The sequence below is a fragment of the Oryctolagus cuniculus genome, chromosome 4 (assembly GCF_964237555.1).
Source record: "Oryctolagus cuniculus chromosome 4, mOryCun1.1, whole genome shotgun sequence".
Taxonomy (NCBI): Eukaryota; Metazoa; Chordata; class Mammalia; order Lagomorpha; family Leporidae; genus Oryctolagus; species Oryctolagus cuniculus.
The window spans coordinates 142,237,544-142,379,765 of record NC_091435.1 but is presented as its reverse complement, the minus strand read 5'-3'; the positions used below and the strand labels follow the sequence as shown (position 1 = coordinate 142,379,765).

The 142,222-nt window shown below is 49.1% G+C and overlaps 2 protein-coding genes, 1 long non-coding RNA gene and 1 pseudogene across 7 annotated transcripts; 2 read left to right on the top strand and 2 right to left on the bottom strand.

Moving 5' to 3' along the window:
* Positions 1 to 38,308: 38,308 nt before the first annotated feature.
* On the bottom strand, positions 38,309 to 42,900 carry LOC127482796 (uncharacterized). Its single transcript, XR_007908649.2, has 2 exons — positions 42,621 to 42,900; positions 38,309 to 38,699 (listed from the first exon to the last, which is right to left on the bottom strand). It is a non-coding gene; the product is annotated as an uncharacterized lncRNA (long non-coding RNA).
* Positions 42,901 to 49,226: 6,326 nt separating this feature from the next.
* MRPS22 (mitochondrial ribosomal protein S22) lies at positions 49,227 to 77,369 on the top strand. Of its 3 annotated transcripts, XR_011388390.1 has the most exons (10): positions 49,231 to 49,442; positions 51,529 to 51,692; positions 52,377 to 52,541; positions 54,889 to 55,032; positions 55,337 to 55,420; positions 56,641 to 56,786; positions 60,172 to 60,280; positions 61,018 to 61,115; positions 63,346 to 63,505; positions 76,998 to 77,369. XR_011388390.1 is itself a non-coding variant. In XM_002716552.5 (8 exons), exons 1-8 carry the CDS (start codon positions 49,271 to 49,273, stop codon positions 61,111 to 61,113), a joined length of 1,080 nt encoding a protein of 359 aa, XP_002716598.2. In that variant the 5' UTR covers positions 49,227 to 49,270; the 3' UTR covers positions 61,114 to 61,229. The 3 variants fall into 3 exon arrangements, 2 of the variants coding, with proteins under 2 accessions (XP_002716598.2, XP_008264461.2); XM_002716552.5 differs by lacking the exons at positions 63,346 to 63,505; positions 76,998 to 77,369 and having other exon boundaries at positions 49,227 to 49,442; positions 61,018 to 61,229; XM_008266239.4 differs by lacking the exons at positions 49,231 to 49,442; positions 63,346 to 63,505; positions 76,998 to 77,369 and adding an exon at positions 49,522 to 49,661 and having other exon boundaries at positions 61,018 to 61,229.
* COPB2 (COPI coat complex subunit beta 2) lies at positions 61,212 to 96,851 on the bottom strand. Of its 3 annotated transcripts, XM_070073208.1 has the most exons (23): positions 96,187 to 96,335; positions 86,790 to 86,927; positions 82,477 to 82,563; positions 82,150 to 82,276; positions 81,353 to 81,501; positions 78,734 to 78,880; positions 76,829 to 76,928; positions 75,724 to 75,866; positions 75,279 to 75,478; positions 74,174 to 74,284; positions 72,139 to 72,227; positions 71,945 to 72,051; positions 70,844 to 70,987; positions 68,715 to 68,845; positions 67,905 to 68,112; positions 64,558 to 64,668; positions 63,573 to 63,787; positions 62,639 to 62,731; positions 62,371 to 62,551; positions 62,178 to 62,246; positions 61,984 to 62,055; positions 61,706 to 61,823; positions 61,212 to 61,655 (listed from the first exon to the last, which is right to left on the bottom strand). In XM_070073208.1, the coding sequence occupies exons 1-22, from the start codon at positions 96,187 to 96,189 to the stop codon at positions 61,728 to 61,730; spliced, it is 2,721 nt and encodes a 906-aa protein (XP_069929309.1). In that variant the 5' UTR covers positions 96,190 to 96,335; the 3' UTR covers positions 61,212 to 61,655; positions 61,706 to 61,727. The 3 variants fall into 3 exon arrangements, with proteins under 3 accessions (XP_069929309.1, XP_051674613.2, XP_008264459.2); XM_051818653.2 differs by lacking the exon at positions 96,187 to 96,335 and adding an exon at positions 96,832 to 96,851 and having other exon boundaries at positions 61,522 to 61,823; XM_008266237.4 differs by having other exon boundaries at positions 61,522 to 61,823.
* A 22,304-nt stretch (positions 96,852 to 119,155) lies between these two features.
* Positions 119,156 to 119,813, top strand: LOC100354200 (small nuclear ribonucleoprotein-associated protein N pseudogene; annotated as a pseudogene).
* Positions 119,814 to 142,222: the final 22,409 nt, after the last annotated feature.

Sequence of the window (142,222 nt, the reverse complement as noted above, 5' to 3'; positions counted from 1 at the left end):
GGACTGGTGCTCAGGGCCTTGTCCCCGAAGCCAGGCGGTGGGTGTTTCTGGGTGGCAGCATGAAAGGCTAACCGGGGGCAGGTGGCAGGATCTGCTGCCCAAGTGACATGTGCCATCCGCCACTAGGGGTTCTCAAAAGGGAGTATGGGTCAGAATCCCCTGCAGGGCTTGTGGGAACGCACAGTGAGGGCCCCTGCCCGGGAGTTTCTGAGACGGGGTCGGGCTGGGTCCGGAGTCCGCATTTCTGCAAATGCTGCTGGGTGGGGGTCTCCACCCTCTGGTGACAGGAATGGCCAGGCTGGTTCCACAGAGGAGACGAGGGCATCTCAAATCCACCTGATCAGGGTTAACCATGGCAGTTGTTAATACTGGCTGAAGCTTCTATCCCCCACTCACCTCACCTGTGTTACCGTCTGACTCCTTACTGGGGTCTTGACAGTGGAACTTTGCATGCCCATCTTAGAGAAGGATAAACTGAGACAGAACTGAGATGCCCCAAGACAACTGCTGACCAGGAGCAGAACCAGGATTTGAACTTGGTCATCGTGGCCACAGAGCCCACGTGCTGGGCTGCGGTGCTCCTTGGTCCCTGTGGACAGACAAGTCAGCAGCAGCCACTGTGGCATTAGTTCAGGACCCGGGTCGGGGTGGGGATGGGGAGGACCCCGTGCCCAGAAGAGTGGAGGAAGGCCCCGGCATGCCCCGGGGCAGGGCCGCCTCTGCATCTTGTGCCACTGGGACGATGGCTGGGTGCCCCTGGAGGGGAGCCCCTCTCCGGGGAGCATGGCTGGGCGCCTGCCCTGGCTCTGTCATAGCCGATAGCATCAGGACTGCTGCGATGTTGGTGAACTCCTTCCAAATTTTTTTCCCCCTTTTAAAGCTGTTCGGCATCTCCTTCACCTATATTTTATTTTTCAGTTGAAAGGGCCCCTCCTGCCTCCTCCACCCCCATGGCTGTGTAATTCCTGGCAATGAGCCGGCTGTGCCCAGGGAGCTGTGCACCCGTGTGAGAACGTGTGCACCCTGTGCACCCAGGCCCAGAGCTCGGTGAATGCTGCCTCGCTGGCTGTCCCTCCCGGATGGCCACTGACCCCTACCTAACAGTTGTGCCCTGTGGGGCAAGGCAGCCATGCCTGGGACCCGGTGCTGGGACCCAGAAAGGCGCCTGGAGCACCTTGACGCAGCAGGGAGCCCCAATGCCTGCCTGTGGGGGAGCCACGGCCGCCCCAGCCTCCCCGCTGTTTATCAGACCCTTTGAAATGGTCAGGGCTGCCTGCCAGGCCAGCGGGAGAAGCTGCACTTGTGGGGGAGACCCGGTGGTGACCTCGCCCCTCGCTCCCTCCTGCTCATCTCTGGGCCTCTCTGGTCTTTGCTCTCCCATCCTCTCCGTGGACCTGCCTTCTTCCTCACTCTGTTTTTTTTTGTTTGTTTTTTGTTTGTTTGTTTTTGTTTTATTTTTTTACAGGCAGAGTGGACAATGAGAGAGAGACAGACAGAGAGAAAGGTCTTCCTTTGCCGTTGGTTCACCCTCCAATGGCCGCCGCGGCCAGCGCACTGCGCTGATCCGATGACAGGAGCCAGGAACTTACCCTGGTCTCCCATGGGGTGCAGGGCCCAAGCACTTGGGCCATCCTCCACTGCACTCCCTGGCCACAGCAGAGAGCTGGCCTGGAAGAGGGGCAACCGGGACAGAATCCGGCGCCCCGACCGGGACTAGAACCCGGTGTGCCGGCGCCGCAAGGCGGAGGATTAGCCTAGTGAGCCGTGGCGCCGCCTCCTCACTCTGCACCCTTGCTGGGGCAGGAGTGGCCCTGAGAGGGAGGCTGGGAGGGGCAGGCATTGTCTGCTCCCCTCTGAGTTACAGCGCAGTCCTGATCTCCCTCCAAGAAAGACCCCAGAGCAAGAGAGAAAATGCCAGAAAGCGAGAGGACATCGCCGGGACACCCTTCCATGCTCAGAGCCCAGCAGGGCCCTTGGCACACAGCAGGCCCTTAACGATGCCATCTCTGGACCCTTGTTGAGCCTTGCTGAAGCCTGCGGGGAGGGCTTGGCGGGGAAGGAGAAGATGAGAAGAGAGAGGCAGGAGAGATGGCCCTAGAGAGAAGCCAGGGGCCCAGCCTCTGGGAGATGCCCCCAGGGAGGCAGCGAGGGGAAGGGATGAGCTCAGAGACAGCAAGCAGGGAGCAAGGAAGGAGAAGAGGAGGAGGCCGTTGGTCCCCAGGCCCCCAGCCACAAATGCCTTGGAAGCCAGGGCCTCCCCAGCTGAGTTCCAGCACGGCCGGGTTCTCCTGGCCCCGGGCTTGGCCTCTGCTTCCCCTTGGTAATGGTGGCTCCAGATAGATCTGGAGGGAGCAGGTGCTCGGGAGAAAGACAGGCTCTTTCCGTGACATTAAACTTGGCCCAGTGAGGGTGGGGTCAAGGCGGTGGCAACGTCAGAGCGTGAGGCTGCGCTGGCTCTGAGAGGAGGGAGCTCCACAGGGCCGGCCAGGGCGCCCTGGGGATCATCACGCACACGTGCTTCGGCGGCGCTGCCGATCCACGCCACCGCCAAAGACTGAGGCTGCGAGAGGCTAAGAGGCTTACGGTGGGGTGGGGGTGGGGGACAGAGAGTGATGAGAAAGGGATCCAGATGTGCTGCCTGGTGCTGGAACCCAAGGCTTGGGAAGGCCAGGAAGGCTTCTTGGAGGAGATGGAGTTTGAGAATCTGCGATTTCTGAGATGGTGAATTGCATTGTCTGTAAGAAACAGGGGAGTGGAAAAAAAATCCCTGTGTTTTCATAGTCAGAGAGACATGCCATCTCGGGCTGCCACGGCTGCCACCCTGCATTAGGCTGCCTCCGGGCCCCCTGCATGGAGCAGGGCAAATTAGAGCCAATCAATGCGATTTCAAGGCGGCAGCTCCCTCCCAGCAGCCGGTGGCTATGCCTGTTAGGCAGCCCGCAGCCCCCGTGGCCCCATACCACAAGCAAATGGCTCCTAATGGGGACCAGACCTCCCGCTGCCCTCCCACCTGCCCGCCCGCCCGTGGGGCTCTGTGCCTGTGCGCCGAGCTGAGAGCCTTGCCCCTGGGACCCGGTCCTGCCCGATGGACCGGGGCCTACCGGACCAGGCTAGGGGCCAGGTGGGGGCGGGGCAGTTAAGACCCTTGCAGGTGGCCCCTACTCTGAAGGGAACTGGGCAGCTCCAGCTTGGGGGGTGGGCATGGCAAGGAGGGGTCAGCTCAGCCCCAAGATGCTGCAAACAGGGCCCCCGACCACTCCAACCCCCACGCGTCCCTCTGCCCACCCAAGGGCCCAGGGAGTTTCCAGCTGCCCGTTTTTGATGGTGGCTGGGTGCTGGGGCTGGGGGGCGGATTCTGCAGCACAGTCGCTCCCGACCGGGGCCACCTCTTGGATCCCATTTCTCTGGCCTTGGCTCGGGCCTTTCTCAGCTCTCACTTGGGGTTCCGATTTCAGACCCACTGCCTCCTGGCCTCGGTGCACCCTGCCACTGGCAGGCTTTGTAAAACACATGCTGGCCTGACTTCCCTGCTTGCCCGTCCTGAGAGGGTTCCCCTGGGGCCCTGTCCTGTCCACTTCTCCAGCCTCCTCTCTTCAGTGGGCACAGCAAGAGTGAGGTGGGGGAGATGCCCACCTATGTCAGGTACAGAAAGTTAAGGGGCACCAAAAACCTCAATAATTAAAATAAATAGTGTTTGCAATATGTATTATTTTAAATATTTGTTTACTTGAAAGGCAGCATCACAGAGAGGTCGGGGGCCCTGTTTGCAGCAGAGAGAGAGAGAGAGAGAGAGAGAGAGAGAGAGCGAGTGAGCTTCCATCCACTGGTTCACTCCCCAAATGGCCACAATGGCTGGGGCTGGGCCGATCCAAAGCCAGGAGCCAGGAGCTTTGTCTGGGTCTCCCACATGGGTGCAGGGGCCCAGGCACTTGGGCCATCCTCCACTGCTTTTCCAGGCACATGAGCATGGAGCTAGATTGGAAGTGGAACAGCTGGTCTGGGACCAGCATCCATATGGCATGCCAGCTGCAGGTGGCAGCTTTACCCACCACACCACAACACCAGCCCCAGAAAGCAATATTTTTCAAAGCTGAAATGAATGCCAAAATCTATGGTGAACCAAATTTCCAAATTCTGAAGAAGTGGACTAAAGAGGCAGCATTGGAGAGAGGGAAGGAGCCCCAGGGTCCAACCTTTCTTTAAGCCTCACCCTCATCGCCCTGGTGCTGGCTCTGATCCTAATGTGTCATCTTCCACCATCCAGAGGGACCCAAGCGACTGCCAGAATCCGCTGGGGAACCCTGGGCCTTTGCACATGCCAGCCCCTCCACCTGAAATGCTCTCCCGTCTTCCTTTATGTGTTCTTCATGGGAGGCTGGAAAGTTCCTGTAAATCTCATCCCCGGAAGCCCCTCCCTTTTTCCTGCATGTCGGGAGTGGGGTTGGTGGGAGGATTAGGAGTGTTTATTTGTCCCTCCCTTCAGCCCAGCCCTGCCCCAGCCTACTGGGTAGCACGGAGCCGCCTGTCACTCACCATCCGTCACTCAGCTTTGTAAAATGATGACTGTTCATTTGTGCAAGCCACAAACCCGTCGTGGGGCCTGGCACATTGTTTTGGGGGCTTTTGGTGGAATGAATGGATGAATGAATGGACAAATGAAAGAGTAACCTGGCCATGAGCAGCCGAGAGCCTGTGAGGTCCTTCAGCCCCTGGGAGGAGGACCCACACACCACCAGCATCACAGCGCCATTTTGATCCAACAGAGGGGCTCTGGCGGTCTCTGCAAATCTTGGCCATAGAAATTGCTCTACGCTTTGAAAAACCACTCTTGTTTCGTGATTAAAACCCTTCCACTTGCTCTGAGAGATAACGTGGGAAGGGGGAGGCCATGCAGGCCAATCCTCTCCAAATAAGGCAAAACCCAAGTTTCCTTTATTTTTAGCAATGATTTTCCCAACTGCGAGAAGGCACAATTCCATGGGCCGGCCTGACAGAAAGCCACCAACTTCCAGAAAAGTTTCAACAACTCGTAAAGATCCACATGTGTGTGCAGACACAAGGACCTCGTTCAGGGGAAGGGCCCCGCCTCCGTGACGACTCCCCAGCCAGCCCGGGACAATGGGACCCTCCCTGCAAGCCCACCTCTGCCTGCGTGGGACGGCCCAGCTCTCTGCACACTCTAGAAGCAACGCAGTTCCGTTCTCCAAAGACGCGTGGTGCATCTGCCATCGCAGCCGCCTCGGGAAGTCACATTTCCTGGGAAATCTGAGCAAACCCTAAGAAAAAAAAAGACCCTCAGCTAAATTCTCGGAGACCTGCTGAGAGCCAAGCCCTCCGCCGCGGGGCTGGAGGGGGAGAGATGGTTGACACTGTTCCGCATTGCTGTCCGGGGTCCTCATTAGCATCCTGGCTCCTTGACCCCTGCAAGGGAGCTGCCTCTAGAGCGGGTTGGCTGGAGCCCTAGACCCCAGCTCTCCCCCTGGTCGAGTTGGGGAGCTCAGGGTGCCTGTTGATGTATCTGTGCAATGGGCATAACACCAGCATGAGCTCATCGGCGTGAAAGCCAGAGAGCGAGCCTGCTGCCTTGCCATCTCCCTGTTTCCATGAGGATTTTTATGGCCTCCAAGATGGTGTCTCCTTGCGGCCTTTGTCTGCAGCGGTCTTGCCCCCCCCACCCCCACCCCCCGCACCAAACCCCCACTCAGATTCCTCCGCGTTTGGCTAAGAGCGCTGGTTTTCCCTCCGTGTGTCAAGCCGCTTGAAATCCCTAATGCCCATTCATGTTCTTTCCAAGGATTAGCGGAGCACCCCTCGCGTGTCTTTCATCACACTCCCCCTCTGCACGCGGGGTAAACATTGCAAGCGAGCAGAGCCCTGGCTGTCGGTGTCTGTAAAATGGAGCCTTTGGCGAGGCGCGCTCGCCTGGGTCAGAGCGGGAACCGGGCTGCAAAGCAGGCCTGAGCATCTTTAACGACGTGTGGAAAGAGAGAGGCCTCGGAGCACATGGGCAGATGCGCACAGCTGTTCCCGGAGCGGCCCCCGATCCTGCGGCCCAAGCGGCGGACCGGCCCCTTGCAGGCTGCCTGGTGGAGTGAAGACATTTTTTGTTGTTGTTGATCGTGCCTTTGAACTCAGGTCATTTAAGTATACAACAGATGTTCCTCCGAGGGAAACAGACTTATAAAGGCAGGGACACAGAAGGAACCTAATGGTTTACTGGGGGGTGGTGCATTAAGTTCATAGCACTTTAACTCCTCTCCATGCTAAACAAAACAATGACGCAATTTTATGCACAATAAAAACCTGTCAAAACAATCATCCTGGGCAGTGGAGGTCCTTTCAATCATTCTCCTTCTCCAGATAAACCAAGAGCACGAGCGACGGGCCCTGCTGACTTCTCCGTGCGCCCTAAGCAGTCGGTGTGGCAGCTCTGGGTCCTCCAGGGTGGCTGAAGGCTGAAGCTGGCTTCAGGGCTGAGCAGTCGCCAGCCGGGGGGCTGATGGGCTGGGCTAGCCCTCCTTGAATGGGGCCGATGGCCAGCTGCGCAGGACCCATGCCCGGTGAGCGCCTCCACCATCTGCCTTCCCATGTTGGAGTCCACTCTTAGAACTTTACCAGGCGGACCACAAATATTTATTGTTTTATTTTTTTAAACTAAGTGTGGGCACATCCACAGGGACCAGGGTCCATTACGTAAATGTGGCTGTCTCAGAGCAGAATCCTGGAGCAGGGTGACGGGAGGCTGGGTGTGATAAATAGCCCTGCCATTTATCAGCCGGGTGACCTTGGACAAGTCATCTCTCTGAGCCTTGATTTCCCCGTTTATGAGTAAAAATATTCATATCCCAGGATTGTTGCCAGGTTTGAATGAAACAATGGGTGGAAATCCCCAGTATGGTCCCTGGCATGCAGTGGGTGTTTTGTTTCATTTCTCAAGGCAAGAGCAAGGTAGCACCTGTCTCCAGGTGGCTTATGTCTTAGATGGGCAGACAAGCTCCTGGTGCAAAAGGAGCCATTAAAATGGGTATGTAATGAAAGCTACAGATGCTTGGGTCCTGTGGACAATGAATGGAAGGTGGTCTGTGGGACTGGTGTTGGGAGATGGGTTCCAGGAGAAGTGGTGTGAGTTGGAGCCAGTAGACCTTGGAAAGGGAAAGAGAGGGCATTCTGGCCAGGTGGGACCCCTTGGGAACATTGCAGGCACGTTGGAGATCTGTCTTGAGGTGACGCAAACGTGGGGGTCAGTGGGCAGCACGTGGGAGTAAAGACTGGCCAAGGAGAGGGGGATGCAGTTTGCAATGAACCTTTCTGGAGGTAGCAAGGAGCACGGCACCCCTTTGAACGAATGAACCCTACTCAAATGTGTATTCCATGATTTGTCTCGTCCGTGCATGGGAAATCACTGGGCACCATCCCCCTGCCTGTGCTCCTGGCAGACATTGCTAATCAATCTCACTGCAGGTTGGGTCTGGAGATGTTTGGAAGCTGTTACAGTGTGTGGGGTGAGGGAGGTAAGTCCTGGGTGAGCAGCTCGCAGTCCCCACCTTTTACTTTAGGACAGAGGGGGACAAGGGCATACTGTGCACATCCAGCCGCCTTCCATCTCTGCTGCTGCTGCTACTGGGGCCAGCGTTTCTGAGGCTGCACCCTTCTCAGCGGCTACCAGGCCACTCTGTGTTCCCTGTCCTGAGCAGTCTCTGGCGCCCCCTGTTGGATCCTGGAGCCGAGTCGGAGCGCTGTGGCTGCAGCTGGAGTCCAGCCACGGAGCCCTGGTCTGCGGCGAGAGGGCCCTGGCCTGGCCACACAAGAGCCTTGGCCTGAGGTTGAGCAGTGAGCAGGGAGCTGCGGTTTCCCATCTGCACCCTCCGGCAGCGAGGTGCATCTGCCGTGTCCGACTGCTTGGGCAGGAGCTCAGCAAGCTTGGCCTCACTCTGGAGGGCGGTGGAATTTTCCTGAAACGACAAAGCAAGTAGGTGTCTCAGAACTTTCTGGAGTTATGCAGGTGCCGGAAACAGAAGGCAAGTCTGCATCACAACGTTGTCATTTCCTTCCTTTTTTTTTTTTTTTTTTTTTTTTTTTTGACAGGCAGAGTGGACAGTGAGAGAGAGAGAGACAGAGAGAAAGGTCTTCCTTTTGCCGTTGGTTCACCCTCCAATGGCCGCCGCGGCTGGCGCACTGCGGCCGGCGCACCGCGCTGATCCGATGGCAGGAGCCAGGAGCCAGGTGCTTCTCCTGGTCTCCCATGGGGTGCAGGGCCCAAGCACCTGGGCCATCCTCCACTGCACTCCCTGGCCACAGCAGAGAGCTGGCCTGGAAGAGGGGCAACCGGGACAGAATCCGGCGCCCCGACCGGGACTAGAACCCGGTGTGCCGGCGCCGCTAGGCGGAGGATTAGCCTAGTGAGCCGCGGCGCCGGCCCATTTCCTTCTTGATTTGCATTGAGAGCCCATTCTGGCCCAGAGACGGTAGCTCTACTGAATGCGTCCAGCTCCTGCTTCTGCAAGACTGGGAGATGCACGGGGCCTCCGCATGGCCAAGGTCACCCATCAGCTGACTGGAGGGAGGGGCAGCTCTGTTCCTCCTGCCTGGAGAAGCCTCTGGAACAGTCTGGCAAGGGGAATGCCAGCTCTCACTCCTCCCTGACAGGTGCCTACACCAATGCTCTGCCCCCGACCCTGCCCTGACCCTCGCCAAAGTCCTGCATCCCTGCCTCCTGGCAAGCCCCCTGCCTGCTGTGCCTCCCCTTTCATGGCTCCACAGGGCTGGCACAGCCTCCTCCATGGTCTCCCTGTCCCCATTCCCCTCTGCCTTCCCAAACAGCAGCCAGGGACTCTGTGTAATGAGGAAGTCGATTAAAGCAGAGACTGCCTCGCGTGCCAGTCTAGAAGTTTTGCACACTGTCTTAGGGGAAGCATCGTCACTTTCATGGTGCCCATTTTACAGATCAGAAAACAGAGGTGCAGAATGTTTACTAGCTCGCCTGTGACTCACAGCCATCAGGTCCAGAGCCAGCTTGCCAAGGCTCTACGTCCACCTTTGCCATTGTCTGTGGGATGACTGTGGACACCACACCTTGTGCCTTGTGTGCCGGCTCTGTTCTCACCCACCTCTGGCTCCCACTGTGTGTGCAGTGACATCCGGCCCTTGCCAGTCCCCACAGGGTCTGCCCTGGCCCTGCCTCTGGTCTTTCTCAGGCCACTTCCCTCCCGCTCGCTGTGCCCTGGTCAGCTTGGACTGGGGTTGTTGGGTAAAACGCAGTATGCGCAGTTACACTGGAGCCTCAGATGAACACCTGTTTGGGAACAGGTGCATCCAGCGCAGTATTCGGGAAGTCTGCTATGAGAGAAATATTTGTTGTTTATCCAAAAATCGAATTTAACTTTTGTTGGGGTGTGGGGGGGGTATGCATGGGGGTACTGTGCCGCTGAACCTGGCAGCCCGTGTGGCCTCTATTTCTCGGATGCTGAGTGCGTGCCCGTGTCAGGGCCTCTGCTGCACTTTCCTTGGGCCTGCAATGTCTTCTTCCACTAGGCCTGGCTGGCTGTGCCCTATCTCTTATGTCTCAGCTTAGGTGTTGCCTCCTCAGGGAAGCCTTCCTTGACCACCCCTCTGAAGTGGGCATCGTCTCCTCTCCCCACAGTTTGTCCATCATGAGTAGCCTCTAGTAAGCTTGCGTCCACTGCAGCCCACCCCAGCACCCCTTGGCTGTGCCCAGGGGAGGGACCAGAGCTGCCTGGGTCATCACTGACGCCCAGGGGCAGCAGTGGCCAGACCAGTGGCCCCTGTTATCTCAGCGAGCATCCCTGCTCCTCTGCATGCTGACCCCTCTTTCTGGAAGCCTTTGCGTGCCCCTCAGCCCCGTTTTCCACCCACCCTTGCTGTCCCCAGTGGGAGCCGTTCCACCGTTTTGCTGCTGTCTGTAGGGTGGCTTGGCTCAGCACATCTATAACTAGCTCAGACGTTCTTTGCCTCTTTTGCAGCCAAGCAGGGCAGCCGCTAAGCCCCTCTGGGTCAGCTGGTGCGCAGAGGACCTGGGTTCGCACGCTGGTTGGCCCCAAGGCTCCTGATGGCTTCAGACACATTTTCTGCCTGCTGTCAGCCTCAGTTCTGGTGGAGCCCTGGGAAATGCCAGTCACCACCCCCACCCCGTCTCCCCCCAGCGAGGACATCCCTACCCAGAACCAGGGGTTCCCAGGGAGTGGGGTGCTCAGGGCTGCTGCTGAGCCCTTCCTCATGAGAGCCGGGGCAATCCTGGCCTCCCTACCCGCCTTGCCCCGGGAGGTCCATGCAGCCCTTGGCTGCACACCAGGCTGAGAGGGAGGCAATGGTTCTGAGCCTGGCTGTGTCCCCCTGTCTCGCCCCGACCCTGCACCACCTACATCGTGGGTCTGGCTTCTGGTCCCAGAGCCCCCGGGGAAGGTTCGCAGCGTGAGTCATCCAGGCCCCGCTCCTCCTTGGCCACTGCTCGGGCTTATCGGAGTCGGCGTCCTTGTAACCCAGCTCGCTGTGTCTTTCTGGAGATGGTGTTCCTGCGCCGCGGTGGTGGCGGCAGCCGGGGGTTTGATAACCACCTGGTGCGGCGGCCTTCACCTCCCTCCCATGGAAGCCATGAGCCTTGTGTTTCCAGCAGGCCTTTGGTTGTGCTGATGCAGCCAGCGCCATGGCAGCCACTCCCTTATGTGGGGTTTATTTTGTATCAGGCACCATTAAAAAAAATAATTCTCTGTGTCATTCCAGTCAATCCCTATGATCCCTCAATGGCTCATTCCATGTCCTTGATTTCCCTTTTACAGATTATAGAATGGAGGCTTAGGCCACCTAAATAACTTGGGGCCAGCGCTGTGGCACAGCAGGTTAAGCTGCCACCTGCAATGCGGGCATCCCATATGGGCACCGGTTCAAGTCCCAGCTGTTCCACTTCTGATCCAGCTCCCTGCTAATGTGCCTGGGAAGGCAGCAGAGGATGGCCCAAGTGCCTGGGCCCTGCACCCCACGTGGGAGACCCAGAAGAAGCTCCAGACTCATGGTTTTGGCCTGGCTCAGTCTTGGCCATTGCCACCATTTGGGGAGTTGGAAGACCTCTCTCTCTCCACCTCTGCCTCTCCCTCTGTGTAACTCTGTCTTTCAAATAAATAATCTTTAAAAATAATACCTTGCTTTGACATTGCGCTGCGTGCATGTGGCGCAGCTGGGATTTGAACCAAGGCAACTTGAGCCTCCCGTCCCCCAGTCCTGTACTGCCAGACAGAGTCACAGGCTGGGGGCAGCGGGACTCCAGTTCGATCCGCTGTTTGACAGAAGGCCCCAAGGGCTGCGTCCGTCCAGGTGACAGGTGGCCGGTGGCAGAGGCTCTCGAACGTGGTCTTCCTACCTGCTGAGCCCAGAGCTCTTCCCAGAGCTGTTCAAAGCCTTCTCTTCTGTAGAGAAGGAGACTCTTGGGGGTGAGGAGGAGGCTGCTTGGAGTTGATCGTGGAGGCCAGATAACTGGCCGCCGCGGTACAGCAAGGTCTGCGGTTGAGGCCTTGTCTGTCCCAGGCACTGGGCATAGCTCATCGGTTTCTCAAGTGTAAACTGGTTCCGTCATCCCAGAGGTGGTTGGGTAACACAGACCAAGAAGCCTAAAAATGTTCCTACACCTTACCCAATAATGCCACTGTGGCGAATCTACCCTGAAGAAATATTTGGAAATGGCAATAAAGTTTTTTATGTCATTGCTCTGCAATACTGCAAAGCAAGCGAACAGGCAACACCCACCTTGGGGGCTATGCTTATAGAGACCCAGGCCCAGCCCCCTGAAGGAAGACCACTCAGCCTTTAAAAATGGTCTTGACAGAGTTTCATCGAATGGGCGCTAACCCTGCTAATGGCCAGACCGAGGCAGCGTGGGGCAAGCTGAGCACACAATGGCAGGATGAAAAAAACCCTAGGATCTCCCTCGTGCAAACCAAATAAGCCCAGTGGTGCGGGAAACAGACCATAATGTTGATCTCTGCAACTGTCAGGGTTCGGGAAATTTCCTACAGGTATAGCTTGACTTGTGTAGCTGGAGAAAGCAACCAGGCAGCCATGAACAGCAGTGCATGAAGGGAAACCTTGCGGGCTGGTGCCTGTCCATCCAGTGAGGGCAGGAGCAGCTCCTCTAGGGCTTAGGGGAGGTGGGCACCCAGGCGCTAAACTGGCCTAGAGATATACTGCTTCAGTGGTAGGCGCAGGGGCAGCCTGCTCTCGGGGACCAGGGTCTGGGGGAGGTAGGAGGAGCTCTGCAGCAGGTGCTTGGGCACAGGGGCGGCTGAGCCCATTGTGCTCTCTGTTTGGGGGTGGCCCAGGCCCCCAAGCCTCCTAGTTGAGCCATAGGGGAAGGAGCAGCCTCACACAAGGGCAACCTAGCTGGCCAAGAGTTGCTACCTCCTTGGGCTGTCCTTTATCCACTTTGCCAAGCCAAGCAGAGTCTGCATTGCCATGGCAACCTGCGGGTACCTGGAGTGTGCAGAACACACAGCCTCCAGGCCAGAGCAGCGCTGAGTTCAGGTCTGGATGTGAGATCCCGGGGGTTGTAAGGAGAAACCCTGCCCTCAGGAATGCTCAGTGGGGTCCAGAGAGCTGGGCTCTGGTGCCCAGGGCCTCTCACCCCCTGGGGCCGCATCAGCGATTAAAGCAGCTCTTGTTCACAGAGTGCTTGTCCTGCCCGAGACCTGCTCTGATGTCCACAGAGAAGTTAGCAGGATGAATGGTTAGAATGGCCTGGGACGGAGCCAACCCGAGGCCAGTGCCTTGGGGGCTGCTCAGTGAACCTGCTGTGTGTCAGGGCAAAGGAAGCGGACTTGGCCTCTACGGAGAGCCGCGGGGTGTAAGGGAAGACACCTGCCTGAGCCTGCGAAGCGTCTGCTTCCCTGTGGGGTCCCTGACAACCAGGCTCCATGTGACTTTCCTCTGGCCCTCAGCTGCTGCTGTTCTGCCTCCCTCCTGGAGCCCTGTGCCCTCTGACACAGCAGCCAAGCTGTGTCCCCAGCCCCGGAGCTGTGCACACTGAGGGCACACGGGTGTCACTCTGGACACCAGCTCCCAGTGCCCACGGTGGCTGTTCCGCTCTCCACTCTGCAGAGTGACTCACCACGGCCAGGCTGGCTTTGCTGGGTGTCAACAGGACACTGCTGTCCCTGTGGTGGCTGGGCGGGGCCAGCAAAGCCATGGGTGGCATTTCTGCGTGGCCGCAGGGAACAGTTATGGGGTTACTTGCTGCTGCTTGTTTTGGTTTTGCGTTTGGTTTGTTACTGTTTCTTAATCATGCTTAGATCAAACAGAGATGTGGTTATGGGGGGTGGGGAGAGAGGAGAATTTTGGCTGTGAAAAGCAAGAAAACACACAGTGCCATCTTTCAGTCTCCCCACCTATTTTGAGCTGCTATTTATTGAGTGCTCCTTGTGTACTCCACTCCTTTCTCACAATTCCACTAGTCCTCAAAATCACCCCCACGAAGTAGGCAGTGCTTGGGCACTCATGCGTGGTACAACTCGAATGAGCCGTTGCTGTATGCCAAGGTCATTGTCACGTGTGTTCTCAGTTGTAGTGCAGGAGGCTCAGAGAGGGGATGTGACTTACCTAGGGATTCAGGCCAGCCGTGATGGGAGGTGGCACTGGGCTGGCGGGGGCAGGACCACATCTGGGGCTGGGCTGCACATGTCAGGCCAGTGAGTCTGGGGATTGTGACAGAGAGCATGACTTAGATCAGGTTGCATGTGTGTACACACATGTGTGAGTGTGTGTGCGTGTGCATGTGTATGCACACGCATGTGCAAGTGTGCGGTGATGTGTTGAGAGGGGCCTGCGGCTGGAAGAAGGCAGGAGTACAGGCTGCAGGATATGGCCTGGTTCCCCAGGCTTTCATGCATCAGAACAAACGGGCACAGGTGCCATTGACTCTGGATTTGGAAGGATCACACTGAGGCTATTGGACTTGACTTTCTAAAACACTTGGGTCAGAATCAGCTGCGATAGCCAATTACTCTGGTTTATAAACGTCAGTCCTGGAGTGGGACGTCCAGCATCAGGGTGGGCATGCTCAGGTCGGGGGGGGGGGGGGGGGGGGCGGGCTTCCAGATTGCACATTGCCGCAATTTTCAATGTGTCCTCCTAGGGGGAGCCCGTGAGCTAGCTCGCTGGCCTTATAAGGGCACTAATCTCTCACTAAGATTCGACTCTTCTGCAGGAATTACCTCTAAATACCATCACTTTGCAATTAAATTTCAACATTTAAGGGTGGGAATTTGTCAGAGCTGTTAAGATGCCACTGGAATGCCTGGGATGGGGTTGCAGCTCGGCTTCCAGTTCCAGCTTCCTGTTGATGCACACCCTGAGAGGCAGCAGGTGCCACTCTCATGGGAGACCTGGGTGGAGTTCTAGGCGTTGGGTTTTGGCCTGGCCCAGCCCTGGCTGTTGCATGTATTTGGGAAATCAACCAGTAGATGTGTGATATCTCTCTCCCTCTCTTCCTCCCTCTCTCATAAATAAAAATTAAAAATAACTTTCACCAGAATTTTAGGGAGACACAAACATTTAGTTCCTAACACTCAGGTTATTTTCCCAAGTTCAGTCCATGTAGTTCTTCCTGGATCCTTACCATGGACTTGGAGCTGTGGTTTAGCTGCTCCAGGGAGGAAGGGAAGGCAAGCAGAGGAAGGGAGGGACATAGAGACAGACAGACAGACAGAACGTGTTCTCTGACACTGGGAGTTCCAGTCCAGGTAAGGTGACAAGACTGACACTCACTTCCAGGTATGGTGGCTGACGTGCTTACAAAGGGGCTTCCTGGAGAAGGTGGCATCCGAGTCGGGTCTTAAAGGAAGGGTTGGAGCTGGACCGGTGGTGACGTGGAGAGAGGGACATCCCAGTAGGAGGCACAGCTGACAAGTGGGGGCCATAGCGATGAGCATGGTTGGTAGGGGAGAGGCCTGGCCTGAATGTGTGCTTGACAGCTCTTGGGTAGGCTGCTCCTGCAGAGAGGGGAAAGCGGTGGCCAGCGTCTCCTTCAGAGGGCCGCGGGTCCCCGACTTGGCTCAGCCACTTGTCATTGCCATGGCCTTGGGAGGATCAGGTGGACTCCAAGACTTGTTTTTTTTTTTAAGATTTATTTTATTTATTTGAAAGAGTTACAGAGAAAGAGAGAGAGGGAGAGATAGATATTTATAAAGAGAGAGCTTCCATCTGCTGGTTCATTCCCCAAATGGTGGCAATGACCCAGGCTGGCCAAGGCCAAACCCAGGAGCTGGGAGCTTCTTCCAGGTCTCTCACCTGGGTGACTTGAGCCAGCGTCCACTGCTTTCCCAGGTGCACCAGCAGGGAGCTGGATCAGAAGTGGAGCAGTGGGGACTCAAACCGGTGTCCGCATGGGATAGCGGTGTTGCAGACGGCGGCTCCACCCGTTATGCCACAAGGCCAGCCCCCAAGTTTTGTTTTTTTCTCAGCAATTTGGAAGGAGACGAGAAGCGTCTCTCTTTCTTGGCGCTGTTTGGAGAACCCAGTGGGGCGTAACCCTTGTGAGTCCCAGTGCCCCGGTGCTCAGACTTGGTGCAGAGTCTCCCTCAAAGAAGCTCCGTGCAGGAGCCTGAAACAGCAACAAAGCGTCCCAGTCACCATTGCGTCTCCCCGAGCTCCGCTCTGCCACTCCCCACGGGATTCTCAGAGTTCTTCGGTTCGCCTCAGTTTTCCCAGACCCTGCACCTGCTCCAAAAGTCTCGCTTACCAACAGGAGTTTACGTTCTCTCCCCGCTGGTGAGCTGATTTGCATCATATATGGTAAGGAGGTGGGGGGGGGGTGCTCTAAATGCTCTTAGCACAGAGCCTGGCTTTCCAGAAACCTTCGTGCACTCTGCTATCAATTACAAAAACCGTGAAAGCACACAGTAATTGTTCAAAAATGAGAGCTCCAAAACGCAGTCAGGACCAGGATCACATAAGCGTGATAAGTCGCTGAAATGAGTTTTAGACACTGGTAGCCCCTGTCGGAGCGCTCAGGCGCAAATCCTCAATTCTGACCCAGCTTCCTGCAAGTGCTCACCCTGGGAGGCAGCAGGTGACGGCTCAAGTACCTGGGTCCCTGCCACTCACAAAGAGACCCAGACGGCGTTCTGGGCTCCTGCTTCACCCTGGCCCAGCCCTGGCTGTTGCAGGCATTTGGGGAGTGAACCAGCAGATGGAAGATTCTCTCTGTCTTTGAAATAAATAAAAATAAGTAATTTTTAAAATGTTATCGAGTAGTACAAATAGCACCTTTTCTCCTAGAAATGTGAGATAGCTGAAGGCAGTTATTTAGATCCTGAAGGTTTGTAAAAAGAAGCATTGCCCTGGTCTGTTAGTTCCAAAGCTCTGCTTCCTGAAAATGTGTCTGCAGATCACCAGGAAGCTGCCTCCCTGTGTCTGCCCACCTGCCTCCCTGGTTCTCAACGCCCCTTCCCTAGGCCCTGAGACACAGTGGGCACCACTGAGACTCTGGGAACACTTCTGACAATGCTGGAGTTGGCAGGGGTTCATGGCCTCCGGCCTCCTGGATAGAAGGCAAGGCTATGACCCCAAGCTCCAGCTTGTTGGCACTGGTTGGATTCTTAATGAGAATGAGAGATCAGAAGCGCAGAACAGGAGCCATCCATCCACCCGTCCACCTGTCCATGTGTCCTTCCACCTGTCTGTCCTGCTGTCCAGGACGTAGGGGGCCTTATTTGCTCCCCTTGAATCTGGATGTGTCTGTGTGTGAGTGAGAGAAAGAGAAAGAGAGAGAGAGGGAGGGAGGGAGAGAGAGGCTGTTTTGGCCAGCAGACGATGGTAGAAGTGATGCCATATGACTTCCAATTTCAAGTCCTAGAAAGGATAGAGATTTAACCTCTGTGTCCTCTCTCCCCCTCCCCCTCCCTCTGTCTCCCTCTCACTCTGTCTCAGGATGCTTTGCCCTGGGAACCCAGCCACCATTTCGGGAAGGAGGCCCAGGCTGCCCGGAGAGGCCAGCCAGTCCCCCACCAGTCAGCTACCAGGCTCTGTGACTGGCGGCCTGCGTGGCTGCAGACTCTAGCTGAGGCCCAGGCCCGTGCACAGGCTGCACCTGCTGTGCTGAACTCCCAACCTCTGGGAGCCTGGGAGGTGAACGCTGCTGTTGTTCTCAGTGTCTACGTTGTGGGATTCTTTGTTCTGCAGTACCAGACCAGACAGAGAGCACACAGGCACAGGCTGGGCCACTGGGATGTCTCCCAGGGTCTCTGGGAAGATGTCTAAGTGAAGGAGGATGAGGATGGTGTTGTTTGATGCGCCTGGGGCAGAGGGAAGCACCAGGGAACCTGTCTCACTCCCCTGGGGCAGCGAGCAGGGGGGACTTCTTGGAAGAGGTGGTACTTCAGCTCGGTCTTGAAGACTAAGAAAGAGTTCCTGGGAGGAAGGGAAGGCTGGGCAGTGGGGACGAGTGCAGGGAGGGCTTCTGCAGGGGCAGGACCCGGACCGGGGCGGGGTCACTGGGAGTTGGCTGTGTAGGGAGTTTCCTGGCTTCCCTCTGCTCCGAGAACGGCCGTAGCACAGATGCCCGGCCTCTGCCTGGGACGCTGATGTCAAGACTGCAGCCCCGGAAGCCCTGTCCCAGGCCTGGCTCTGGCTGGGGCGAGGTGGGAGGCAGCGGCTGGACCGTCTCCCAGAACACGTCCTTCTCCCCAGGAGATCCCATGCGGGCCCTGCTCAGAGGCCAGAGGCGTTCTGGGTACAAAGCGTGGCAGCGTCCATGCCTGTGAGTTGTTGCTGCCTGGCTGGGGCAGTGAGACCGGGCTGTGCGCCCCCAACATGCTCCCCTGGACGCTTCTGGTGGCTCAGCCCCACTGTCTGAAAGGCCCTTCCCTGGCGGCCTGAGGTCCTCCTCATGCCCAAGGTACCTTTAAAAAAGGAAGAAAGAAAAGACTTACAGAAAGAGAGAGAGGTCTTCTATCCACTGGTTCACTCCCAAATGGCTGCAGTGGCCAGGGCTGGGCCAGGCTGAAGCCAAGAGCCCAGAGCCTCTTCCAGGTCTCCCACGTGGTGCAGGGGCCCAAGCACCTGGGCCATCCTCTGCGGCTTTTCCTAGCTGCATTAGTGTGGAGCTGGATCAGAAGTGGAGCAGCCAGGACTTGAACAAGCACCTATATAGGATGCCAGTGCTGCAGACCATGGCTGAACCCACTGCCCCACAGCACCACCCCCGGAGGGCCCTTCTGGCCATTTTCACCTAATCCCTTGCCTCCTCCAGGAAGTCTTCCAAGGACCCTTGGGCTCCTGAACACTCCTTGGATTCCTCCCTCTGCCCCAGCCCTGGGATGTGGCAGGGCCACAGCCTGTTCACCTGGGTTCCTCCAGGCCTTCCAGGTATTCCCTGATGTCCTGGACTGTGGCTTCCAGGGCCCACCCCAGAGCAGACCTTGCAACCTTGCTTCTGGGGGCAAAGTGACCAGGATGGATGTTCCTTGACCTCTGTCACCAGACTCTTCCAAGCAGGGCCTGAGGTTGCTGCGTCCTCACTGCTTTTGCATTGCCCACTGCAGCCTGCCTGCACCCCACCAGGCACCTAGTTCTGACCCGGAGAACGTGTGACTCTGGGAGCCGTGACACTTCCTGGTCTGATGGCCGGGCCCTTGCATCCAGACCTCACTCTGGGACTGGTTGCTGGATTGGCTTGAGTCTGCTTTGGCGCTAAGGAAAACAGGACACCGGTGCAAATGGGCTTGATCTGCGCGTGCGCATGCTCACTTGTGTGTGTGTGTGTGTGTGTGTGTGTGTGTGCATCTTTGAGGACCCCGGTGTTGGGCTCTGCGGGTGGCATCTGGGTGGTGTGTTCATGCCACTGAGTGCCCTTGTGTATGCCATCCTGATGGGTGCCTGGCTGTGCTGTGTGTCCGTGTGGCTGCTCCCTGCAGGCCAGGGGCAGGTGGGGGACAGCCACCATGTTTGCACGCAGCCTGTGGCCTGCTGGTGCCGGGACGGCCAGCCCAGCCCAGCGCAGCCCAGTGCAACCCAGCACAACCCAGTGCAGCCCAGCTCAGCCCAGCAGGAGTCCCTGTAGCCTCTCTTTCCTTCAAGTTCCCGGTCGTGACACCGACACAGCCCACAGTGCTGCCCGTGCCGTGACCCCCTGCCTGGGTGGCGGGCACGTGGACTGGGCCAGTGTTTCCTGGCCTGCTGGCTGCTCAGTAAGGAACGGATTATAAGTCTGGGGCAGGCGGCATCTGCAACCAACTTGAGGGGAATAATTGTTGAGTGAGTTGAAAGAAAAAAAAAAACTGTAGCGAGGCACTTCAATCCGGCCAGCCATCCGTGTCATTAAATTAGGCTAATCTAAATCCTCAGAGCCTCACTCGCTTCGCGGCCTCCGGGGCGAGCCCTCCGCAGCTCTGCAGTGCCCGTTGCAGAGTCCCCAGCAGAGGGCTCTTCAGGGGACAGTGGCCATGACCTTGCAAGCCTGAGGACACACAGCGCCTGTGCCAGACACCAGCTGCTCCCCAGGGATTGCCATGCGGGAGGAGCCCCGGGCTGAGTGCTGCCCCTTCCACCTCCCACGTGGCCCGTGGGGCCGTCACAGACCCCAGCGGGCCCAAAGCAGAGGAAGAGGGTGCCCTGGATGGGGGTGAGGGTCTGGGACTGGGGTGGAGGTGAGGCCTGATGACCGATGGCCGCAGGGAGGGGACAAGGAAGGCAGCCTGTGCTATGAAGTCTGCACCGAATCATTCATTCATCCAGTAGCCCATCTGGATGGATTCATTAATTCATCATCCATCCCCTCCTTCATTGGTGCTTCTCGTGGGTCCCTCGTTCTTGCTCTAATCTGCTCACTCTCAAGTGCTCCCTGCTGGCTTCCCTCCTTCCTTCCTCCGAGTCCCTACCTTAGAGAGAATGCCTGGGAGATGCTCATCCCAGTGGCTGTCTCCAGGGGAAAGAACTTGGGGTGCAACTGCTCCAAGAGCCACCGGCACCCCCTCCTACCCTCTGCACCTCTCCTGTCCCCTGCCTCGCCCCCGGCCCCTGCTCTCCTGGCTCTGGGACGTGTGGGCTGAGGGTGGGCTGTGGGAAGGCCCATGCCCGAGCACTGGGGAGGAAAGGTGCCGCACCGACCTGATCCGTGAACCGACAGGGATGTGTGGCCTGGCTCCCCTCCCCCTTGGATCAAAGCTCTGAACCCCTGATGACATCCCATGGCGTAGCCCTCTATTAATCAGAAAAGCCTTGACAGATGTAAGCAATTTGTCTCTGGAGCGGACTGGAGGGGGCGAGGCGAGGGAGCCAGGCTCGGCGGACAGGGTGGAGAAGACGAGAGGGGCGGCCTCCACGCGGGCTGAATACATGCATAGTAAGAAGGCCGGGCGGATCAGAAAGGGGCGCGTTTTCATTTCAAAGCATACTTCTTCCTTGATTGAACGGCACCCCCCACCACCAGCAACAAACCGCGGAGCTGCGGAGGAGCCGAGAGGAGGCTGGGATCCAGGGGTTAATCCCACCCAGACCCAGTCCTTCTGGGGGCTCAGACTCAGATGCTGGGGGTGACAGGGGCTTGGCGGGCAGGGTTCAGGTGTGGCACTCCCCACGCCTTCATCATGCCCTGCCTCACCTCCTGCCTGCCCCGGGCCAGGCAACGGTCAGCCTAGAGACAACTCGGGAACAGGTGCAACGGGTCAGGGCCGGGCCCTGGAGATGCCAAAGAGGAGCACTCAGGGCAGCTCTCCAAAGGCCCCGTCTACACCACCAGGCTGACGAGTCGCCCTGGAAGTAGGATTGACATGGCTGGGCAAAGGAAGGAGTGTGCAACGCACAGCGTGGACACAGGGACTGAGCCATCCAACCAGAGGAGGACGTGCAGCTGGCTCGTGGAGGAGTGGCTGAGCCCACAGGACAGAGGCCCTTCCTGCTGTGTCCATTTGTAGGGCTTCTCCTCGCCTGGCAAGATGTAGCTGGGTCTCCTGCTCTGCCAGCTCCTTTTCCTCGCGATCTCTTAAAGTCAGGAGCTGTGTGCACTTCATCTCTGTCCCCAGGGCCCAGCTCAGGGCCTGGCAGAGTGGCCACAGATGTTGCCCAAAGTGAGGTGAATGACACTGTGGACAGCGGAATGGTGCACACAGAGGCCTGCAGGCAGGCATGCAACAGTGCGGGGAGTGCAGAGAGCTAAGCGTGCGTGGTGCTGTAGGGACTGTGTCCAAATGATGCGTGTCGAATGGCCACAAAGGCTGGGGCTGGGTCAGGCTGACACCAAGAGTCCAGAACTCCATCTAGTCTCCCACAGGGGTGCCAGGGGCCCAAGGACTTGAGACAGACATCCTCCACTGCTTTCCCAAGCGCATTAGCAGAGAACTGGATCTGAAGTGGAGCAGCCAGGACTCGAACTGGCCGCTCCAATATGGGATGCTGGTGTCGCCAGCCCCAGCGCTGGCCCCTGAATTGCATGTCTTGGCTTTCATCCAGATATCTGGCACCATACAAAAGCGGCCCAAAGATCTGACTATGACTGAGAAGTATTATACGATCTCCTTCTCATCACAGCGGAAGCAGAAGCAAACACAAGGAGCGCTCCGTGAATCAAGCGTAGATTTTCTATGCTCTGAACACGGATTCTAAAACACGCGAGTTCCACAGAGCCGAGGCCCGTGTTTGGATCCTTTGCCTCCTTCGCCTTGCAATAAACACCTCAGACGCTCTGCCAAGGCTCCTCCGGTCGGTGTTCACAAATCTGTGACTCACCCAAGTGAGCCAGGGAACATGAAAAGATGTCGCTGGGGAGAAATATGCAGGCAGGGATGGGAGAGGTCAGCGCCTCCACCCGCGGGACAGACTCCCACAGCTTGTCCTAATAAACAACTTTCCAGGCCCTTTGAACTCTTCCTCGCATGGAGGGGAGGAACGTCCTGGACAGCCACCACGTGGGCCCAGCTCCTCCGAGAGGGGAGTTACCAAGCTCAGGCAGGAAGCGGACCGTGGAGGCAGGCTGGCCCTGTGCTTGCGGTGGCTGAGAGCCATCATTGAGCACCTGCTGTTTGCCCATCCCGTCCAGGAGGCTCGGGCTGGGGCTTGGGTAGGGGAGGCACTTGCCTTGTCCACGGTCACATGGCCCAACCGTGGGGAGCAGCGATCAAAGCACCTGTGTCTCAGGACTCTGCTGTGACTGGGACACGACAGGGTCTTTCAATCAGGTTCCGACTCTGTGCATGGGGCTGGGGCTTCTAACTGTGTGTGCCGGCTGATGCTTGCTGTACCCAAGCCTGACCCTGCTGCCAAGGACCCCCACCCAGAGCCCAGCCTCAGGGTTTCCTCTGGAGCCCCTCCAGGCTGCAGGACACTCCCTGTGCCAGCCAGGGTCGTGCAAGTGCAAACTCCAAACTCCATGACATCTTGTCCCGCTAAGTCCCTTGTCCGCCTCCCCCCTCCCCAGCACACACACACACACACACACACACAACTACCTGGCTCCTCTGTCCCTCGTGTAGTTCCCAGGCTCTGAGGACCTGACAGTGATCCCAAAAGCCTGTTCTGCTTGCGGAGGGCTTGCCTCGTCCGTGCTGTGCCCCGCATTTCATACCCATTGGCAGAGCCTCTCTCCCGACCCTGCTGCAAGGCGGGCCTGTTGCCTTCATTTCTCATACAAGACAGCAGAGTCCCAGGGAGGACAAGCAATCGCCAGAGCTCACACGGCTAGAAGTGGCAGAGCTGCTGTGCCTGGGCGTGGCGCGCCTCCAGCTGGGGGCTGCTTCACACACGGGACTCCTCCTCCTACCTTGTGGGAAGAGATGGACGAGGCCCCTGTGAGACACACACCCCAGAAGCTGGGCACAGACTGGTGTGAATTCACAGGGACCAGGCAAGCGGCTTCCGAGAGTGGGAGCTGCCCTAGCATGAGGTCGGCCGACGCACAGGAGTGGCTCCTGCGAACCAGCACTGGCTGTGTGCCGAGTGCACCAGGCACACGGCTGTCAATCATGCTCAGACCCTCGGGAGAGGCAGATGACGGGCCTGAAACCAAAGAGGAGGCAGCTGGTGCCGAGAGGGCTCTGGCTGCCAGGACCACGCAGCACACTGGGGAATGTGGACGCAGGGATGGGGACAAAGCTGAGACGTGAGTGCAGCCAGCATGCCCGTGGCAGAGTGCATCATCCACCACGAGCCACAAGGTCAGCACCTGGGGAAGGAGAGAGTGGGTATCCCTGAGCAGGGAAGAGCAGAGGCCTGGAGAAGTCCCATCAGGCTTCCAGGGGAGGGAGACCCTTCCAGTATGGAGGAGAGGGAGGCCCAGGAATGGTGGGCCTATCACCTGACTCCTCCCTCCCTCCTTGGTGACAGCCAAGGGAGGCCGAGGCTGGGTCTGACATCCGGCTGTTCCTGTTGCCCTGGACATAGACCGAGGAGACAGGGGTGCTGCTTAGAGCGGCCCGTGTCCTTTGGCGCCCCCTAGAGGAGCCCAGAGTTGCCCATAATCTCATGGTGAAGCCTCCATGGGGGTGCTGTATTCAACTCAGGCTCATGAGCCTATCTTGTTCTGGAAGGGACATGTCTACCAGGCTGGTTCACGGGCTCACTTCCAAGATCAGGCTCTAGGCTCACCTCGCCTAAAACCGAGACATCTGTCAGCATGTCATCATGATTTCATTAGCAAGGAGACAGGTGGGGATGAGTTTGCATCAGGAAACCAACAGGGTCTGCCAATGGTTCAGGATTGGGAGCCAGGGCAACAAGCTGCACGTGACAGAGCCTAAGAGGAGACAGCAAAGAATATTCACAGCGGGTTGTTGTTGAGCTGGAGTGTAGACGCTGGTGGTGGTGATGATGGTGATGGTGGAGATGAAGCTACGGAGCACTTCCTGCGTCTCACTCTCCATCCTCCCGTGCAATCTACACTGAGTCCTCCCAGCACACCTATTGCGTTCCCAACAAGGGCACTGAAGTTTATCTCCATTCGCCAGCAGGTGGTGGAGCTGAAGTCGTGCCGGCACCACCCTGGTTGTGATGTGCGCTGCCCCGAGTGGCACAAAGCCCTGGCGTTCTGGGATACAGCCGAGAACAAAATGCACAAGGCCCCTGCCCTCATGCAGCTACGTTCTAGTGGGGAGCTGGGAGAAAATCAAGAAAGCCATTAACCAATCACCCAATAAACAGGGAAGATATCAGACTGGTATGGGCTCAGAGAGACACCGGGACAAGTGGGTGGCAACAGGATTGGCTGGAGAGGCAGGCTGGTCTACAACCTGAACACGCCCAGTCCCGTCTGGTCTCAGAAGCTAAGCAGGGTCGGGCCTGGTTAGCACTTGGATGTGTTTATACAGAACGGCCGATGGCTGAGAGGAGAGATGGAGCAGCCATGGGAGACTCGGGGAGAGGGGCTGGTGTGTGGCACGTGGTTAAGCTGCCATGTGTGGTGCTGGCATCCTATACTGGAGCACCAGTCCACACCCTGCTCGCTCTGCCAACCATCCAGCTCGCTGCTAACACTCCAGGGAAGGCAGAGGAAGATGGCCCAGGTCCTTGGGCCCCTGCAACCCACGTGGGAGACTCAGATTGAGTTCTAGGCTCCTGGCTTCCACCTGGCCCAGCCCCAGCTGTTGTGGCCACTTGGGGAGTGAACAAGTACATAGAAGATCTCTGTGTGTGCGTGCATGTGTCTCCTCTTACCTCTGTCACTCTGCCTTTCAAATAAAATAAATCTTTAAAAGAAAAATAAAAGAAGAAAGGCAATCTGGGAGACAGGGATTGCAGGTGGCATCACAACAAGGGCTCAGACTCTGGGATGTTTGCAGCATCTGAGGATCAGACACGCATGTTGACTGAAGCCTCACAGGGTGGGGGGGGGTACCTGGAGGAGGCTGGCGAGGAACCCGGGTTTGCCCAAGTGACAGGAGGCTCAGTGGAGCGCGTTCAGCCCCCAAATGCGTAATGTGATGACTGCTTCCCGAGTGTTGCCTTTGCACAGAACCGCCCTCTTCCTTGGCACATATGGCCGCTCCTGGTTCCATGAGCATCTACCTCATCTTCCCAGACTGACTGCAGGTTCTGGAGGTGAGAACTGAACTCACTTCCCTTGGCACCTGCCTGTGAGCCTGCAAGGGTGATGCTAACCGCCCGAAGTATAAATATCAAAAGTTCCTGTCTCTCCCCCAGAGAGACCAGAGCACCCGACCCAGTTGCAAGAGGTTTCACACAGCACAGCAGACCTGGAGAAGGACACCCTTCTCCCTTGGAGATGTTTCTCCAAGGTTGGGAGTGGGGTGGGGGGAGGTCCTCTCCATCCCACCTCCCTCACAAGCTTGGGCACAGCCCTGGGTCTCATTAGGGGGAGGCTGTCAGATGAGCTCAGCTTCGGGCAGGTCGCTCCTCCAATGAGATCTGATAGGTAGCAGACGTGCGTGCTGGGGGTGACCTGGTGTGCAGCCACCCCTGCGCCCCCGCAAGGTGCTCCGCAGGGCTCAGCTCTGAATGCATGAAACATGAGGCCGTCCCCCATAATCAGAGCTGACTTATGGGAAAATTAAACACAGAAGGACCCGCCAGCTCCGGGGGAGCCTCGTGCGCCGCCTCCCTGGAGGCCCAGCCTGGCTCTGAACACCTCCAGGGAGAGAGGCTGACCCTGCTGTCAGGGCCGAGCCGTGACCCTGGAGTGGCAGTTGTGCCCAGATGAGATGCTTGGATCCGCTGGAACCGGGGACTGATAACAAAGGAAGAATGAAAGGGTGGAGTCTCTGTGTCTGGAATCTTCTGAGTCCTCAAGGCTAGGCTGGATGTCATTTATTTCTTCTAAGTACTGACTTGAAGTCTCATTAAATTTTTCCAGGTGAGTCCGTTGCAAATTGCCTAACTCCTGAAGCCATTAGAAGGGAGTGCTGGGTCTGGCTGAGGACAGTTTGCGACCGAGACCAAGGTGGGGCAGGTCAGAGGGACCAGTGGCAATCGGGACCAGGGGAACCTGGGAAAGGGTTTCGAGGGGCTGACCTGTGGAGGGGACACTGAGCTGGGCCATGACTCGACCCTGCTGTCACCTGTTGGGGGGAAAGACAGGTCAAGCGTCCACTCTGGAGTCGCAGTGAGCTTGCACCTGGGGGCAGGCGGCAGGATGAGACTAAGCCAGAGGTCTTCTGTGTCCACCCTGATTTGTCCAGCGAGCCCTTTGAAGGCTGCGGTGGGCTCCCTTTCCACTTACAAAGACCCTTTCTCATTGGGATTTAAAGCATATGGCTGGCTAAGGCTGTCAGAATGCATCACAGAGATGGACCCAAACCAACCGCTGAGCACCACCCCCCCCACCCCGTCCCGATCAAAGCAGAGGGGGGCGGGCGTCCCTGTGCCCATGGATGCTGGCGTGGAGCATGGGCAGGGCCCGCTGGGACTGCTGGCTGACAGCCCTGCGAGCTGCAGGCCAGGGGGTCTGGCCACGAGCCATAGACCAGTTAGGCACCAGGATGCACCCAGTGCCCAGTGTCTGCGATGGGATCAGTGACTGCTCTGGTCCAAATCCTGAACACAGCAGCTCGAGCCAGGCCAAGGAATCAGTCTCCTGTCCTGACTGGCAGGGCAGGATGGAGTGAGGTCGTAGGCAAGAGCACCGTGCCCTGCAGGGCTGGTGTAGGCGACTGAGCAGCACAGATGCCTACGCCCAGGAGGTGGGTGAAGGAGCGGAGGAGACAGGAGAAGCCCTCTCTTGGAAGCCAACTCTGATGACGGCAGCTCCTTGCTTGAGCACCAGCTGTATGCCTGACCTCGTCCAATCCCAGCAAGCCTCGGTTGGGCCTGCTAACATCACCAGATGACACAGCAGGTGCACAGAGGTGGAGTGTTTTACGTGACTTCACACAGGGGGCTTCTGGCAGAGTGTGAGTTTGAACCGCATCTGTAGGAGCCCGAAGCTGGCGTCCCTAATCCCTGAGCATGCCATGGCTCAGAGATCAGACTGGGTACGATTCCTACTCAGAGAGGGGAGGTGGGAGTTGGGGTTCAGGGCTCCTCAGTGGGGGGCCGTCTCAGAGGATTGTGCCTGGGAGCTGTGCTGAGCAGCTTCACACCCAGAGAAAGATTAAAAGAGGGGTGGAGGCAGATCCGTCAGGTGGAGGGTCTCCTCCTGACCACCCACGCTCGACTCAGAGCCACCCCGTATGGCCTCACTGGCAGCCCTGGCTGTGTTTGGGGACGCAGACTTAGTTCCTGGGTGCTGTCTATGCCTCTGCTCCTGCCCAGGGCCCACACCTCAGAAGTCTCAGTGGTGGCCTGGGCTCTGGGACTGGCAGGTCTTCCATCTCAGTCCCCACTGGTCGCTGGCCACAGAACAGATGCCCTGGACCAAAGCTCCGCCCTTTAAGAGCTGTCTTCCCTGGGCGATTGGCTTTGCAGGGCTATTGTGCCCTGCTATGCTGTTCTATGACTCTCTGGTGCCAGGAGGGCGCCAAGGGGGCCTGCAGGGCTGCAGGGGAGGAGGCTCTGCTCCCTCAGGTCTGTCTCCCCTAACCTCCAGGGCCCTGAGGCCCAGCTCAGTGTCCCCCGTGCTCCCAGAGCCACCTCTTGCATCCTTGCAGACGTCACTCAGAGGCAAGGGTCTCGACCAGTCAGGCCTCCATCTTGGTGAGTCCAGGCTCTCATCTGTGGTCCAGCGCCAGGGTGCCTGGAAGTGACTCTTCATGCCTCTTGTCTCTTTTCTCTGTGCAAATCAGCTGCCTATTTTTAGAAACTGGATTGCTTTCTTGTTATGGGATCCTAAGAGCGTTTTAATCGTATCCCTGCTGCTCCTGCCTTCGTGATCCCTGGTTAGCAGTGCCTCCGTAGGGAGAGGACGCATGTGAAGGCGTCTTGGACCGGACCTGGCACCCAGCGAGGACTTGGTCAGGGCTCTGAGGGGGTCGCTGTCTGTGGCCCTCACAGCAGCCCCTGGTGTCCGTCTGAAGCCGGGGGTAGAAGCAGGGCTCTCTCCCGGCTCCTCTTGTCTGACACAGAGGCGGTTTCTCCAGCCAGGCCATTCTGCAAGAACTGATGGCATGGGACAGGAGAGAGACTGGGGTCTGCATCTCCCTGCCTCCCAGTGGGGCAGGGGGAGGGACACAGATGCTTCCCACACAGCCTGAAGCTCATGCTTTAGATGGGCCTCAGTGACCAATTCCAAATCTCTCATCTTCAAAATGCACCACTAGCAAATGAAGAGACGCACCATAAACTGAAATAACCTAATAATAAATGTACAAACAACTAAAAAAATGGGCTAAAGACTCGAGGGAAGACTTTGCAAATGAAGACACTGGAAAGGCCCAGAGGCTCAGAAGCGCGTGCCGAATTCCACTGGTCAGAGGGAAATCCAGATGAAACCACAGCGAGCTATCACTACCCACCCCGTCCAGGAGCTGGCTAAGTTTAAAAGCACTGAAGACAGCAAGTGTTGGCGGGGAGGTGGTGCAACTGGAACCCGCAGATTTGCAGCCATTTCAGAAGAAGGTTTGCAGCTTCTTCCAAAGTTAGAAGTTCATGGAAAATGGAATTAACAGTTGTTTGTTCTGGTGAAAAAAATTTTGCAAACCATACGCTGTCACTCCCCCTCTTCATGGAGGAACGACACTAAACCCTGCCTAGGCTTCATATCCGAGTCACAGCACCATTATGTCGCTCCCCCTCTTCGTGGAGGAACGACACAGGACCCTGCGCTGTTCTTTTGTCTGCTCGGCCCTTCCCGGGTTTGCTGCTGGTTCTTCCCGGGTTAGCTACCGACACTTCCACCTCCGTGGAAGGGCGGTTCCCCCTGCCACTTTCCCCACTTCCACGGGGGAGCGGCACACCGCCAGCCGGCTCTCTCGGGGGCTGCACAGGTGTTCCTTCAGATAGATGTTCCTGGTGCATGTTGTCTCTCTCCTCCTTTATAGTCCTCTTCCACCAATCCCAACTCTGCTACCCACACGCTGAGTACGCTGCTCTCCTCCAATCAGGAACAGGTCCTACAGTTTATTGGTTGAACTGGAGGCAGCTGTGTAGAAGCTGTTTCCTCCTCTCCCAGCGCCATATTGTGGGAGAGCAGATGCATAGAATAAGTCTTAATTCCAGTAACTTAGTCTAGTCCGAGTTGCTCCCCACAATATGCCTTTTCTCATGATACACATTTCCCACGATCTCTTTGAAGATCCCACAATGTATGATTGTAAAAACTTTTTGCACCAAAATAAATCTATCTTTTAATTCCACTTTCCATGAACTTGTTGAAGTACCCTTATCCAATATAGCCCAGAAATCCAACTCAGAGATAGTTAGCTGAGAAAAATAGAAGTAAATCCTTATATAGTGTTGCAAGCATGTGTTCACAAACACATTTTATTCACAATAGCAAAAAAACTAAAAAACGGCCCAAATGCCCTTCAATGTTTAAAGGGATAAGTTGTGACATATGAACACAAGAGGATACCAACCTGGCAATGACATCAGCGGAGAGCTGGCGTACACAGTAACGTGGATGAACCTCCAAATCAGGGGGAGGATAGAAACTCAGTCCATGGATAGAAATCTCTAGCAAAGACAGAGGAACGTGTAATGAGAGGACCTCGGTCAGTGGCTGCTGAGAACCGAGGTCAGGGTGTTGTGCAGAGTGGGCAGGGCTCAGATGACCTTAGAGGGAGGGAACACTCTCTGTGCCGATGGTGGTGATGCCCACGTGGGTGCACACAGAGTATGCTTGGCATGGGCACACTTTGGTGGCAGTTACCCCTCAATCAGGTGGACTTCAGACGTGTCACCCAGACATGAAGCAGAGTGTGTCTTCACACTCTGTGGTGTATGAGGCAGGGAGACATCTGCAGGGGGAGCCCCGAAATGGAGCCCCGTTTGCATGAAATCTGGAGTCCTGCTGAGCTTGGTGCTCTGGAGCCCCTCGCTGTCCCCATCCTGCTCTGTGTCCAGGAGTCTGACTGGGGGACCTGCGTGGATGGCCCCCTGCCCGCTATCTTGCTGTGGGGTTGAAGCATGCAAGGGAGCAGCAGGACCCCAGTCTCTTTCCTTGGTTCCTCAAGGACTAATTTTTTTAAAAATTGCACCTCTACGTGGCCAGGGGTGCTTCCCAGCTGCTATGCCGCCTCTAACCATGACCACGGGCCTGGCCACTATTTAGTAGCCACTGCTGTGCCTTGGACGCTAGCTTGGCCATTTTACCCAGAGACACGGGCATCTACTCACCTCCTCTGTGATCCTTTTGGGGGTGTGTGTGATAACTATTTGGAGGATATACTTGAAATGACCAGAACCCTAGAATCCTCCGGCGAGCCTCTCCCTTTTGCTCCCAGATCAGGGTGTCTGAAGATGCACACCGTGACATTTGGGAAGGCTGGGGCTGTCCTGGGCACTGTGGGATCCCTGGCCTGGAGCACCTGGGACACACCAGCGGTGTCTTCCAGGCCCCAACTCCTGCTGTCACAAACATGTCCCCAGACATTGTCAGATATCACCGGGGCACAACCCCCTCCCAAGCTGAAGACCTCTGTCCCAGAGGAAGCCAGCACTTTGTCCTGGAGCTAAGCCAGACGTGACCCACCTGGTGCTGACTCTTAGGGCTGCGGCCCCGTGTGTGCCCCAGAGCGGCGCAGCTTTGGTTGGCCTCCTACAGCTACACAGACATGGAACCCCAGGGCTCCACCTCCTCCGTGCCTGGCTTCTCTCACTCAGCACTGTGCTGGTGTCGCCCAAGCCTTGCGTTTGCCTGTGCACCTGCCCCCGCATATCCACTCACAGCCCAGGGCTGCTGAGGGCCTTGGGGACTCTTCCCACTGTGGGGCTCCCATGAGCCATGCTGCTGGGACTGTCCCTGTACCTGAGTTCCTGGGGGTGGCATTTCCGGGTGCTGGGGAGTGGGCCTCTCCGGTGGTGTTTCGGGTAGTTGTACTGAACTGGCCTCTCATGGCAGGGTGTGACATTCCAATGGCAGCACCTGCGGGGACCAGCTTTCGTATGTTTGCTTGCTTGGTGCGATGCACATCTTACATTATTACTGTAGATTTTAGATTAGCATGTGTACGTTCTGTATTTCTATCAGTGCTGTCTTTCATCCGCACCCTGTTGGGAGCCTGCCCCCTGCGCTGTCCTGAATACCCCCAGCCCTTCTCCATCCCAGATCTTCCTCTCTGTCTTTATCTCTCCCTCTGGTCTGAAGGCCCTGCGGAAACAAGGTTTGCCCTTCCCCTACCCCATGTGTCCCATGCAGCAGAAGTTGGGTTGGATGACAGGATGAATGATTTGGGCTGCAGCCCACCAGGGCTCAGAGATGGGCCCGGGGCTCCTGGGGAGGCAGGGCAGAGGCCCCTGTTTCTTCAGCCTTGTCTGGAAGGCCATGGCCGGGGACAGGAGGGTAGGGGCCGGTGGTGTGAGTGTGTCTATTTCTCTGCCATATTTCACCAGCAGTCGCACTGACAGGGTTCCCATCATATCCAGAGAGGCTTGGGGAGGAGCAGGTGGGAAGGCCCTAGGAAAGCAGCACCTGGCAAAGCCAGTAGCCTGGAGTGCCAGGGACAGTGGCAACAGGTGGGGAGGCAGTGGGAAGGAGCACCTTCCCCTCAACCAGAACACGTGGTGACTGCCTGCAGGCCACCAGCAAGGCAGGGGAGAGGTTGAAAGGTGGTGGTGGAGACTAGCAGGTGCACCTACTCAGTGCCACTGTGTGCAGGCCCCTAGTAGGTGCTTAACTAGCATCATCTCACCCCCCCCACACACACACACAAGCACACACCTTTTGAGATGGGCTGACTGCAGTCCATGGTCAGGATGTTGACCCTGAGCTCAGAGCAGTCCTTCCAAGGCCACCAGCTTCTAAGGCACAGCACACATGGTAGCACAGCTGTTAACTGGACCCGTGAGCCACCCCCACTGTCCCATGCCACCCCTTGAAGCCCACACAGTCTCAGACAACCACAGGGACAACAGTGTGTGTGTGTGTGTGTGTGTGTGTGTGTGTGTGCACTGAATTGCATCTCCCTAAATTCTATGTTGAAGCCCTAACTCCCAACGTGATTAGAGCTGGAGACAGGGCCTTTCAAAGGTGACTGAGGTTAGATAAGGGTGAGGCCCTGATCTGGCAGGACCATGGCCTCGTAAGAAGGGGAGGAGAGCAAGATCTGTTTCTGACCACGCACCTGCCCCAGAGAAAGGCTCTGGGAGCGCGGAGAATAGGAGGGACCCCCCTCCTAGCCGCCATGCTTACCCCTTGACCACCAGCGCCCAGCCTCCGGAGCTGTGAGGAGAGTCCTCCCTGCTGTTTAAGTCGCCCAGTTTTGTCCTGGCAGCTCAAGCTAAGGTGGAGGGGTGGGAAAAGCCAAAATAACGTTAGCGGCCTCCAAGAACCCAAGAGTGCCTCCCGGGGACCCTGGGGATTGGGATGGGGGAGGAGCAGACACTGAGAGCCAGAGGGGGCGGGGGCAGGGGTGTGAGGGGCAGGGGAGCTATGTAGAAGGAAGAGATGTGGCGGGGGGGCAGCACTGGGAAACAGTGGGCACCTGCAACGCCAGCAGCCCATATGAGCACCAGTTTGAGTCCAGGCTGCTCCACCTGACCCAGCTCCCTGCTACGGCCCCTGGGAAAGCAGTGGAAGACGCTCTGAATGCTTGGGGCCCTGCACCCATGTGGGAGGCCTGGATGGGGTTCCAGGCTCCTGACTTCAGCCTGGCCTAGCTCTGGCCGTTGTGGCTATTTGGGGAGTGAACCAGCAGGTACAATATATTCATTCTCTCTCTCTCTCTCTCTCTCTCTCTCTCCCCCTCCCTCCCTCCCTCCCTCCCCACACTCCACCTCCACCTTTCAAATAAATAAATCTTTAAAAGAGAAATGAAGACATCTCACTGGGGCGGGGCAGAGATGGAACAGGTGTTGGGGGCGGGTTGAAGGGAAGGATCATTTGGGTCGCTGTCATTCTTGATCTCCATCTTTCCAGAGTACCTTCCACACCGAATGTGCAAAGCACTCTCAGGGCTGAAGCCCCTCCACCCATGCGACTTCCCATCTAGTCTCCTGGAAGATGACCTGATTCCAGGTAAGCGTTGAATACAGTTTTTGGTATGCGCCAGATACTGCATGGGCTATGCCTACACTGAACAGTCTGAGGCTGTCTGAAATTCATGCTCATCGAGGCCCCCCTGTGTTTTCACTTGCTAAACCAGGCAACCCTAAACAGGAGCTCTGTGCAGCTCCCATCCACATTGTCCTGGAAAAGTTGTGAGTGGCTCCCCCATGGGTGCTGGGTCAGCCTGGGGCATGGCTGGCACCGGGGTCCAGGCACCCTGGTTCCAATCCCTGACCCTTGCCACTCTGCACAGCTGCCAGCCCTAGGAGTGAATAGCCGAGCAGAGCTGCAAGCTGACATGTGGGGGCGTGTGTGCGACCACAACTGAGCCTGTGGGGAGCTGCCCCAGCCCCACATCCAAGCCCTCCTCCCCGAGGGCTCCAGCCACAGCCTCCAGGTCCGCTCCTAGCTTAGTGCCGTAGATTCCCTTGGCGCTGGAGACTGAGGTTCGCCAGCTAGGCGGTGAGACTGTGTTGCTTCTTTTTCTCACTGCAGGTGGGCACGATGCCACCGTCAGGAAATAGCACATGGCCCTTTCCCCACTCTTTCACATCTGCCTGCTGATCCTCATGGCCACCCTGTCTACTGCTGTCCCCATATTGCAGATGGGAACACTGACGTGAAAAGCACTGGGCGTACAACCGTCCAGGCAGCACAGAAGGGAGCTGGCTTCTCGGTCTTTTCTGCCTCAAGGACCAGGTTGTCACCTGGAGAGAGAAAAAAAAAATCACGTGGCATGTGAGGCTGCTCCTGGGTCTCAGGACAGAACCCTTGCTGGGCCAGAACCCAGCAAACCAACACTGTCCCTGTCTCAGGCCCTGCCTTCTTCCTCTGCCTTCCCCCTGCAGGAGGAAGGCTCTGAATGCATGGAAATAAACCAAAGAGGGAGCCCCACAGCCGCGCGCAGCCCCAGCTAGCTCCTCGCCCTTCTTCTGCCGCTAGGGCTCAGGGACCGTTTCATCAACCACTGCCATCAACAACAACCCCTGTAAATGCTGGCATTCCTGAAAGGTTGTCACCTCCCAGGCGGAAGAGCCTGTAGCCCGAGGTCTCTGGCCAACAACCAAGCTCTCCCGGCCCTCAATTCCCAGATGCAGAGACAAGGTCGCCCCACACAGAGGGCAGGAGGCTGGGCTGGCGTGCACATCCGTCTTCTGGGTGCCGGAGGAGCCATGCCCGTGTCTATCACGTGTCTCACGCTGGACTGGGTCTGTGCACCTGCCGTGGTCCCCGGGCTCAGCTTCCTTCCTGACATAGCTCGGCTGCACCCCGGACTGGGCTGCCTGCCTCGCTGGGAAACAGAGGTGAAGTTCAGGAACGCTCTCGTGGTGTCAACGGGTGCACGAACGGCAGCGCATCACTGGTCCGGTGCTCCCCAGCGCCCGGCCTCTGGAGACTGAGACAGGGTGAGCAGCAGCGGCCTTCACACTCCTCGCAGTGGCCGGAAGTCCAAGGGGGAACAGCGCTCTACAATGACAGGGTGACATGCACAGTGACACAGGAGCCTCCGGCCACCTCCTCACCTCATCCATCTCACCCTTGGGGTCCCTCCAGGGGCTGCCCCTTCTTGGAGACCCCAAGGCCACAGTGCCAGGTTCAGATTCAGCATCCAGGCACTGAACACCCCTCTGCCCAGCCCCACAGCCGGCCGACAGACTGCACCTTGCAACCACTGCACCCATGGGTGCCCCACTCCCTCCCAGCCCCTCCCTCCTGACCACTGGGCTCCCGGCCCGCGCCTGCCTTCCGCGGTGCCCTTTGGAAGGCGTCTCAGCACTCTCTACAGGTGCCCGGAGCCTGCCTACAGGCAACCAGAGATGTATTCCCAAGCTGCTAGCTTTATCTGTGCGTGCCCCAATGTGGGCTTTGGGCATGGGGCGGTGGCGGGGTGGGGAGGTCTCTACCGCCACGCCACCCTCTCTCCCATAACTGGGAGCTTCCGTCTGCTCCCAGCGCCCCCCTACCCCCAGCCCGGGGCGGGAAGGAGGGCGTTTAGAGAAGGTAGCACGAAGCTGCCTGCAAAGCCACGAAAGGCTCTGTGTGAGTCCGCACTGGCCTGCCTGCCCCGGGGCTGAGCCGCGGACCCGACGCTCGGCGCCCGCAGGGTCCCCGGCTCCACCGCGGTCCCACAGCGCCACCTCGCGCCGCGCCGGGAGAACACGCGTCGCGTGCCCCGCGTCGGAGGGCACTGTCCCGGGGGCGCGGGCTGCCCGGGGTTGTCAGCCTGGCCATTCCCTCCCAAGTCGTCCTGGGAGCGAAGGAATGGGCAGTAGTGTCATGGGGGGCTTTCCGGGGGCCGCACCGAGTGCGTCTCGGCTGCAGGGTGCTAATGCGCTCCGGACGTGGAGCCCCCAGCAGCGCGGACGTGGGCTTCCCCCAGCCTGTTTCACCGCGGAGAGTCGAGTTTCAGAGAAGAGGAACAACGCGGACGAGGCTCACACCAGTCCCAATGTCCCCAGAAACCGGCGCTGGTACCATCCTTGTCTTCCTCCTGCCGCTGCTTTGGGAGAAGCGCATGGCGCCTGCTGCCACGCAGAAGAGAGTTCATAGCCGCCGGGCCACTCAGCACCTCTTTGGCCCAGGACAACCACTGCATAGCCTGCTCTTGCACCTTCTCCCCAGAAGTGCCCTCCCCTCCTGCCATAGCTCCTGTCTCTTCCTCCAGGGAGGCCTCCTGGCTGATCACTCAACTCCCTGATCTCCTGCAGCTCGGCCAAGAGCCCCAAATCATCTGACCCAGGCTGAGTGACATCGACCTGTCCCCATCCCCACCTGACGCTGCATCTGCACTTCCCACCCCCCTCCGCCTGGCCAGAGGTTCCTCGCGGCTCACAAGGCGGTGCACAAGCATACTACGGACCCTTTGTCCCTCCTCCAAGGGCTCCTTGAAGATCCCTCCTATGCATGGTTTTCAAGTCTCTACACCAGCACAGCTTCGTCTTTTCATTCCGTGGCCGTGAACTTCGTGCAGCTCCCTCACGTAGGAGTGCAGTCGTGGTGAAGACGGCATCTGCATGTTAGCGTTTCCGAGGGAGAATATTGCTGAGCGGGCAACACTTGGTGGTCCCCGGACCTAGCTGCCCCTACGGGATCCCAGGTCCCCTCCGTGTGCAGAACCCCAGCCGTGTCATGGCACCAGCTCACTCAAAGTGGTCATTTACTATTGAATAATTTCTAAAAAATCCTGCCATTTACTGAGTACCTCCTGTAACCCATGCACTTTCTTTGCATCATCTCAACCCTTAGGGAGCCCTACCAGACGGTCAAGATCACCTCCACTTTCCAGATGGCCTGTGAACAGGTGTCAGAGGTTGGAACGTCTATGTCCTTAGATCCCATTACCTGGTTTCATCCATAATCCCTTTTTCACTTTCTTGGGGATGTGATAGGCTCAGGCAAGTATCTGATGGACCCTGGGCAGGTACTTGGTTACCTATGACAGTGAAAGAGACCTCATCCACAAAAAAGTCTTAAAAATCCAATTCTCATGCAAATATTTGTTGGAGTTACCACGTGTACCAGAAGCCGATCTGCTTTATAGGGAAAGTAACAATACTGCAACAGCGACCCTACACTTTCTGGCCATGTTCGGATTTCTTCTCCCTTCAGCTTGAATAGAAGTGGCCATCACCACCCATGTTACATATTCCACAAATACATACTGAGCCCCTTCCATTGGCACTGTTTGCCCTGGGTTGTCGTCCCTGCTGCTCTCCAGCTCCTGGGAGAGCTGCTGACTCTCTTGGTAGCCTGGACCCTTCCCTCCTAATTCTGCTCCTCATTACTCATTTCCTCCACGAGTATCCATTGAGCTCCAAGTATAGGTGAAGCACTGGGCTGAGTGCTAAAGAAATAGTGCTAGGCCTGCCCTTGTGGAGCCTGTAGCCAGGAAGGGGAAACAGATAATGCGTAGACTCCTAACTATCGACCTGAGTCTTCACCAGCGCTGGGAGGAAGGGCTGGGATGCTGTGGCAGTGGAGCAGCCTCAGGCCGTGTGCTCCCTCTGGGCAGCCAGACCACACGCACCTCCATCCACTGCCTGCAATGCCGTGCTGTCTTGGAGTCGCTTCGCCGTTTGTGTTGCTTTTTGAGCCTTTGGGGAAAGCTATGGTTTTTCAATCAGAAGAAAAACATCCGTTGACAGCCTGGGCTCCGAAAGCGCGTGTCTTGTAATCCTGAGTTATTCCCTCGTGGTGCCGTCTAGGTGTGCTTGTCCTCCCGCCCCCATTGAAGGAGATAGAGCAACAGGTGCCAGACTTGCCTGAAACAAACGATCGAGAAGCAGACAGAGCGTGTGACACAATGGTCTTCAAAACACTGGATGGTGTCTTGAAGGGCAGAGAACCCTGAGAGGCTGGGCACAAACGAGATGATGCCTACAATTTTCACAACTTACCATCGTGAGGGACTTTCCGGGCTGTAGCCCTCGAAAACTCCGGGAGTCCAGAACATGGTTCTGGAAGTCAGGGAAAACAAGGATGCCTAGAATTGTCCAAACCGAATAGCCAAGAGGCGGAGCGAGATCTCCAAAGGCTTGCCAGCCTGCTCTGAAAATGTAATTGATTTAAAAAGACAATTGACTTGTTACAAACACAAAATCAAAAAGAAAGTTACTTAAACTGAAATAGTCACATGCACTCTAGGTGTTATAAAGCTTGATATGCAAAATTAAAATATGTGATAAAATAGCATAAAGGCAGTGGGGGGAAAGCATAAGCCTGCTATGGTAAGATTCTTATGTGAAGGTATTTCAAAAAGTTTGTGGAAAATGAAATTTAAAAATACATTTATTGTGCAGAAACTTTTTAACATAATTGTATAGTTTTTTCCATGATATGCATTTCCATGATCTTTTAAAGACCTTTCATGTACTATGAATCCTAAAGTAACCACTGACATAAAAAGATAACCAGCCAACAAATGACATAAAACAGAAAATGAAAAATACTCCGCTAATTTGAGGAAAGCAGAAAAAGAGGAAAAACAAAACAAGGACAGATTTGACAAATGAAAACCAAATGGCAAAATGATAGTTAAAAACCTTCCCACACACACACACAAAAAAAACTTGACACCAAGAAGGCTTCACTGGTGAATTGAAGGAAATATTGAAGGAAGGAGCAAATCCAAATTCTTCACACAGCCTGTCAGGGCGTGGAAGGGGTTGAAGGGCTTCCCAAATCATTCGAGGTCAGCATTCCCTTGATGCCAATACCTGACTGACAACAAGGAGTAGCCAGTCACTGTGTGTCGTGAATAGAGAGGAAAGATTCTAAAACGTATTGCTCCAATCAATCCAATAATTTATTGGAAAAGTTTGGCACAATCTTAGCAAGTGGTGTTTATCCTAGGAATGTATGGTTGATTTGCACAGAAAAACCAATTGATTCAATTTGCCATGTTAACAACTGATAAAAGTAAAACCCTATTATCGTTTCACTAAATGTTATAAAAGCATTTGATAAAATTCAACATCCATTACTGATTTAAAAAAAAACTTCCATTTTTGAGCCTTTGGGGAAAGCTATGGTTTTTCAATCAGAAGAAAAACAGCCTGGGTCCCGAAAGCACGTGTCTTATAATCCTTAGCTGTTCCCTCATGGTGCCATCTAGGTGTGCTTGTCCTCCTGCCCCCATTGAAGAAGAAGAGAGAGCAACAGGTGCCAGACTTGCCTGAAACAAACGATCAAGAAAAATTAAATAAAATAAAATTCAGCATCCGTTACTGATTAAAAAAAAAAAAAACTTCCATTTTATCAGGAAAAAGGGGAATTTATGCAACCTGACAAAAAACTTCTGTGAAAAAATCTACCAACATACTTAATGTGAGAGAGGGAGTGCCTTTCCTCCGAGATCAGGAGGTAGACACAGATATCTGCTCGGACCATTGTGATTCAACATTGCACGGAGGCTTCTAGCCAACGTAACCAGCCCCACACTCACCACAAAATGAGAAAAAGTGAACACCTCTAGACTGAAGAAAATGGCTGAAGGTGTCTCTATCCACGGACAGTGTGATTGTCTACATCAAACAAGAGCTGGAACTGAAGAACGAGGTGAACAGGTTTGCAAGATACAAGATCAGCCTCCAAAAGACCATTGTATCTCTACACACTGTCAACAATTGTACATTTAAAATAAGAATAACGTGTACAATAGCATTGAAAATACGCCATGCATAGGGATAAATCTGACAAGTGATCTGTACATTGAAACTTAAAAAACATGGCCAAGAAAAACAAAAAGAAGTCTGAGATGAATGGAGAGACAAGCCTTATTCATGGGTTGGAAGTCTCAATAGTATTAGGATATCAATTTCTCCACGTTTATTCATGGTTTTATATGCTCTCAATAAAAACTCTAGGAGGATTTTTGTAGAAATTGAAAACTTGATTCTAAAATTTAAATGAAGTAAAAAGGATTTAACGTAGCCAAAAGAAAAAAGAAAAAGAGAGACCAGAATTGAAAGAGTAACACTACCTGATTCCAAAACATATTCTAAAACTATAGTAATCAAAACAGTATAATATTGTCATAAAAAATTAGAAAGACTGGTGGGAAAAACAGGGACTCCAGAAATACGCCCACGCATACATGGACAACTGATTTTTGGCAAAAAATGATTGATCCCAGGAAGACTAGCCTTTCCAACAAATGATTCTGGAACAATTGGTGTATACATATGCAAATACATATATACTTCAATTCCTAGCTCACACCATAGAAAAAACTAAAATGCACAGTAGGCTTAAATATACAGTGCAAAACTATGAACCTTCTAGAAGAAAACACGGGGAAAAAAACTTTTGTGACTCTGGGTTAACCGAAGCAAAAGCTATAAAAGGACACTTTGATTAATTGGACTTCAAAAAAATTAAACTCTTTTCTTTAAAATATATTGTTAAGAGAATACAAAGGCAGCCACCAAACCAAAAGAAAATATTTGAAAACGTATTTTCAAAATAAAACTTGTATACAGAATGTATAAGAATTCCAGAAAACCAGTAAATAAGAAACAACTGATTTTTTTAAATAGGCAAAAGATTTGAATAGAAAAATCACTGAAAATATAGATGAATGACAAATTAGCACATAAAATATATGCATCATCATTAGTCGTTAGGGCAATATAAATTGAAAACCACAATTACATACCACAGCACCCGAATAAAATGGCTAAAACTAAACAGAACAATTACATCAAGCACAGAGACTGAAAAAACAAAAATTCCCACGCACTGTTGGTGTGTGTTGGTGGAGATATAAAATGGTGCAACCACTTCACAAGTTTTAAAGTTTCTTAAAAAGTTAAACGTTTACCTACCATGGATTCAACTCCTAGATATTTATCCATGAAAAATGAAGCCATAAACCCAAAGATTTGCACACGAATGTTCAGAGGAGCTTCATTTGTAATAGCCACAGCCTGGAGATAACTCAAAAGTCCACCATCAGGTGAAAGACTGACAAGGTGTGGCAGTGCCCCACGGTGGAATCCAGCAACAAGAAGGAGCAAACTCCTGACGCACGGGACAACATGGCTGAATCTTAAAGTAATTATGCTGGGTGAGAGATGCGAGACAAAAAAAGAACACAAACTTGTGATGCCCTCCCGTGAAACTTCAGAGAACACAAACTTATCTACAGTGAAAGCAGGCAGTGGTTGGGCAGGAAGAGTTAACGTGGGAGGAGAAGGGGGAAGGATTTAGGGGGGGCAACACAAGGAACTTTTGGAGGGCTGGCTATATTTATTACCTGGACAGTGGCTATGGTTATAAGTCAGAACGTATGTCAGAACTCAATACATTACATGCGTTAAATATGGACGGTGTATGGCATGCCCATTATGCTTGAATCTGTTTAACTGTGTTTGTATTTTTTTAAGAAGTCAAATTCATTGGGAAATCATATAGGTCGGGATATGTGTAGTTTCTTCTGTGTATCCCAGGCCTGGGTGTGCAGAAGGTGGCCAACAAGGATCTGATTACTGTCCCCTCTACAGGACAATCGGCCACAGGAAGAAGTCACTGGGCTGGGATGTCTACTGGAACCACTCCTCGGATGGGTGCCTTACTGATGCAGCCCAAGTCACAGGCAGCGAGGGCACTTGGTGTGCTCACTCACTCCTCTGGCCTGCTGGGTCAAGTCAGTTCATTTCCATCTGAAACAGCTGCAGCCCTGCACCATTTCCATCGGAGGCAGAATAAATGGCAGGAAAAGGCAAGATGATCGCGGCCATGATGATGAAGACAATAGCAATGATAATGATGCTAACAGTGCACTGTTTACTGCTGGTGGACGCTATATGCCCCAGCGTTCTGTGCTTCGTGCCTGTGACTCCCCACCCCCGCCCTAGTGGAAGCTATTACCATCCTGCTGTGGGGGTTGAGAGCCCCACCTGGCCTCAGAGAGACCCTAGGCTAGACTTTGTCCAGGTTCTTGTCTTCCTGCATGTAAGATACAACCAGGAGATGTAGACAGAGGTGAGAAGAAAGGCAGAATTTATTGACATGAGTGCAAGCAGGAGAGAATTGCCCTGGGGTCAGCCTTTTATAGGGCAGGGGGTGCTGTAGGTGCAAAGGAGGCAGGATTTGGGGGAGGGGCTTCAGCACACTTGGTGGTCTCCAGGGAGGTGTCAGGGCAGCAGGAGCATGATGGAAGGTGAGGTTTAGTGGCATGATGAAGAGTGGGTGAGCCGAGCCACGTTGCATCCGCGTGGAAGCTGTTGGGATTTGGGTGGTGCACATAGTGTGGGTGTTGGCAGTCCTTGGCTCCTTGGACTCCATGCCTCATCCACATCAATCCCATCTCAGAGTGGGAGAACCAAGACATGCTGAGTAACAGACCCATGCAGCTAACACTTCGTGGGGCTACACCTTGAACCCATGTCTCTCTGATTCCAGAGCCTTCGCTCCCACTACACTGTCCCCAGTCCTGGACCAACATATGTGTGTGGGCACAGGCATGTCTCTACCTGACACGCAGGAAAGGACCACACAAACCAATGCATGCACTCAACCACTGTATACAAGTATGCAGGCACACATTTGAACACATGCATACAAAATCACCATATATATACATATAGAAATGCATGAGCTCAAATCTCCCCTGAACACACTCACACACACACACACACTGAAATATACAGCCAAACACACACAGCTGCGCGTGCACATAAACGCAGGCACACACTTAGGGCACCCCGGGAATGTACCTGCCACCCCTCTGCTTCTGGCTTCTCACAAGCAGTGACCATTGCTTCTCACAGCCAGCGCCTCCCCTCCCCCGCCCCTGCCAGCCCAGGTCCCAGGGACCTTCAGGACACGGCACTCCTAATTCTAAAGGGAAATGATGCTCGGGACCCTGACCTGGGGACGGCACACAAGTCAGGCCGATCAGATGCCCCCGTTTTCCCATGAAAGCAATCTCTGACAGGTTATTAACCTTTGGAGACGCGAGCTCAGTCCCAAGGACTGTCCGAGTCCAGATCGGACTGAAAAATAACCTCCTGACAGACCACCCGGTTCTGAGCCGACGGAAATTACTTTCAACGCCGGCCAGCGTGTCCCTCAGACAAAACGTCTCACATACCAAGCCGGCGCTGTGGAGCAGGGAGCCAAGTGTCATCCATTACAGACGACGTCGCTGACGGCCAGAACATGGGGCGCTGGCCCGGGGCTGAGTCGCTGTGGGAGCAGCCGGGGGTGGCAGGAAGGAGCCAGCCCCTGTGCCTTTGATGTTGACGTCCCTGTGCTAAGAGGGGTCAGTCATCTCAGCCAGGACAGCCTTGGTCTCTGGTGATTGCCTTGTGGTTTGAGCGTTCGGTTTGGGGTACACTCGAGCTTTAGTGGATGCTGTCAGAAGAAAGGAAACAGTGTCGCGCGGAGGCTACAGATCAGCTGATAACTCCAGGGCTGGAGGAACTGACTCATCCACCCCCACCCTCTCCTGGTGGCGCGCCGACTCCCTCTTGCTCTCCTTTGGGTCACATCCTGGCGCGCAAGACTGACCAGCGGATTCCCGCGATTCTCAAGGGTTTCCTTCACCCCATGGGACACATACAAACCCGAGCTCTCCCATCATACCTCTTGCCAGGGGTCCCAGAGTTTGGTCCTGTCCCTGCATGGAATAAGTGACTGGTCCTGGACAAAACCCTTAACTCTGACGCTTTGGCTTGTGCGCAGAGAGATGGGAACATGGCGCTGAGACAGACCTCTGCATCTTAACCTGTATCCCAGGTCCTTGGCCCCTTAGAGATCAGGATTCAAAGCAGAAGCATCCACACAGTGTACAAATGAGCGCAGGGTTTATTTAAAGGGGAGCACCCCACTTGGGGAGGTATCAGTCGTGAGTGGGCCAGAGAGAGGAGGAAGCCGGAGGAGGGCATGTGAGCAGAGTTCTGAAGCCCAGGATGAACCAAGGGCCCCTCCCTCGTCATCAGTCTCTTTCCTGAGACGGGGAATGGTGCCCTAACTGAATATATGGACTGGCTACAGTTTAGAGTGCTTGAGACTTTCTGGGGGGCTCATGGCACCTGCTTGTGGGGCTTTGCTTCCACATGGCCATCATGGCGTATCCACCTTCCTGGTCCCGAATGAGACACACGTGTATCATGGGAGAGCAGGTGTACAAGACTGGCAGGTAAGGGGGTAGAATTACAATGCAGAGCTGGTAGAAATTCCAAGTCGCCTACTCCTACCTAACCCCCTGACTGCTTCCCCCGTATCGGGCACCTGCCCTGCCATTCGCCATGATGGCCGCGGGGGCTAATGGGCAGGCAGCGCTCGAGAGAGAGGCAAGGGGCTGCGCTGGGTCACTTCCTCCAGCACCCCCATCATTGTTCAAGGCTTTCCTGCTCACACACGGCCTTGCACAGGCTCCGAGGCCTGCCTTCCTGTTTTCCCTCTTCCTCTGGAATGATCAGAAGAGCCTGCTGGCTACCAGCTGCCAGCTCCTCTCCGGCAGCGCTGGCCGCCATGCCACACGGGCGGGCTGCAAGTCTGTCTCAGCACATACTCGTGCCAGTAGCGCCCAGCGCATCCCGGCAGCTCCTCAGCCAATGACATTGCTTCCTGTCCCTCAGGAAAAGAGAGGCAGCGAGGCAGGAAGGACCCTCAATTCCACCTGTATCCTCAAACTCATCTCACTCACGCCGTCTTCAGCTGCCTGCCTCCTGTACCAAAGCCCTTTCTCATCGACTGCCAATGTCTCCGCTCAGGATTTCATCCCCTGGCGTTTCCCTGGGATCTCCATCACCACTGTCCCTTCTCTTTTTTGTTTTGCAATTTTACTTCAGGTATACAAGTTCAATGTGTTTCATATATACAGAATAATGAACATAGCGATACTTCCCTCCCTACCCTCCCTCCCGCCCACACGCCCACCCTTCTTCCTCCTCCCTCTCCTAGTCCCACTCTTAATTTTTACAAAGATCTATTTTCAGTTTACTTTATACTCATAAGATGAACTCTACACTAAGTAAACAATACAACAAATAGTATTTCTCCTGGAGTCTTTACTCTTTCTTGTTGTAAAGATTTATTTATTTATTTGAAAGGTAGAGTCAGAGAGAGAGAAGGAGAGACAGAGAGAGACTTTCCATCCACTGGCACGCTCCCCACTCCCCAGATGGCTGCAGTGGCCAGGCCTGGGCCAGGAGCCAGGAGCCAGGAATTTCATCTGGGTCTCCCACACTTGGGCCATCTCTGCTGCTTTCCCAGACCATTGGCAGGGAGCTGCATCAGGAGTGGAGCAGCCAAGACATGGAGTAGTGCCCATAGGGGATGCCGGCAATGCAGACGGTGTCTTTACCTGTTATGCCACAATGCTGTCCTGGAGTCTCTATTCTTTCCCTTGCTACAGGCCCCTTTTCCATACATAAAGAGGCCTTGACAATGGAATGTGTGTCTGTCAGAACAGGTGTGTGTGTGTGTGGCGGGGGGGATTCAGAACAGAGACAGGAGGAAAAACCTCTGGTGAAGACAAAAAATGGGCCAACGGGGCCCTGAGGGAAGGCTGCAGGCCCTGTACTAAAGGGTCAAGGGTGTTGCTGGAAACAGCAGGGGTTCTTGGGTTGTCTGGCCCGTCATGTTCTCCCTTGGGACCCCATTCTCTCTTTATCCCTCTCCCTGACTTCTAGGTCACACCCCCACTGGGCGGGCGGAGTCAGATGGGCTAATAGGCGGTTCGGTTCAGGAAGGTGCCTGCAAGTTAGGGGAAGAAGACGCCCGCTCATTCCTGGGGCTGCCTTTGACAGCACTTGGCTTCATCAGGAGGGTGTGTGAAGAACCGGGTCTCTATCAGAGATAAGCCCGGAGCTGTGCCTCTGGCGCTGGGGATGAGCAGAGACCTGTCGCTTGCTGGTGGGACAATACTTTCTATTCCTGCTTCTTGGCTGGTTGTTATCCCTTCCTTCACAGACCAATCCAAGTGTAAGCTTCCATGACCCTTTCTGCCCTGCCAATTGGACACAATTTCAGTCCTTTAAACTAGCCAATCAAAGAGCAAGAGGGTCTTTAATTTCCTTTAAACTAGCCAATCAGAAAGCAAGACGGTCTTTTTTCGCTCCACTTTGTGTGATACGAGCCTCACTTGCAAGCTCCTTGGGCAACTCGCTCCCTCCTCACTGCGACATCCGGAGACGCCCTGCTTACAATAAAACTGCTTTGCTCCCTATCATTGTCCACGTGGAAATCCTTCTGCACTGTGGGACAAGAATCGACATCCTCCTCCTTCTATAACACCATCTTGAATTTTACAAGCTCAGACAAGATCCTAACCCTGTTAAGCCACTGTCAGTTGGGTAACTGAGAAATCATTTATGATAGTTTTTAAAATATGCATTTATTTTGAAAGTGTTAGAGAGAGAGACAGAGACAGAGACAGGGACACAGAGATCTTTCACCAGCTGGTTCACTCCCCAGATGGCTCAATGGCCATGGATGGGCCAGGCCGGAGCGAGGAGCCAAGAGCCAGGAATCAGGAGCTTCAGCCAGGTCTCCTACGTGGGTTCAGGGCCCCAAACACTTGGGCCATTTCCCACTGCTTTCCACTGCAAACTGCTTTTCCTTCAAGGTCTGCAAGGTACTCACTGTCATTTTACCAATTTTGCAGTGAGGACCAAGGCTCTGGGAGGTGGGGGCTCTGCTCCAGGCTGAGCCCAGAGGGGTGGTTACTGCCTGTCGGCAGAACTCACTGCAGCTGAGTGCAGGTTAGTGCGAGGCAAACGGGAGGTTCTCCGGCCAGGATGTCGTCTTCCTCCACTTCGCTCCCTACTGAGGTGCCCATCTCAGCTTCTGAAGATCTGCTCCATTTTCCTGCCTTCTTTTTTTTTTTTAAAGATTTATTTATTTGTTTAGAGGTAGAGTTACAGACAGAGAGAAAGATCTTCCATCCACTGGTTCACTCCCCAGATGGCCCCAACTGCCCACGCTGGGCTGATCCGACCCCAGGTGCCAGGAGCTTCTTCCAGGTCTCCCACCTGGGTGCACTTGGGCCCTCTTCCACTGCATCAGCAAAGAGCCGGATGGGAAGAGGAGCAGCCGGGACTCAAACTGGCAGCCGTATGGGATTCTGGTGCCACAGGTAGAGGCTCAGCCCATCACGCCACAGCACTGGCCCCTTTCCTGCTTTTCTTACGAACTGGCTTTTCCTGCTCTCCCATCAGTGAGCACATTGCCAAAAAAATAAAAACAAAAATATAAAAATATAAAATATAAAAGGGCTGCTTTAGCCCAAACTCTCACTAAACTTGTTAACTTAAAGCTGCCACTTTCATCCAAGAGGGTCCTTCATAAAGGCCATGGGTAAATGGAACTGAAGATAAGTATTTTGGTGCAAATTTTGTGGAAATTCATATATGTGTGTGTGTGTGTGTGTATAGTTTGAATTGCTGAGAGAAAATGTTTGGTGCCTGCTCAGCTAGAGTAGGCTGAAAAATGCCCATCTCTCTCCCCGCTTCCCCAAAGGTAATTACCTTCTTTTTTTAAAAAATTTTTTTATTTGATAGGTAGAATTATAGACAGTGAAAGAGAAACAGAGAGAAAGGTCTTCCTTCTGTTGGTTCACTCCCCAAATAGCCTGTACAGCCAGCGCTGCGCCGATCCAAAGCCAGGAGCCAGGTGCTTCCTCCTGGTCTCCCATGCGGGTGCAGGGCCCAAGCACTTGGGCCATCCTCCACTGCCCTCCTGGGCCACAGCAGAGAGCTGGATTGGAAGAGGAGCAACCTGGACAGAACCCGCGCCCATATGGGATGTGCCGCAGGTGGAGGATTAACCAAGTGAGCCCAGGTAATTACCTTCTAATCCCTGGAAGCTGTGAACTGTTACCTTATCTACCTTATCAAGAAACAGAGTCTTTGCAGGTGTAATTAAATTACAGGTCTCAGGAGTTGGTCGTTGAATGCAATCACTTGTGACCTTAAAGAGGCAGGGAAGGGAGATTGGGCACAGAGAGGAGAAGCCAAGGAACGTGGGCTGCTGGGTGAGGCTGTGGGCCAAGAAGCGCTTGTGGTCGCAGAGGTGGGAAGTGACAAGAGACAGGCTGTCCCCTGAGAAACTCTAAAGGGAGCAAGGCTCTGCTGATCCTTTGATTTCGGCAGAGAAACTGATTTCAGATCTCTGACATGGAAAATCCTCAGAGAAGAAGTTTCTGTTATTATTTTTTTTCCTTAAGATTTATTTATTTGAGAGGTGGAGTTAGGGGGAGACAGAGAGAAAGCTCTTCCATCTGCTGCCTTACTCCCCAGATGGCCGCAACAGCCAGAGCTGAGCTGATCCGAAGCCAGGAGCCAGAAGTTCTTCCGGGTCTCCCACGTGGGTGCAGGGGCCCAAGGACTTGGGCCATCTTCTACTGCTTTCATAGCAGAGAGCTGGATCAGAAGAGAAGCAGCCAGGACTCGAACCGGCACCCATGTGGGATGCTGGCACTGCAGGCGGTGGCTTTACTCATATGTCACAGTGCCAGCCTCTCTTTTTTCTTAATTTATTTGAGAGGGAGAACGAACGCTCCCCTATTAGCTGGGTCATTTCCCAAATGCCTGCAATGACTAGATCTGGACAAGGGCCAAAGTCGAGACTGAGAATGCTCTCCAGGTCGCCCATGCGGGTGGCAGAAATGCAATTACTTGAGCCGTGATGCTGCTCCGGGGTCTGCATCGACGGGGAGCTGGAGCTGGGAAGTGAACCGAGGTGCTCTGAGATGGGATGGGGAGTCGACACTGCTGAGCTAAGTGCCTGCTCCGTTTCTGTGACGCCATGCAATTTGTGGTGATTGTTACAACAGCCACAGGATACTACTATAGCGGGTCCATGCGGGTTGTATTAAGTGTCTACCCAATCAGCTGTGTCAGGGAGGGGTTGTTTATTGGAAAAACATAGCCATTGACAGCTCGCTCTCTGCAGGGGCTATGGAAGGGGAGCAGATCATCCGCTCTCAGAGAAAAGGCACAGGCTGGGAGACAGCTGCATGCATCCCACTCCTGTCACGCAGGAGTGTAGGAAGAGTTGGGGAGCACAGGGCTCTGTTCAGGCCTGGCTCAGTGCTGAGCCTAGGGCTTCCCCCTTCCCTACCCACATAGGAAATGAGCTCTTAATTGGCATGGGGGCGGGCCAGGTTAGCAGGTGAATCTGTCTAGCTAATTCAATTGTTAACAACCTTCTTCTGCCACACCTTGGTAAGTGCTTCACAGGAACCAACCTACAGTCTGGGGAAGACCAAGAGCTGGGCCACCGGAAAGAACATAACAGAAGCACTTAATCGTCCAACAAATGTTTGCTGTGCACTCAGAGGTACCAGGCTATTACAATACTATAGTAAAATGTGTAGAGTCATTTTCTCCATTGGGTGAGGAACATAAGCAGATAAGTGATAAAAATAATCAAAAATTGTGAAAAGGCACATGAAGGGAGGAATTAAGTTATGAGAGGATGAGGTATATAAAATTGGTGGGTGGTCGTCAAAGCTCACAATCAGAAATTGGTTTTGGGAAAGTTTATAAGGATTTAAACCTGGCGATAGGAGAAAAGGCTTGGGCAGGAAGTGGATGTTGATTATTAAGAACGATGGAAAAAAGGCATCTATGCGGAAAGGTTATAAGCCTTAACCTTAGCTCTTCAGAATAGGGCAGGACAGGAACACCCACGTCCTCGCTCCCACCCAAACTACATTTCCCAGAATGCAGAAAGGGAGCGTGACCCGGAAGTTCCTCCCATCCGCTTCCGGTCGCTTGGAGCCTCCTAATCATGGCGAACCTTAGAACTCCTGTGTCGCTATGGCCCCTTGTGATAGGTCCGTGCGGCCCGAAGCGGGCTTATTTCAGGGCCCGAACCCAGCCCCGGCCTGGTGCCCTGCTCCAGCCACTGCCCCGGCCCTTCGAGGTGGGTCTGCCGCGCCGCCTGCTCACGTCCGAGGCCGGTAAGTGACCTGCTGGACGTTCGCTGGGACGTTTCCCTGGGAGACGTGGAACGTGCTTCTGGCTCTTTGCTCAGCGCGTCCTCAGACCCGCCGGGTGGGTCATCACCTGCGTTTGATCGTTCGCTCACTCAGCCACGGTGCCTGCGCTCTGCTCCTTGCCAAGCCCTAGGCTAGGCTGGGGGGCACGGCGACGAAGACTGGCCTGGGGTTTTCCCTGAGGTAGTGGTGGGCCCCGGGGAACTGGCAGTGCGTGTGACTCGCGCCGTGACATCCGCGCCAGGCTGGGCTGGATGGGTGGGGAAGGATGGTTGGAAAATACGACCACAGCCGAGACGTGGTTGTCACGGCCGCGGTGATGGCGGAAGCGAAAAGGCCAGAGGTGATAACGCAACCCACGTAGTACTTTTGGAAATTGATTTTGGAGGTAGGACTGTGAAGCCGTGGTCATGGCTTGGGGTCTAGTTTTCAAAGGAAAAAAACAATTGAGGGGAGGTTAGCCCCGTGAATGCTGAGATGGAGGGGATTAATTAAGGGCGGTTTTTGGTAGGGGGTGGATGAAGCGAAGAGGTAGAAGTAAATCTTGGGTTGGGACATACTAAGTTTGTGGCGCTTTTGAAATTCAAGCGTTCAGTTAGCAGTGAGCTAGAAACCAGGGGACATGGGGGGCGGGGGAGGGGAACGGCCCCGACGCTGGCCGAGTGGGTGAGATGGAGGCCGAGAGTGGTGCCGAGCGCCTGCCCCGAGCTGGAGCCTCTGCGGGACCTGTGGAAGACAGGTGTGGCCCTCAGAGCAGGTGGCCTAGTGCTGGTCTCTGTAGTGAAGTGAGCTGACTGGTCTGGACGAGGGTAATCGCAGGAGAAATGGAGGCTTAGAGAGATTGATGAGGTGTCAGTGTCTCATGTATAGAAATAGGGGTAATCCTGTTTACCTCGTGGGGTGTTGTGCTGAGTACGTAAGGTCGTTAGTCGGTACTGGCACGTGGTAGATACCCAGTAAATGAGCTGCTGTCACTACTGCCTGGGCTGGGTGTGGCAGATGAGGGAGAAGTTAAGGACGACTGGGTCCCGGCCGGCGCTGAGCTGGGGACCAGTAGGAGAAGCAGGTGTGAGACGAGGAGGGTGCTGGGTTCTGATGTGGCAGTGTTGGAGGGCCGGTGGGGTGGCCGCTGGCTCATGGCTGGCGATTGAGATTTTCCGATCTCCCGCATAGAAAGGTGATTAAAGTCCTGGGAGGCCACGAGACCACCCAGCGAGAGTGAGAGGGTTGAAGAGAAAGTACGTGGTTCAGAATCCTGCGGGACCCCAGTGCCCACGGGGCTAGTGGAGGAAGGGGGGAGTGGGAGCAGATGGCCTTTTCTTTGTTCCTAACGGCAGTGGAGGTGGGAGTTGGGAAGACTGAAGCGGAGCTGAGATTTTCAGTCCCCTCTCCTGTTCACGGCTTTCCTATGACACCACGTGGGCCTTCAGCTTGTGTCTGGTGCAACCCTGCAGCCTAGAATCTCGTCCCCTCTTTCTCTGCCCTGTTGAAGCCCAGGTGGCAGGGAAGGCAGCTGGGGCCCTGGCGTGCCCTTCCTACTCCCAGGCTGTGTCAGTACCTCGTCTGCAGCCATGCAGCCATGCAGCCCCAGGCCTCCTTGTGTGGCGCATTCCAGTGAGGAGCGCTATTGGAAACCATCTCGAGTCTAGAACCAGAGAAAGCTAGGTTTGAATCCTGGCTCCGTCGCTGACCAGCCAGTTCTGAGTAGGCTCAGCAGCATGTGTAGACCCGGACAGCAACACACATTTTGGGGTTGCTCAGAGCATTCCTAAAGGTGCGTGTTGGGCCTGGCGTGCAGGAGACAGCTGTGTGGTCGTCATCACTTTTCTTCCCGTTGCTTCCTCTAGCGAGCTTTCCAGCAGAGTCTGTGTCTCTATCCTTATAGTGAGCGCTCGGCAAATTGTAGGGGAAGCTGGCGAGTGGAATTGTTACCATTATGCAGCGCCGGGGTAGACATTGTGCTGACGGTTTTCTTGTCGACTTTTCCACTTAGAGGTCTTGCTTGTCACTTTTTGCTTGACTTCTTATGTGCTAAAACCCACTTTCACAGAACCTGGCAGCTCAGCGCTGAAGAAACCTACATTTATGGATGAGGAAGTCCAAAGCATACTCATCAAGATGACAGGCTTGAACTTGGAGAAGACTTTTAAGCCAGCTGTACAAGAACTGAAGCCGCCCACCTATAAGTTAATGACGCAGGCGCAGTTGGAAGAGGTGTGCGGATGTGGGAATACCGGGGGGTACCTCGTTTCCCGAGCTAAACGTGATTTCCAGGGGCCTCTGCAGATGCTTAGAGCTGCTTTGCCATGGGCGCTAGTGAGGGGAGCAGCAGGCGCGGAGATGGGTGGGTCAGGTGAGGATCGGCGGGAGGGAGCAGGGACCTGGCTGGAGTCTAATAGACGCGGCGCAAGGCTTAAGCCTGGGCGGCCAAGTGGAACCCCACCTCTGCCCTCGCAGCGGCCCGAGCACCCTTCCTCTGCCTGCCTGCCCGGCTTCCTTCTAGGGAAACTGTGCTGTGCGTGTCTGGGGGCTGAAGCTTTGTGGAGACTGCGAGCTCCTGTTGAACAGCCTCCACCTGCAGGCCCCGGGCCGTGGATACCCGGCCTGCGGGAGCGCTTTGAGTGAGCAGCTTCTGCCTGGCTGTCTCCGTGCAGTCCTCTGCGGTTTTGATAGCGGTTGAACCTGTAGGTGGCGCCGTCAGCCTCACGGCGCTGAAGAACAGGGCCCGGCTCCCAGTTTGGCTTTTCATTCACTGATTCATGTCTGCAGCTTTTGTCATGCCTATAACTTTTTTTCTTTGCGGTCTTCAGCATTTTTTAATTACTACATCCTTTTGTCGGATGATGTTGGTCGGTCACCTTAGGACTTTGTTTAGGATACTGCATTTTGTCTCATTAGGCTACAAGAAAGGCAGTAGAGGCAGCTAAAATACGACTGAAAATGCCGCCGGTTCTAGAAGAACGAGTGCCCATAAATGATGTGTTGGCTGAAGATAAGATTTTGGAAGGAACAGAAACGGCCAAATACGTGTTTACTGACATATCCTACAGCATACCGCACCGCGTGAGTATATCTGACTGCAGGACGGCTTTTGTTGGAAATGCCACGTGGAGACGGGCCTGGGGATGCAGGAACCTGGCTGTGTCTGCAGCTCTGGGAGACCCTTCTGGAAGGAACAGTGTCAGAGATGGGAAGTGCAGGCAGGCCTCAGGCCATCGTCGCCACTCCCTGCAGAGCGCGCCCACAGGGCGAGCCAACCTACTGCAGGGAGGCGCACAGTGTGCTGGGACGGGCCCAGGGGTATCAGACAGGCAGGGAACCCCCCCACCCACCCACATACACACACCACCACGGCCACAGGGGGGCACAGATATACAAGGCAATGGGAGAGGGATCTTATTTTACCTAAGCCTGATTTCCTACCGGAAACTTGCTAAGAAGGTGGAGTCTTTATTTTTTTATTTAAGGTTTTATTTGAGAGGTGGAGTTACAGAGGCGGAGAGGTCTTCATCCGCTGGTTCACTCCCCAGATGGCTGTAACAGCCGGAGTTGGGCCTATTCAAAGCCAGAAACTTCGTCCAGGTCTCCCACATGGGAGGCAGGGGCCCAAGCACTTGGGCCATCCTCCACTGCTTTCCCAGGCCATAGCAGAGAGCTGGATTGGAAGAGGAGCCGCCAGGACTCAAACTAGCACCTGTATGGGATGCTGGTGCTGCAGACAGAGGCTTAGCCTCTCCAGATGGAGTGTCTTGATCCTGAAAATTCCTTGATGATGCCAAGAGACTCAGGCTTCCCCCAGGATTTCATTTTCTAGAATTTTCAGTAAGAATGACAGTTGTTTCTCAGACAACTTTCAGGTGTCACTACTTCTTGGTTGTTGCCAGTCTCTGGCTCTTCTTCCCCTTTGTCAGTTTAAAAGAACACCCTGCACCTTAACAATGGATTTCAGCCTTTACAAGTAAAGAGAGTTTGCAGTTCAGCTCACCAAATGTATTAGAATGCTGCAGAATGCTGAGTTTAGAGAAGGGCCGCAAAACGTGCATGGGACCAGCACTGGCGCATAGGGGGCTCCGTCTCCACCTGCGCTGCCGGCGTCCCACATGGGTGCTGGTATCCCAAAGTCCTGGCTGCTGCTCTTCCAATGGAGAAGACGGTCCAAGTGCTTGGGGGCCCTGCCTCCCATGTGGGAGACCTGGAAGAAGTTCTTGGCTTTTGGATTGGCCCAGTTCCAGCCATTGCGGCCATCTGGGAAGTGAACCGGCAGATGGAAGACCTCTTTCTGTCTCTCCCTCTGTCTGTAACTCTGCCTCAAATAAAATTCTTTTTTTTTTTTTTAAAAAAAGCATCCATGTCCATACACCAGTCACTTGCGTAACTGATGTAATGAACAGCGTTTAGTTTCCATCTGAATTCGGATTTTTGTTTTGTGAATAAACGTTTTCCGTGCTTTGAAGGCTGATCGTAGCAGCATCTTAATCGCTTGAAAGGGAGACAGGAACATGAATTCATGTTGTTCAAATTATCAAATCTGAAGAAAAACTTTTGGTCTGTTTTTCCCCCTGTATTTGCTTGTATTTTATCCTCAGAACATATTCAGACTTGTACACCTTTGAAAAGTTGAGAATCGATACCATCTGATTTGTATATTACTCAGGTGAGCATCATTAGTCAGCAGTGTGCAGAGCTCCGTGTCTGTCCCTCGGTGTTGCAAAGGACTACAGTTCCATGTCCTGTTTTGGTCCAGTCACGTACTACCTGAGAGCTGTCAAATCTGGCACACGATAAATCACAGTCTGAGTGGCCCAGTAGCAGATGGAGTTCTGAGGAACGCACAGCCCCCTGGCCCAGGATGCGGCGGTTGGAAGAGAAGTGGTCAGAGGCAGGTGGACCGGTCAGGGTCTCTGTCGTGACCATGCCTAATGCCCATAAGAGAAATCGGAGGTGCAGAATTCTACATCATTGGGCTTGTGCTTTTTTCCTCAAGGATTTGAAAGAGGTCGTAAAGTAGGAAAACCTGTTGAGACTTTGGCATGAAGAAGGGCAACAGTTTGAAAAGCTCTTACGACACATCTTTGCTTTAAAATGGACTCAGTGAATCTCGCATCAGCTTTTTTTCCTTTCCCCCAGTTGAACCATTTTACGTATCGAACTCACGTTAGCTCCTTGTTACCAAATGACATCACGTGAGAGCTCGGATTGTTCGGTGTCCAGCAGTGAGGGTGAGAGGCCTCAGGCCTTGCCGGGTGTTGGAGGCTTGGGACCACCAGGCTCTCGTGGGCTTGATTACGTTTCGCTTCCCTGATGCATTTTGTATTGTTGACTGAAGACTGTTTGATGGTCTTAGTGGGTGGGACCCAGGGACTAAAAACAAGTCTTCATAAACTCACGCTTGGCTAACTCTGTATTTCAGGAGCGTTTCATTGTCGTCAGAGAACCAAGTGGCAGACTACGCAAAGCCTCTTGGGAAGAACGGGATCGGATGATACAAGTGTATTTCCCAAAAGAAGGTCGAAGAGTTTTGCCACCAATAATTTTCAAGGAAGAAAATCTTAAGGTAATATGACTTGGGTTTTATATATTCCAGGGTCAGTGGTGCTAATGTCTTTGTAGAAGCTGTTGGCTCTGGCACTGCTTGGCATTTGGCATTGGCAGAGGTAGGTGAACACAGCTGGTGGTAATTGATTAGGATCCCCCCTCTCGGAAGTGGCTTAGCTGGGATCTGAATGCAGGTGTGACAAGCCTGAGCTGTGTCTCTGGGTCTCTTGATGGGCACAGACGTGGCCCGAATGTGGAGGGGCAGGATCGTCAAGGGGACGGGAGCGGTCGCATCTGATTCCCACTCTGCTGTGCGGTTTTAGACCATGTATGGCCAGGACCGGCATGTGGACGTCCTCAATCTCTGCGTTGCCCAGTTTGAGCCAGATTCCACGGAGTACATCAAGGTGAGCGCATTTTACAGTTTCTATAACGGGCTTCTGTGTGACTAAGGTTGCTCGTCTGGACAGTGAGTTTGATTGTAAGCTTTGCTTCAGAGAGGGGAAGGGAACTATCTGCAAGTCTGAGTCCCAGTGTGTGCAGGTGTCTGTTGTATTCTGGCCATCGCCCTTCGGGCTGAGGGAACCGAAGCTGGACAGGGAAGTGGCCTGCTGAGAGCTGTGTGCCTAGAACTGGTAGGGATTAGGATGCAAACTTGACGACAAAACCTGTTCTCTTATCAGCGTGCTATGTGGGAACAAGATCGCTTACTCACATCTGCCAGAGGGCAGTGTGTGTGTCTAGCAAGTCACTTGTGTGCCTGACCTATTACCAAAGGTGGATAGGTGCTACCATGAATGAGGCTGGTGTGTGTCGAGGCCTGCAGTCCAGAAAAGACGGTGGGGAAGGATGCTGGCTAAGCTGACGGGTAGTTACCACTGTAGATCTAACATGTTAGATGTTAATAGCAGCTTACAAAGTGCTCATGGGAGAATCCTCATCAGGCCTTCAGGTTCTAGAGGGCGGGGAGTGCTGCAGCAGGTGGAGGTGGGTGAGGAGAGCTGTCTCGGCTAGAGATTGCTCAGTGAGCAACAGGCAGGAGAAATGACTGGTCACCTGGCTGGCTCGTACATGCACTCTGCGTGTAGGGGAGCGGTGGGAGCTGAAGCTGGAAAGGTGGGTGGAACCACAGCATGTGACCTCAGAGGCCGGGCTGAGGACTCGCGAGAGAGCGCTGAGGGGACATCAGTTAAGAGGACGGAATGGGCTAGCTGATGAGACGGAGTAGGGCACACGGGAAGGAGTAGAAAATACTCGATTTCTTTTCTACCCTAGTGACCACAGAATAATGGTACATTATTTCTGATAGTCTACAAATATGAAATAGGTGTCTAATAAATAATCCTTGGCTGCAGAAAACCAGTTGATGTGGCTGTGTTTGCCAGAACTCACTACAGGCTGCCACAATACTTCCACTATGGACAGTGGCACCCATTTGCTATCCTAAAGACCAACTCATCTTAACAAATTGTAGGGGTGTTCTACATTGGACCTATAGGGTAAAACTAGTGGACACAGCTGCAGGTAGACCTGGGTTTTTTTTTGTTTTGTTTTGTTTTTTTTCCCCACCCTTTGGCAGCACTCAGTTTATTTCATGTTTCTAAAGAGTTGCATTTTATGCGGATAGGTTCATCACCAGACCTATGAAGATATAGACAAACATGGAAAGTACGACCTTCTACGCTCAACGAGGCACTTTGGTGGAATGGCTTGGTATTTTGTAAATAAGAAAAAGATTGATGGTTTGCTGATCGACCAGATTCAGAGAGATTTGTAAGTATGATCTTAGCAGTTATAAAAGAAATGTTCTTATTGCCCTAATGGGAAAATCTGTTTTAGATATGATATTTTTACAATAGCTATACTACCCAATGATCATTGAAGCTTCACTTACTGTCTGGGTTTATTCTTCTAGCATAACCAGGTTTCCCAGTCTTTGGTTTTTCTTGTTAAGATTTGAAAAGCAGAGTCAGAGAGGGAGATACAGAGATCCCATCAGCTGTTTCACTCCCCTAAATAGCCACAACAGCCAAGGCTGGGCCAGGCTGAAATCAGGATCCTGGGCCTCCATCTGCGTCTCCCACATGGGTGGCAGGAGCCCAAGTACTTGGCCATCTCCTGCTGCTTTCCATGTACAGTAGCAGGGAGCCGCATGGGAAGCGGAGGAGCTGGCGCGCATGTGGGTTGCTGGTATTGGAGGGGGCAGCTTTACCCTCTGCATACAATGCCTGTCCCTAGTCTTTGCTTCTGAGGCATAAACAGGGCTAGAGCCTTTGAAAGAGGAAGTGGCCTTGGTCTGTATTGTGTACTCTGAATATCGACTTATCCCGGGCTTGCCAGTGCTGCTGGGTATCGGTGGACTTTCCGGATACTCCGAGGGGGATTAGATAGGAAATGTAAAGGAGCGTAAATGCTGGTGGGTGCTTGTTTTCTGGAAGAACTATTTCTAGGGCTTTCTAGTAAAAGCTATCATTTACCTTATAAAGGCACTTTTGTTTTTGCTGTCTTTGACTTTGCGGCCTTCATAGTTAGGTGAATGGCCTGAAGTAGTATCTGCTGTATTCTGGCATCCAGCGGCCATGCTCCCAGGTTTCTGGCTGGGAATAACAGAAGCTTACTGAGTGCCCTTGCACTTGGCTTTGTTGTGCTTCACACACAATGAAGATTAGTGGCAGGCATGCATTGGGCACGTCTGCTGGTGCTGTTTCTCAGGTGCTTAGCATATTTGAGCAAAGTATGTAAGGTATGTACGCTGTTTCGACATACTGTGTTGTGCACCTAATAGACAATAGCATAGCTTTTATTTGCACTGAGAAACCAAGCAGTCGGTGTGATTGACTTGATCACGATGCTTGCTATATTGTGGCAGTCTAGAATAGAACCTGCATGTCTGAGGTATGCCTGGAATGTTCTGTTTGATAAATGAGAACATTGTGTTGGGTTGCGAAGGCCAAAATAACTATGGCATGGCTCTGGTAAGAAAGTCAACTTCCCACACGAAGCCCTTGCTGGGCGCACAGGGTTTCGTGATCGTTGCTAGCATCAGACTGGTTAACAGTTGTAGCTGACAGCATCCTATGTGTAATCCGAGCCATAGGACAGAGGTGACACATTGGGAAGTCAGGGTTCCACACGTTTTGCAAAACAGGTGCAGCCCACCTGGGGAAACAGCAAACCCTCCTCAGACACAGCACTGTCCCTGGTGGCGGTCTCTGGGCCAGCCCACCTCCCCATGACATGCTGTGCAATCTAATCTGAAGGAAAATCCACTTTCATCCCAAGGGGTGGGTGATGGAGGGGCCTTCATGTGCATTAGCAGTGGTGAACTGTCTGCCTAAGTTTCTCAAATGTAATCATTCTGTGCTACGTTCTAATAAGTTTAAAAATGGAAGTGCACTGAGGTGCGCTAGTGTGTGGTCTTAGTGTTGCCGTTTTATGTCAGCTTGGCCTCTGGAGCAGCTTGTACTGGGGGAGAGGTACTTGCTACACCTTCCCTGCTGTGCAAAGGCAGGCGCCCTTCTGTGATGCAAATGAACTGCGAAGCTGGGGCTGGGCAGTAGAGGGCGCACCTCCCCCCCCCCAAGGGGGCCCAGGCCACAATTAGGATACCGCACACATTCACCTGACTCTGGTCCCACTGGTGGTATTTATGTAAGATGCTTTCAGAATCTCATAAAGTGTAACTTGATTCACTTCAAGTATGTGTCAGATGTTAAAACTTGTTTGAAACATTATATTTTAACATGAACTTAATGAAACCCTAATATAAATCTATTATGTAGAAACCTAGTTATTTAAATAGGGCCACCTGCCTAATCTCTAAAGAGAATTCTTTTTTTTATATTTTATTTTGGGGGAGAGATTGTGTTGCGATGTTTACTGGATTTTGTTAGAGTACAGCAAACACAATAGATTGGTAATGATCATGTAAAAAGAAAAGATTTGAAAGGCAGAGAGTTTGCTGGTTCACCCTCCAGATGGCCACAGCAGCCAGGCCTGGGCAAGGGTGAAGCCGGGAGCCTGGAGTTCCTGGGGGTCTCCACGTGGGTGGCAGGGGCCAAGTACTGGGAGCATCTCCTGCTTTCCATACACATTAGCAGGGAGCTGGCAGCCTAAGCTGCTGTGCCACAGTGTCAGCCCCTGTCATGACCATTTTTGATCCTCTTATCTGTTTTCCGAAGAGCTGGCCTTTGGAGTAGATGGGCCTTAGGATAAGCCTGGAGCATTGCTCCAAGGCCATCGCTTGGAGGCCTTGAGTTGTTCTGTTCTCCCCAGCTCTGGGAGAAGCCTGGGAGGTTGGAGAGTGACAGCGGGAGGAGACTGACAGAAGGTGTTTTTACCCCTCACCCCCACCCCAGAAGCCAGTAGCTCACTAAGTAAGTACACAAGCCAGAGCCTCCAAATCTTGGAGAAGGTTGTTTTTAGACGCTCTGCTCTGCAATAGGAAATGCTAGGAAGGTGTCGACTGTGAGAAGACAGTGATTAGAGAAGCTAGATAAGTTTTAATCTCCGCTAGTACTTGGGCATTTCTGAAAACGTATGATACAACCATAACTGAATCCCTGTTACGGCTTTATCCTAGGTGGCTGTGTGACACTACAGGTGGAGACTGCGGGTGTGCAGCTTGACTTTCCTTTTGTCTGACAGTCATGATCACAAATTTGCTCCATTAGGTTAATCTTCAATGAATGTGTTCCTATGAATAGTCAGGTGGTCTGAGATCTATCTTTGGGGTCTTGGGGGCATTTATCCACTAATCGAGCCTTGATGAAAATGCAAATGACCTTGGCATCCTTAAGACCTCAAAGCAGCCTCTCAGGTGGGACTGTGCCGTGCCTGCGCTCTGAGGAAGATTACACCGTGAAATGGACTGCCTTGGAAATCATCTACCATGAGGGATGTTTGTCCACAGAGTGCTCTGTGGCCAGAAAGACTACAGCCGTATCTAGAACGTGTTCAGTTTTACAAACTGGGTACTTCCTGCAGACCCCTGCCTCATGGGGCTGGTGTGAGGCCTAAATTAATCCACTTTCCTGAAAATGCTTCTGAAACCATAAACTCAAGGCCTCCCCCACCTTCTCAGTGTGAAGAGCATGAAATGTGATTCCGAAGCAAGCGATGAAAAGCCGTGCCTAACACGAGGCCCTCTCTCTCTCAGGATCGACGATGCTGCCAGCTTGGTCCAGCTGTACCACATGGTGCATCCCGAAGGCCAGTCAGCCCAGGAGGCCCGAGGGCAGGGGGCTGAGGGAGTAAACCTAATTAAGGTGAGGGGGCTCTGCACTGCTTTGTGGTGGTCACTGGGGAACATTCTCACTTAATGATAACTAACCAATTGGAGTATGGGCTACCTGTGGTTTCAGTGCGACTAGAGCTCCCAAACTTCAGCACAGGCAGCAGGGTGGTGCCGGGGAGAAGTGAGGTGGGGGGCTGGTAGCCGAAGGCCAGAGAGCCCAGCAGCCCCTGCGTTCACGCTGAAAGGGCAGGACAGGGCGGAGAAGGAAGCAGCGCACTTCCCTCCTGTCCTTCCGTGTGTTCACGTTCCTCTTGGTGGGAGTGAGCAGGTGTCACATGTTAGCTGTATTCCCGTTTTGGAACTGCACACCTCTCCAATCTGTAATGAGCCCCTGGTTTTACCTGTTAAATGCTCAGGAAGGATAGGTTTTCTCTTCTAATGCTCAGAACAAATGATTTTGTGGAACGGACTCCTATCACAGTAGTAATTTTTGCCTGCTGCAAAGCAGTTACCAGGACTACTAAAGTGAGCAGATAGGATTTAGTACATAACTTTCTGTGATAAGCTGGATAAAGCAAACATTTAAGAAAAATTCTCCTAAGGGGCAATGTCAGCGTTATCTTAACTAGGATTGCCTGGACTGTGTAAGACACTTTTTATACATACCTTTATAAAAAGACTTCTTTAACCTGGCACAGCTCTTGAATTTAAGACAATTATGTAGTGACAAATTACAGCATGTCTTACTGCTCTTTTTTTTTTAAACAGGTCTTTGCAAAAACAGAAGCACAGAAGGGGGCATACATAGAATTAACACTGCAGGCTTACCAAGAAGCATTCGTTAGCCATTCTGCAGCTTCCTGAAAGTAACTGTAAAATACATTCCATTTTACTAAATACTACCTTTCTCTCTGTTAATATTATGCTGAATGTTTAAAAATGTCAAGATTAAATAAGGTATATTTATAGTTTTCTATAAAGTTACTTTTTATTTTTGACATATCAAGTAAAACTTGTTGTTCTACTTCTAGGCTAGAAAAGGCTGACACTTCAGTGCCTGGTTATAGATTTAAGTACGCGCCCAGTTTTCCCAAATAGGCCAGCAGGTAACGCAGACACGGCCCAGCTTCATGAGGTCAGAGGGGCAGGGGTTTGATTTCAGAGATGAAGTCTGAGGACAGAAACAGGGCATGGCTATTTTGAAGAACAACGTGACTGATCCCCAGGTGACGTAGCTTTGCCTCAGCCTTCTTAAAAGGAAGCCGAACAGTCTTTAATTCCAAAGATTTTATGAGATATGGTCCAATGACAGTTAATGCGGAAACCAGCAATTTAAATGCTCCACATAAGCTCCTCTTCAGACAGAGGGCAGTGTTCAGCAGTCCACAGTGTTTATGCATAAAAACCTCAGGGCTTTCATAGTCCCAAGCACTGTGGTCTGGCTGACGATCAACACATAATGATCTGTAGTAGCACATTCAGTCATCCAGAATATCTTCATCGAGGTTGATATCTGTTGTGTCGATATCTTCTAATTCCAAATTATCCAGATCTACTTCTAGTTCAAGTAAACTCTGAAACAAAAAGGAGAGGGTGATAAACTTACAGTACTATTACATGTGGTTCCCCATCCCAGAACAAGCACTAATGCTTCCTCCTGAAACTGAAGAGACGGTGCATTCTGCCGACATCTCTGGCTGGTGAAGGGAGGTTGGGTATGTCCTGTCCACCTACCTTCTCTTCCTTGTTGGCTGTGTGGGAGGCCACAATAACAGGAGTAGGAGAAGGGGGTTTCCCGTCGAGTTCCTGAAAGCCAGAGTGGAAGCACATGTGAAACAAAGGCATTTTCTCTGGAAGGGTGCTCGGGATTACGATGTAGGAGAGGGCACTGAAGACCAACACTGCTGTCCCATGGAGTACTCACTGACCTGCTGAGCTGCAGATCTTGAGGGCCGAAAGCCTTTTGCCTCTTCCATAACATTTCTCTCTTCATTTGGCTACCAGAGAATAAAAATCACAATTCATCTATGAACCTGGCCTGGGTCCCACAGAGTAGCTGTTACTCCAGCAGCAGCTCACAATCCGAGCTGCGGCTGTACTTCCCCCGGGAGTCGCACTCACTGTGACAAGTGGGTACTGTTTGGCTGGCCACAGGTCAGCATGTGTCTCCTTCACCCATTCTTCAACAACAAAGGCTTCTTTCAATCCAGGGAAGAGATTTTCATACTCAGTCGGGTCAGCAAGGGATTCTGCTGCTTTCTGATTAACTTTTGAGAGATTCTCTCTCCAGAGTTTGACCACCCTAAAATAAACACCATGGAACCAGAGAGTAAGTAAGTACGCTCTGTTTTTATATGAAACATATCCTTCTAAAACTACAAGTCCATACCTTGAAACCTGACTGGGTAAGTAAGTTCGGGCCAGGAAGGCAGCTTCTGGCAGTCGTCCAGTTCGAATCAAGAGCTCCAGGCAAGCATCGAGCCTACAGAGTAAAAAGGAGAGGCACTACTACCAAGAAGAGGCACTTGCTTTACCTTAGGAAATGTAGCCTAGATGCAAAGTCAAAATCCCCACCTAACTCCCCCTTCCCCCACAACACACACACAGGCATCTCATGTCTTTCACTGAGCCCTTTACTTGTCCTACGGTCATACAGGGGATTTGAGATGACCCAGTGGTGGCCAGCAGAATACCAACAGGCAATTTTCCTTCAGTTTTTACCTTTGTGGTTTTTTTTTTCCCCCCTAAGTTTTATGGTGGATAATGTGGTTCAGAATCCAAAAAATTTCTTGTATTTTCCAATTACTTACAGTACATGTCCTATACATTGTGTCAAAAAGCCAAATATTTAAAACAACTACAAATGGATGTCAGAGTTCAGGTCACCAAATATTTTTGGAGGTATATTAATCAGTAAATGCACTCTTATTGGGATGCACACTTCCAAGTTTTATCACAGGATTTAATGAATACTGCTGTTTCATTTCCTAACACAGCAACTTGTCCCCAGGACAAGTTTTAAAATTAATGCTCTAGAGTTGAGCTTAAACTGGCATCCTCATCCTCTATTGTTTACCCATGTTGATCTCTTCACAGAAAAGTGCTCTGCCACTCTGGGGCCAGCTGGAACAGCATACTAGAGCTTCCTGCTGAAAGCCACCACTGGGGCAGCACCTTCCTCTGCTGCCGCCCCTCAGCCAGCCATCAGTTCTCTGCAGGGCTCATTCTCCACACTCCTTTCCAAATGCCACTCACAGTAAGTGCCCAAACAACTCTAGTTACCATGTTCACCAATGTCTTTTAGGCCTTCGAGTAACACTTACTTGCCCTGTAAAAAGTAGCTCATGAAGGCCACGTTATTTTTGCCATCTCTCTCCGCACCCTCTGCCAGCTTGTTCACCATACTAGCGTTTCCAGAGGCAGTGGCCAGAAGCAGCAGCCCCCCGTAGTCCTGTGCATGGTGCAGGCACTCCTGGGCCAGGCCAAACTGACACTTGCTAATGGCCAGCTCAGCAAGTTGTTTCCACTTCTGTTCTGACTGTAAGACAGTGTTTCCAAGTTAAAACAGCTCTGGGAATAAACACTTAAACTTCTAACATCATTATGTTATTGCTGTACTGACCAGGGAAGACCATTCTATAGAGAGTTGTGCTAGTTAAGGTGACTCTACCCAAGTAAGAATGGCACAAAATGGAAGTTAGTTGTATATACACAACTAATTCAAACACAAATCAGTTTAGATGGTTATAGGTTGATTATTAATGCGTTATTAATTATAGACTGCAATTATTTTAAGGAGAATGCTTAAAATGCTTAAGTTTTTACATTTTCCAAAGATAGTGTCACTTGTCATTTCTCAGAAATCAAAATGTTGCATATTTGGATGATCTGGCTAGAATGTATTTTGCACACCTAAGTTCATCAGTAAATGCTAGATTTTAAAACAGGGGGATCCTTAATACAAAAAATTCCACAAAAATGTCATTAAATTGTCTCTGAAAATGTCAGAACCTTTCTCTAAAACCATCTTTCTCATTACCTGGGGTTACTGGCAAATTATTTCTGTGTTCTTTGAAAATTCCAGACAAGTTTAATTACTATCTTTACATGAAATCTGTTTCATAAGAAGATATAAAATACTTTCTCTCAACCACATTAGAGTGCAAGAATATCTCCAATATAATCTAAAGATTAACAAATTTTAAAGACCAGAGGTAACCTTATCAAAATGGGTAATTTGAAATTACCAATACCTAGAAGTACCTACTGATCTTTCCATCAGTTAAGAAAAATCATGTTAGTACATACCTCTGCTTCAACTGCTAACTGATAAGCGATTTTTAACTCTCCAAGCTGGAGAGCAAGCTCAAAACAATGTTCAGGATCTGTAGACACTGTGAGAGCTTGCTGCTTAAAGCCCTAAAGATGAAAAACATCAAATGTGAGATTTATGTTCACATGCACTTTGTATATACACAATTCATCTATCATACTGAAAATATTGCTGACAAACCCTACTAAATACCTTTTAATGAGAAGACAGAAAAAAGGACTAATTAAATTAGGTGAGAGCAGATATTCATCTGTATAATGTCAAATGGTTTTTTCTCTAGAGGATTTTTTACTTTACACTGACTTGAGGAGCACAGAGATCGCCCATCTACTGGTTCAGCAAAGTACCTGCAGCAGCCAGGAGCCAGGAACTCAATCCTGCTCTCTCGTGTATGGCAGGGACCCAACCACTTGAGCCATCAAATGTTGCTTCCCAGGGTGCACATTAGCAGGAAGCTAGAATCAGAAGTGGCACTGAGGCTCGAAACCCAGGCACGCTGGCATCCCATATGGGTGCCGGTTCGAGACCTGGCTGCTCCACTTCCGATCTGGACCTCTGCTATGGCCTGGGAAAGCAGTGGAATATGGCCCAAGTCCTTGGGCCCCTGCACCCACTTGGGAGTCATGGAGGAGGCTCCTGGCTTCGGATTGGCACAGCTCTGGCTGTTGCGGCCAGTTGGGGAGTGAGCCATCAGAGGGAAGACCTCTCTCCCTCTCCTCTCCCTGTGTAACTCTGACTTTCAAATAAATAAATATTTTTTTTTTAAACAATGGCGGCTAGTCAATCCTACTCTAGTAAAACAACTTGTAAAATTAGAAAAGCTGATCTACGAGCAATTTCAGAGAACAGGCACAGTGGCACAACTGTAGCTGCTGAAAATCAATCAACAACCTGGGCCTTAGAGGTCCTCTGTCTAGTCCCTTATCTCACGGATAAGTCTATTAGTGGTAAATGGACAAATAAAAATCTTCCAAGTTTCTTCCAATTGTAGGTCATTTAGCAAACATTTTGTATTCAGGTCCATAAACCTGTACGGTGGCTCACCTATGCCTTTACTGGTCTCATGTCCAGTTTATCTAAATCAGCAAGCTTACCAAAGGACAGAAGTCAGATTTTCTCATGCTCTGTTAAGCCATCAGGAATAGGCCTTTAACCTGTAATGCATGAATTAGCTTCTCTCCTAAGTTAAACAGTATGGATGGGTCTGCCCTATGGGCACATATTTCAGCTTTAGGGATATAGTGTGTCAGACAAAAAGCTCAGGGCTAGTTTACTCCTAAGGAGTAAGGACAGCATAAGAAACATCCCAATTCGTACTGCAGAACCATGTCACATGAAGGGTCAGCGCTGAAACAATCGCCCTAACAGCAGTTAGTCCAGGACTGGTCCCCCCAACTCCCTGATGCATAAAGAAGGCAGGTTTACTCCTTGGACAGGGTAAAGTGGACCATCTCCAGCTGGGGGAATGCCTATCCCACCAAAGGGAGTACTGAGTATCAAAGGGAAAATCATAGGCTCAGTGAGACACTGGGAATGGATGTGTGGACTAAATGAAATACTACATGCTAAGTCTCCAAGTCGTCTTATACTTAGCCCAAGAAAGATGGTGACTGGGGAGCTGCTTTTAATATTGCAGTATGTCAGCCAAAGCAGCACCCAGTACATTGTTAGGTGCTCATTAAATTAACTGAATAAATACATGGTTATTAAGTTCATTAGCTGAAGGTAATGACAGTGAGGCTCCCTAATCAGATAGCCTAAACACATCACACAATGCCATCCACACCCTACAAACTCAGCCCTTTTGATCTGTTTCTTGGACCTCTGCTCTTGAAAGACAGAGATCAAAAATGAATAAAAGCAACTTGAAGGAAGCACTTTAAAAAAACAAAAAAATTCATAGCCTCAGAGATAAAATAAATTTTCATCTTTATAAGTAAGATTAAGTCATAGACTAATAGGAAAATCAGCTGGGGTAGGTCCAATGTTTGACAGTTTGAGAGGGAATACAGAAAACAAATCACCATAAAATGATGCCTGCAAATCTCTCAGAAGTGAAGGACATCACTTTCCCAAAGGACTCATGTAATACCCAACAGACCAAATGAAACTAATCTCTACCAAGGCCCACCAAGAGTGACATCCACAAAGCTTCCTCAGAGGAACGAAACAGGCCATATACCAAGAATCGGGAATAAAAATGCTTTAGACTTCAACAACTAGAAGCTAAAAGGCAATGGAACAATAACAATGCCTTCAAAACTTAAAATTACCTCCAACCTAGAGTTGTATAGTTGGTTAAATGGGCCAGTATGTTACAGGGTAGGACAATGGTACTTTCATATATTCAAAGCCACAAAAACTTGACCTCCCACTAACGACCCTTTCTCGGGAAACTGAAGAACTTGCTCCACCAAAATGAGGGCATCAACCAGGAAAGACGACGGGATTACAGGAAACAATGGATTCTTCTCTACAGAGGCCAAGAGAAGCCTGGCTATGATGGTGGGGAGATATCCATGATGAGAGCAGAAAACCCAGTTCAGTCTGCAGCCAACTAAATAAACTGAAAGGAGAGCGTGAGAAATCTGGAGAGTTGAGAGAGTCTAGGGGGATGTAACCTTAAGTACACAGAAAACTACAGACTCTAGAGAACTCTTAGAGCTTTCTTTCGTGCAGCTGTCAGCCCTAACTGCACGGCTCAGCTGTGAGCCTTTTACATAGCCCTAACAACATACATGTCAAGGACTGATGCACCCAAAATTATATGAACATACCTAGGACAAGGCATAGGAAAGGGACACGTGTATGGCAGATGGGGGGGGCAGGGGTAGGCACAGCAGAAGAAAGCTCAGCCTTCATCTCTGGGAAGTCACAGGAAACGAAGAAACAGCTGACTTTTATGTTATGTTAGAGATGTGGAACAAATACAACAAGAGTTAAGGAATTATCTCCAGGCAACAGGAAGGACAGAAGGGAGAGCCGCTTTATCTCCAGTCTGAGAGAACTTTGTGCATATATAACTGACAGATACTACATTAAAAAAAAAAGGCATGTCACTAAGGCAGGTGGGATACAGAGAAAAAGGAAGCACAGAAATGAAAATATTAAGACTACAAAAGAAGTATGCAGGAGGATGCTACATCTAACATTTCAAAGGGGTACAAAAGACACTAAGAGAAAGTTAAGGAGAGTACCACGCGCTTTCACAGTGTGTATATACAATTGTAGGACTGACGCCAAAACTACAGGGACGGCTTGGCAGTTGAGAAATCCACACTAACAGTCTTTCAAATTGCTGATTTAAAAAAAAACCTCTTACCTGCTTTTCCAAAAAGTGTGCAACTCTGGTCCTTTGTTCCTTTGGAATGGTGGGAAGGACCTTATCAGCCATACCGAAGTCCCTCCGCATGACAGCTGTCTGGTATTCCAGGACTGACACCAGCAGGGAGTAGCTTACAATGTTTAATTCTTTATCACCCAGATAGAGCCGGTTATCCTTAGGAATATAGCCCAGGAGATACATTGTCCTATAACAGAACCAGAAACCAAGTCAGAAGCAAACTCAAATCTGCAGTTACACATGCGTACACACACAGCCTCTTGCTCAAAACCTTTCCATTTGGGGCAATTTCAGTGAATGACAGGCACCTACTGAAACTTTTAACACTGAAAGATCAGCCTACCATTGCTACAAGTCAGCTACAGATTTTGTTTAAAAAGCACGCTTTTGGCCGGCGCTGCGATTCACTTGGCTAATCCTCCGCCTGCAGCGCTGGCACCCCGGGGTTCTAGTCCCAATTGGGGCGCCGGATTCTGTCCTGGTTGCCCCTCTTCCAGGCCAGCTCTCTGCTATGGCCCAGGAAGGCAATGGAGGATGGCCCAAGTGCTTGGGCCCTGCACCCGCATGGGAGACCAGGAGGAAGCACCTGGCTCCTAGCTTCGGATCGGCACAGCGCACCGGCCGCAGCGCGCCAGCTGTGGCAGCCATTTTGGGGGTGAACCAACGGAAAAGAGAAGACCTTTGTCTCTGTCTCTCTACCTCTGCCTGTCAAAAACAAACAACAACAACAAAAAAAACCCAGCACACTTTTAGGTTGCTTAAGACAAAAGCAAAACAATTTAACATTACCTGTCCAAATGGGCAATGGTGACTATTTCTCCTCCGACATAATAATTTAATCTGTTCACAGAACTTGTGTAAATGAAACAATCGCCTACCCAAAGCCCTGTTTTCACAATTTCCTGAATCTCACCAAGAACCTGCAGCAAGAGAATAAAAAACTATTACTATCTTATCCAACATGAGGAACGTGTAACAAAACGCTTCGAGTGATATGGCAGAATAAGGTACACAAAGTAAAATCCTATTTCAAGGGGAAAAATTTTTTTTTCCTTGGAATTTTCATTGTCTTTCTTCACTCAAGAGAATAAATTCCTGGGGCTGGTGTTACGGCACAGCAGGTTAGGCCGCCGCCGGCAAATCCAGCATCCCCTGTGAGGGCCAGTTCAAGCTCCTGCTGCTCTATTTTCCATTCAGCCCCTTGCTGATGGGCCTGTGAAAGCAGCAGATGGCTGAAGTGCTTGGGTCCCTGCCCACCTATGTGAGAGACCAGGATGGACTTCTGGGTTACTGACTTTGGCCTAGCCCAACCCAGGTTATTGCAACTATTTGAGGAGTAAACCAGCAGGTGGAAGATTCTCTCTCTCTCTCTGTGCAATTCTGCCTTTCAGGTAAAATGAATAAATTAAAAAAAAAAATTCCTAACTAATGTTGTCCAGCATGAACAGCCTCAAAGCAGAAGATGACATCGAGCCTAGTTTGTAATTAGTGCATTGGTTTTCATTTAAATTATAGTAAAAGTAGTATGTAAAATAATTTTTTTAAAAATTTGAGGAGGGGCTGGCACTGCACCATAGTGGGTAAATAAATCTTTAAAATAAAATTTGAGGGGCCAGCAGTGTGGCATGGTGAGTAAAACCACCACCTGCGGTACCAGTATCCCATATGGGTGCTGGTTCAAGTTCTGGCAGCGCCACTTTTTTTTTTTTTTTTTTTTAAGATTTTATTTATTTATTTAACAGGTAGAGTTATAGACAGTGAGAGGGAGAGACAGAGAGAAAAGTCTTCTGTCCGCTGGTTCACTCCCCAAATGGCCACAACAGCCAGAACTGGGCCAATCCAAAGCCAGGAGCCTCCTCTGGGTCTCCCATGCGGGTGCAGGGGCCCAAGCACTTAGGCCATACTCTACTGCTTCCTAGGCCATGGCAGCTCCCCTGTTAAGGGGAAGATGGCGCAAGTAGTTGGGTCCCCACACCCACATGGGAGACCCAGAAGTTGTTCTTGGTTCCTGGCTTTGGCCTGGCCCAGTTCTGGTCATTGTAGGCATTTGGGAAGTGAACCAGCGGATGGAGGATCTCTATCTGCCTCTGTCTCTCAAATAAATAAATAAATCTTTTTAAAAATATTTGAGAGGCAGAGAGCGAGAGAGGCTCCCATCGACTGTACTTTCCAAATGCCTGCAATGGCCAGGACTAGGGCAGGCTGAAGCTGGGAGCATTAGGAACTCAATTCTGGTCTCCCACATGGGTGGCAGGGAACTACCTGTATGTGATATCATCTGCTTCCTCTCAAGGTGTGAGTTATCAGGAAGCTAGAATCAGTAGCAGTGCCTGGACTCAAATCAGGCCCTTTGATGAGGGACGCAGGAATCCCAAGTGGGGTTTTAACTGCTTACCAAACACCACTTGGGAGTACCTGGGCAAGAAATACATAAACACATAATGTACAATTAAAAACCACAAATTCCTAGGTGAGTATTTGTAATGTGAAATCTCATTGTTGGGTCAAAACTATGGTCTGAGAGATTATTATTTTAAACCCTCTAAGACACAGGAAACTGGAATGTTAAGTATTTCATGGCACATCTCCACAATGGGTGACTTATCTTTAATATCTGGGAGCTCACCTAAACCATTCTTGCTAAACAGTACTAGAACCAAAACAATCACAAATTTCCTTATAGAAAAATATCCGTGGAAATCTACAGATGTCCTAAAATCAAAGCACAAGCCTTTTTTAAACCTATTTGCTTTCAGATTGACTCTCAAGCCAAGATTTTAATTTTCACATGTCACCAGAACCTTTAAATGATGCGTTTCTCCAATCCTGATTAATAATGAAGTGCTGCAGTCAGTAGTGTGTGTTGTAAGAATACAAATCATTTAACAACAAAGCTGTGGTTATGCTGCTGCAGTTACCTCAAAGGCGTCTTCAATGCCGTCTTCGGTAACACCCTCATGTGTTTCCTGTGCAGACAGGACTTTTTCTGACAGATACTTAAGGATAAAAAATGACTCCTCAGTGGCAATGCAGACGAGCTCTCCCGAGTCTGACCAGAAAATCTGCAATGCAACAGGCAAAGATAGAGACAAGCGATTTGCATTTCTGAGTAGATATGACAAACTACATATACTTTATTTCTTACAAGAATTACCTTTTGACATTAAGATAGTACGCAATAATTTATAAAGTGCAATTATACCTATGTTTGGGAGGTGGACAGGGAAGGGCTGTTCCACTTAGCTTAGAAATGTGAAGACAGGAAGGAGAGCAGTCAGTGCATGCTGGGTGTACTATCACCTAGACGGGCAGACGTGTTCCAGCGTACTGCCCTAGAAACGTTCCTCGTCCTTTCCACTATCTGCCACCCCTCCGCAGCCTTTGTAGACATTTATCCCAACTGCCTCTCCCAGTGACATTTTAATACCACAGATACACTGTTCACACCGAGGTAATGCATACATATGGGGTACACGAGTGTGTATATAACATATATACACCTAACTGCACTTTATACATAAAGAGAGAAGGGGTTTTTTTGGTTCCTGTTCACCAGGAACCAGTTTTGCCTCTCCTGAGAATGCAGGTTCTGGAAGACGGAAGCGAGACCCAAGAGGTGGTTTTTCCCCACGGTGGACACTGTCGAGGCAGCAGGCTCCGCAAAGGCAGACACTCGGTGCCGCAGTGCTGAGTGGTCACCTCCAGAGTCCTCAGCCGTCACTAGCTGCTGTCTGAACGGACTTCTTGACTGGAAAGCATGCTCTTTCACTCCATCAAAAAACATTTAAACACGAATGGCATCTTGAGATTTGGATAAATTTCTATACTTTTCAAAAATCTTCAATGTCAGCTGCCTCATTCAAATACCACAATCCTGACTTTCTGAGCAGTTCTGAGGTAAATGGTATTCTGCCCAACTCAAGGGAACAGGGACAGTGCAGGGCTACTTCTTGGTCTCAGGGACCCACAATCTGTCACAAAGACGAACATTCCAAAACGACAGTGGAGTCAAAACTCACGTGTTTGGGCTGAATTTCAATCCTGCGTATGAGTTCTGTGTTGTCCCAGTCATAGAAGGCTAAGCCATTCACAGATCTGACTCCCAGTAAGAAGCCTCCATATATGCCTTAACAGAACATAAACACAGTTTTGTTTAGATGTTTGTGAGCTCTGCAAAGTGTCTAAAAATGTATCATATATAAATATCACTCACTTTCAGCTCCAAAATCTGGCTTAAATGATTTTTTTTCCTTAAAGTTCTTAAATATCTTTACAACACTGTTGCTCTCTCTTATTGCATATCTGGGCGGGGGGAAAGAGAAAGTAAACAGCATATTTAGTATATACTAAACCACAGTTTTATCAAATGTTAGCAGTATCTTCAAATATTTTTGAATAATTATGCAAAAAGATGAGTATTTAGAGACTGATGTATTTTTTTTCTTAAGAGACCAGTGAATTTCTTACAGTAGGACAATGAGTGGATTTCATACTGTGTATTACACAAATTACCAGGACTTATAAACTATTTAGAAACTGGGTATAACCAAAATGTCAATCAGTAGGCAAATGATTAAACAAATTGTGATATATTCATAAAATGGAGTATTACTCTGCAAACAGCAGACATTGATTAGTTATCCAGGCAACGCAAGGCTGTGTCTAGGAAACATTTTGCTGAACAAAAGAAGCTGGATACATCAGGACATTAGGACTGCACTTATATTAACCTCTAAAAAAGACTGATCGACATATGGTGGCAAAAAGCGAATGAGTACCTGCCTGTGGCTGGGAATGCGCATTTGTCCAAATTTACTGAAATGCACACTGAAAGTGGTACACTGTCCTGCACAAATTATACCCCATGAAGCTAATCAAAAACAAAAGAAAAACTGTGACAAGCGGCTTACAGTCAGCCATGTTCAGCAACAACTCGGGAAAGTGGTTATTCTGGCCTCTGCCTTGAAAGCGGCTCAGAGCTATCACTGGATATTTGATAACTGTGCTTGGGGTGAGTGCACTGTTGGTTTGAGGACGACGCTGGGCAAGGTCTTGGCTGCATAAAGCTGCAAAGAGGCAACTATCAAAATAAAGGGGGAGGTGTGTTTGGAGAAGTGACAGCAGTCATGAACTGCAGCTCTGCTCTGTGGTACACAGAACTGTGTGTGTGTGCGTCTACTCAAGAAATTCATGGAAAGACGAAAACAATTCCCCATCTCTCAGTAAACGGTGCTATAAAAACTTTTTAAATATATTGTATTATGAAGAGGCTCAAGTCACCCTACCGTTTGGTGGCAGAAGGCAACACAAAACATGGGGAAAACTAAGACAACTAGGAGGACGTAATTCAGCTATGTGGTCTGAAAACACCAAAGCCCTAATGTTTATTACATGCACCAAACAGGAGTCAAAAAGGAACTGGAGTTTGTGACTGTCTAGTAAAACAACTTGAGACTTAAATGATTTCTTTCTTTTAATCAACATTCTGATTTCAGACAGAAATTTGTTTTGTTAACAACACAGAAAATCAGCTTTTAAAAAGATTCAATAGGGGTATAGTAAGTGTAGCCACCTGCAATGCTGGCATCCCTTGTGGGTGCCAGTTCATGTCCCGGCTCCTCTACTTCAATCCAGCTCCCTGCTAATAATGTGCCTGGGAAAGCAGTGGAAGACGGCCCAAATGCTTGGGCCCCTGCACCCATGTGGGAGACCTGGAAGAAGCTCCTGGCTCCTGATTTTGACCTGCCCCAGCCCTTGCCATTGCAGTCACCTGGGGTATGAACCAGGAGATGGAAGATCTCTTTGTCTCTCCCTCTTACTCTTTCAAATAATTAAGTCTTTTTTAAAAATTGAATAAAGTTCTTATCAGGATGACATCAAACCACAAAGTATCTGTCCAAACAGCAGCAGCAGTACTTTAGGACACACGTGATCAGGAGGGCCTGCCAAGGGCTAAGGGACATCAGCAGCAGGTCCTGTGAGGGTTCCATCAAGGAAATGGGTGCTGGGTGCTCAGTGCAGTGGGATTACTGGGTCAGCCTGAGAGTCGGCCCAACAGTGAATACAGGGAGGGCAAGGTCAGGTCACAGTGCAGCTGCCCCTGATTCTAACTTCCGATGACTGCTTCAGTAAGAACTGTGTTAACCACGAGAAGCACAGCCTGCCCTGCACCTCCAGCACCTCTTCTGGACAGCAGCTCTCAGCATGCATCTGTAACCAGGACAAGCTGCATCTCAGTCAGAACTTACTCTGAGGAATCATGGGCCCATGCGAACTCCTGGGCAGACCCAAAGCTCTTATTTCTCAAGGCCATTGCCGTGTAGATGATGTACTCTCCATCACCGCACACCACAACAAACCTAGAAATTACAGAAGCCAGGGAGGGAAGGACAGAGGAATAATGACATGTAGGAGTTAGGAAACAACAGTTCATCTTTATGGTAAAATAACTGTAATAGCAAATAATATTTCAACCAATAATTACAATTTTATCTTTGAAATACAATACAATCTTTGAATACAAGCCAGACAAAAATATTCCAGCCAACAAATCCAAAAGCAAATCACAAATATGGGATTACTGCTGAAAATGTCACTGTAATGGTCTCTTATCAACAGAGGAGGCCGGGGACGGGAAGGTGAAAAAGGCTAGACATGCAGAGGATGGAATTCAGTTCTGCAGCTGCTATCTGCTGAGCACCAAGATGCCCAGGACATAGCTCACAACACACTGCAAGAAGGCACTGTCTTATTCTAAGACCCTCTTCATTTTAAAGTTGATCTTTCAAAGCAATGAAAATATATTAACTCAGTTTTTAATGACTTGTTAAATTTCTCAAGAGTACTTTAACATTTAAATGAGTAGATAATGCATAAACAAAATTTTTTGTCAATACACATAAAACAACTCAAAATCAGCATTTAGAACACTGTAATGGCAAAATAAAAAGCTTACAGCAAAGAATATTTCAGGTATTAAGAGAAATATTCTTCTTAAGAGCAATGAGTCAGAAAATACTGAGAGAGCACCTACTAAGTCTCAGGGTAAGTAAGGTAAGACCCTGGCCTCAAAAGAACACAGCATAACATACGAGAAGTAAGAGTAAACAATACTACTTTACTCTTACAGTCTGTGTGCTGCAGAACAGGGCCAAGAAGGCAAACATTTTGCATGCCAGCTTGATCAAGTGGCAGGCCTGCTGCAGCTGTGCTGAGGATTACGAGGCTAGGGCAAGGGCTCGGTGCAGAATGACCAGCGATGCCCACCACAGGGCAGAAATGGAACAGGCTGTGGCTCCGCACACTGTGACCTCACACACACAAGCTCAGCGACAGACCTGAGCAATGGCTTACCGCCCGTTGGGATTGTGCTGAATAGTCTGAGGGTATATCTCACAACTGCCCATATCCTTCACTGCCAGTGGCAGCCTTTCTCCATCTTTAATTTCAGCATCTCCCATTGCCTTTAGGTTTGCCTGCTGGACTTCTGAATGCTTGGCCCAAATGATCTTTCCATTGGCATCCATGGACATCGCAGGTTCCTCTCGACCAAGCTGACGAATGACAAGTGGCTCTTAGCAATGAAAGGAAACCAAGTGGAACCACAGCAAAATCAGACACTCTTTTCCCTTAACAGCAAGCCCTTTCCTTTCTTCCACCTTTAATGTCCACTGCTTAAATTCTAGTGCTTGCTTACGGGTCAGTTTAATAAGACTGGTGACTTAGAACATGACAGTATTAAAATACAAGAAAAACAGCTTTGCCTAAGTCCATCTATTTAGAAAAATAGTCTGAATACCTTAACAATGATGCTCCCTTCGTCATAGCCCAGCGCGACACTGTTGGAGCCTCTCAGACTGGCCACACACCACACCCTCTCCATTCCGTAATTCAGCGTGCTCTCTAGCCGGTAGGTGCTTGAATGCCAAATGCGCACTGTCCCTATAAAGAACAGTGTGAATATTCCCTTTTGATACAAACATCCACAAGTGTGTCAGCTGAATAAGCCACATGAAGATCTTTTATTCAAACACAGAACATTTCCTGGCAGTTTAATGACAATGGTGGGGGAGGAAGGTGGCGGGAGTCTGTAGTCTTCGAATGATTTTATAAATTAATGTAAACAAAACAACAAACTTTTTGGGTGGGCGTTTGGTTAAGACACTGCATACTGGAGTGCCTGGGCTGAGCCCTTGCTCTGCTCCTGGCTCCAGCTTCCTCCTCATGTGCACCCTGGGAAGCAGCAGGTAGGTGTCGGCTCAAGTATCTGGGTCCCCTCGCCCACATGTGAGACCCAGTCTGAGTCCCAGTCTCCTGGCTTCACAGTCCACCCCCCAGCCTTGGCTGTTGCAGGCATTTGGGGAGTGAACCAGCAGATGGGAGAGCTCTGCCTGTCTGCCTTTCAAGTAAATAAAAATCTTTAAAAATGTTTAAGAAACTAAGAAATATTACTTTCAGTGTAAAACAGGATATCCTGAATAGGTTGCTCATTCAGTGTCTGGTGCTTTGTATACACAGGTGGTTTCTTCTCTCACTATAATCCAATGAAGTGTATATGTGTGTTCTCATTTTATATTTTACCTAGACAACACATACGTAAAGTGGGTGAGCCTGAACGTGAACCCAGGTCTGTCTAACTGAAACATGGGCTTTTTCAGTCTGTTTCTAGGCCATCTGGTATCCTCTTTAAGTAAAAGAATTAAAATCCATTAGAATAAAAATCCATTAGAATGGTGACACCAATGCTAATAATGCCTCTTTAAGTCTTCTATAGCTGAAGTCTAATACTCTAATAAAAATATCTAAGTCCTTGGAAATTTCCAATTATAATGCAGAGACCCTGCCTGGTTTAAATATCCCAGAGATATTACAAGGATAGGAATACAGTTATACTTCTGACTTACCATCTTCTGAACCTGTAATGATGATTGGCAACTCCGGATGAAAACTGGCACAAGACACATTTTGGGCGTGACCCTCCAATGTCTGCACACATGTTTTATTCTGTAATCAAGACACAGAAATCATTTTTATTATTGAAAAGTAACCTAGCCTTAATTTTTTGATGCACAGATACCTTGTAAATGATAACTGCTGTGACAAGCTAATATCCAATACAAGAGCTGGCGCTGTGGTGTACTGGATAAAGCCACTGACTGTAGTGTTGGCATCCCATATGGACACCAGTTCGAGTTCCGGCTGCTCCACTTCCATTCCAGCTCTCTGCTATGGCCTGGGAAAGCAGTGGAAGATGGCCCAAGTCCTTGGGCCCCTGCACCCATGTGGGAGACCTGGAAGAAGCTCCTAGCTCTTGGCTTCAGATCAGCCTGGCTTCGGATCGGCCCATCTCTGGCCACTGCAGCCATTTGGGGAGTGAACCAGTGGATGGAAGACCTCTCTCTCTCAACTCTGACTTCCAAATAAATTAATTTAAAAAATTTAATACAGAAATTTTTGAATTTTTTTGTATATATATTTTCTCTAAATATCTCATAGAACAGGTAATATAACTATCAAACTTGAAGATGAAAAAAAACACAAAAATATCCAGATTTTCCACTGAATGTTATCTCCTCCCTTAATACTGACACTTGGGGCCAGCACTGTGGTGTAGCTGGTAAAGTCGCCATCTGCAGCGCTAGCATCCCATATGGGTGCTGTTCAAGTTCTGGCTGCTCCACTTCCTATCCAGCTCTCAGCTAACACACTTGGGAAAGCAGTGGGAGATGGCCAAGTTGTTGGGTCCCTGTACCCACATGGGAGACCTGGATGAAGCTCCTGGCTCTTAACTTCAGTCTTTCCTAGTTCTGGCCATTGTGGCCATTTGGTGAGTGAACCAGTGGATGGAAGACTCTCCCCCCCGCCCTGCCTTTTTCTCTCTCTGTTTGCCTTTCCCTCTCTGCAACTCTTTCAAATAAATAAATCTTAAAAAAAAATAAATAAATAAATACTAGCACACAGCATCTGTGGACTAAGCAGACAATACTACTTTTAGCCTTTAATATTTGTATTACAGATTTAAGTACAAATGTGAGGAAGTTTCAAAGTAGAATGCTTTTTCTAGGCTTCATTTTGTTAGGTTATAGAAATTTTTAATGTAAGAAAAAAATAGAAATTTAAATATCAGAGATAAAAAGCATAGTAGTGAAGAGTTCCTAACCAGGTTTATAAGCATCCATGTGGTAAAATGGTTGTCATGACACTGTTGATTTGCAAGTTTTCAAATATAAATGGAAACCTGCCTATGAGGATATTGGGTGAGGTATAAGTTAATATTAGAATGTTAAAATGTCTAATTCCTATTATTAAATAAAAAATAAACATGCTGACATTTTTGTTTTTAAAATCTTGAGAAAGGGGCTGGCATTGTGGCACAGTGGGTGATCCCCTGTCTGTAATAGCATCCCATATGGGTGCTGGCTTGAGTCCCAGCTGCTCCACTTCCAACACTGCTCCCTGCTATTGGCCTGGGAAAGCAGCAAAGATTGCCTAAGTGCTTGGGGCTCTGTACCCATGTGGGAGAGCTGGAAGAAGCTCCTGGCTTCAGCCTGGTCTAGCCTTGGCTGTTACAGCCCTCTGGGGAGTGAATCAGTAGATGGAAGATCTCTCTGTCTCTCCCTCTGTCTCTGTAACTCTTTCAAATAAATAAATAAACCTCTACAGAAAAAAAAAGAAAAAAAACCTCAAGTGTTACATATTTGTGTTAGGTACAGATACTGTGGCATTAGTTATTAAGGTATGAACACAGTTTAACTATCCTTTAAGAAACATATCTAACACGTGGCAAGTAAGTTATGAAAGCACCGTACCTGATAATCCCATATTTTAACAAGACGGTCGTCGGCACCTGAAATGAGGTACGGTTTGTCGCCACCGCTGTAGTAATCAATGCAGTTCACGCCTTTCTCGTGTCCCTCCAGCGTGAAGTTTGGTGATGAAGAGCCCAGCTGCCACACCTTCAGAGAGCAACAGCATCCGCGGGTCAGCACGGGGCCTGGCTTCCCCAAAGGCAGCTCCACCACACTTCCAACACATTACATAGACGCCAGAACCCGGAGAGAAAGCCAAAGACTCCCCCTGTTCACTCTCCTGTCTGTTCCTTCTCACTTTAGCTTCATTTCCAGGGCCGAATGACTAAGGAAAAAGCAGTTTCCAGGCTCTGACCCTACAGATTCTGATCTAGTCAGTTCACAATAAAGCCCAGGAACCAGGATGCTTTTAGACTTTGAGAAACACTACTTTAAGGACAGGAAAGGATTCTGATATAAAGCTAATGAAAATAGAGTTAGAAAGATGTATCAAAGGGGTAAGCTCATTGCTTAATTTAAAAATTTAAGAAGTAGTCAAAAAATTATCACAGCTCAGGATACAGCTTTGTCTTTACAAATATCTACTGCGTACCCATCACATGGGAGGCTCTCTGAGGAGTATGAAGATGTGTAAACAAACATTTACCACTCACTGTATACAACAAACTCTACTAGAGTCAATGACAATTCTTATTCTCAAGATAAACTCAATTTAGTGAAGAAACCTTAAAACTAATTTCAAAGTTTCCAATCTATGACAAAACCAAGGATAATGCAAAAAAAGGGGGGAAAAGGGTCAAAATCTCAAGATATTCAGATACCTAACATTTTACATAAAAGAAAACCAAATAAAAACATTACACAGATATTAAGCAAAAATTAATGTGAGGGCAGGCATTGTGGTACAGGAGGTTAAGACATCCTCTTCCCAAACCCCCAAAAATATCAGCATCCCACATGAGCATAGGTTCGAATCCTAGCTGCTCCACTTTCAATCCAGCTCACAGCTAATGTACCTGGGACAGCAGCAGCAAATGGCCCAATTGATTAGGCCCCTGCCACCCATGTGGGCAGGGGTGCTCCAGGATCCTGGTTTTGGTCTGGCCCAGCTCTGGCCATTGTGGCCATTTGAGGAGTCAATCAGTAAAGGAAGATCTTTAACTCTGCCTTTCAAATAAATCTTTAACCAAAGAAAGTTAATGTGACCAGAGTTGTGGCACAGTGATTAAAGTGCCTTGCTTGTACTGGGTACTTAATACATGTGGCAGTGAATGAAGTTATATTTTTTTCTGTTATAATAATTAAAGTATGTCTATATGCATAGATTTTAAATCACATTAACTTTAACCTGCAGTGCAAGTACCCCATATGGACACTGGTTTGAGTCCCAGCTGCTCCACTTTCAATCCAGCTCTCTGCTATGGCCTGGGAAAGCAGTAGAGGATGGCTCAAATCCTTGGGCCCCTGCACTTGCATGGAGACCTAGAAGAAGCTCCTGGCTTCTGTCTTCAAATCTGCCCAGCTCCAGCCGTGGCAGCCATTTGGGGAGTGAACCAGCAGAGAGAAGACTCTCTCTTTCCCTGCCTCTGCCTCTCTGTAGCTCCACCTTTCAAATAAATTAACACATAAATCTTTAAAACAAAAAAAGTTAATGTGATTTAAAATCTATGCATATAGACATACTTTAATTATTATAACAGAAAAAATATAACTTCATTCACTGTCACATGTATTAAGTACCCAGTACAAGCAAGGCACTGTGTTGTTACTGGAGATCTGTGTTGGGAAAGGTAACACACGGTTTCTTTCCCAAACACCAAAATCTCAGGGGATAAACACTTCCAAAACCAAATTAATTATAACTTAATGTGGAAAAGCCATAATAGGTGCAAAAAGCAATGGCAGGAATGAGAGGAACAAAACTGGCTCTGTGCATGGGTGATGTGGATGTCTGAGGAAAGCTATGTGTGCTAAGACTTAGAAGCTGGTGGTTCTCCTCAGGAAAACACAAAGAGGGGGAACAAAGAGCGCAGGCAGAGGGAACAGCTGGATAAGTAAGGTTCTGCGAACACAATGGCAGCTCTAGAGGATGGTGAGTAGGCACATTAGCCCAGACTAATCTTGAAAATCCTTATATCCCACAGGAAGGTATCTGGACTTTGTCCTTAGATTTGGAACTTGCCAATGGAATCTTACGTTTAGGTAACTGGTAGCTGGCAGTTTCTACACAGAAATGAAGAAAGAGGACTGAGAAGAGATAGAATTTAAATACAAAATATATTATTAAGTAATAGAGGTCAAAAACCCATATCTAAAATGAAAGCAGAGTAGTAACCTAGGGAAAAAAAAACAGCATTTTCCTTATTCTGAGTTTCCCAGGCTAAAAAATTTTTACCACCTGTCACTTCCACAGACAGAAATTCTTCATTAAGGTCCATGAGTTGCCACAGTACTTTTCTAAATAGAACGTGTCCTTCTGGGTCAAAATGAGGAGTCCTATTCCGACTTAAAAATGAAGTTTTGAGAGAAACTTCTAAGACAGGAGAAACTTTCTGGCCAGCCTGTAGTAGAACAACTATTTCACTAAATGATAACTGACCCAAAGAGAGGACACCTTACCTTGATGGTCCTGTCCAAAGACGCACTGGCAAACTGATTGTTATCTTTGGGGTTAATCACAATCTGCATAACATAATGAGTGTGTCCTTCAAACACTTGTGAGCAAGACCATTTTTTATCCCAATCCCAGAGCTTGATAAGCATGTCATCTAGGACGAAGGAAAGTCTCATATTAATTACATATTTTTTCCATTTCAGAACTAATACACAAAGGCTTTATGTTTTTTAAGGGAGCAAACTGAAATCATACTTTGCATGACTTACAGAAACAATCAAAACTGAACAGATTTTTTCAAAGTTCTTATTTATCTTAAAAACACTTAACTTTCTATGGAATAATACAGATAAAATATCCTATAACAAATACAAACATTTTGTGAACAAATTTTAAGAAAACCTCAATGGGTTTTAAAGACTGACAAAAGAACAATACAAGTTTGACTGGAATCAAAGTGTGACTGAATAATAAGAGTAAAGATTACTGAGAGAATAAGTACTTGCTCTTATAATACAAGACTGGCTTTAAAAAGTTTTGAATTACTCAATTTTTAATGTAAAAACATTCCAAAGAGCTGTTACCAAGTCAGTGCTACTCGTTTTAATCGCTGTCCAAAAGGTTCAGACTCTGATACTCAATACCAAGGAGCAAAACAGCTTAAGATAAAACTGACTAGAACTCACGGCAATCTGCCTAAAACTCACTCATGAACAGGTAAATGAATTTGCTTTTCTACAGATGTTTAAACAAAGAACAAATTCTCCAAAGAGATGCACATGACCAAGAGATCATTTCTTACCACTGCTAGTTAGAATGAAGGGCTGGGTTGGATGGACAGCAATACAGCGAATGTAGTCTGAATGTGCTTCAAACATATGAACTCTCTCCAGAGTATTGTAATTGAACACTCTAATCTGCATGTCATCCTAGAAATGGAAATTTATAACTGTCATCCCCGTTACGAATTAAACTGCATGAAAAAACTATATTATAGGCTCAAGGAATAAAGCCCATGCTTCCAAACACTGCATTAATCAACAAAAAGAACTCGAATCACAGTGCTGCAACTAATTTACACAATCACTGACCAATTCAGAAAACAAGATTAGAAATTTATATTACTTACCGCTCCTGTCACCACCCAATTCTTCCTTGCAACAAACTTTGCAGCTCGAACAGGAAGATCACACACTTCAAATGTCTTCACCAGTGTCTTTAAAATTTAACAAGAATACACAACTGAATCATATGAAAATAATTGAAAAACCTATTTCATTTAAAAAAAGAACTAGGTGACTTCTAATTTTAAAATATTCTCAGACTAAAATATGAAAACTCAGCATTCCAATAAAAATGGCCAATAGTCATCTTTTAATACTTGAGCAAGCAAACATCCATAATATGGCATTCCAGATCCCCTGTGCCACGGCCTTCCCTCCCTCTCCAACCTCAGCCTTGGCTTACTTCCCTGCTCACCTCTGCTCTTGTTCCCTTGCCTGGAAAACCTACCCGTGGAAACACAGACCCCTTTCGCAACACAGCACCTCATAATTATGTGTTTAATTTCAATCTTCCCCATAAGTTTTCTAAGGACAGAAATCTTATTCAGCACTGTGTACCCAGAAGCTAGCATAGTGGCTGGCATACTCTAGTGTATTTGCTGAATGAATTAGCTCTTAGTTTCTTTTAAATTTAAACCCTTAGAAGGGACTCATAAATAGGTGTAATTCTTTTGTACATTTCAGCAATATGCTTTCATGTAAATGCTATTTCTTTCTTCTTGGTAAGTATGAAAACATGATATCATGGTTAGGTAATGGTTTGGATATCCCTCAAAGGGCCACACACTAGGGCCGGCGCTGTGGTACAGTGGGTTAACACCCTGGCCTGAAGTGTCGTTATCCCATTTGGGCACTGGTTCGAGACCTGGCTGCTCCACTTCCAACCTGGCTCTCTGCTATGGCCTGGGAAAGCAGTGGAAGATGGTCCAAGTCCTTGGGCCCCTGACCCACGTGGGAGACCCAGAAGAAGCTCCTGGCTTCGGATTGGCGCAGCTCCGGCCGTTGCAGCCAACAGGGGAGTGAACCAACGGATAGAAGACCGACTTACCTCCCTCCCTCCCTCCCTCCCTCCCTATCTCTCTCTCTGCCTCTCCTCTCTCTGTGTAATTCTGACTTTCAAATAAATAAATAAATCTTTTTAAAAAAATAAAAAAAAAAAACACAAAGGGCCACATACTAAAGGTTTGGTCCTTAACATTTTATGTAAATGGTTAATGGATTAAAGGTAGAGACTTGAGCCAATTACAGTGTCTGGGAGGTGTGGGCTTCCTGGGAGGTCTTCGGTCACTGGGAGCTTGCTCTCAGGTCAGTTGGTTTTCTAAGCTGAGTGAGGCTCAGTGGTTCTCTCCCTGCCTTCTGACTTGCCGTGTATACTTCCTCCTCACATGCTTTGCGACTGCCAACCTCCACCCTCATCAGACACCAGACTAAGGGGGCTGCCCAGCTGGACTGTGAGCCTCCAAAACTGCAAGCCAAAATGAACAGTCTTCCTCAGTAGCACCTCACAGGTACTGAATTATTTATATACCTTTAACATTTTATTTATTTATTTTTATTTATTTGAAAGCAAAGACAGCAATGGTGAACAAGAGATCTTTCATCTGCTGGTTCACTCCCCAACTGCTTGAAATAGCTGGGGTTGCCTAGGCTGAAGCCAGGAGCCCAGAACTCAGTCTGAGTCTCCCATGTGGGTGGCAGTGAGCCAAGTACTTGAACCCTTCCCCACTGCCTCACAGGGTCCACATCAGCAGAAATTGGAAATGTAAGTAAAGCCAGGAGTTAAATCTGGGCATTCCATGGGGGATTCGGGCACACCAAGGGAAGCCTTAACTGTTGTGCCAAATGCCCACTCCTCTGATATTTTAGTTATAGAAAGGAAAAGCTGATTAATTTACAAGGTGAGCCAGATGTTCGTTCAAGGTGCTCAGAATGGAATTATGTACATACGATAAAGGCAGAAAACTATAAGAATCTCCTGGAAAGAACAGAGATCAATGTGCCTTTTTTCTCTCGCACTTTGATGCCTGCTCTTCAAAATTCCACAAAATCAAACTATCCTTTCTCAATCCCTCTTTCTGTACCAGACAGCAACAATGATATATCTAAGGAACATAAGAATATTACTTAATGATTAACCATGTGCAAAAAAAAAAAAAAAAACAAACAAAAAAAAAAAAAACAGGGACTGATTCACAATCACTGTAAGTCAGACTCCAAAGACCCCACGAAGTCTGAATGAAAGAGGACATCAGCCATAACTTGTACAGCCACAACCAGCTGAATGTGGGACTAACACCGAGAGCAGACAAAACAGGTAATCTACAATACGGCAGAAAAACAAATCTAGGGAACCAACAAATCTAGGAAACACTCATGGCTCAGTACCACTCTAGGTACAGTGGCTGGCAAGGATGACATGAAAAATAGTCTCCACATTTTGAGAGCTACAGAAGAGGAAGAGCTACCACTCAATGCAATGAGTACCCAACGTAAGTTAGGAAAACAATGACTAATATCTGTGTGTTACTTTAGAGGTCTCATACACAATTTTATTTACTTTTATTTGATCTTCTTGATAATCATGTGATGGAAGGATGGCAAAAATATCATCTTCATTTTAGATAAACAGAGACTCAGCACGGCTAAAAGGCTAGCCAATGTAATTTAATCTGCAGGTTGGCACTGAATCCTAAAATGTTGTGTTTCTTTTTAAATCATTGTATCCACTACTTCACAGAGTATATATATATATATATATATAGTAGCACTTTATTTGAAATTCAAAGCATATTTGACCTGACTTCAAAAGGCTTTTCCACTCTCAAGATTTTTGCTCTGATAATACATGGGTAGCTAATAATTTCTATGGGGGTGGGGGTGGGGTGGGGGGAGAAGCAGGTATAACCACAGATACACCGATCATGCTGAGTATCCACCATGAGCCTGACACCGGGCCAGGCAGTGCCTATGCACTGGAGCACCAGTGGGAAATGAGACCAGGCTAAATCACTGTCCTCACAGAACCTCCAGTCTTGGGGGAAGGAAGGAAATTACACACAACATTACCAATGAGATTAATTATGAAAGGGGACTCATCCAGGGGCACAGAAGGGTCTAAATGAGAAAAAGAAAGCAAAATGGACGGATAACTCAGGTAAATAGAGGTATACTCAGTAACGTCCAAAGAAAAAGAGAGTACACCTGGGTTTTAGAACACACAGGAGTGAAAGGACAGAGCTGAGAGGTAAATGGAGCTGAAACAAGGACTCCGACATATGTTAAGTATAAGATATGTTTTGAACATCTGGATGGAGAAACAGACATCCCCACTCCCTAAGAAAGCACCAGTTAGTATGCGTATTATCTGTACCAAAATCAAAATGAATTCTTAATATGAAGATCTGAAGTTGCATAACACAGAAATTCTGAACTAGTGATAAACGGCATCGTTATTAGTTCAACAAATAATTACTGAATATTTACTAAGTGTGAAGTAATGTTATAGGCATTGGGATACAGCAAAGAACAAAACATTGGTGAGTAGGACATGTCACTGAAGGGGTCTTGGTTTAGTGGGCAGTCATCACTGTTCTGTTATAATGAGTGTTTCTAGGTTCACTTCTGACTCTGGTTCTCTATTTTTGTCACTTCCAATTTTTCACATGTGAATTTCATCAGGACTTTAAGAACTTCACCTCAGTTGCTGAGTATAATTATGATGGAAGCATAACACCTGTGTGATACAATACTATTTTTGCACTTTGAAAGAAAAATGTTAGATTGTATAGGAAGACTAGAAAACAGGACAAACTAACTTGAACATTTATTTAGGCAAAAGAGAATGAGTCAAGCATTAGGGCAGATAGTTTGTAAGATACATCCTTCCATATGTGTAACTAAAAGTTGACAAACTATTTCTCTGACATACTCCATAACTATAATCTATAAACTATACAGCTGGTTGAAAATTATCTCCACATCATAACATGGAACATTTGAGGAAAAAATAAATACAATTTAAAAGTTTCATTCTTGTCAAATTAGTCATATAATGGAAAATAACATTAACTATTAAATACATAATCTAGAGCAAGTGACCTACAGATAAGCCTCTGTTCCCTAAATTTCAAAGAGCTAATACTGCCTAAATCACAGTCACTGTATTTAAATATCATATATAAAATGCCCAGAGCAGTTTCTTCCAAAAGATACACCCTCATAATGGTATTTTCTCTTTATTTAAAGTACTTTGTACCAGTTTACTTGAGAAAGCAGCATGCATACGGCTGCTAGACTCTGTAATGGTATTTTTCTCTTTAATTATAAACACAGACTAATGCAGCACTTTATTTCTAATAAAGTCCTTAAAAATTCCCACCTGTGTTTCATGATTCCAAACGCAGACGCTGCCATTGTAAAGACTTGCCAACATCCATGGCTCTGTAGGATGCAAATCCACACTCTTAACTCGATCAGATCTAGCAGTGAGCTTTCTCTTGATATCAAGTCGCAGAGGCTAAGGAGAAACAATATTTTAAAAATTAAACTGCTAAGCCAAACAAAACATATCTGAGATTTCAACTACAAACACTGTATGAACATTCTTACAAAACAATTGGTTTACTTTCTTATTAAATGGCTGACAGTTTCAAATCTATAGCACCTACTAGTTCATTCATGTGTATAAATACTGACAAAACTTTAAACTATATTTAAGGCCGGCGCCGCGGCTCAATGGGCTAATCCACCGCCTGCGGCACCGGCACACCGGGTTCTAGTCCCAGTCGGGGCGCCGGATTCTGTCCCCGGTTGCCTCTCTTCCAGTCCAGCTCTCTGCTGTGGCCTGGGAGGGCAGTGGAGGATGGCCAAGTGCTTGGGCCCTGCACCTGCATGGGAGACCAGGAGAAGCACCTGGCTCCCAGCTTTGGATCAGCACGGTGCGCCAGCCGCGGCGGCCATTGGAGGGTGAACCAACGGCAAAGGAAGACCTTTCTCTCTGTCTGTCTCTCACTGTCCACTCTGCCTGTCAAAAAAAAAAAAAACAAAAAACAAAAAAAACACAACACTATATTTAAGTGTACAGCAGTGGTTCTCAAACATTTTGGTCTCAGGACCCCTTTCCACTCCTAAGATTTTTTGAGGACACAAAAATAGCTTTTGTTTTTGTGGATAAGTATCTGTTGATATTTACCACGTTAAGAATTAAAACCAAGACATTAAAATATTTATATATTTTCAATTTAAAATAAGCCCATTACAACATGCTAACATTTTTATAAAGTCAAAAAGACAGTAGCAATGTTTTATATTTTTGCAAAACACTTGTAATTCTGACTTTATACAAGATAATTAGCTTCTCATATCTGCTCTTGCCTTCAGTATGTTGTGAGTTGTTGTTCTGGTTGACACATAACAAAAAGAAAACTAAACCCAGTTGCACACAGATATGTAGCTGGATGACTGGCATTTTAATAGTTTTTCAAATAACAGAATATTTTTCTTTGCCATCATACTAAAATTGGTTAAGTTGTAGTTTCTTAATAGTTACTTGCAATGTAGAACCTAAAATCGTATCAACGAACCCTTTATATTGTTATATTGAAATCGATTGGTCTACTCTGCATCTTGCCAGTATCTTTTCATTCATGCAAGGATTTTGTAACATCACGTACTGCACTGAGGAAATCACTAGTCCATTGAATTATACAGATCTTCCAAGTGTTGCCTATACTGCACTGAAAGATCACATTTGGTGGCCCAGGAGGTTAAGCCACTATTGCTGCTTAACATTCCACATCAGGGATTGAGTTTTTCCTCTGCTTCCAATCCAGCTTCATGCTAATGTACCTGGGAAGTAACAGATGATGGCCCAAGTACTGGGTTCCCATTACATATTTGGGAGACCTGAATGGAGCTCTGGGTTCCTGGCTTTGGCCTGGCCCTGGCCTGGCCCAGCCCTGGCTGTTGGGGCATTTGGGGAGTGAATCAGCTGATGGAAGTATTATATTTCTTTTTTTTTTTTTTTTTGACAGGCAGAGTGGACAGTGAGAGAGAGAGACAGAGAGAAAGGTCTTCCTTTTGCCGTTGGTTCACCCTCCAATGGCCGCCGCGGCCAGCGCGCTGCGGCCGGCGCACCGCGCTGATCCGATGGCAGGAGCCAGGAGCCAGGTGCTTTTCCTGGTCTCCCATGGGGTGCAGGGCCCAAGCACCCGGGCCATCCTCCACTGCACTCCCCGGCCACAGCAGAGGGCTGGCCTGGAAGAGGGGCAACCGGGACAGAATCCGGCGCCCCGACCGGGACTAGAACCCGGTGTGCCGGCGCCGCTAGGCGGAGGATTAGCCTAGTGAGCCGCGGCGCCGGCGGAAGTATTATATTTCAAACCCTAACCCCCTCTGTCACTCTGCCTTTCAAACAAATGACTAATTAAATGGGCCGGTGCCACGACTCACTAGGCTAATCCTCCACCTGAAGCGCTGGTACCCAGGGTGCTAGCCCCGATTGGGGCGCCGGATTCTGTCCCAGTTGCCCCTCTTCCAGGCCAGCTCTCTGCTGTGGCCCAGGAAGGTAGTGGAGGATGGCCCAAGTCCCTGGGCCCTGCACCCGCATGGGAGACCAGGAGGAAGCACCTGATTCCTGGCTTCAGATTGGCGCAGTGCGCCGGCCATAGCGGCCATTTGGGGGGTGAACCAATGGAAGGAAGACCTTTTTCTCTGTCTCTAACTCTGTCTGCCCCACCCCCCCCAAAAAAAAGACTAATAAATGTCTAACAAAATTATTTTTTTAAACAAAGATCATTCATCAATCTCATCTGGTAAGACTTTTTTTTTTTTGACAGAGTTAGACAGTGAAAGAGAGAGAGAGATAGATCTTCCTTTTCTGTTGGTTCACCCCCTCAATGGCCGCTGCTACCGGCGTGCTGCACTGATCCGAAGCCAGGAGCCAGGTGCTTCTCCTGGTCTCCCATGCAGGTGCAGGGCCCAAGGACGTGGGCCATCCTCCACTGCATTCCCGGGCCACAGCAGAGAGCTGGACTGGAAGAGGAGAAACCGGCACTAGATCCTGGCAGCCATATGAGATGCCGGTGCCACAGGCGGAGGATTAACCAAGTGGGAGCCACGGCACCGGCCTCATGGTAAGACTTTTTAAGTATTATAAATCCATCAAGTTCAGTGATAGATTTCTAAAATTCTAATTTTAACTTAAAAGGTGTAATTTTATTATCAGCAAAACATACCGTCTAACCAGCTAACTTCTGTTTTCAGAAAATGTCTGCCAATAACCTGCCTGAATAACTACCACAGCTTCTCACTGTTTCAAGTTAAATTTGAAAATTAAAACCATATAACCTTCAGACAACCATCAAACTTCACTACAGAGAAGTACTTTATAAGGCAGTGTTGTGGTATAGCAGGTAAAGCCACCACCTGCAGCACCAGCATCCCATATGGATGCTGGTTCATGTCCCAGCTGTTCCACTTCCATTCTTGCTCCCTGTTAATGGCCTGGGAAGAGCAGTGGAAGATGATCCAAGTGTTTGGACCCCTGCCACCCATATGGGATATGGGAGACCTACAAGTAGCTCCTGGCTTTGGCCTGGTCCAGCCCTGGTGGATACAGCCACCTGGGGAATAAACCAATGGATAAAAGATACCTCTCTAGGTGTAGCTCTAATAAATAATTTTTTAAAAAAGCACTTTATGCATACTCTCCATTTCACCACACACATTTAAAAGATACTTGTGTCAAGATGTAATAAACTTTTTTACTGTTTCATTAATGACATTCTGAAGTGAAATCTGCTTTTAAAAAACTATGTGGTAATGAAGAATACCCACACCATCAGTACAACTTGGTACCAGTGTGCCAACAGTTTTACCTTCCATCACTTTTACACCATCAGTGCAATTATCAGCGTAATGAAAAGGGTCAACAGTGTTTTACAACTAGGAAAACTTTTCATCTGTGTACCTCTTATGAGAGTAACTGGGGACTCCTAAGGATTGAGACCAAACTTTAGGAGTCCCTGGTTTACATCTACTGAAATATCACACTGCACCCTGTAAGTACATATAAGTGTTTTTAAACTATTTACTTTGATTTATTTGGAAGGCAGAGTGATAGAGAGGGAGAGACAGAAATCTTCCATCTGTGGTTCACTCCCCAAATAGCCACAATGGGTGGGGCTGAGCCAGGCTGGAGCCAGGAACCCCATGCAAGTCTCCCACATGAGTGGCAGGGCCCAAGTACTGAGACTGTCTTCCTCTGCTTTCCCAGGAGCATCATCAGGGAGCTGGACTGGAAGCAGAGCAATGGGACTCCAGCTGGTGCTCTGATGTGGGATGCTGGCATCGCAGGTGGGAGCTTCACTCACTGTGCCACACTGGTATGCACATTGAGTGTTCATCAAAAACAGTATAATGTCTAAGGAGGAAATGCTAATGAATCTGATTCGATATTTATACACTGTACACATGCATCAAATTATCACACTGTATACCACAAATATGTAGTCAGAAAGAGCTCCTTGGCTTAAGAATATTTAGTAAACAAAATTTAAAGTATCTATAAAATCACAATTTTTTGACTATATACTATCTATGATTTGAGTGTCATATCAAAAATATTTTAAAGAAGTATTATTCATTAAATTAAAATAACTAGTAACCATAATACTAAAGGAGTTCTTTAGAGAAAAAATTTACTTTAGAAAAAATAATTTTTAAACATTAGTAAATAATAGGAAATGTAATGGTGATCAGTAAGAGTTCTATCCACATGACAGCCTTTGGAGCCAAGGGGAATGTATTCAATAGTTTAATGCATTTAAGTTACAGGAACCTCCAGAAAATTAGAAACATTTTCATCAAAAATGAAATACTCTGATTAAGAAAATACTAATACAGATTATTTATCCTCAATCAGAAAACCCAAAAGTCTCCAATGCTTCACAATGCTTGAAGTCTGAAACTTCTGAGCAGACTCATCAGAGTATTTCTAATATAAATTTTTAGATTAGGGAATCTCAAGTTAAATAGTTTATACAAATAAGTCAAAATCTGAAAAACTCCAAAATGTCAAACACTTTTGATACTAAACATTTCAGATAATAAAGTTTCAATTTGTAGTTTAAACAGTCTTTTGTTTTGTTTTGTTTTTTTGACAGGCAGAGTGGACAGTGAGAGAGAGAGACAGAGAGAAAGGTCTTCCTTTGCCGTTGGTTCACCCTCCAATGGCCGCCGTGGCTGGCACACAGCGCTGATCCGAAGGCAGGAGCCAGGTGCTTCTCCTGGTCTCCCATGGGGTGCAGGGCCCAAGCACTTGGGCCATCCTCCACTGCACTCTCCGGCCACAGCAGAGAGCTGGCCTGGAAGAGGGACAACCGGGACAGAATCTGGTGCCCTGACCGGGACTAGAACCCGGTGTGCTGGTGCCGCTAGGTGGAGGATTAGCCTATTGAGCCATGGCGCCAGCCTAAAACAGTCTTTTTCAAACTAGATTCATCACTCAATCACAGAACAGAAAACAATTTAACTACAAATTGAGAATTCCTTATCTGAAATGTTTCGGAAGTACTACTTTGGAGTTTTCCATATTTTGTAATACTTGTACTTATATGACGAGGTATCCTGAGGACGGGACCCAAGTCTAAACACGAAATTCACATTTGTTTTACGTACATCTTATGTAACAGTACTTCAAAAAAAAATCAAGGAAAAATGTAATTAAAAGAAATTTATTTTTGTGCAAAAAATCTTGAAATTCATGCAGTTTTCATAATATACACTTCCATGAACTTTTTCAAGAGTGCTCCATGTGCGGATTTCAAAATTTTTTGCTCCAAACAGCCAGGGGTGGGCCAAGTCAACGCCAGGACGGAGACTGGAATTCAACCTGGGTCTCCCACATGGGAGGCAGGAACCGAAGTACTTAAACTATCCCCTGCTACCTCTCAAGGTGCACACTGGCAGAAAGCTGGAAGCAGAAGCAGAGTCATTAGAATCCAGGGACTCTCACATGGGACCCAGGTGTCCGAAGCATAACCACAGTGCCAAATGGCCACCTCATTTTTTTTAAAAAAAGCCTTATCTGAAAGAGTGACAGAGAGAGAGACATATGTTCCATCTGCTGGTTCACTCCCCAAACGGCTCCAACAGTCAGGAAGAAGCCAGGAACCCCATCTTGGTCTCCCAGATGAGTGCAGGGGCTCAAGCACCCAGGCCGTCTTCTACTACCTTCCCAGGATCATTAGCAGGAAATTGGCTGAGGCAGAATCGGCAGTACTCAAACAGGCACTCTGATATGGGATGCCAGAAGGCAAGCAGTAACCTAACCTGCTGGATTCCAACATTCCTCTTAATTCCACTTTCCATGAACTTTTGGAAGTACCCACTCACACACAGCCTGAAGGCAATTTTATGATATCTGAGGTCAGGTGTGTAATATTCCTCTTGTGGTCTCATATCTGTCCCAAAAAGTTTCAGATTTTCTAAAATATGGCTCTCATATTAGTGTTGCTCAACCTATATTTTCTTAACTCTCCCAAGACTTAATTCATTCCCAAACAATGATGATTTAGGGCAGGAGGTTTAATTCTTTCTTAGAGGTAGGCTGAGAAAGACTGATTTAAAATATATTTCTCTTTCAATAGGTTTTAAACATAACTAAAAGCTGATATGGCAAGTTAAATTACTATTTAACTGTTGTAATCTTCCACGATGATCATGAATGGGACAGAAACTTAGGCTTACTTTTCAACACAAATGAAGATCTAAGAAAGGTAATTTCCTGACACAAAGCAAATGCTTCACAAGGTTTTTACTCATTTGTCTGGATCTCTATCAAATTTGCATTATTTACTACTCCAAACTTTTTTCTTACTTTTATTTTTATAAGTGCTCTTTTGAGCACTTTAAAAAGTTCATGTATGGGGGCCGGCATTGTGGCTTAGTGGGTAAAGCCACCGCCTACAGTGCCGACATCCCATATGGACATCAGTTTGAGTCCCAGCTGCTCCTCTTCCAATCCAGCTCTCTGCTGTGACCTGGGAAAGCAGTGGAAGATGGCCCAAGTCCTTGGGCCCCTGTACCCACATGGAAGACCTGGAAGAAGCTCTTGGCTCCTGGCTTCTGATAGGCCCAGCTCTGGCTGTTGCGGCCATTTAGGGAGAGAACCAGCAGATGGAAGAGATCTCTCTCTCCCCACCCTTCCTGCCTCTCTTTAACTCTGCCTTTCAAATAAATTAACATATATATATATTTTTTTAAAGTTCATGTACATGGCAAATGTACCTAAAGTTTATTTTGGTGGAGAAAAGTCTACTGAAATTCATGCATGTTTTTCATAATACACATTTCCACAAAATTTTTCAATAATCCCTTATACAAGGGCTTAAACTTTTTTCTCACCAAAATAAACTCATCTGCTAATTCCATTTTCCACACCCTTTTTGAAGTACCTTCATACACGCCTGCTCCACTTTTAAGAAAAAACCTTTACCTCTGCAATGCCTCAAATGGTTCCACTCTTATATCTTCCTCCTTCTCAAACTTTCTACTGTCAAACCACCATCATATTCCTTGCTAAGCCAGGAAGGAAATGAGATCTTATACTTTACTTTGTCCATTTCTGAATCTTGCCCCACTAATTACTACCACAAAGTTTAACTTCTCAGATTCAACAAACACAAAGCACCACGACCAGGGTGGGGCTTTGACATAAGCCAGCACGTCTCATACTCTTCCTGTAGAAACTGAGATTGGACACTTAACAAACCATGTGTGCTTTAGTGTGAAAATGTTTAAAACTATTGATTATTCTATGAAAGAGATGTTCCAGGAAGTGGGCCAGGGAACCCAGAAGGATCCCCATATATTTTTTACACACCCCCAAAACACAAATCCCAGTTTAAAAAGCACAGGCACGAAAGCTGGCTCTGAGATTTCCCCCAACATTCAGGCGGCCACTTCGAATAAGACACCGTACAAGACACTCTGAGACTAAAATGATCGAGATGCTCATACCGGATCCTCTAAAAGCCTCTTCCAAACGCTGGATGCTTTTAGAACCCAGCTCAAATGCCAATGCCACCAATAAGATCTTTATGATTATGCTAGCCTGAAATACCATTTCACAGGGAACCCTACAGGACTTCATTTTAACCATTCATGGCGCATTTGTGTAGCCCGCCCTTCCTGCTTTCCCCAGGGGATGCTCTGTAAAAGCAAGGTCACTGCTTACACACACCTTCAACGCCACAGGGCTTTCATATTTGGATACGGGGGTTTCGGGACAGCCTGCCTGACCCAGCTGCATGGAGTCAGACTAGATTCAAACTGCAGCTTCGTCATTCATTTCAGATGTGCAACACTAGGTAAATCAGTCTCTCAAGTTTGTCTTGTGTAAGACAGGGCTAGCACTATATCTCTCAATGCTAATGAACATTAAATGCAGAGGTAAGCAGTAAGAATGGTGCCTGGCCCATAGTAGTCACACCATAAACATTACTTACAATTCTCTCTCAGGTATTGTGAGAATCGGGTAGCAAACGTTTAGGAAAGTGCTGGTACTAAATACAGAAATGAGAAAACAAATGCACACTCTGTGTTTTGCACAAAGGATTTAAAATATATCGAAGAATGAAGGCAATGCTTCATCAGAAAAATGCAGCCTTAAATACAAAGATTGCAACACAAGCCGAATAAGGCAGACCCAAGGGTCCTGTTCAGAGACGCCCACTGCCATTGCCGCAAGCGCAGCATGCCCACACCACAGCAGACTGTGGCTAACAGGGAGCAGTGTAACTGAGAGACTCAGGGTCTCCAGCCCGGGGGCCCTTAACCTGGGGCCCCAAGAAAGCTCAGGATGAGGAGGGTGTGGGGGAGCTGTCTGCGAGTGAAGGCACCACAGTGTACCCACAGCGGCATTCTGGGAACAGCCACAGTGTTCACCAGGCAGCTTCTATTTTAGCTCCAACTCAACGGCAATTAGCCTTGTACAAATTTGAGTTTTTGTTTTTAAACTGCAAGAGGAGGGACTTGGAACTCCTCAAGCTCCCAAATCTTTGATCCTGTGCTTCGTAATAGAGAAGTGAAAAGGTGCATAAAGATGTTGATTTTGTCGCTTTCTTTTGGAAAGGCTCTCTTTGCACTACTTATTAACATTCTTGTCTGAAAGCAGTTCGGGGCCTGCTGGAGGATGCTACCATGACCGCTATTCTTACCAGGCACTGCACCGGCAAACGCAAACAGGCCGGTTTTAGGAACGTTCCCCCTAGAAATCCAACACCCGGGATCCCAAAGCATTTGAAATTCCATTTCCTTCCTCCATACACACTTTCACTTTTTCTCTTCTTGGCTCCTCTGCTTTAGTTTTCCATCAGCACATCCCGCTACAGGAAGCAGCCCAACAGGACTGCAAGATCAGCTGTGACCATTTTTAAAGGCAGAATTAAGCCGTTTTACTAAAGCCGCCTTATGTTTTCCCTACACCACGAACCCCGCTGCAGACTGCAGGAGCTCGGCCAAGAGCCGTGAAGTCCCACAGGAGCCAGGAACCCCTTACTCGCAGGCACTGCCTCCCAGAACCACTCCAGTCTCCTAAGCCCCACACTCCCTCCCCTCTCTGGGCTCCAAACTCGACCCGGACCCCGCAAGGCCGAGGGCGGCGGCCACAGCGGCGGCCTAGACCGCTGCTTACCGCGGCCCTCAGTCCAGGAGCCCAAGGAACTGGCCGCAGCCGATGGTACGCCGCTCCCTCCTGCGGGGTCTGGACCTACCATGGCTCTGTCGGTCCGAGGCCGGGCGTCCTCACTTGCTGCCGGCAACGCAGGACCTGAGAAACCCACCGACCCGCTGACCAGCCGTCTTACTGACGTGGAACTTCCGGGAGGCGATTCTCGCGATAGTCAGCGGTCAGCCCAGGCGCCTGCGCAAATCCCGCGCGGGGAGTTGCCGTCATTTCCCAAGTCCCGCCCCGGTTTCCTAGGCAACGCGGGCCTGCCACACTGCCTAGAGCCAACCCGGTGCCTCCTCTTGAGGGGGGTGTGGCCTAGATTCTGCCGGGAGGTGTCCCGGGGCGGCTGAGCTTGGCTGGGACGTGGAAACGGCGGAAAAAAAAAAAAAAAAAAAAAGGATTGAGGAAAAACGGGACGTTGCGCGGAAGTTCCCGCCGGGGTGGACTTGTGTCGCTGAGCTGAGACGCGCTGTCGGGCCTAAGCGCGCTCTCTGGGGCGGAGCGGGGAGAGAAGGCGAAGTGAAGCTGTAAGACCGGAATGTTTTGAGAACGAGGCCGAGGGAGGCCCTGGGAGCCCCGGACATGGCCCTGACGGAGGCCGAGGCGGTGTCCGGAGAAACAGCAGCCACGTGGGACTGCCTTTTACTGCGCCTCTGCCGTGCGGTTTCACCGCTGAGCAAACACTTACAGACCTAGGGTGTGTGCCAGACACCGCACCCTCAACCCTGATGTATCTCCATTTCACTCTTGGGGACACCAGGGCTCAAAGAAGTTCAGTGGCCTGGCCAAGGCCACACCGTTAAGTGGTAGGGGCAGGATTCGAACACCGTCCAGGATGTCCCGGAAGTCCTGGGCCCCCTTTGCTACATCAGAGCATCTCTTCATTAAGGGCCTGAGCCATAGGCGTCGCAAAATCAAGTGCCAGAACGTGTGCCTGCCACGCTTCACATCCCCTCCAAACACTTGTCCCCAGGCCGCATACAGACCTGTACCTCTGAGCTGAGAGCTGCAGGGTCTCTATACACCTCGTATTTTCTGAAAGGCGAGGGTGTTAGTGTGCACAGCGCCATTCCGAGGGACACATGGGGACTGCCTTAAGTTATTTGGCTTTTAGTAGGAGCTGTGGCACTAATTTTTTTTTAACCTTGGTTTTCCTCGTTTTTTTTTTTTTAAAGAAAGATTTATGTATTTATTTGAAAGGCAGAGTCACAGAGAGGGAGAGACAAAGAGAGCGGTATCTTCTATCCACTGGTCCACTCTCCAAATGGCTAGGCCAGGCCGAAGCTAGGAGCCAGGAGCTTCCTCTGGGTCTCCCACGTGGGTGCAGGGGCCCAAGCACTGAGGCCATCTTCTGTTGCTTTCCCAGGCCACTAGCAGAGAGCTGTGGGGACTGAACCCTGTGCCCACATGGGAAGCCAGCATCACAGGCAGTGGCTTTGCCCACTATACCACAACACTGGATCCTTCCTCATTTTTTTTTAAATCAAGCTGGATAATTTATAAATATGCTATATCTTCTATTTGTTTTCCTGACATTTTAAATTTTTTTTTTATTTTAAAGACAGTGACAGAGTTAAAGAGAGGGAGATCTTCCAACCACTGGTTCACTCCCCCAAATGCGTGCAACAGCCTGGGCTGAGCCAGGGCAAAGCCAGGAACTAAGAACTCCATCTGGACCTTCCATGAGAGTGACAGCAACCCAGTCACTTGGGCCATCATCTGCTGCCTCCCAGGCACATCGGCAGGAAGCTGGGTGGAAAGTGGGCTTTCCAGCTGGGACTTAACCCACTGTGCCACGATGCCTGCGACACTGATGGACAATAGTGGAAAAAGGGGTGCCTGCCATCGGACATACCATAGTGGAAAGAAGAGAATCTGGAGTGGGTTTTTAGTGCCAGCGGTGTGATCTTTGATATGTAAATTAAGACTATTAATTGCATATTTTGCTAACTCTGTAGAGAGATTGAAGATCATAAGAGTTTGCTGAAAATTTTACAACTTCTTGAATAATGGAGCATGTGATATTTCTGATTCCCAGAACCTCTTGCATTCGAGAAAGTGTCTTTGGATTAGGCTAAGTACCACAGAACTTCTAAAATATGAAATGATATATCCTCTCTCATCTCAAGGGCTCAATTGAGGATACTTAAATCCTTGTCTACCACTGGGCACCCAAAGATTTACCCAGCTGGGGCCAGTGAGAGGCCGAGTCCCCAAGTGTCACGGAGTCTTGCTTACTTTCACTATATCTTCTCTCATTTTCCACTGCAATTAACCCAACAATAAGTTTTGCAAATTGTGTACCATGAATTCATTCTTTCAATTATTGGTACTGAATTTTTACTGTGTTCAAAGTACTATGCTGGGTGCTGCCTTAATATCCATAAAACATTGGTCTTGGATTTTGGTTGAAAGAAATTTGATTTTATATTTTATTTATTTTTAAAGAGTTATTTATTATTTTAAAAGCAGAATTAGAGATACACACACACACACACACACACACAAAGCAGGGGGAGGAGAGAAGGCAGGGATCTTCCGTCTGCCAGTTCACTCTCCAAATAACCACAATGGTTTGGGCTGGGCCAGGTGGAAACTAGGAGTCTAGAACTCCATCCGAGTCTCCCCCATGGGTGGCAGGGGCCCAAGCACCTGGGCCATCCTCTGCGGCTTTCCCAGGTGCATTAGCATGGAGCTGGATCAGGAGTGGAGCAGCCAGGACTCAAACTGGTACCCATAGAGGATGCTGACATCACAAGCAGTGGCTTAATCTGCTGCTCCACTACATCATGAAAAAAAATTTATTTTAAATAAAATTCTCAAATATAAGCCAATGCATAAACTAACATTAAATGTGTGTGTGCGTGTCCCTGTGGTGTTCAACTGTGGGCTTAAAATAGAATGTGTGTTTCTCTTTGGTTTAGAGGAGACTAGAAGGTTAGGAAAATAGCTCCAGGGAAGAAAAGAAATATGAAAGAAAAGCAGCAGATTGGTAAAGTGTTTCCCAAGAGATTGATTGCAATTGATCAACAGATCTTAAAGTCTTACCCTGTCAGTTTCTAAGGTGGCTGTTTCAATACTGCCTTTCTGCTGCTGCTGGGAAAATTCTTAGTGGGAACTGAGCCAGCAGCACCTCTGCTATATCCCATACACATCCTTCTTCTGCCAACCTATTCATAAGACGTGAGGAAATGCAAATAATTCCCTGAGGAAGTCTAGTGTTTGTTTTTATCAAGCTTTATTTATTGATTTGAAAGGCAGAGAGAGAGAGAGAGAGATCATCCATCCGCTGGTTCCCTCCCCAAATGGCTGCAGTAGCTAGGATTGGACCAGCCAGAAACCAGGAGCCAGGAACTCCATCCTGGCCTCCCCCATGGGTGACAGGAACCCAAGCACTGGAGCCATCTTCTACTGCCTTCCCAGGTACATTAGGAAGCTGGATCAGAAGCAGAGCAACCAGGACTCAACCTGCTATTCCCATACGGCAGGCTGGCTTTGTTTTTACCAGGCATCATCACTGAGTGGTAGGAAGTAAACCTAGCTTCACCCTTCAAAGGTGTTACAATCTGCAAGCAGGAAGGATTGCACTTAGACTCAAATAATTGAATAGCAGTCAGGATAAGAGTGCCCTGTGAGAGAGGTACAGACAAAACACTCTGAGAATGAAGTACAGCCAGGGAGATAAGTTTCATAAAGGAAGCATAATTGAGACGACCGTAAGCAGAGTAAATGATACGTTAGAGGATCAAAGAATGTCCAGTTTTCTTGGAGAATGGTATTCATTTAAAAGAGCAGTAATGGAGAAGGTGGAAGTGGGCAGTGGGGGCTAGGACCCAGAGGTTATTAAATAGGAAAGAATGAGGTTTTGATTCTACAATCCACTGGGAACCAGTGAGCCAGAAAAGAAACCTGGTCCTTATCCTAAAGATGTGCCTGCTGTTGTTATTTCTGATAACACTGGAAGAAATGAACTTGGACCAAGACTGTACAAGTTTGAGGTGAGTGAGTGTGGAAATAGCAATAACTTTTGTTGAGTGTGAACATTATGCCCATTATTGGAATATGCAATTGGTGTACTATAATTAGCATAGTAACACCACAAGATAGCCATTATTTTTTTCACTTACAGGCAAGGAACTGAGACCTAAATAAGTTCAGTAATAAGCTACATGACACACTACTCAAGAATGAGCCATAGACCCGAGATATGAACCTAAGTCTTTTTTCAAAAGTATTTATTTATTTGAAAGGTAGAATGACAGAAAAGGGAGGGACAGACAGAGGGAGAGGCCTTCCATCAGCTGGTTCACTCCCCTTAGGGCCACATTGGCCAGAGCTGAGCAGATCCAAAGCCAGGAGCCTGGAGCTTTTTTCAGGTCTCCCATGCAGGTGCAGGGCCCTAAGCACTTGGGCCAACTCCCACTGCTTTCCCAGGCACATCAACAAGAAGCTGGACCAGGGAGCAGCCAGGACTTGAACCAGCGTCCCAAGTCTTATCTAATGATACAAATGCCCTTTTTTACTGTGCTGGAATTGCTCCCTTCTTCTCTGAGAAACTAGAATCAACTGGATATGCAAATGACTTGAGTCTGTTGAACTGAGGGAATGGGAACCATCTGAATACATTTATTTTGAACCCAATGAAGCCAGAGGGATTTCTTTAGTTAGAGAAAGATGTGAAGCCAGTGAAGACTTAGAGGAAGAAATCCTGGAAAGAGGTGGAGCCAGTGAAGAAGCAGTCACTTCAAGAGACCCAAGAAAACTATGGCACAGAGAGCAAAGGAAGGCAAAATGTGACAGGACGACTAGCCACTTGCTGGCTTTAGAAACTTAAGGAGGCTTAGTACGAGCATTTGTGAAAACCATTACCAATGAAGTAAGCGATTATGAGGAAGCTGGAACCCTTCCACTAGGCACTTCTGTTGAGTAATCCTGGAGGAAGCAAGTTTTTAAGGGATTAAGAAGTGATCAGATTTAAGGGATTAAGAAGTCAAAGCTGTGAGTATAAACTACTATAACGAGAGGCTAGCAAAGAAGAGGCAAATCTGATGTGAAAAGTACATCGCCGAAAGTGGTTTGACTACTCTGACACTTAGGGGATGGTTGACCTTAACTGCTTAGTAACACTCCGAATGGATTTATGCAACTATGTTGGATCTGGGCAGGATGAACAGGAAGTAGCCAGGAAAACATCAAGACAGAAGACGTAGAGCAATAGCACTTCCTAGGGAACCAAGAATAATTTAGCACGCCTGAGCAGAGAGTGAGAAGAGGGAAGATTAAAAGATGGTAGGAGAAAGATAAATGAGGCTGGCTTCAGATTCTGCAGTTCCATGGTTGCCAGTTTAAGGAATCCAGACTTTACACTGAAGACTCCGGACAATCATGGAAAAACGTTAAGTAGGGTCGTCTTCATGCTCCATTACTGAGACCTCATTGCAGGTTAGTTACTTTCACTTTTAAAGGAAATGTTGAGAATATCAGCAGTCTTTCGGAGAAAATGAGTGAAAGTGAAAGTTTTGACCACACAGTCACATTCCAGCTATCAGCCAACTGACTGAGTGGGACAAACACCGAGCTGCCTTCCAAGAAGACTGGAGTCTGTGGTTGCCTGACATTTAGAGGCAAAGGTCTGACTGATTGCAAAAGCACTGATCAACCAGTGTGTTGTGCGCTTCATGATTACTGCCTACGAATTCAAAATGTATTACCATAAATTTACTCTATGTGAATTTGATGTGGGATTTGAGATGGAGAGAATACCCCTTCTGTTTACCAAAGAGTAAAAACAAACAAACAAAAAGAAAATCCAGGTTGTTGTAATGTTTCTGACTTTGGTGTAGCCTCACCCTTTAAGAAATTACATTGACTTTGTGGTTCTTCAATAGCTATTTTTAGGGGAGTTGGGGTTTAAAGTGAGCTTTGAATGAAACAAAGGCAATGATTTCCCAGGTAGGATTGGAAGGAATTGTTTGACACTGTAGACATGGCTGGAGAGTTTTGGGAGTTTGTCATACTGATGTCTATAGTGTTATACCTGGTCAATCACTATTTTATTTTATTTTATTTTTGTTTTGACAGGCAAAGTAGACAGAGAGAGAGAGACAGAGAGAAAGGTCTTCCTTTTCCATTGGTTCACCCCCCAATGGCCGCTATGGCCAGCATGCTGCGGCCGGCGCACCGCGCTGATCCGAAGGCAGGAGCCAGGTGCTTCTCCTGGTCTCCCATGCGGGTGCAGGGCCCAAGCACTTGGGCCATCCTCCACTGCACTCCCGGGCCATAGCAGAGAGCTGGCCTGGAAGAGGGGCAACCGGGACAGAATCTGGTGCCCCAACCCGGACTAGAACCCGGTGTGCCGGTGCCGCAGGCGGAGGATTAGCCTAGTGAGCTGCGGCGCCGGCTGACCTTTTTTCTTACATCACTTGCACCAGTGTAATAGCTCTTTCCACCTTTTCCACAACGTGCTCTTTCTTTCCCTGGAAGTCTCCTTCCATCAGGAAGTTTTTGTTGGGACTTCATTATGCCCTAGGATCCCAGGGCTCAGTGCAAGGAGCAGAGATCCAAATGTGCACGGGACACAGTGATCCCTGGTGAATGTTCTCCAAACCAACCTTTACCTTCCTCAGCAGAGAAAAGAGTTCACCAAGTTTTACATGAGCAACTTGATAGCTTCAGAGCAATTATGGTTCCTAAGAGCTACGTCCCTGCAAACAACAGTGGTGCATATAAATAAATGAATAATAATGACAAATGGTTTGGAAATCTGGCATATAGCAGTTACCTTTAAATTAATTGAAAAAAAAATTAATGTAAAAGTGAAATATCTGGAGTGACAAGGCACTACACAGCATAATTCCCATCAAATTGGCTTATTCCAGTTTCTTCTAAAGAATGTGTCAGCTCAACTTGATCTAAGGGCATTACTGAATTTGAATTCAAATGCAGTTCAAACCCTGAGGTTTGAAATGAAGTCTTTAGGCTCTGAACTCACAGTCTGCTTTTGTATCTAAAGATGATAATCCAAATCATATTGAACTGCACCACTACAGGATATTTTATCTGATGTCAAAACAACCTTGCATTGATAGTGCTTGATGCATTCACTGAAAGACAAATGAAGCAAGTGTCCCCAGAAAGGAGAAGTTGCTTCTTTTTCCACGTATGGCTGTGTTTTGGTGCACCTGACATTGACAATGAATACAGGAGTAAATCTGCCTTGAAAAGGTTTATATACAAGATGAATGTTATACTTCATTTTATATCTATACAGGCAGACAGACATATATGTGAGGGAAGTGAAGGGGCATTAGAGGTTGTTAGGTGTATTTGCATTTTCTCATTTTTTATTATAAATTTATACTGCTGGGGTCAGAGCTGTGCTGTAGCAGGTTAAGCTGCCAGCTGCAGCGCCTGCTGGTTTGATTCCCAGCTGCTCCACTTGCAATCTAGCTCCCTGCTAGTGCTCATGGGAAATCAGTGGAGGATGGCCCAAATGCTTGGGCCCCTGCACCGCTGTGGGAAACTGGATGAAGCTCCTGGCTCCTGGCTTTGGTCTGGCCCAGCCCTGGCCATTGCGGCCGTTTGGAGAGTGCACCAGCAGATGGGAGATCTCTCTCCCTGTGCCTCTACCTCTCCCTCTCTGTAATTCCACCTTTCAAATAAATAAATAAATAAATCTTTTAAACAATGTATACTGCATAATAAAGAAAAGTTATTTTAAGCAAATTTAAAAGGTACCCATGGAGTTTGCATTTTAAAGGAAGCCTATTTTGAATCTGGGCTAGGAAGAAAATACCTTCTCTGCCTAAAGCTAACTACAGGAAAAAAATATCCCTCTTATTTTCACTTTTTAAAGCCCACTTACAGTGCAACAAAATGATATAGTCATATGCAGAAATGAACAGTTTGCGGAAAGAGACTATGCAATCCCTTTCCGAATATTTCAAAGGAGCTCTGAAGCAGGTTTTGAGAGAGGCGTGGATTTTTTTGTTAAAGGTACTCTGGTGCAAGGAGACAAGGCAGCAATGTTGTTGGAGGGTTTAAAGTTGCAGGGGAAATGCGAAGCAGGTGACCAGGCACCAAGGGAGGTGACTGAGAGGAAGGGCTGTGAACACGTGGGCCTGGGGCAGTCGCAGGCACTGGTATTCACATAGGGAATTGCTGACCTGTGGTTCAGTAGCCTCTGCCTTGGCTGTCTCCACCGCCATCGCTGCTCGGCTTCTCCACACGGCAGCCACCCACGGGGTAACAGCCGAGGACCGCAGAGGGTCACCAGGACCCACATCCTGTGCACTCAAACTGATACTGGGAGTCCTTTCTTAGCGTGGCTAAATGTGCACGCCAGCCCTGCCCACAGGGTGAGGATGAGGAACTGGTTTTCAAGGCCTCGAGAGGTGAGGAGTCAGTGAAAAGAGGAGGCAGTTGTTTCTCTCCAACAAGCTGTTCTCGGAGTAGGGCAGATAGTCGGGGAAGCCTGGCTGGCCTTTGGCAGTTCCCTTCAATCTCACAGGCTCCCCCACCAACTTGGTGTGCCACAGCAGACACAGACTCGGGACTTTTTCCAAACATGGGTTGGATGAACTCATTTCCTAACCATCAACATGGCTTTTTTATTTTATTTTATTTTATTTTTTTTTTTTTTGGACAGGCAGAGTTAGACAGTGAGAGAGAGACAGAAAGAAAGGTCTTCCTTTTTCTGTTGGTTTACTCTCCAAGTGGCCTTGGCCGGTGCACTACGCTGATCCAAAGCCAGGATTCCTCCTGGTCTCCCATGCGGGTGCAGGAACCAAGGACGTGGGCCATCCTCCACTGCCCTCCCAAGCCACAGCAGAGAGCTGGACTGGAAGATGAGCAACTGGGACAGAACCGGCACCCTGACCGGGACTAGAACCCAGGGTGCCGACGCCGCAGTGAGAGAGTTAGCCTAGTGAGCCGCAGTGCCGGCCCTCAGCATGTCATTTTAAAGCCACCCCTAGAGTGTCCACAATTTTATAGGAAACCGCAGTCCAAGGGAAGGGGCCAAATTCAATCTTAATGGCATCAGTTTTTTGGTGGTTGTTGCTGTGGGTAAAATGCTAGGTTGGTGCTAATTGTCTGCAAACATGTTAAAGCTACTTTCCCACAGGCTGTTAAAAAGTCAGCTGAGGATAACTTTTTCCCCCCTCTGGCTGTTCTAAGATTTTCTCTTTATTCTAGGTTTCTGGAGTCATGACAAGTCATCTAAGCATGGACTTCACTCTACTCTGTCTGGAATTCACGGACTCTCTTAAATCTGTGAGTGGTGTCTTTGATCAGCCTGAACAATTCTCAGTCTCTACCTTCTCTCGTGAGTCTTCTCCTGGGACACAAATGTTGGGAATTTGCAGCAGAGTCTCTCCATCTCCTACACTCTCCTGTACATTGTTTTCATTTTTTCTCTCAATACTACACGCTCTATACAAGGTCCTCTATCCCAAGTTCTAGTTTATTATTTCTCCCTTATATCAGTGATATGTTGCATGTGTGGCCATTGCCTTTTTTTTTTTTTTTTTGACATGCAGAGTGGACAGTGAGAGAGAGAGACAGAGAGAAAGGTCTTCCTTTGCCATTGGTTCACCCTCCAACGGCCGCCACGGCCGGCGCACTGTGGCCGGCGCACCGCACTGATCCCATGGCAGGAGCCAGGTGCTTCTGCTGGTCTCCCATGGGGTGCAGGGCCCAAGCACTTGGGCCATCCTCCACTGCATTCCCTGGCCACAGCAGAGAGCTGACCTGGAAGAGGGGCAACCGGAACAGAATCCGGCGCCCCAACCGGGACTAGAACCTGGTGTGCTGGTGCCGCAAGGCGGAGGATTAGCCTAGTGAGCCGCGGTGCCGGCCTGGCCATTGCTTTTTAAGTTTCTGTTACAGTCTTTTTTATTTTCAGCTTGGTTCCTTTTCAGATATGATAGGCAACTTTTTGTAGTCTTATATCATTATGTTCAAAGTTACCTTTTATTTCTGAATACATGACAAGTATAGCTATTTTTTAACCTGGGTCTGGTAGATGAAATCTGTGTCAATTGATTTCTTCTCTCCACAGTTTTGTTCTTTCTTATTCCCTTGATTTTTGTTTATATTTATCTCTATATATTTTGTGTATTTTTGAAAGATGGAAGCGAGGGGAGGGAGGGAGAGAGAGAAAGAGACAGAGACAGGAATGTTCCATCTGCTGTTTTATTACTCAAATGGTTGCAATACCAGGGCTGTAGTAAGCCAGGACCCAGGAACTTCATCTAGGTCTCCCACGTGGGTGGCAGGGGCCCAGCCACCTGAGTGGCCATACAAGGTACACATTAGCAGGAGACTGGAATCAGGAGTGGGACTGAGACTGGAATGCAGGCATCCAGTATCCAATGCAGGTGTCCCAAGGGCTGTCACAGCTTCTGTGCCCAATGCCTGTCCCTCTTGTTTGCCTCGGATGGGACAACTTGTCACCGACCCTAACTTATTTGTGGGGGTATTCGGAAGCGTGCTTTGGATGTGTCCTCCTCCAAAGGGGCCTTATTTTGCTTTTGCCAAGTTCCTTGGGCCAGCACCCTGTAGCGCAGCCACAGCAGCCGCAACTCGTCAAGGACTGTTTAGCTCCTTTTCTTTTGTTTTCTTCTGCTGTACTCGGTGCCAACACAGACTTCCACGCAGTCCTCAGAGGCAGGTCTAGCTCTGGTTGGTGCCTAAGTGGCGTGCTCAGTAGCTCGGGGAGGGTAGCTATAAGACTCTCAGCTGCTCTGGATCCCGGCCAGCCCCAGGGACCTCAGAGGTACTGACAGATGCCCTCAGGGGTTTTGGGCGACCCCCTGGTCTTCTTATCATTTTAATGGCTGCACCAAATGCCCGCCCCCCACCAAGGTTATACTTTCAGAGGAGGTGAGACAGAGGCTTTCCCCATGCCCCCGAAAACCGACCCCATCCGTGAGTGTCTCCGCAGAGAGTGGCTTTGTGACATATTTGGCAAGAGTCGTCTTCAGGATTCTTCATGTGCTCACTTCCTCCTGGCGTCTCTGGGCCCAGACCCTCCTGCCGCCTGCATTCTGTCATCTCTCTCGTGTTCTCCCTCCATTCTGTGCCCTGCTCCCTCTCACACCTGGAGGGGAATAAGGCTCACAGCAGCCGCCAGCACGCCCAGGCTGGAGCAGGATCTTCTTCCAGAGAAGGAAAACAGCACACACACAAATATCTATTCGTACGACTTCCAAACTTCACGGCACCCATGTGGAAAACCCCCCACGGCAAGCCAATGATAAACATTTCCTGATGACTTTTTTTATGCGCTGGAGTCATGTAAAGTTCTGGAAAGAAAGAGATAAAAATGACACTATCCCTATTATAAAGATGCTTGAGCTTATGATGATGAAGTCATTAAAAGATTACAGGGATAGTTTGTCCTCATCAACATAGTCAGAGCGACTGTCCTCTGCAAAGACTTTATACAATCTGCTTTAAAAAAAAAAAAAAAACAGCAAGATTGGGCAAGCTAGAAATTCCAGTTGCAGCAAGAAGAGCAGTGTTAAGCACAGACTTCAGAAGCCTACAGCCGCACGGTGAGACAGGTGCATGGTGCGAGTTCATCCTGCAGGGGTCAGCACAGTGCTTGCCCAAGCGGCCCCTGCCTGTGTTCAGTGGGTGGAGAAGCACCCCAAGGGACACCAGTGAGAAGCGTGAGCTGACATAACGACTTAGGAGCCCCAGATTGGCCAGGAATCGTGGCCCAGCAGGCTGAGCCTGCACTTGGGATGCCCGCATCCCATATGGGAGTGCCTGGCTCAGGTCCTGGCTACCTGCTAATGTTCCTGGGAGGCAGCAGGTGATAGCCCAAGTACTTGGATCCCTGCCACCTCTGTGTTCCTGGCTTCTGAAGCAGTGGATGGAAGGGATGTCTCTCTTTCTCACTCTCCCTCTCTCAGTCTTTCAATAAATAACTGGTTTTTTTTAAAGAGTCCTAAATTCAGAGAAGCATCAGTGTTGCTTTGGGCATTAGTGGAGAAGGCAGAAAGGCCAGAAATTTAGCCATATACCTTCCAGCAGTCAAGACTAGAGCGAAGATGGCTCTTAGCGCATTTCTGGGACATTTTTAACAGACCAGATAGATTTCCATTGCCTCATTTCTACCACCACCAGTTGCAATTTGCTGAAAAGCTAGTGCATACAACAGAACCTTGAGTAGCACCAGTGAGCTAAGACTGAGTGAGCGCTTTAGCCCGGGACAATGCAGTGGAATTGTATCACACACGCTTTTGAATGTACACAGATTGAGCTATTTGAGCTCAAAAATAATTTAAACAATGTTAGACATTCCTCTTTCATTGTCACAGAATGAGCACAAGCTGGAAATGACTATGTTGTTCCCTCAGAACGCCTCAGTTCCCCTCTACTTAGCCTCATGTGAACCTGTTGCCTCACTGATGAGGTTCTGGGTTTTTTAAATGGGCTGTTTTCCTAAATGCATTCATCTGTCATCTACTGCTTACCCCAGGAAACACACACAGAGATAAAAATGCATGTGTTGGACTTCCAGAAGACAGCCGTCCCCCAGTCTCCAGCACGGCCCCTCCCTAAGGACATTGTTAGAGACTATTTTGGTGTAATTTTGTGTGTAGTAAATGTAGAACCCAAACCTTGATTCTATGACTCTACCATCAGTACAAAATCTATCTTTTTTGTTGTAGTTGCAAAAATGCAGTTTAGACAACCAACCGGCAAATTGCAGATGCTAAAAGGGGAGTTTACCATGGAGAATTCAGCGTGACCGGGCGTGGAAGGGCTGCTCCGCCAAGGCGCTGTGATGGCTGCTAGGGGGTGGGGAGGATTCCTGCTGTTCCACAGCCTTCCCCGCCTGTATTGAGTGCTATCAAAAAGGCCCAATCAAAGGCAAAAGCAGCCCAGAGGAGGGAGGGATCCCCTCTCTACAGGAGACTGAGGAAGGCCTGATGGAGAAGGGGACACTTTAGAAAGGGCAGACTTCAGGGGCTGGTGCTGTGGCACAGCAGGTTAAGCTGCTGCCTGTGATGCTAGCATCCCATATGGGCACCGGTTCAAGTCCCGGCTGCTCCACTTCCAATCCAGCTCCTTGCTAAAGTGCCTGGGAAAGCAGTGGAATACAGCATTGCACCCATGTGGGAGACCCAGATGAGGCTCCCGGCTCCTGGCCCAGGCCTGGTTGTTGAGGACATTTGGCAAGTGAACCAGCAGACAGAAGGTCTCCTCTCTCTCTCTCTCTCTCTCTGTCTCTTCCTCTCTCACTGTAACTCTGCTTTTCAAATAAATCTGAAGTTGATATAACTTGTCCAAGGATATAATACATGGTAGAGCTCCCAGCACCCAGACAGGTGTTGTTAGGTGACAGCCCTACCTGTTCATGGGGTTTCCCTCTCTTCTTCCTGTACTGCGTCCCCTGTAGCACCCAGCTCAGAAGCAAATGTCTAAAGAAACGGCCAGGGGGCCAGTGCAGTGGCATTAGCGGGTAAAGCCTATGGGCCACATATAGGCACTGGTTCTAGTCCCAGATGCTCCTCTTCCAATACAGCTCCCTGCTAATACAGCAAAGGATAGCCCAAGTGTTGGGGCCCCTGCACCCATGTGGGAGACCTGGAAGAAGTTCCTGGCTGTGGCTTCAGACTGGCCCAGCTCCAGCCATTGCAGTCATTTGAGGAGTGAACCAGCAGATGGAAGATCTCTGTCTCTCTGCCTCTGCCTCTCCCTCTCTGTAACACTGACTTTCAAATAAAATAAATAAATCTTTAATAAATAATTTTTTTTTTACATTTTAGTAGAGAAAGGGCCAAGAAGATGCAGGCTGGAGGAGGGGGTTGAGGTGTGGTTGGCAGAAAACTGGCACAAATTTTCAGTCTGAAAGAGGCCCGATGTAAATCCTATGTAAAGCTTTTTTTAAAAGGTTTGTTTATTTATTTGAAAATCAGAGTTACAAAGAAAGAGAGAGAGAGAGAGAGAGAGAGAGAGAGAGAGAGATCTTTCATCCACTGGTTCACTCCCCAGATGGCTGCAATGGCAAGGTCTGAGCCAGGCAGAAGCCAGGAACCAGAGCTTCTTCCAGGTCTCCCACATGAGTGCAGGGACCCAAGCACTTGAACCATTTTCTGCTGCTTTTCCCAGGCACATTAGCAGGGAGCTGGATCAGAAGTGGAGCAGCCAGGACAGGAACCGGTGTCCATATGGGAGGCCAGCATCACAGGCAGTGACTTTACCCACTACGCCACAGCACTGGCCTCCCACATAAAGATTTTTAGCCTCTCTTGTATTGGAGTTGAGAATAAGGTCTTCATCAGGACCCAATCTGCTCCATGAATATTTAATAATTGATTGCCAGAAAACTCAAGTTTTTCTTAGAATATAATATATATATCCATATATGATATAATAATAAACACTGTTAGATACATAGTGTTATGTATGAAATTCGGGTAGCACACGGAGTAGCCCTTCAGTTTTTCTAATTCATCTACAGCAGCTGCTGTAGCTTGGGGTGCTCAGTAGACCCTTTGTATAGAGAATTCTCCACCCTCTGTTAGCCTGAGCTTGAGAGTGGCCCTGTGGCCTCAGTGAAACCCTCACAGTTTGTGCTGAACCCGGAGGGGGTGCTGGGGCTGCTCCTGGCTCATCAAGGAACTCACAGCTCAGAGGGCATGCACAGGGCAGTGAGGTGCACAGCTTTGGGGGGAGGAGCCAACGACAGGGCTGCTCACAGTACCTGCAGTTGCCTATGGCACTGGGCTGAGCCATAGATCTTTTTTTTTTTCTCTTAAGATTTGTTTATTTATTTGAAAGGCAGAGAGAGAGATTGATCTTCCATCTTCTGGTTCATTCTCCAAATGGCTGCAATGGCCAGAGTGGCCAGACCTGGGCCAATCTGAAGTCAGGAGCCAGGAGCTTCTTCTGGGTCTCCTACGTGGCACTTGGGCTGTCTTCCACTGTTTTCCCAGGCACATTAGCAGGGAGCTGGGTTGGAAGTGGAGCAGCTGGGACTTGAACCGGCATCCATATGGGATGCACTGGCCCCTGAACAAAAGATCTTACGGCAGGATCCTGGTGATGCCTCGCTCCCCAGCCAGTACCCTTCCAATTTCATATCTTTTTGGCTTAAGTTTTCCAGTGTCTGTGTCTGTTTTCAATCAAAAGCACCTCCTAGCACTTATCCAATAACCTGCCGTCACCACAATGCTGCCTGGTCCTCTCACCAGCGGCTTGGAAACCTGAAGGGAAACCCCAAGTGTCACACTGGTTTTAACAAATGCCACAGCAAGGTTGGGACAGCAGGTAGCCGTTCCCAGCTGGGCTTGGGTTTGGTTATTGTTTCTGGAAATAATGCTCTTTTCTCTCTAACTACATGTGAGCAGCCAAAGAGAATGGAACGTGCAACCTGACCCCAGGCTCTGTACAGCTCAGCTGGCTTCTTGGCTCATTTTTCACTTTAGCTGAAGCCGGGTCAGACCAGCCAGGTGGAATGTTCATAAAAACCAGAGGCTTTGTGGGAACGTTTCCTTTAAGGTCAGGGTAATTTACAATCTGTCCAGAGAAGCTTTTAGAGATGTAGAATGTGATTGCAATCCACAACACGCTCTCATTCCCCTGGCCTCCTACCAGCAATTGATTCTGGCACGCTTCCCTCGGGTGCAAAGTGACTCTGTCAGCAATCTCTGTTTCTTTTTTCACACATTGGGGTCCCCCCCCCACGGAAGTATTAATGCCTCTTTAATGTTCTTTTAGGAGAGGTTAAATACAGTTATCACCAACCTTTGGGGTTTCATATCTGCCTGCTATTTTCTACTGCTGGGCAATTAGCACTCATGTAGAGTGCAAGATTTTTTTTTTCCCCTCTGAAATTACCTGCTCTTGGTTGCTCTAGGTGCCAGGTGCCCCTCAAGGAAAACCAGGGCTAAACAAAGCACTCAGATCTGCCTGGCGCTGGCAGCATGCACCTTCCTCTCTCTGCACCCTTGTGTCTCTCTTTTGTACATCAGGGACAGATAATGCTAACGCTGTCACCAAACTGACACCTTGCAGCTGGACTTCCAACAGATGCACAGAACACAGCGCCTTCCATAGAGTGACCAAAGCAGACAAAGAGGGTGGGTGGCTCACCTTTATACATGGCCACTGGAGTTGCCCTAACTTTCAGGGCATTGAGTGTGAGACTTAATAGTGCCCATTGCCTAATACAATGCTTGGTAATCTCCTTAAATGCATGCTCCCTTTGGTTAAATATAAAAACCTCTCCTGCCCTTTCTATAAAACACTACATTTTTCACAGATTCCCAGACATCAAATAGAAGTTAAACTTCGTTTTCTTTAAAGTTATTATTCATTTCAAAAGTTTGCCAACATGGAAGCATATTGAATATTCCCGTGATAAATGAGTAGGCTCCCTGGAGATTTTTGTCAGCTGTAAATGAAGGCTACTCTGGTTAACAGTCACGGATGACGGTGAATTTGTAAGGGTGGTGGGCCCAGCAGCCATTCTCAACCTGCTTCTCCTTACCGTAATACTCACTAGCTTTTCCATATTTCTTTGCAGTGAGAAATGGCCTTGTGACATGGTTCTGATTGCAATGATGTGCAAATAAGAGGCTATTCCAGAAAGTTCTTGGAAAAATGGAACAGAAATCTGTGCAAGTTTTCTTCCTAATACACATTTCCATGAACTTTTTCAATACCTCTTGAATGCATGGATTTCACAATTTTTTGGGACCAAAATGAAGTCATTGTTAAATTCAGTTCTTCTCCAAACCTTTTGAAGTGTACTCGTGGAAGTCTGCTTGTTAGGGATTCTGGGAAAACCTTTGCTTATGTAGGAAAGGGGGCAGACGCAGCTGGCTCCAGCTCCTGGGACGTGGGAATGTGTACCACCTCTAGCAACCCCAATGATACCCAGCTCATGGATTGCTACAAGGGTTATAAAGCTAATATATTTGAGATGAGTTACCTTTTTAAAAACATTAACCCAACTGTGTTCATTTCTTGTGGCTGTAATAAATCCTGAGGTGGTCTACTTTATAAAGAAAGGAGATTTATTTAGCCAACTGACTTGAAGGCTCCACGTCCAAGATCAGGAGGCTCCGTGTGGTTGGCCTTGGTGAGCTCCTCATGGTAGAGGGAGTTTCAGTGGCCGGAGGGAATACAGAAGAGCTCACCTGATGACACAAGAAGCCAGAGAGGTCCAGGGACCAAGCTTGTTCCTTTCGTAACTCACAGGATCTAACTAGCACTCATGAGAACTTCAGCCATCTTTTCCAAAAATAATGCCCCAGATAACCTAATTACCTCCCTCCAGGCCCCACCTCCTACATGTTCCAACTCCTCTCGACACCACCACACTGGAAGCACATGAGCCTTTGAGGGCCACACCTGAGCCATATCCAAAAGGCAGCACTACTTTTTGTTTTGCATCTGGTATTTCCTTTTACCATTTGTTCTAAAACTCCCCTCAACCCCATTCCTCTATTCATGGTCACCTATTTCATAATTATTAACCCAAGGGTGAGCTGTACTGTTGCAAACAGACATGCAAGGTACCCTTCTCGTCACTGAGTACGTGAGGGTAGGAAAAGAAAGGACACAGGAACTAGATTAGAGAATCGGTAATAATTCAAGATGTTTTCAAATTTGTAAAAGCAGTGCTTGACTTTCATTTCCAGAAAAAATGGAGTAGATGTAATTTTTTCTTAAGTATAATATACAAGCTGGGGAGCTTAGGACCAAATAATGAGACAACAGTGAGACCCCTGGGTTTCCTTATGTGCTGTCTCGGACTTGAAGCTGAAGAAATCAGCATTCTGAAACACAAACAAAAATCGTCCTGGTGAAATTCTGTTCTCAATGACCAAAGGACCAAGAAAGGGAGAGCCTACCAAGACCAAGAACTTCTAGGTGATGGTTCTATTCTAGTTCAGGAGCACCGGGGAGAGGGGGGTACCCTGCTGCCACACCCCGTTCATGCCAGCCATGACCAAAGAGTGAACCTAGACTCCGCTCTTACTAAACCATAACAGTGTCCCAACACTCCTGCTGGGACGGAAGCAGAGGGGCCAAGGACAGAACTGTTAATCCCCGCTAGAGGACAAACAGGCCCATCCTTCCCCAGAGTCAGCTTCAGATGTGGACTTCCGTCCCCATGAGCAATGAAGCGTTCTTCCACCACGCAGCTGTGTAGCAGAGAAACCTAATGACGGCCTAGCAGAGAGAAGGCTGTCCTCCCTCCATGGCGTCACAGAGGCCATGTGGAAAAGAGTAAGGAGGCGCTCCCACGGCTCCCAGCCAAGGAGGTGGCAGCGGAGGCCCAGTGGGAAGCTGGGGCTTCTCCCCCCATGCAGCAGTAACAAGGAACTCACCCACCTGTCCTCAGATGTCACAGGAGGCTGAGGGGGGACCCTGGGCTTAACACCTGCACCTGCAATAATGAGATGCCCTTACACTCATCCTTGACTGCTGGAGCAATGTCAAAGCCAGCTAAAGAAGAAGGTCCAGATAGGATACAGTCCAGCGTAACACCCCACACACCCAGGTTTCAATTAAGTGCCATGCACTGGGGCTGGTGCTGGGGCACAGTGGATAAGCTCCCACGTGCGAAGCCAGCATCCAATATTGGGGTGCTGGTTTGATTCCTGGCTGCTCCGCTTGGATCCAGCTCGAGAAGGCTGGGGAGGGGGCTTAATTGTCTGGGCCCCTGCCATCCATGTGGGAGACCAGGATGGAATTCTGGACTCCTGGGTTTGGTCTGGTCCAAACTCTGCTATTGCAGCCGTTTGGGAAGTGAACAAGTGGATGGAAGATATTTCTCTCTCTCCTTTCTCTCTACGTATTTGTTTCCCTCTCTATGATGCTATGATTTTCAAATAAATAAAAAAATAGAATATTTAAAAAAAATATCAGATATCGGAGCTGGCACTGTGATGTAATGGTAAAGCAGCCGCTTGCAGTAGTGCCTGCATCCTATGTAGGTGCTGATTTGAGTCCCAGCTGCTCCTCTTCTGATCCAGCTCTCTGCTGTGGCCTGGGAAAGCAGTAGAGAATGGCCCAAGTCCTTGGGCCCCTGCACCTGCATGGGAGACCCGGAAGAAACTCCTGGCTCCTAACTTCAGATTGGCCCAGCTCTGGCCATCACAACCATTTGGGAAGTGAATCAGTGGATTGAAGACTCTCTCTCTCTCTCTCTCTCTCTTAACTGTGCCTTTCAAATAAATAAATTAATATAAAAAATCACATATCAATAGGCACCAACACCAAGCTGCCAGCGATTTTAGGATCGTATGATAAAGATTTTAAATCAGCCATCATAAAAATGCTTTAAAAGCAATTACAAACATACTTGAAACAAAAGTAAAATGTCTCAGAAAAGTAAAATGAAAATATCACCAGAGAAATATAAAGTTGAACCAAATATAAATTTTAGAACTGAAAAATATAATGACTGAAATTTATAAAAACTTCAGTGGATGGAGTCAACAGCAAAACGAAGAGGGCAGAAGAAGGCCAGGGAAGTGTTAGCTAGAACATCAGTAACCACGCATTCGGAATGACAAAGGGCGAGCAGACTGAACACAACTTTAATAGGGCCGCAGGGACCCTGAGATCATAACAAAAAAGTCTTCCCAGTCCTGGAAGGAGAAGAGAAAGAGGATAAGGTGGGAAAATGACTGAAAGAAATAACACTGAAAATTTCTCAAGCTGGGCACTGTGCATAAGCCTGCAGACCCAAAAAGCTGAGAGAATGGTAGACAGGATGAACCCAAGCAGACCCACAGCAAGGCCAGATCATGCCCAAGCCTTTGCAAACTAAAGACAAAAAATCTTGAAAGCGGCAAGAGAGCCTGGCACTTCAAGTAAAGGGGAGCGGATCTGAATGAGCAGATTTCTCAGTAGCAGCCATGCAGACCAGAGGAAAGGAGCACATCTGTAAGTGTGAAAGAACAAACCACCAACCCAGAATCCTCGAGCCACCACAAACAGTCTTTGGGATTGAAGGGGAAAACGATAGAAAACTAAGGTAATGTGTCAGCATTATCAGGACTGCTCCGAAATAACGGCAAAGGGAAGTTCTCTAGACGTAAAGGAGATAACAAAACGGGGAAACTTGAAGTAACAGGAAAGAATCAACACGGTGAGCGCTGGAATGGGTCAGCACAAGAGCCCCCCCCCCCTTTCCGTTTGCATTTGTTGTGATGTGAACGACTTTGAAGCTCTTTTCACGTCGGGAGGGGACTTGTGCATGTCTTTTTCTGTGAACTGTCTCCTCTTAGACATTTTTATATTTTGTCTACAGAATTATTGGCTTTTCCTCAGTTTTTAGGTGCTCTTTATATATTAATCTTCCTTTGTGATACTCATTGAAAACACTTTTCATTAACCTTTTTATTTCTTTTATTTACAAATTTCATTTATTTTATTTATTTGGAAAGGCAGGGAGGGAGAGGGAGAGGGGGAGGGGGAGGGAAAAGGAAAAAAAGAGGGGGAGGGGAGGGGGAGGGAGAGGGGAGGGAGAGGGGGAGGGAGGAGGAGGGAGGGAAAGGGGGGAGGGGAGGGGAGGGAGGGGGGAAAGGGAGGGAGGAGGAGGGAGGGAAAGGGGAGAGGGGGAGGGAGAAGGAGGGAAGAAAAGGGAGAGAGAGAGAGAGAGAGAGAGAGAGAGGGAGGGAGGGAGGAACTCCCATCCACTGGCTCACTTCCCAAATGCTCCTAACAGTGAGAACTGGGCCAGGTGAGCCAGAAGGCAGGAGCTCCTCCTGGGCCTCCTGTACTTGAGCCATCACCTGCTGTCTCACAAGGTGCATGTGAGCCGGAAGCTGGGATAGGAGCACACCAGGACTTGAACCCAGGCCTCAGACGTGGAGTACAGTTGTCCCATGCAGTATCTTAAATGCCGCACCAAATTCCTGCCTTGCTCTTTTTTTTTCCTAGAGCATCCTGAGTAATTTTGTGCATTTATTCTTCTAAATTTATAATCAACTTCTTAGCTCCAGAAAGAAAAATTGCATTTTTGTTAGTGTTACATTAAATTTGCAAATTGGGAAGACTTAACATAACATGATGTTGAGTGTTTCTATTCAAATACAAAGTATATTATTTTATTTGTTTATTTCTTCCTGTGCCCTGCAGAAGTGGTTAACAGTTTTCTTCACATAGGTTTTTGGGTTTCTTGTTAATTTTATGAGCAAGTACTTTTTGGGGGGCTATTGTAAGAAGTGACTGTTTTTTAGTATTTTGTTTAGTCAACATCTATATACTGCTTAAGGCTTTGATTTTATAAACTAATATACTAAAGTTTCTTTTTGAACTTCAAATCAATTTTGCATCAGATTAATACAGCTACACCAGCTTTCTTTGAGGTGGTGTTTGATAGATGCAAAGTTATAGTCTGGAATTTGCTATCTAAGGGTAGGCTAGCAGGCTGAAAACAAGCATAATTTCCCCATTATAGTCTTTTATATTTGCTTAAAATAGTCTGCAGGCATAACTACTTCACTAGGAAGCCTTAAAGTATTCTTAAGGTATTCAACTAACTGGATGAAGCCCATATCTCATTATTTAAGGTAATTTTGAGGTCAACTGATTGTAAATGTGAAATTTGTCTATGAAATATCTTTACAGTGACATCTAGTCTTAATGTTTGGCCAATAACTGGGCATTGTGGTCCAGCCAAGTTGAAACATAAAATGAACATTTACAACCAATTGAAAGACATTGGGGTCTGTCGCTCCCCTTCTTCGTGGAGGAACGACACAGGACCCTGCGCTGTTCTTTTGTCTGCTCGGCCCTCCCCGGGTTTGCTGCTGGTTCTTCCTGGGTTGGCTACCATCCCTTCCACCTCTGTGGAAGGGCGGTTCCCCCTGCCACTTTCCCCACTTCCGCGGGGGAGCGGCACACCGCCGGCCGGCTCTCTCGGGGGCTGCTCAGGTATTCCCTTTAGATGTTCCTGGTGCATGTTGTCTCTCTCCTCCTTTATAGTCCTCTTCCGCCAATCCCAACTCGGCTGCCCACACGCCGAGTATGCTGCTCTCCTCCAATCAGGAGCAGAATCAGCTCCTGCAGGTCATCACTCAAGTTGGCAAGAGACAGCTGCGTAGAAGCTGTTTCCTCCTCTCCCAGCGCCATATTGTGGGAGAGCAGATGCATAGAATAAGTCTTAATTCCAGTAACTTAGTCTAGTCCGAGTTGCTCCCCACAGGGGTCATTTCTCATTTTTGATTGTTGAAAATAAAAATTTTGTGAATAATCAAAAAAGTTTTCTAGATGTTTGGAATGGAAGCAAATCTTATATGACCATCTGATGTCATTCTAAATGTAGAGAGAATATTTAAGATGAAAGGGAGATAAGGCTTTGCACTACATTTGAACTGGTAAATCAATAACCTCAGTGGATTGCAGTTGTTGTGTATAAATAAAGTAATACCTAGATCAACCACTAACAAGCTATACAAAGAGATACACTCAAAAAACGCTATGAAGAAATCAAAATGTAACTCTGAAAAAATATTCAAGTAACTCACAGAAATTGAAGGAAAAGGAAACAGTGACATGAAAAACAGAATAAACAGGAAACAAAAAATTAAATGATAGACTTAAGTCTTAACAGAAATAATTACATTAAACATTAATGGCCTAAACACAGTAATTAAAAGATAAAGATTGGCAGAATGAATCAAAAATTGTGTTCCCAGGCTGGCATTGTTGTGCAGCAGGTTAACCTGCCACTTGGCAATACTGGCATCCCATATGAGCACCAGTTAGAATCTTGGCTGCTCCACTTTTGATCCAGCTCCCTGCTAATATGCCTGGGAAGGCAGTGAAAGATAGTCCAAGTACTTGGGTCCCTGCCACCTATGTGAGAGACCTGGATGGAGATCCAGGCTCCTGGCCTAGCCTAGCTCCAGCTGTTGCAGTCACACAGGGAGTGAACCAGCAGTTGAAAGACCTCTCTCTCTCTCTCTCTGCAATTCTACCTTTCAAATAAATAAATAAATAGATAAATCTTAAAAAAAGAATGCAAGATGCTACAGCACATCAACTATAGAATAAGATGTATCCTGCAAGGTGGCTGAATCGTAATTGGCATCTTTAAAGCTTTTGACAAGCATATGAATTAAATCTTCTGTGATAGTGATGAGTTCAGAAAGATAAAGCCAACGAATGCAAAGCAACCAGAGCATGAAGATTTGGTTCTGGTGTTGCTGTGTGGGGAGAACTTGGTATTTGAGGGGCCAGTTCCCGAAGACACTGGCATGGCTTGGATACCACGTCCTGGAGTTGCAGGAGGCCCTGGGGTTGAGCAGGGCTGCTGACAGAGGAGGACCAGCTGAAGTCACAATTCCCCAGCCTCTTGCTAGATTATCAGGCCCCATCTGAGAAATTGAGAGCCATCACTGCAGACAATGCCACAGGGAAGAGGCACCATAGCAGCTGTTGCTGTTGCTGCTACTGCCAGCATTGCTGGAGACCTGGGAGACTCTACACATGCCTATAAACAGAGCAATCCCACCTCCTGGCATTATGGCTCCTCTACCAGGTATGAGACCACCCACATGTCCACCAGTTGGGCTTCTTCTTGCTCAAGGGACACCAATAGGCATGTCCCTTCCAGGAATGAGACCCCCTCCACCAGGAATTAGAGGCCCACCTCCCTCAGGAAGGTGCCTGCCAAGACCCTAGGATACAGTCCATCAAAATCAGTAGCTTTGTTTTTCCCTGCAATGCATCTTGTGAAATTGTGCAGCATATGCATGAGCTTCCTGTCCCCACTTTCTGCCTTAATAATAGCTAATAATAAATGTTATGAGCAATTTAGAAAATAAAAACCATCTGGAAAACCTTCAGCTAACATAATCTTTGACAGTGAAAGATTAAAGTTTCCCTCTGATAGTGGAAATGAGGCATGTCCACCTTCATCACTCTTACTGAACATAGTGCTAGAAGTTCTAACCCATGCAATAAGATAAGAAAAGGAAATGAAAGTATTCATGTTGGAAAGGAAGACTAAAATTGTCATTGTCCTATTTTCAGATGATGAACTGTAGAAAATCTCAAGGGATCTTCATAAAAACTACAGTTGGGCCGGTGCTGCAGCTCACTAGCTTCCGCCTGCGGCGCTGGCACCCTGGGTTCTAGTCCCAGTTGGGGCACTGGATTCTGTCCCGGTTGCTCCTCTTCCAGTCCAGCTCTCTGCTGTGGCCCGGGAGGGCAGTGGAGGATGGCCCAAGTGCTTGGGCCCTGCACCTGCATGGGAAACCAGGAGGAAGTGCCTGCCTCCTGGCTTTGGATCGGCACAGTGCACCAGCCATGGCAGCTATTTGGCAGGTGAACCAATGGAAGGAAGACCTTTCTCTCTGTTTCTCTCTCTCACTGTCTAACTCTAACTCTGCCTGTCCAAAAAAAAAAAAAAAAATACAGTTGATTTCAGCAAAGTTGTAGGACACAAGATAAACATAAAATTCAATTTATTGCTATGTACTAGAAATGGACATAAGGACCTTGAAATTAGAATTGCTTAAAAATTAAATAGTTGTAAATATAGAAAAACATGTATAGGATTTATATGCTGATACCTACAAAAAGCTGATTAAATTAATCATGGAAGATCTAAAGAAATGGCAAGTTATAGAGATATACCAGGTTTATGAATAGGAAGACTCAATATAATAAACATATAAATTGTGCTCAAATTGATATAGAGGTTTAATGCAATTCCTATCAAAATTCCAGCAAAGTATTTTATAGATATAGGAAACATTATTCTAAAATTTTTGTAGAAAGGCAAAGAAACTAGAATGACTAAAACAAATTTGCAAAAAAAAATAAGTGAGGAATAAGTCTACCTAATTTGGAGATATAATATTATATAGCTATAGTAGTCAAGACTATACATACAGATAAGTGGAACAAAGAGAAAACCCAGAAATTAATGCACACAAATATATTCAGCCAATTTTAAAATTTTTATGTATGTGTATTTATTTGAGCGATGGAGAGAGAGAGAGAGAGAAAGAGGGAGCCCTTCCATCTCTAGGTTCATTCCCCCAAATCCTGTGATGACTGGGGCCAGGCTAAGGCCAACTCTGGGAGCCAGAAACTCAATCCAGACCTCCCACATAGGTAGCAGGAACCTAGTCACTGCAGGGATGATCACCTACTGCCTCCCAGGGTCTGCATTAGCAGGAAGCTGGAGTAAGAAGCTGGACTGGGCATCAAACCCAGATGCTGAGCCAAGGGACTCCACGATGTTGAATCAAGGCATGGGCATCTTAACTGGTGTCTTAACTACTAGGCCAATGCCCACTCCTGCCCAGCTGATTTCTGACAAGGGCGCAAAAATAATTCAATGGAAGAAAGAACTTTTTTTAACAAGTGCTGCTGGCATAGAAACAATAAAAGCAAAGCAAAGCAAAGCAAAAAGAACCTCACTCTAAGCCCCACACTTTGTAAAACATTAACTCAAAATATATGTGAATTTAAATGTAAACATTTTAGAAGAAAAGGAGAAAAATCTTCAAATCTAGAGATAGGGAAACTTCTTAGACTTCACACCAAATGCACAATTCATAAAAGGAAAATTCAATAAATTGGACTTCATCAAATTAAAAAAAACCTTTGCTTTGTGAAAGACTGTGTTAAGAGGATAAAAAGACAAGCTACAGATTGGGAGGAATATTTGTATAGCACATATCTGAGACAGGGCTAGTAAATAGAATTTATAAAGAAGCTCCAAAACCCAATAGTCAAACAAGTAATCCTATTATAAGATGAGCAAAAAACACAGAGAGATTATAGAGAAGGCATATTAGCACATGAAAAGATGTTCGACATCATTAGACACCAGGGAAATCAGTGTGCAGTGGTAATAGATCATTACACACTGATCAGAATGGCTGAACTACTGACAAGGATGTGGAGACGCTGGCCCACTCGTACACTGCAGAAGCAATGCTAAATGACAAGGCCATTGTGGAAAACAGTCTGGCAGTTTCTTAAAAACTAAGAATGCAACTCATACAAAAGTAAGCAATTGTGCATCTGGACTTCTGGTCCATTGTGTGTTCTTACAAAAACCTACACATAAATGGTATAGCATGCTTATTTGTAAAATCACGAACCTTGAAACATTCCGGATGTCCATCCACAAGTGAGTGGTTAAACACGCGGGCACATACAGACCATGGAATAGTAACCAGCAATGAAAAGGGATTAACTATGGATGTGTGTCACAGCCTGGGTGAATCATCAGAGCATTATGCTGAATGGGGAAAAAAAGCCAATCCCAGAGGGTTATATCCTGTATGACTTCATACCATATGTATGTGTGACTTGGCAAGATTCTAGAAGTGGCAAATGGGCTAATAATTGCCAGGAGTTAAGGATGGGTGAGAGGTAGGAAGACCTGGTTATAAAGGTGTGTGTATGTGTGTGTGTGTGTATATATATATATATATATATATATATAAAGGTGTGTGTATATATATATATACACACACACACATATATATACCATATATATATATATATATATATATATCACCATATATAAGGGGTCACTGTGGCCATGGCAAGCCTCGGTGCCTTCACTGTAGCAGGGCCAATGTCTTAGCTACGTTGTTATAACAGAGTCTGACAAGGTTACTGGGCAAAAGGGTAAATAGATCCCTGGGTTCTTTCTTAGAGCTGCGTGTGAATTTAGAGTGACCACGAAAGGAAAGGTTTAATTAAATATATGCATATCAGTACTTTGTTCAAATAATGTACTTTGTTATATGTAAAGCAGCTTACATTAAATATGAACTACTGCCCTAGATGTTTAAATACATATCTTTATTTAACTTTCTACTTTGAATTACTGCTAGACCTACAGGAAAATTGCAAACTAACAGAATTTCCATATATCCTTTACCTCTACCCTCCCAATTGCTAACATCTTGTATAATCATAGTCCAATGACCAGAACTGGCATATTAACATTGTCCAATACCATTCACTAAGTAAAGACTCCATTCAAATGTCAGCAACTCCTCCACTCTTATCTTTCTTCATTCCAGGATCTCACGTTGTATTTAGTTGTCATTTCCCCCTGGTCTCTGACAGTCTCTGGTTGTCCCTCTGTCTGTGTCTGTTCTTCATGGCTTCAATACCTCCCAAGATGGGTTCTTTTATGGGAGGTCCTTCATTAGGAACCTGCCCAGGATATCCTTGAACTGGGCTGAACGTTTGTGTGATGAAGCCATCTGAAAGTTTCCAGCTTCTGAAATTTGGGAAGCATTCCTAGGCTAAGCACAGGTCGGGGAGGGCAGTCACGCTGCTTCTGGGTCCAGGAGAACAAAGTTCTTTGTCTCCTGAACTTCTAGGTGTATCTGTGAGGGGAAGACCACAGAAGCACCAGATAGATTCCTGGAGCCCAAGTGCTGAAGGAACTTGTGCCCTTTTTCTGCATGAAGGCTCAGCAGGGTTGGGATGAACAGTAGAGGGATGGGGACGGGTGTGAGGGGTGTTTGGGGTAGACAGGCTCATAGCTGACATGGTAGAATGATTTCCTGTGTGCCTGGGGTTGTTGGGAACAAGGGCACTGGCTACACAGTGAGCTCCCTGGACACACAGGGGAGGGGACCTCTCACTGAGAGGAGACAAGAGACACCAAGGACATTATGTAAGTCTGCCTTATTCTGCCCCAGAACGCAGATGCATTCTCCAAACTAGCTACTCATCCAGCAGGACAGGGGCTCCCCTGGGGATCTGCTTTAAATTCTAGAAAATAAAGGTTTTCTGAGCTGTTGAGCTGTTGCTTGGGAGTCATGTTCCCTGATAAGTAGAGAAGAAACGACGGTGGATATTATGCATAACGATGTAGGGTGCACCTGGGTTGTGTGTGTGTGTGTGTGTGTGTGTGTGTGTTCTGAGCAGAGACAGCAGCATGTCCCAAGCCCTGCAGACAGCAATGCGCGTGAGTATTTGGGGAACTGAAGACCAGTCTCGGTAAAGCACACCAATTGGCTCCCTGTGTCAGGCTGGCTTTTGACTGCTACGATGGTTTCTCTTGCTACACAGCCCCATGTGTATAATGCACCAAGTCATGATGCCAGGAAAAACACCTCCCTAGGAAATGCCATTCCCACCTAAGTAATGGTGCTGCATGTCTTTGGCCTGCCAGTACACACCACCGACCATGCAGGGGCACCCTCGGCTTGTTTATGAGTGTGGATGGGAGGCCTTGCCTCTTCTTCCCCCTCCCTCCCAGCCCCTGACGAGCAGGTTGAAATGACAGCTCTGCCATTCCATCACCACCAAAACTCCCTCACTCTCTGTGGTCTCTGGTGGACTGTGACCCAGCTTCTATTTCCAGACCTAGCAATATAAAATTTCAGACCCCAAAGGTCCTTGCAGGGACCAACTGCTTAAATTTACAGAAACTGAGGTGCAAAGACTTAAAGGATGCCTTGGCCAAGAGCCCCTGGCAAACTGGTGACTGGGTCTCAGCCCAGTGTCCTGTGGCTACCTCAGCCTGCTTCGCGGGTTTTCATAGGTAGCCTGAACACTAGGAAAGCAGTATTTGTCCCTCCAGCCCACTTAAACCCTACCTTGCTCTCAGTGCCCTTCCCCACCCCCCGGTACTCCTTGAAGTGATCTTTCCATAGCAGTTCTCTTCAATATCCTATGGAAATTAAACAAGTGTTGTCCAACACTTTATCTTCTCTAGTTTGGTAGTGTATTTCTTTTGCAGTTAACTTTTTTTTTTTTTTTTTTTTTTTTGACAGGCAGAGTGGACAGTGAGAGAGAGAGACAGAGAGAGAAAGGTCTTCCTTTGCCGTTGGTTCACCCTCCAATGGCCGCCGCTGCAGCCGGCGCACCGCGCTGATCCTGGCAGGAGCCAGGAGCCAGGTGCTTTTCCTGGTCTCCCATGGGGTGCAGGGCCCAAGCACCTGGGCCATCCTCCACTGCACTCCCTGGCCATAGCAGAGAGCTGGCCTGGAAGAGGGGCAACCGGGACAGAATCCGGCGCCCCAACCGGGACTAGAACCCGGTGTGCCGGCGCCGCAAGGTGGAGGATTAGCCTATTGAGCCACGGCGCCGGCTGCAGTTAACTTTTTAAGAAAGACTTGGCATTTTAAGTCTTTGTATATTATCCAATAAAAGTGTCACTTGGGGGGATAGACATCATAATTTATGTGTGTGTCCCCCACAGCCCCAAGCACAGTGTTATGCATCCAGTAGGTAGAGAAGAAATATTAGTTGATTTGACGTTGCCAGCACAAGGTCGCTGCAGGATAAAAATGTCAAACAAAGACGATGTAACACGAGGTTTAACAACTCGAGTTCGGGAATCAGCAAGGCCTGGTTTTGACAAGCTGTGAGAACTTGGGGTTGTACTTAAGTTCTTAGCCTTGGTTTTCTCATCTGTGGCATAGGGTAATGATACTAACCTCTCATAGGACTGACAAGTAGATTAAATGGAACAGACACATATAGTGCATATAGTGATTATATCACATAGGGTGTGTGCACACACACATGTGCACACACACAACCAGAGCTAACAGACTTCAGTTTTAGTTGATGGCACCTACTACTACTACTGCTGCTGCTGCTGCCACGGGTTGGACATCATGGGAGTTGATTTCTATGGCCTCAAACTAAACCTTCAACCAATAGTCATCTCCACACCTTACAAAGAGTTAGAGGGCCCAGGAAGACTCACCCTGGAGTGTTCCCATGCAAATTCTCCCCTACTCTTATCCCACCCCTTCCCACAGCCACAAAACAGCAAGCAGCACAACCCACAGGTGCCACACAGCAGGCTGATGTGTATTTGATATAAAAACCCTACGTGATGTGTGTATGTGTGTGTGTGCCTGTGTGCGCACTCACTCTCGAGGGTACCCCCTCCAAACACAAAACAAAACAAAAATTAGCCCTCAGCAGCTCTAGCCAGCATCTTGCTACTTGTAGTTATTAACCACGTTCTCTCTCTGCATAAACACTGACAACCACTAGGCGGTGCCTTCCTTCTTCTCTTGAGCAGCGTACGCAGGTTAGCACCAGGGAGTGTAGCACTGAAAGTCTTTAACTGAATCTTTCTTTCTCAGCCCACTGCAGAGTGCACAAATCATTGCCTTGGCTGATTCAGATGTATTACGATGTGCTGGGAGACCTGAGCATTCTCCCACCCCGTGGAGATTAATTACCTTGAAATATTCATTGGATTAAATGTATTTAAACATGCACTGTTTAAAGCACGGTGCTGCAAAATGCCATCCTCAAGATATATATTAAGGGCATTAAATAATTAACGTTAGTGTGGAAGAGGGAGGGGGAGAGGGAGAGAGGGAAAGAAGGAATGGGAAAGAGACAGGGAGAAACAGGGAGATAGGGCAGGAGAGAGAGAAGGAGGGAGAGAAAGAGAGAGAAGGAGGGAGGGGGGAGAGAGAGAGAAATAAGAGAGAGATGGGGGGGAGAGAGAGAGAGAGAGAGAGAGACTTATTTAGCATTGGACCAAGACTGATAGCAGCCAAGTCTAAAGCTTTCCACAAATCAGGTAAATCCTGGTCTTGGGCAAAATATTTAACCTCTCTAAGCCTCCTCATCTCTAAAATGGGACCGACAATACTTCCGAAGTGTGGATTTTAAATGAGTAATCTAAGGGAATTTCAAAAAGCTCATGGAAAATAGAATTAAAAGATAAGTTTATTTTTGAACCAAGACATTTTGAAATCCACGTGCAGTTTTTTCCTAGGCTGCATTTCCCACGAGCCTTTTGTAGAGCACTCATGCAAGGAGAGCCCCGGCATCACGCCTCCCACGCAGCAGGCGTGAGGAATAAGCAGGGCTCATGTTGGGTGGCTTCTTTGCGTCCAGAGTTGGGATCTGGTCCCGGCTGGGTCACCTCCTTCCTCCTGTGTGCCAAGGCCCCGTCCCTGGGGCAGAGCACGGGTGTGAGTGCAGAGACTGGAGTCAGATGGCCCAGGGGTGTGGCCCACTCCACTGGAAATCAGCTGTGTGACCTTGGGCGGGCTACTTACCCTCTCATTGTCTCAGTGCCTTCACCTGAGGGTGGAAATGAGCCTCATAGGGCTGCTGTGTGCATCTACGGAGTTATCTCTACGCTATGGCGTAGAGGGTATAGCCACCACCTGCAGTGCCGGCATCCCATATGGGTGCCAGTTTGAGTCCCGGCTGCTCCACTTCTGATCCAGCACTCTGCTATGACCTGGAAAGCAGTGGAAGATGGCCCAAGTCTTTGGGCCCTGGCACTTGCGTGGGAGACCCAGAAGAAGCTCCTGGTTCCTGGCTTCAGATGGACCCAGCTCCAGCCATTGGGGCCATCTGGGAAATGAACCAGCAGATGGAAAACCTCTCTCTCTCTCTACCTGTCCTCTCTCTGTGTAACTCTGACTTTCAGATAAATCATAAAAAAAAAAAGTTATCACCAACACAGAGCCACGAGAACCGTACCTGCCACAGGACCAGGGCTGGCCAGCTGTTGGCTGTTGTATTAGGGCTCCCTGGAGACACAGAACCAATGGGCTCTATAACTACATCTATAGATACACATGTAGGAAAGGGAACTTATCAGGGAATTGGCTCACACAATTGTGGAGGCTGAGAGGCCCCGTGTCAGCTGGACTCGAGGCTGGGGACCTTGGCCAGTAGCAGGGCTCCATCCCCGTCTGGAAGGCTGGGAGCCATGGACACTGATGGTGAAACTGAGGCTGAGGACCCGAAAGCCCTGGGGGCCGCTGGTCTGAGTTCTGGAGTTCAAAGGTCAGACAGTCTGGAGTGTTGATGTCCACGGACAGGAAAAGAACAGGGTAAGAAAAGAGATTGCCTTCCTCTTCTATCTTGATCCCCAGCTGATGGGATCCACACTGAGGGTGGATCTTCTGCACCCCGGCCACCAACGCATTTGCTAGTGCCTTCTATGAAGAGCCTCATGGCACACCCAGAAGTACTGGGTATTCCTTCCTTCACCTGACACCTGAGGCTGGCCCTCACACCTGTTGTTATTACTGCTCCACAGAGATAGCAGGCGCTGTGTTTCCTCCCCACGTCCCATCCTGTTTGTCTTGGTGCCACACTCAGGTCTTGGGACTATCAGAGCTCTGCAGGCCTCAATTCTCCAGTCGGGGCCTAAGTTCAGCCTCCCCCTAATCGGTAGCTGCTGTAAGAGATACAGCAAAACAACCAAACTTACATCACAGGGAGATGCTAACGGTGGAAGAAGGGGACGGCGTCTTCTCTGTCTCTTTTTTTTGACAGGCAGAGTGGACAGTGAGAGAGAGAGAGAGAGAGACAGAGAGAAAGGTCTTCCTTTGCCGTTGGTTCACCCTCCAATGGCCGCCTCAGCCAGCGTACTGCAGCCGCACCACGCTGATCCGATGGCAGGAGCCAGGTACTTATCCTGGTCTCCCATGGGGTGCAGGGCCCAAACACTTGGGCCATCCTCCACTGCACTCCCTGGCCACAGCAGAGAGCTGGCCTGGAAGAGGGGCAACTGGGACAGAATCTGGTGCCCCGACCGGGACTAGAACCCGCTGTGCCGGTGCCGCAAGGCAGAGGATTAGCCTAGTGAGCCGTGGCACCGGCCTGTCTTCTCTGTCTTATCCGCCACCTAGCCTCCGTCCCCAGCAGGTGCCCCAGACAGAACGTGCTCACTAGCTATCTGGTGCATGACTCTTTGGGGGCACAAAACCTGAGCTGAAGGCAATGCATGCTGAATGGTGGGATTTCAGACATCTCGAAGGTGGGAGGTGGGAGAATAAAGTGTCGAAGGCAGAGGACTCCCACCTGTGTCCCTCAGACCGCAGTGGCCAGGGGACCTCCAACTTCACCTGCATAAACCACAGCATTTTTTAAGAAAATATTTACTTATTTGAAAGGGAGAGTGAGAGACTGAGAGAGTGAGAGAGTGAGAGAGAGAGATCTTTCTTCTGCTGGTTCACTCCCCAAATGACCATAACAAACAGGGCTGGACCAGGTCGAAGCCAGGATCCCAGAACTCTATCTGGCTGTGCCACGTGGGTGCAGGGACCCAAGCACTTGGGCCGTCTTCCGTCACTTTCCCTAGGCACATTAGCAGGGAGCTGGATCAGAAGTGGAGCAGCCGGGACTTGAACTGGTGCTCATAGGAGATGATGGTATCACAGGCAGCAGCTTTACCCATCCTAACCCAGTGTGCTACAATGCTGGCCCCTTTTTATTTTGAACTAAATTTTGACTTATAGAATGTTGCAAGAAAAGTACAGAAAGGACTCGTATACCCATAGCTCCACTTTCATGAGTAATGTAACATCTTACATATCCGTGGTATAGTGATCAAAGCCACGAGGTACTGTCAATGTCATTACTAATGCAGTTAATTACTATCAGTTAAACTACAGGCCCAGTTCTAATTCCACCAGGTCTCCCACCAGCGTGGACCTGATCTGACATTTAGTTGCCATACTTTCTTCATCTTCTCCGATCCGTGGTGATTCCTCAGTCTTTCTTTGTCCTTTGCGGTCATGCCACTTTAAAGAATACTGTTCAGTTACATTGCAGAATAGCTGACATTTCGGGTTAGTTTGATGTTTTCTTGCTATTGAATTGAAGTTACACATTTTTTAAACATTTATTTATTTGAAAGGGAGACTTACAGAGAGAGGGGGAGAGATGGGGAGAGAGAGAAAGAGATCTTCCATCCACTGGTTCACTTCCCACATGGTCGCAATGGTCAGGGCTGGGCCATGGAGCTTGGAACTCCATCCAGGTGTCCTAGGTGGGTGGCAAGGGCCCAAGCACTTGAGTCATCTTCTATAGTCTATCCAGGCTCATTATCAGGGAGCTGGATCGGAAGTGAAGCAGCTGGGACTTGAACCAGTGCCCATAAGATATGCTATATTCAGAGCCATCAGCTTAACCGGCTATGCCACAACGCTGACCCGGAGGTTAGGAATTGTTGAGAGGACTATCCCAGGGTGGTGATGGCAGTGTTTGTTACTGGTGACTATGAACCTTTCTCACTTGGTTAAGGTGGCATCTGTTGGCTTTCTCCACTGTAAAGTCATATTTTTCCCTTTATAATTAAGAAATACCTTGAAGAAGACATTTTGAGACAATGCAGCTATTGTGTTTCTCCTCAAACTTTCTCACACCAATCTGAGCATCCATCGGTAGGTTTTATTTTACCTGTAATGTTTATTACTGTGGTCTTTACCTGCCATTATCTGAATGTGTTTCCCAAATTTCATGTGCTGGAAACTTTAATCCCAATGCAACATTGTCAGGAGCTGTGACTGATAAGACATGATCAGCATCATTATACTGGAGTGAGTGAGCTGTCTCACGAATGGGTTGTTGGGGCCAGCCTTGTGGTGCGGCGGGTTAAGCCTCTGCCTGTAACATTGGCAGCTCGTACTGGAGCAGTTTGAGTCCTGACTGCTCTGCTTCCAATCCAGTGCCCTGCTTACAAGCCTAGAAAAGCAGTGGAGGATGGCCTGCGTGCTTGGGCCCCCTGTACCCACATGGAAGAGCAGGGCGGAGTTCCAGGCTCCTGACTCTAGCCTGGCCCAGCCCCAGCCATGGAGGCCATTTGGAGAGTGAACCAGCAGAAGGAAGATCTCTTGCTCCCTCCCTCTCTATAACTCTGCCTTTCAAATCAATCGACCTTTTCTGAAATTGCTGTAACAGTGAGGTAGGCCGCTCTTCTGGCTCACTCCCTCTCTTGCCTGTCTGCCTTCCACACTGGGATGAAGCAGCACACGATGCCAGCATCTGCTCCTGGACCTCCTACCCCTGCACATACCCCTGCCCAGCAAGGTGTGGCCTGGTGGGAGGGGGCGCTATCCTTTCTGAAGGAGAATCATTGCTCAGAATGTGGCCCCTGAGTGTTCTAAGCCAGAGACACCAACCTGTGCTCTCCCTGAACGTACCTTCCAGTGATTGTTGTTATTGAAAAGGCAAAGATACGGGGCCGGCGCCGTAGCACAGTAGGTTAATGCTCCGTCCGCAGCGCCAGCATCCCATATGGGCGCCAGTTCTAATCCCGGCTTTTCCTCTTCCTATCCAGCTCTAAGCTATGGCCTAGGAAAGCAGCAGAGGATGGCCCAAGTGCTTGGGCCCCTGCACCCATGTGGGAGACCTGGAAGAAGCTCCTGGCTCCTGGCTTCAGGTCGTTGTGGCCATCTGGGGGAGTGAACCAGCGGAAGGAAGGCCTTTCTCTCTGTCTCTCCCTCTCACTGTCTGTAACTCTACCTGTCAAATAAATAAATAAATAATAATAATAAAAGGCATAGATACTGAGAGAGAGGAAGAAGAGATAGAGGTCTTGTATCCGCTGGCTTACTCATCAAATAGCCCCAATGGCTGTGGCTGAGCCAGGCCAAAGCCAGAAGCCAGGAGCTTTTTCTGGGTCTCCCACATGGGTGCAGGGGCCCAAGCACTTAAGCCATCTTCTACTGCTTTCCCAGGTGCATTAGCAAGGAGCTGGATTGAAAGTGGAGCAGCCAGGACTTGAACCAGTATCCATATAGGATGCCGGCATTGCAGGCGGAAGCTTAATCTGTTACTCTATAGCACTGGTCCCTTTCCAGCGATTTTTTTTTAAAAGATGTTTTTATTTATTTGAAAGTCAGAGTTACACAGAGAAAGGAGAGACAGAGAGAGAGGTCTTCCATCCACTGGTTCACTCCCCAGTTGGCTGCAACGACTGGAGCTGTGCCGATCCGAAGCCAGGAGCCAGGAGCTTCTTCTGGGTCTCTCCCACATGGGTGCAGGGGCCCAAGGACTTGGGCCATCCTCCACTGCTTTCCCAGGCTATAGCAGAGAGCTGGATTGGAAATGGAGCAGTTGGGACACGAACCCATGCCCATATGGGATGCCGGCGCTTCAGGCCACAGCGTCGACCCCTCCAGTGATTCTTAACACTTGGCAATATCCCATTTTCCTGAATTGCCGATTCTCAAAGAAAAATGCTCTGTAGTATTTGTCAGAATCAAAAGCCAAAACAAAAACATCGAACTTCTCAGTTGCTTCTCTGGGGGATTCGCATGTTTTGGGATATTTTACTCAGAAGGGAACCCAGCATGCACGTGGCTCCTTATCTGTATTACTCGCGATGATGAAAACATTTCCTATGGGAATAAACAGCCCGTCCTCCAGTAACAGACATGGTCTGCCCCTAGGTTTCCCCTGTCCTCCTTGCTTTCCTCAGGACGTAGTACCTGGTCTCTGCCGTGAAAACTGAAGTGTCCATCGAGGGGCAAGGCAGGCACAGGACACCTGGCAGCATGGCCAGCAGCACGGGACCCACGTCATCCCCGGGACTCCAGTGGCCAGCACTGTCTGCTGCTGGGGAGCAAACAGTGGGGCCCTTGTTACCTTGTGACCCCCGCCTCCAAGACAAATCCTTCAAGCAGGAGGCTGGGCAGCCCCAAGTGAAGGAGCCAAAGACACGCCATTCCCCTCCTCTGGCTGAGGGTGGCCGATTGCAATAGGAGGGGTCCTGCTTCCCCAACCTGTGCTCACAGGAACTGCCCAATCCCCAGTGTGATGTCTGTGCTGCACACTTTTTTTATTTTTAATTTGGAAGGCAGAAAGAGAGAGAGAGAGAGAGAGAGAGAGAGAGAGAGCAAGAGAGAACGCGAGCTCCCTCTGTTGGTTCACTCCCCAAATACCCACAATGGGGCCAACAGCAAAGCCAAGAACTCAAGCTACTTCTCCTATGCAGGTGGTAGGACCCCACATCTGCAATTACTAGAACCACTGCTGTTGCCTCCCAGGGTGAAGCCGAAGTCAGAGACCAGAGCTGGGATTGGAACCCAGGTGCTCTGACACGGAGTGTGGACATCTGAACGGCTAGGCTGAATACCCACCTGTGACCAGAACGTGTTTCGTAAAACGATCACACAGGCATGAGTCCAGATCTTGGCTCTTCCCCTTAGACAAGCGGCTTAGCTTCCAGGTGCCTGGTCTCGGCCCTCTGTGTCATGAGGTTGATAACCCCCCTCCAGGGCTTATCGGGAACAGTGACGAAGGCAGAGCGCCCAGTGTGGTGCACTATTCACACTCCGTACTCAGCGGTCATTTCTACAGCTGTTTGTAGGCCAACCCACCCAGGAGAGGATCAGCTGCAGGGGCCTGCGCGGGAGGCAGCAGAGCTCTGACTGATCAGCCATCCCCGACCAGCAGTATCTGGAGACTGCCGAGAAGTGCCAATCCCCAGGCTTCTCCTTGGCCCTACTAAGTCACAGGCTCACCCTGAGGCTCAGCAGTCTGTTTTAAAAAATTTTTGTTTAAAATTTTTAGCTAACACAAAAAATATCCATTTTAGGGGTACCTTCTGATATTTCTATACAAATACACATTGTGTAATGTTCAGGCAGGACAATGTTATCTGTCTTCTTAAATATTTTACATGGGCTAGTGCTGTGGCTCAGTAGGCTAAGCCTCCTCCTGCAGAGCTGGCATCCCATATGGGCGCTGGTTCTAGTCCCGGCTGCTCCTCTTCTGATCCAGCTCTCTGCTGTGGCCTGGGAAAGCAGTAGAAGATGGCCCAACTCCTTGGGCCTGTGCACCTGCATGGGAGACCCGAAAGATGCTCCTGGTTCCTGGCTTCAGATCGGCTCAGCTCCAGCTGTTGCAGCCATTTGGGGAGTGAACCAATGGATGGAAGACCTGTCTCTCTGTCTCTGGCTCTCACTGTCTGTAACTCTACCTCTCAAATAAATAAATAAAATCTTTAAAAGAAAAACATTTTACAAGCCATTTCTTTTAGTAAGCTCTGCAGGTGATTCTTGGGAACATTCAAGTTGGAGAACAATTGTGCTTTGTTCAGTTTTTTTTTTTTTCAAATTTGACCTAAGAGATTTTAAAATTGTTTCAGATAACATATTAATTGGTTTCACTTTGTGTGCCAAATCTGAAGTCCTGCAGCTTTCCCTAACTAAATATTTCATGATCTGCATTGTTTCAAAGCTGGCGGGCTGAATGAATTTTAAACAATATTTGTGCTACGTCCACTTGGTAGTGTCTTTTTAGTTGAAATCAGTTAGGATGCTCTTGCAGCAGGTAACAGAAATTCCTGAGTGCAAGTGGCATAGGAAATAGGAAAATATGTTCATTCACATGCCAGGAGTTCCACAGGGGGTACATCTGGGGACAGTGCATCAGGGCCACCTGGTTGCTCTGTGGTTCTTTCTGTTCCAGTGGTTCCCTGTGCCAGCATCTCCTCGGACTGAGCCATGGTGGCTGTGTGGTCCAAGATGCTACACCCAGCCTTGACAAAAAGTCCATCTCTGTGACTTCCTCGTCAGCAACCAGGAATTTTTTCCTACAAGATTCTGCAAGGCTTCCCCTCAGGTCTCGTTGGCTGGTCCTAAATTACACGTCCACATCTAAACCAGTGACCAGCAGGATAAGGACTTCATTGAGATCTAGCCATCTTCTGGTATTTGTTTTAGATCCAATCTTTTGGTTCTTGGCTTTGTCCTTTGGTTCCATTTGTCCCTAAGAATTTCATGTGCTGAAGTCGTAACCGCTGATGCCTTAGAACATGACCTTATTTGCACATAGGGTCCTTGCAGCAGTAATTAGTTAAGATGTGTCCTCATGAGAAAGGGAAAGGCGGACAGACCCCCAGGGACAGTGTGACGTGAACATGAAGGCGGAGACTGGGTGATGCAGGGGGCCAACAAATGCTCCAGACTTGGGGAGAGGCCTGGATCAGAGCTCCTCTCATGGCCCAGAAGAGGAACGAGTCCTGCCAGCACCTTGGTCTCAGACTTCCTGCTTCCAGAACTGCCAGGCAATAGATTTCTGTCACTCAAGCCACCCACGTTGTTCTGTCTATTCTAGCAAATCAGCAAAGCAGAGATGAACTAGATGTTGGTGAATACATCATGACAGCCATGACTGCTGCACCCCATCAGGTAATGAATCTTACGCTGGTGTCTCTACTGCAGTGTTGATCTACAGTGTAAGAGAAGCAACACCATGACGTAGAAGGTGTGAAGCTTTGGGTCTCAGCCACCCCCCTGACTCACTGTGTGACCTTGGAAACATCACTTCAGTTCCACTACTGACTTTTGAAGCCCACCACTGAACCGTGAGGTGGGCTACCAACTATGAGCGCAGAAGTTTTCAGAGACCCCGTTCCCCAATCCCAGCCCACCAATGTGAACACACCTCAGATTTCCACCTGCTTCTGTGCTATCCCTACCTCAATCTCCATGCTAGGGGAGTTTGATTTTGTTTCTGCAGAATGAAATGGGTGGAACAGGGCGAGAGAGTAGAGAGATGGAGGGAGGAAGAACTGAACCCCTACGGCAGGAGGTGAGTCTGTAGAATAAAGACCAGGGAAAGAGCTGAGACTGCTTGGGGTAGAGGGAATTTTGAGGGCTTTCTGGCTAGCGAGGGGCTTCATGGACAGTGGAGAATAGGAGAGTTGGGAAAGAGAGAATAGATTTCCAAGGAGATTTATACAAGATTAGACCTCCTTTCTATTTTCAGAACGCTCCAATGAAGACTGAAATTCCTGAGCCTTGGTTGGAGAACAAAGTTGCATCACAAACTCAACCTTCTGCTACACTTCAAGAAAGAATCCAAAACATGAAAAACATGAAAACCAGCCCCTCACAGAATAAATAGACAACTCACTAGCAACCAATCAAGGAAAAGGGTACAATTTCATGCCAGGAAGTCCCAAAAGTGTTGGTCAAAGAATGAGGCAGAGGGGCCAGCGCTGTGGTGTATCGGATAAAGCCGCCACCTGTAGTACTGGCATCCCATATGGGCTCCACTTCTGATCCAGTTCTCTGCCATGGCCTGGGAAAGCAGTGGAAGATGGCCCAGGTCCTTGGACCCGTGGGTCTGCTTGGGAAGACCCTGAAGAAGCTCCCGGCTCCTGGCTTCGGATTGGCCCAGCTCCAGCCGTTGTGGCCATTTGGGGAGTGAACCAGCAGATGGAAGAGATTTCTCTCTCGCGCTCTCTCTCTGCTCTCTGTAACTCTGCCTTTCAAATAAACAAATAAATCTTTTTAAAAAATGAGGCAGAGAAATCAGGCTTGATTTGCCGGAACTTGTAAACTTGCCACAGACACCATATTGATGGGAAGCGGTGAGCAGAAACAGTTCTGAGAATCCACACAGCTCTATCCTAATCTGGAGAGAAAGGACTAAGGCAGGGCTGCCCATTGAATGCCCAATACCTTCTTTCAACATGAATGTCAGGTCAACAATGAATAATGATCTAGTAGAAGATGCCCCAGGCAACAGTTGGGATGTAACCTATTCTAGGAAAACCTTGGTTGTTGATTTGCCTTTTTTTTTTTTTTTTTTAATTTATTTATTTACTTGAGAGGTAGAGTTACAGACAGAGAGGGGCAGAGAGAAAGGTCTTCCATCTTCTGGTTCACGCCCCAATGGCCAGAGCTGGACTGATCTGAAGCCAGCAGCAGGAGCTTCTTCCGGGTCTCCCACGTGGGTGCAGGGGCCCAAGCACTTGGGCCATCTTCCACTGCTTTCCCAGGCCATTAGCAGAGAGCTGGATCAGAAGTGGAGCAGCTGGGACATGAACTGGCGCCCATATGGGTTGCTGGAGCCACAGTCAGAGGCTTAGCCTGCTACACCACAGCGCTGGCCAGGTCGTTGATCTGAAATTTGAATTTAACTGGTAGTCTGGTTTTATTATTATTTATTTTAGTTAAATTAGGCAACACTAGACAAAGGTAATGAGCAGGTATTCTGTAAGTAAAAAATTTTTTTTAAAGATTTATTTATTTATTTGAAAGGCAGAGTTACAGAGAAGCAGGGGGAGGTGGGTAGGAGCTCTTCCATCTGCTGGTTCACTCCCCAAATGGTCACAATGGCCAGAGCTGAGCTGATGCGAAGCCAGGAGCCAGGAGCTTCTCCAGATCACTCACATGGGTGCAGGAGCCCAAGCACTTGGGCCATCTACTGCTTTCCCAGGCCACAGCAGAGAGCTGGATCAGAAGTAGAGCAGCCAGGACTTGAACCGGCGCCCATATGGGATGCTGGTACTGCACGCGGTGGCTTTACCAGCTATGCCACAGGGTCAGCACCAAGAAAATTTTTAAAAGAGCCTACAGTAAAACTCCTAACTACCCTTAGCCCTCTAGAGAGTTCTCACTGGAAATAGAGCGTGTTATCCCTGGGGTTCTTTTCTGAATGGGGGCACCATGCCAAAGTGTGGGGGAGCTCCCTGCACACTGGAATAAAACCCCAGGGGAGGAGGTTGCTAGGGGCCCCTGCCTTGCTTCAACCCCTGGCTCTGCCCTCGATTCCAGCTTCCGGCTAAGGCACACCCTGGGAGGCGGAAGGTGACAGCTCAAGTACGTGGGGCCCTGCTACCCAGCCACGTGGGAGACCCAAACAAAGTTCCTGGCTCCTGGCTCCTACGGTTGCAGCCATTTAGGGGAGTGAACCAGCAGATGGGAGATTTTTCTCTCTCTGCCTTTCAAAGTGAAAAAAATCCCCACAGAGAGATCCCAGCCCTTCAGGCTTCGTGTCACTTAGAAATGAGTTCTTCTCCTGCCTCTTGCACTCTCAGGCTAGAAAAAGCTGCACAGCCTTGAATTATCCCAGCCCCCGGAAGGCAAAGAAGACAAACACAGCTCAGGTGCAGAGGGAGGCACTCCATTAAAGAAAGCTGTTCCCCAGCCTCCTACGCTACAGTGAGTGCCATAGTAGGGGAGACATCACAGGTGTGTAAGAGAACCCACGGAACGAAAGAAGATTCCCTGTAGCTGTTTGGAGGCAGCTGTTTCTGTCCAGATTTTTATAGCAATAAAGAAAGAAAGAAAGAAAAGTCCTTAGATCAGTTTGCTCAGTGTTCTGCTTTGGGGAATTAATAGTTAAAGAGATAGTCGTGGACATGCGAGAAACAAACAAAAGCTGTGTGTGTAGCTAATAAAAACGATTTGTACAGTGAGGGACTGGTTCAGTACAGGGTGTAAACTCCCCCAGCGTCTGCTTCTGAGTGGGAATAATAGGGCGGGGGAGCAGCGTGGGAGGGAGAGCCTCCGAGTTGACGCCCACCCCTCTGGTCCAGGGTTCACCTCCACAGAAGGTAGCAAGCGCCTAGCAGCTCCCCAAGATAGCAGCGGCAGCAGCTGACTCTCGCCCAGGGAAGTTCTCGTTTTCACCCTTTTCTGCACTTCTCAGGATTGAGTTGTTTTGCTTTTTTTTCTTTGCATCAAATATTTATTGTTTATATTAAAGAATACAAAACTTAGCCCATTTTGGGAAAAAAAAAAAACACTTATACACCATCTGCCTTCCTTAGCCAGTGCATTTTCAAGGCCTCTGAAGCACTCTGGGGTGAGGAAGACCGGAAAGGACGGGACGGGGTCCTGTCTGCTTCCCAGCGAGTGGGCAGACATCGTACCTAGGACAGCGTGCAGCCCCGGGCCCCTGGGATGTCACAGTGACACTGGCCAGGTAGCCGGTGGGACCCTGGAGCTGGGGCAGCTGAGCCGCTTTGAAAAGCAGGACCCAGCAGCTTAATGATAGGACGCTTCGGGTCATCAGTTCTCCTCCCCAGCCTCAGTGCCCTTGTCTGTAAGGTGGAGTTAATGGAACCTGAATCCTAGGCATCAGGTGATACAACATGTGTGGAAGACAATGAATGCCACGTCCTACTCAATGTCTTTTCCTTGTGCTCTCAACATCGGTCTTTTGGGGCTGGTGTTGTAGTGCAGTGGGTTAAGTCACTGCCTGTATCACCAGCATCCCATATGGGTGCCAGTTCAAGTCCCTGCTGCTCCACTTCCGATCCAGCTCCCTGCTCATGCACCTGGGGAAGCAGCAGAAGATGGCCCAAGTACTTCGACTCCTGCCACCCACACAGGAGACCTGGATGCAATTCCAGCCTCCTGGCTTTGACCAGGCTCAAATCTGGCTGTTGTAGCCATCCGAGGAGTGAACCAGCAGATGGAAGATGTCTCCCTCTCTCTCTGTCTCCCCCCTCTCTGTGTCTGTAACTCAGCCTTTCAAATAAATAAAATAAATCCTTCAAAAAAAGATTGGGCTTTCATGTTGTTGATGATTGGACTCTGGATGGAGGGCGAATTCATTTGGAAATGTCGTGGCCGAATGAATGCCCTCCCTGCCCCCACACTGCTCAACACCCTCGCATCTGGCCTTCAACACACTTTAGGATTTCACCCGCGGTGGGAGTCTTATACTTGGGTTATTTGCTTCCAGGACTACATTTCCCTGTGCACAACCTCATTTGCTCCGTGAGAAACCAGAGGCTTCCATTGTAATTCCTATGATGAGATTGTGTTTAAGTGGAGGTCGGAGCACGGGCACAGAGGGAAAGCTTTGCAGCTAGAAGACTTGCCGTCGGCACCAACAGGTCCATGTGGCAGCTGCCATCCGAGAGGGAAATGCAGTCTCCTCTGCCCCCTCAGGGTGATGGGCTCTCAGTCCCGCTTTTTGTCTCTGCATTTCAGCTCAATTAAACAGCAGAGTCAGCCTGCGCCCCTGGCTGAAACATAAGTTGGGCACATTGGGTTGCTTCTGGTTTATTCCAAGCGGTAATTTGGATTTTCAAAAATAATGAAGACAAGTTAACCAGTCCCCAATCCCCTGTCAGTAGGGACAGGCTGTCCTTGGGTATGGGAGAAATATTCTGCCCAACATCAGCTCAAGGCAGAAACCCAGCAAATGGGATTACTCACCAGACTGGAGTTTTGGAAACAATGTGTGAAACAGAAACTATTGTGTGGCAACTAATTTATACCAAGGCAGTGAGCCCAAAGAGATGGGGAGGGGTTCAGGCTCTGAGCCAGTGGAGGGTGGGTAGATCTCAGGATGAGATCAGAGCAAACAGACATTTGTACAGAGCCCAGGCTACCATTGTGCTTTTCCTGAAGGTTAGTGTTGACAAAAGATGGATATGCAAGTGAGCCTGGATGTGTGCTTGGGCCAGGGGCTTCAGAATTTATTTGTTTTTCATTTTATTGGAAAGGCAGAGAGAGAGAGTGAGCGTTCTATCTACTGGTTCACTCCCCAAGTGTCCCTAACAGCCAAGGTTGGACCAGGCTGAAGCCAGGAGCCAGGATCTCCATTCAGATTTCTCACATGGGTGGCAGGCACCCAAGTACTTTGAGCCATCATCTGTTGTCTCCTGGAATCTGCATTAGCCTGACCTTGGACTTGAGAATCAAAGTAGGCATTCTGATATGGAACACAGATGTCCCAAGCTGTGTGCTAACCACTGAACCAAATACACACCCCGTCTACCCTGCCATGTCAGAATGCCCCAATTAGGCAGTGCTCTAATCAACCCTCTGGCGAGGCGGGCATATGTGACATGTGCTTTCTGACGCCTTGACCCTCACAACCACCCTCTGCGTGAGAGGAGGGAAATGAGCAGGCTCCCAGGGGCGGCATCTTGTGCTGAACACAATCAGGAAGTGATGACGCTGATGAATCAGCCATCACCAAATGGTCCAGCATTGAGGCCAAGGTCTTCACAGATTTGGTTTTTAGTAACCATGGAGCTGGCAACTTGGCCTATCTTATGAGTGCTTGTGTGTGTGTGTGTGTGTGTACGCACGCTTTCATTTACACACATTAAGCAGAATAAGAACAGAAATAAAAGAAATCCTGAACAATTGCCCAATTAGCTGTCCTCGCAATTAGGAGAATGTGACATTCAGTTAAAAATGCAACGATCATTTAAAACCAAATTGCCCATTTTGAAAGCGTCCTCCTGGCTCAGTCTCCATGCCAACTGGTTCTGCGAGAGGCGCCTGTTGCTTTTGAGAGGCTGGGCACAATGGTCTCCCTTGCACAGAGCCTGAGCCGGCTTCCTTAATCAACAAAGCTGGCAGCAGGGAGGGATAGGGCTGTGACGGGGAATTGGGACCCAGGGCAGGGGCTCTGCCAGATTGCTCTCCCAGTGATTTCTCGGCCACTGCATTTGAGGATATAGTGCAGGGGAGAGGCAGGGCCAGGCCAGGAGGACAGCCTGGGCAGTGACACTGGTGTGCAGTTGGCTAAAAATCTCTTTGGAGCATGGAGGAAGCGCAAGAGGAGGGGACGAGTGAGCAGGAGGGAAATAGCTGCTTCTTGAGAGGCACCGACAGAATCAACTGCAGCCGGCTGGAGTCTTACAAGCATTTTCTTTCTCCTTCCCTCTTTGTTTGCAAGAGCCTGTTCTCACGGGCTGACCTGCTCGCCTCACCACCCAGGGCCATCTCTGTGACACACAAGAGCCTCAGTTCTCTTTGGCCTTGTTCCCTGCTGGCCTTGTGCCCACTCACTGCCCACCCATAAAGAGAAGTACACAAGCCCCAATGCCATGGGCCCAGGGTTCCCATGCCTATCATGTTCACACCCCAGGGCCCAGGAAGAGGGGGCCGAGAGGCCTCGGGGTACAAGGGGTGCTGGGGCCTGCTCCCCGACAGGCTTCTGCACCGGGTGGCAGCTCAGATCCCCGAGCCCCGAGGGCTGTGCCCACTGTGCGACATGGTGTTACTGGGGAACACTGGTGCTCTCCCACACCTCAAAGTGCCGGGCTCATAACACTCATCTTGCAGGACGTGAACGACGCTCGCTCGGGACCAAGGATCTGGGCTTCCCGCAGGCTCTGCTGCTGCACAGCTTGGGGAGCCTGGACAAGCTACCCAACTGTCTTGCGCGCCAGGGAGCCTTGTCTAAAGCTTTGGAACCCTGACTCCTCCCTGGCCCCAGAGAGAGCCAACAAGACTCATGGGGAGTGGGATGAGCTAAACAGTGGTGGCATCCAAAGCTGTTCTGGGAAGGGAACTTCCTCACAGGGCCCTGAAGTCACTTAGGGTGGGGCAAAGCAGGTGAATCCCAAACTTGGGTTGGAGGGGGGAATAAAAAGTCGCTCTTTCCAGGAAGTCCTCAGCTGTGTGATCAATTTCTCTGCTCACTGAAGATAATGTTATAGAAGAATAGTTGGTGACCCAGGAAGAGTTTCTGTTATACCAGATTCTCGCCCTCTGCTCTGTTGGCAGTTGGGGCTGGTGACGGCTTGGTTGTGGGGCTGCCCTGTCCTGGGCTGTAGGGTGGTTAGCAGCATCCTTGGCCTCTATCCACTGGGTGCTGGTAGC

Coding starts and splice junctions, on each gene's coding strand:
- MRPS22 (XM_002716552.5), top strand. CDS start 49,271: ATGGCGAACCTTAGAACTCCTGTGTCGCTATGGCCCCTTGTGATAGGT. Junction 49,443..51,528: donor CCTGCTCACGTCCGAGGCCG/GTAAGTGACCTG, acceptor CCACTTTCACAG/AACCTGGCAGCTCAGCGCTG. Junction 55,421..56,640: donor ATTCCACGGAGTACATCAAG/GTGAGCGCATTT, acceptor TTATGCGGATAG/GTTCATCACCAGACCTATGA.
- COPB2 (XM_070073208.1), bottom strand. Junction 81,502..82,149: donor CTTCATTCTAACTAGCAGTG/GTAAGAAATGAT, acceptor CCTTCGTCCTAG/ATGACATGCTTATCAAGCTC. Junction 64,669..67,904: donor CACACTTTTTGGAAAAGCAG/GTAAGAGGTTTT, acceptor TTTCATCTTTAG/GGCTTTAAGCAGCAAGCTCT.